The sequence below is a fragment of the Papio anubis genome, chromosome 13 (assembly GCF_008728515.1).
Source record: "Papio anubis isolate 15944 chromosome 13, Panubis1.0, whole genome shotgun sequence".
In the NCBI taxonomy this organism is placed as follows: Eukaryota; Metazoa; Chordata; class Mammalia; order Primates; family Cercopithecidae; genus Papio; species Papio anubis.
This window is the reverse complement of record NC_044988.1, coordinates 84,239,640-84,383,818: the sequence shown is the minus strand read 5'-3', so window position 1 is coordinate 84,383,818 and position 144,179 is coordinate 84,239,640. Positions and strand designations below refer to the sequence as shown.

At 40.6% G+C, this 144,179-nt stretch overlaps 1 protein-coding gene, 3 long non-coding RNA genes and 1 pseudogene across 7 annotated transcripts; 2 read left to right on the top strand and 3 right to left on the bottom strand.

Moving 5' to 3' along the window:
- Positions 1-2,478: 2,478 nt before the first annotated feature.
- LOC116270063 lies at positions 2,479-19,305 on the bottom strand. The gene is made up of 3 exons (XR_004177976.1): positions 17,171-19,305; positions 6,057-6,133; positions 2,479-3,703 (listed from the first exon to the last, which is right to left on the bottom strand). It is a non-coding gene; the product is annotated as an uncharacterized LOC116270063 (long non-coding RNA).
- A 20,434-nt stretch (positions 19,306-39,739) lies between these two features.
- TNFSF8 (TNF superfamily member 8) lies at positions 39,740-79,004 on the top strand. Of its 3 annotated transcripts, XM_009188203.4 has the most exons (5): positions 39,740-40,283; positions 52,847-52,889; positions 66,601-66,672; positions 68,165-68,263; positions 78,429-79,004. In XM_009188203.4, the coding sequence occupies exons 1-5, from the start codon at positions 40,089-40,091 to the stop codon at positions 78,512-78,514; spliced, it is 495 nt and encodes a 164-aa protein (XP_009186467.1). In that variant the 5' UTR covers positions 39,740-40,088; the 3' UTR covers positions 78,515-79,004. The 3 variants fall into 3 exon arrangements, with proteins under 3 accessions (XP_009186467.1, XP_003911368.1, XP_021782910.1); XM_003911319.5 differs by lacking the exon at positions 78,429-79,004 and having other exon boundaries at positions 68,165-70,724; XM_021927218.2 differs by lacking the exons at positions 66,601-66,672; positions 78,429-79,004 and having other exon boundaries at positions 68,165-70,724.
- Positions 49,744-58,095, bottom strand: LOC116270062. Its single transcript, XR_004177975.1, has 3 exons — positions 57,984-58,095; positions 51,364-51,434; positions 49,744-49,837 (listed from the first exon to the last, which is right to left on the bottom strand). It is a non-coding gene; the product is annotated as an uncharacterized LOC116270062 (long non-coding RNA).
- LOC116270061 lies at positions 75,680-78,427 on the top strand. Its single transcript, XR_004177974.1, has 2 exons — positions 75,680-76,489; positions 76,580-78,427. It is a non-coding gene; the product is annotated as an uncharacterized LOC116270061 (long non-coding RNA).
- Positions 79,005-130,245: 51,241 nt separating the features above from the next.
- On the bottom strand, positions 130,246-133,955 carry LOC101014124 (annotated as a pseudogene). The gene has a single exon (XR_162593.5). The product of XR_162593.5 is annotated as a serine/threonine-protein kinase PRP4 homolog pseudogene (transcript).
- Between the last annotated feature and the right edge of the window lie 10,224 nt (positions 133,956-144,179).

Here is a 144,179-nt window from a genome sequence, read left to right as displayed (position 1 = left end):
GGATTTTGTAGGGAACCACCTGATGAATTAATGTAGATATGATGGAGACCACCAAACCTGTGTCCTTTAGGTCTCTAAGGGTGACATTGATCTCTGTCACTCCCCACAACATGTAATATCGTTTCGATTATTCAATTGAAACTAGAACGCATTTTGAATGAAATGATAATGAAACACAACATATCAAAATTTAAGAGAAGCAGCAACCACAGTGCTTAAAGGTAGAAGCTTAGATTAATTTTTAATTTTTTTCTTTTCTAATGTTAACATTTATAGATAAAATTCTAAGTTACAAATCAAAATATTTTCTAGTTTCCTTTATATCATCTTTTGGGACCCATGGATTGTTTAGAAGTGTGCCGTTTAATTTCCAATTATTTGGGTATTATCATTTTGTTATTGATTTCTAATTTAAATCTACCACTGACACGTAATATGCTCTTACACTGCCTGATTTTAGTTCTTTTAAATTTATTGAGAATTATTTCATTGTCCAACGTACAGCCTACCTTAGAAAATGTTTCATGAGCTCTTCAAAGAATGTGAATTCCACAGTTGTTGGGTGGAGAGTTCTATTATTAATGTCAATTAGATTAATTTGGTTGATATTGTTCAATTCTATATTTGGTGATTTTCTGTCTTTTTTTGTCAATTACTTGAAAAGGAATGTTGGAGACTACAAAAATAATTGTGAATTTGTCTAATTCTTCTTCGAGTTGTGTTCATTTTTGTTTCATGTATTTTAAAGCTCTGTTAATTGGGTACAAATTAGGTGGTTACGTTTTCTTGATGTTCACATCATTATAAAATATCCCTCTTTAGTCCGATAATATTCCTTCCTTTGAATTCTACATTATCTGATATTAATATATCCAGTCCACCTTTCTTATGATTGGTATGTGCATATTGTATCTTTTTCAATACTTTTCATTTTAACTTATCTGTATATTTATAAATAGTTTCCTTATAGGCAGCATATAGTTGGTCTTGCGTTTTATCCAGTTTGAAATCTCTGCTAAAAGGCAGAGATGGGAGTGTTTAGACTATTTATATTCAATATAATTATTGACATAATTGGGTTTAAACTTACCTTTTTGTTATATGTTTGGAATTTGTACCATATGCTCTTTCTTCCCCTTTATCTTCTTTCCTACCTTTTTTTGGGTTAATTGTGTATTTTCTATCTTTCTATTTTAAATCCACTATTGACTTATAAACAACACTTTTTTGTTTATTTCTTTGTTTACTGGGGTTCATAACATGCAACTTAATTTCATCCAATCTACTTTTAATTAACATTATATCACTTCACATATAAATTTAAAACTTTGCAACAGTATTCACTCCCTAATAAACCTTGAGCTATTTTATTATACAACTTATTCTTTCATAGGCTAAAATTCTCAATATATTGGCATGCTTTTTTGCTTTAAACAATCAATTATTTTTAAGAAGTGTATAAATTTAACAAATAAAAAATTATTTTATATTTACCATGTCTGAAGCTTTTTATTTTTGTGTGTAGATCCAAGTTTTCATCACTTTTTTTCCTTCCATTTAAGGACTGACATTTTTAAAAAACATTTCTTGTTATGCAGGTCTCCTAGCCACAAATTTTCTGGGTTTTTTTTCCCCCCAGAAAAAAAATTTATTTTGCCTTTAATTTTGAATAATGTTTTGGTCAGATATACAATTTTAGGTTTATAATTTCTTTCTTTTAGCACTTTAAAGATGTTTCTCCATTCTTCTGAAATACATAGTTTCTAAGGGGAAATTAAATGTGTATATTTGTTCCTTTATACATATTTTTTCTATTTTTAAGATTTTTCTCTTCATCACTTGTTTTCAGGAATTTAATTAATATGGGTTTTTTGTGTGGCTTTCTTTGTGTTATTTTGGCTTGAGGTTTATTGAGTATCTTGGATCCGTGAATTTACATTTTTTATGAAATTCATAAAATTCCTAGCCATTGTCCTTCAAATATTAATGTTTATATAAGTAGTTAACATTTGATAAATGTATATTTTAAATCAGCAGCAAAAATATGCATATACATGCTATAAATTAAATGGTTTGGAATAATGAGCTATCCCTTTTTTCAAAAAAAAAAATTAGATTTCATCCTCACTCCATTCACAAAAATAAATTGGTTTTATATTAACAACCTCACGTAAACAAATGGAAATATAAAAGTTTTCAGTGAAAATAAAAGGATTAGTTTAGACACTTAGTATAAAATATTCAAGTTATTGATCAAGCAAACCCTGTATTTATACAAAAATTAACTAATGGCCAACTAGGTAAGCACTCCCTGATCATCACCCAAAATCAAATCTACCGTATGTGGTTGTGAAGTTTATGGTAGGCATGCTCAAAATATTTTTATTAGCTGTTCTTGAAAGAAAAATTATGAAAGTTGTGTACTCTTTTTTTTTTTTTTTTTTTGTTTTTTTTGTTTTTGAGACTGTATCACTCTGTCACCCTGGCTGGCGTGCAGCAGTGCAATAATAGCTCACTGCAGCCTCAACCTCTTGGGCTCAAGTGATCCTCCTGCTTCAGCCTCCCAAGTAGCGGGGTCTACAGGCATCCACAACCACGCTAGCTAATTTTTAAATCTTTTGTAGAGACAGGATTTCTCTATGTTGCCCAAGTTGGCCTCAAACTCCTGGCCTTAAACAATCATCCCACCTCTGTCTCCCAATGCTGGCATTACAGAAGTGAGCCACTGTGCCCAGCCCTCTTTTGAAAATGTTCCCATATATTAAGTTCAGCTACAACAATTTGTAAACCAAAAATAGAGGTGTTTTAAACAAAATAGAAACATATCTGTCTCTCGTGCTTATGTTTACATACACAGTTAAAAGCTTGCATAGAGGCTTGACTACTGTCAGATAGCCTAGACACCATGCTTCTCATTGCACTGCTGTTCTCAACATGTAATTCCATTTTATGATCCAAGTTCCAAATATCTTACCCATTTATCCATTTTATCTTAGCCAGAAGGGGAAATCGGAAGGAGAAAATTATGTCCTCTCACTCTAAGATTATTTCCTGGGGAAAAAAAAAAGTCAACATTAATTCTATTTACATCCCATTGGTCAGAATTTAATAGCATGAGCACATCTAGCTGCAAGGAAGTCTGGGAAATGAAGTCTGTTCTGCACGACTGTATCCAGGTGATTCTAGGTGGTACATTATTGAGGAAGAAGCGAAGAACAAATACTAGGGGACAAGCAGCCTTTCTGCATTATTTGTTCTTTCTTTCAACAAAACTCTTTGGGTCCCTACCTACAAGACACTAGTGATGGCCCCTAAGATGTAGGATGAACAAGCATACAGCCCACCCCTACCTGAATCTTACAGTCTAGTGCATAAAATGCATAAAAGTTGAGTAATTAAGAACACATATCTTCTGTGCCATTTCTGCAGCCTATTTTCAACCAGTTCTTTGTGGACATTCTGTTTAATCCCTGTAAATGAGTAACGCTATCATTAAGCCTCTACCTAGAACTTCACGTTACATTAGGCACTCAGTATTATCCTTGAGTCTTAAAACAAAAGAAAACTTCAGAGAACATTTAATTGTTTGTGGTTAAGAAAATTGAGGTCCAGGGACAAAGGGACTTACCCAAGGTCCCTCCTTTAATCTCTTTGTTGTCAACGACGCAGATCTCTGTCTGCAATCACCACAGAGTGTCAGGACCTTAAATTTCAAGAAATAAAAGCTGAGCTTTCCTCAGGATTTCCCAACCGTGTATGAGTAATAGGGAAAAACCCCTGGGAACAGCCGTCAACCCATCTGCTGTTTCAACAATGCAGCTTGCTAAACATTCTATTATAACTTCTCATTATGCAATAGGAACAGAGCCCACCCAGACTGCTGAAATACCTCTTGAGCCAACCTCTGTGTCTAGAAAGAAATCAGTTAGTTGAGCATGCTAGATTTAATTTCCTACTCTAACACTTATTAGCTGTGTGTCCTTGAACACATTGCTTAACTCAGTCGAGTTTCAAATTTCTTATCTCTAGCTTGGGGATTGTGGATGAAAACAGTCAAACTCTGTAAAACTTGAAGAGATTTATTCAGAGCCAAATATGAGTGACCATGGCCTCTGACACAGCCCTCAGGAGGTCCTGAGAATATGTGCCCAAGGTGGGTGGGGTGCAGCTTGGTTTTATACCAAGCATGGTATAAAACCTCAGGGAAGCATGAGACATCAATCAAATACATTTAAGAAATACATTGGTTTGGTTCAGAAAGGCAGAACAAATCAAAGGGCAGGGGATGGGGGGCTTCCAGGCTACAGGTAAATTTAAACATTTTCTGATTGACAATTGGATGAACTTGTCTAAAGACCTGGGATCAATAGAAAGGAAATGTTCAGGTTAAGATAAAAGATTGTGGAGACCAAGGTTCTTTTGAAGTCATATAGTAGCTGCCCTTAGAGACAATAGATGACAAATGCTTTTTATTCAGACCTTTAAAAGGTGCTGGACTCTTACTTAATTGCTTCAGGATTGGGAGAGCCTGGAAGAAAAATATCTAGGTGTGTTAACAGAGATTCTTTACAGATGCACATTTTCCCCTACAAAGGACAGCTTTGCAGGACCATTTCAAAAAATGGCAAACAAAGTAAAATATGTTTACTTCCTTCTTTGTCACATAATGTTATGCCAGAGTCATATTGGAAAGTAAGTCACGATATATAGGATTAAATGAAAAACATCTGATGAGAATTTATGGTTTGTAGGGCATGACTCCACAGACTCCCTAGATAGGAATTTGGGCAAGATAAAAAAAAAACCAGAGCCTAGTCCTTAGGATGATTACCCCTATGCTATAGTACGAAAAGGATCAAGTAAAATATCATAAATAATAAGTTTAGTACAATAGCTTACCTGTAAATGTTATTTTCATTCACTTATATTCATGCATCATTGCTTCCAAGTAAACTACCTTCTCAAAAACTGTTTTGATTTGTTCAACTACTTGTAATCCTTCAATGGCTCCCAATCACTTACAGGAGAAACTCCAAACCCACTGGCATAATTTTCAATTTCTTCTCTATATTTTTACAAAAAAAAAAAAAAAAAAGTGGGCCGGGCGCAGTGGCTCACGCCTGTAATCCCAGCACTTTGGGAGGCTGAGGCAGGTGGATCATGAGGTCAAGAGATCGAAACTATCCTGGCCAACATGGTGAAACCTCATCTCTGCTAAAACCACAAAAATTAACTGGGCATGGTGGTGCACACCTGTAATCCCAGCTACTTGGGAGACTGAGGCAGGAGAATCGCTCGAACCTGGGAGACAGAGGTTGCAGTGAGCCGAGATCGTGCCACTGCACTCCAGCCTGGTGACAGAGGGAGACTCCATCTCAAAAAAAAAAAAGAAAAAAAGAGATTTGGCAAGTCAAAGATGGAGCTAAAACATAAGTCAATTGACACCTGTTCTACTAATCCCTTAAAAATAACTATAGTAAAATGTAGAAAATTCTACAAGAGAGATTAATACAGAACACTGGGGTAAAAAGGGGAGTGTTGTTTGTCATAAGGTTGTTTATATTTTCTTAGCCATTCAGTTTCAGAGACTGAAATACATCCTGAAAGATTTACTGTAGTTATTTCTAGGTGCAGAGTTGTAAGTGATTTTTAATAATTTTGTTGTCATTTTGAGTATTTTCCAATTTTTCTCTTCCTTTCTTTCTTTCTTTTTTTTAATTTTTCTAGAGACAGGGTCTTGCTATGTTGCCCAGACTGGTCTCAAACTCCTGGCCTCAAGCAGTCCTCCCACCTTGGCCTCCCAAAGTGCTGCGGTTACAGGCATGAGCCATCATATTTAGCCCCAATTTTTCAACAGTAAAACACTTATTTTTCGTCTAATAAAATAAAATATAATAATAGTAATAACATGTGCTTATAACTGAAGATTATCCCCAGCAGAAGAAATAATTAAGGGTGGGGTTTGTGAATGAAGTCAGATACTAGGAGATTTAATGACAAGATGACCCCAGTTGTCCATGGGGCCATAAGTGAGCATATATGACACACAGACTCACCACCAGGTTATGCCGTCTCCAGTCTCAAGGTCATTTTTCTTTTTCTGAAATTCGGTGGCTACCTCTTGAGGCAGGACCTGCAATTGAAAGGCAGTCTTCAGCTCTGATATAAGCAGTCATGCTCCAGCCAAATATGTCTCATTTAAACTGCAGTAGACCAATAATTGTTTGTTTTGTTTTATTTTTGTTTACTTGTTTTCTTAAGAGCTTTATGGAAACATAACCCACACACCATACAATTCACCCATTTATTCTTACATTTCATATAAATGGATTCATACAATATGTGGTCCTTTGTGACTGGCTTCTTTCACTTAGCATAGTATAATGTTTTTAACATTTGTTAAACATTAACATTAACATAATGTTTGGCCATTATAGAAAATGCTGCTAGGGACATTTATGTACAATTGTTTTTGTTGGATATATGTTTTCATTTCATTAAGAATGCACCTAGTTATGTATCTCCCCTCTTTTTCCTTTCCAATGGGAAGAGTTACTTTGGTTTTGTGGTCTCTGTATATTAGGTGTGTGAGGAGGGGAGCACAGAAAACCCTTCCTTTTAGTTTACAAATTACCAGAGTGAGAGAAGGCACATCCAGATCTAGTAAAGAGGCCACCTAGCATCCCCTAGTTTACTCTGGACTTTTAGCTGATTCCACAGACTGTATGAACTATTGTGTTTTCTCTCTGTCTTGGGGTGGCATGATTGTCTTTTGCATGTAAGAAGGTCAGTGAACTAAATATTTGCTGACCAGAATAGCAGATTTTGGTCACCATTAATGTTTTCCACTAACGATTTCCAATTCTCCTAGCAGAAATATTGCACTTCCTCATCTTCTTGAAACTGAGTGTGACTATGTGACTTACTTTGACTAGAAATGTGAGTGAAAGTGACCCTTTTCACTTCTGAGACAGTATACTATTTGTACTTCTTTTTTCTTCTGCTGCTACATACATAAGACTTCCATGAGGAAAACTTTAAAATAATAATAGATACAGAAGAACTGAAAAATGGAAATATTCTAAAGCCTTATATAGAGGAACAAAGGTCCATGAATATTTAAGTCAACTTAAAAAAAGAGGAGTAAAGAAAGGGGATTCCCCTACTAGATATGCCATGCTATCAAGCCATAGTAATTAAAAGAAAATAGAATTGGCGTCAGAACAGATAGACAAATCGAACAGAATAGAGTTTAGAAATAGACTCCAATTTAGAGTCTATAGATTAAGTCTTCAAATGTACATGAAGTCTATTTAGAGTCTATATCTAAATACAGACTAGACTCTAAATAGACTTCGTGTACATTTGAAGACTTAATCTATAACAAAGGTGACACCATAAATCAAAGGGAATGACTAGTTTCTAGCAGATGATGTTGGGAAATAGCTCACTGTGCTGACCCTGGGCCTGTTTGACCCCAAATACGGTTCTTGCCCTCCTCTGCTTTATATCACAGGCTGCGGGCTACATTCCCAGTCTCTCCTGTCACCTGCCCTTCATCCAGTGAGGCCAATGGAGAGGCAATGGAACAGATTGCAAAGAAAGAGGAAGAAATAATCCAGGCTATTCTCTCCTACTCTTCATGCATTTGAGGACATTTACGGCAGCAGCGGCATCTCTTTTTTCATTCCCATTCCCTCCAAAAACTCCTGCATGGATTCCAATTCCACCAAGTAGTCCCGAGTTCCAATAACATTGCCACCTCCTGTTCTTTATTATTAAGCCTAAGAGTGATAGCGGCTTCTTGCTGCTGCTAAGGTCTGGGTTGCCTCAGCATCTCCTGGTTAACTCACCAGATCTACCATCATTCATGTAATGAAGTACCTGCATTAAATTTCTTTTGTTTTAAACACTAAAAATGGCACGCATTTTTCTGGATAGATCTGACTGATATACTTACTATGTGGAGACAAATACATGTGAATCCCCACCTAACATCACATGCAAAAGGTGGACTCTAAAAGAATTCAAAATCTAAATATGAAGGCTAAAACTATAGTTGGTAGGAGAAAATATGGAAAAATGTCTTTGTAACCTAGGGATGGAAAAGCTAAAATTCCAAAAGCACAAACCATAAAAAAATTGACAAACTTGATTATATTGTAACAAGGATTTTTGCTTAATGAAGAAGATAATTAAAGTTGAAGAAGACAAAGTTAACAAATAGATGAGTGATTGAAAAAATACATCTTTAAGGTCTAAAGTCAACAAGAGCTTAATATCTAAAATATATGAGAAACTCTTGCAAATCAGGAAGAAACAGATAGCTGCCCCAATATTAATAGAAATATGGTATAACAGGATATAAACAGTGAATTTACAGATGAGAAAGCCTCAAAAGCTAACAAGTTTATGAAGAGGTGTTCAAAATCATTAGCAATTAGAGAAGTGCAAATGATATTTTGGACCCAGAGAAAATGACATTTGCACTAGCCAAAAATCTAAAACTGTGTGAAAAAACTAGATTAGCAGCAATGTGGAATATCGTGGCCACCATTTCCATGATGGACTACCCGGAAGGCAGCCATCCTAGAGGACAAACCGTCAATATTTAGTCTCATTCCATATGCACATAGCAGCAGTCTTTCTCCAGGGTACATAACACAAGCAATTCTCACGTAGGTTTATCAGAGGACATTCCTGGGGATGTCAATTGCTGTATTTCTTTTTTTGGAGTGAGTGGTGGAGGAGTCAGGGGAGGGATGGAAAATAACTTTGATAACCATGCCTAGAAGAATGAGTAGGTAAAAATCAGTAAAGCTGCATCATAAAATACCATAAAATACCAGGCATGAGTTCAAAGAAATGGCTTAGATTACTTTCATAGCAACATACATGGACCTTTAAAAAAAATTTCCCTTGGCCGGGCATGGTGGCTCATGCCTGTAATCCCAGCACTTTGGGAGGTCAAGGCAAGCGGATCACCTGAGGTCAGGAGTGACCAGCCTGGCCAACATGATGAAACCCTATCTCTTTGTATTTAACCAAAAATCCAAAAAAAAATTAGCTGAAAAATTAGCTGGGCCTGGTGACAGGCACCTGTAATCCCAGCTACTGGGGAGGCCGAGGTGGGAGAATCACTTGAATCCGGGAGGCGGATGTTGCAGTGAACACATCATTGCACTCCAGCCTGGGCAAAAAAAAAAAAAAAAAAAAAAAGCCGTTGATGAAAAAAAATTAAAAATGAGACATAACACATGCAAAGAAAGAGAGTGACATAAGCAAAGCAGCATCTTTCAGGCCTCCCTCCCTCCCTCCCATGCTCCCTACACATCTATACTTTCCACGCCAACAATACTGAACTGTTTGTGGTTCCGCAAACTCAGCATGTTTTTTCTCTACCATCTGCGTCTGTATGTGCTGTACCTTCCTCCAGCCTTCCCATCTAGTTCAATGAGGGATGGGCACACTGAATCTTTCTTACTGGGGAATCATCTGAGCTCACAGCTTATTGGGAACAGAGTAGTTGCTCAGTAAATATTGCTGACTTTAAACTCGGTTTGGACATACTCTGCAGGCCTCTCTTGCACCACAAACCCCTTCCATTCTCCCTCAATCTTTTTGTGAAAATAGCTACAGATTGTTAGAAGATTATACCTTCTAAAATCTCAGCATTATGCTACTAATCTGGAAGGCACACACTTGGAGGTCAACATTCTGGGAGCTCAAGAAGGGGAAGAAGACTAAAATGTAAAGTTTCCATATGTTGACTTTCATTTAATCGCCCAACCATTTTCTATAAAGTACCCCTTCTTCCAACTCTGCCTGGTGTCCACCAGTCCAGAGCTCTTTTGATTCACTGCCTTCTAAGGGTAAACCTCCAGCTACCTGCCAGGGCAAAGGAGAAGACATCACCTGATGTAGTGGGTAGGGTGGACCTAGAAGTTCTCTTGCTTTTTATACAGATTCTCAATCACTCCTCTTTTTAGGCCCTATTTTACTTCATTCAGAAGTTCCAGAATCCAGAACCTGTCTGGGGTTCTGGCGTGCAAATCCCCTTGCTCTCCAGCTTCTGCTGCTTACAGCTCAGAATTCTTAGGTCTACGGAAGCCAATTGGAACAGTTGCCTATCTGCTTTCTTATTTTCAATATTCTTATCATCCCTTCTACCCTTCTTTTTGTCCTTGAGGGTTTATGCTTCACATTATGCCAAAACTTTAGTTGCTTGCATTGTGTTGTTATTTAAGAGGGAGCAAGGATAAATTAATTTGTTCAATATATCATCTTTAAAAAAAAAAACAAAAAAAAACAAAAAAAAAACCTGCCTATTTTCAGACATTTTAAAATTGTTAAAAATGTCTTCCTTTGAGGGAGGCAAAATTGGTAGGTTGAAAAGATCTACTTCCTATTCTTGTTTTGACACACAGACTTCTGATATTGTAGAACACCTTGCTGTCCCTCTCACACTTTGATTCCTTTCTTCTCCAGGTTGTAGACAAGCTCCCCTCCAGTACTTATTAAAATTATTGTGTTTGTGACCAGTGGAAAGTATACCTGGAAAACATGTGAAAAGTGGGGTTGGGATGAGGATGGGAGGAGGTGGATGCACTGGAAGAATACAGAGATCTCAGTTACCTTCTCCTAGGTCAGTGTTTCTCAATTCGCACTCCCTAGATAAGCAGCATCAGCATTACCTGGGAACTTATTGAAATGAAACTTCTCAAGCTCCACCCTAGACCTGCTGGGTCAGACACACTGGTAATGGGATCTAGAACTCTGTTTTAACAAGGAGACTCTGATGCACACTCCTGTTTGAGAACAACTGCCTTAGAATCAACTGTGGCCATGGGCACAAGGAGATAATGAGGAAATCTGGCCACTGCGTTACAGGGGCCATTACCTGAGAAGAAACAACTATAAACTGGAAAGCCAATAAGTTGATATGAATTACACTTCTATCCCGTAGTAATTAATGGTATTCCTATGGAAGAAACAGCTAACTTCAGGGTGGTCTTTGTTAAAAAATGATTACTCTCCATTTATATTTTAGTCTTAGGGTTTTACTTGCTTTCTCTACATCCTGTATATGAGTGTCTGTGCTAAGAGAGTGAAACCAGATCTAGAATATCCTCACAATGTGGTACCCTTGGTGCTACTCATACTTACAGGCTTGACAACAGCTTTGTGCTACAGGTGTTGCTGATGGCCTTCCAAAGAGGTTTGGAAGTTAATACTTTAGAGTTGACCTCAGGAGTTAATGCTTTCGGGTTTTTTTACCAAGAGGTAATCTACAACAAAGATAGTCAATCTCCCACCCTTGGTTTGATTTCATTCCAACCTTAGGAAATACAGAGGGGAATGCACCCCAAAGAAAAGTTTCGACATTGTTACTTAAGCTACTGTGATTCAGAAAAGTTTTTGAAAAGTTTCAACAGAAGGGTTGAAAAGTCAGGAATAGTACATAACCCATTTTTTTCCACAGAGACACATTCTCTTAACCTCATCCAACTTTCCCAGAGTGCCTCTAAGACTCTAATAAACTAAAGATGCAATATCTTGAAATGAAAATCGTGGTTTCAATTTTAGGGTCTACCATGTGCCCAGCAATGTACAAAGCTTTTATGTGTATTATCACAATTCGCCTAACGTTTATGTTTCTGTGTTTTATCCTCCTTTTAAATATGAAGTGAGGACTCAGGTTAAACAGCTTGACCAAGGCCACACAACTAGCAAATCAGGATTAAACCCATATCTATCTGCCTGTAACTTCCATGATCTTAACCACCCACCACACTGTCTTAGCATAGAATTGTTTCCTCTATGAAGCCCTTCCGCCACCCCAAATCCAAGTCAGTTACTTATTATTCTCTTCTGATATTTGTTTACTTGTCTTTCTCTCTTGCAAGACTTTGAGCTCTGGGAAAGCAAGGTTGGCTTGATTTCTTGCCTTGCTAGCACCTAGGAAAGGGCCAAACACAAAGGATATATTGAGTGGTTGTTTATTAAATCAAACAATAAATGAAAGGGTGGGCAGATAAATGAATGGATGAATAGATGGGTTTCAAGGAGAAGTTACAGCAGCAAATACATAACTCTAGTACCCATAGATCAAGTGTTAATTAGAGGAAAATCAAAAATATTCATCTGCAAACAATGGCACCTACATCCACTGTATCTTACCTTTGCCGTGTCTTTCATATCTCTGCTAATTTTGTGTGTTTGCTACCTCCCCTTTTTTCCTTCCCTTCCTTTTCTCTCTCTCCCTTCCCTTTAAATACCTATAATATAGAACTGAAATCACACGTATAATATTTTCGTTTGTTGTAATTTATGATTCAGATATAAATAATGTTTCCTCATTCTTAATTTCAAAATCCAGTTCATGGAACATTTTTGTAATGTCTAAAAATAAGATCCAAAACACAAACACCCACAAGTGTCCCTCTTGATTTAACAACATACAGTAAATTGATTTTTTTTTCTTTTTTCTTTGGTGAGTCAGTGACCGCCAATAGGAAAAAAAAATTATCCAATCTTGTTCAATGATAGGAAGTAAGAAGATTTCAGCACCTACTAAGTGCCAGTGGTGTGTGTGTGTGTGTGTGTGTATGTGTGTGTGCGCGTCCTCCATCTTCTTATTTGCATTTATAGGGAGACAATTAAGGCTCAGAGGTTATGTAACTGTCCCACTGTTATCCAGGAAGGAAGAAGAGAAGGTGGGATTCAAACTCAGGACCCATGATTAGTTCTCTCGCATGAAATTAAAGACATCATATGGTAGAAGAAGCAAAGAGAAAATGTGTCTAGTTGAAAACAAAACCCTAGGATCAAGGAACGCTTTTTCAAGGAGAGCACCAAGGCTACCAGAACACGGTTTTGTAATCATGGGTGTAGAGCTTGCATGCTAAAATTTCCTATGATTCAGCTCTGCCGTACTACTCGGCTCTTTACGAAATTAAACCACATTTTAGAAAAGGAAACAATATCAGACTGATAATAATTTCTGTTTAAAATCAGATAATTTAAAACAAAGATGAAAACCAGTGGAATGACATAGATTTTTATCTCACCTGCTAGTCACAGAAATGTTGAGTGTGAAAAACTTTGAATTCCAAATTCCAAAAATAAAACTTTCTTTGCTGGCTCTGGAGGTTTCTCATATTGTTTCACAACCTACATGCCCACGCCCCTACTCTCATGGTGTCTGCTTCCTCTTCCTCCCCCAGCCCATGCCATGAACCCGAAGGCATGTGACAGGGAGGGGGTCTAGGGGAGAGAAGAGCCCAGGAGCCCTTCCCTGCAAGGGCACTTCTGAAAATCCCCAAACACCACTTCACCAAAATTCTCTCAGGCTGCTCTGGGCTGAGCAACAGTGGAGGAAACCAGGCAGGATGTCAGCCTTGCTTATGTTCTCAGAATTGCTACTTGGCCACAGTTTTCTCTGGCTTGAACCATAGCAGTAGGCAGAATGGAAAGTGTATGAAAAGAAAGTGCAACTGATGGTCTTGGAGAAGTCCTCAGAATGAAAGCAGGAGGCGCCTGTGGGAGACTTCAGCCCTCGCTAAAGCCAAATGGGCCTAGCCAAGCTGCCTGGCCCAAGGTACCAGGTCCTACCCTCCTGTCCAGATTTTGGAGGATTCTTGGAGCATCAGTATTCTCCCCTCATACCTCATTAGCTTTCGATTGCATTTTGCACCTTCATTCTTAAGAAGTCACTTGCCTTGTTAAATGTGAGTATTCCCCAAGGCCAATACTAAGTCTCTGTTCTTCTGGCTGCATCTCAACAAAGCTGTAGAATCAGAACACTATTGTGGTTGAACATGAGGCATGAGTTTAGCCAGATCTGACTTCCAGTGTGGGGCCTGCCAATTATCAGCTTTATGACCTTGAGCAAGTAATCATCTTTCTTCACGTCATTCTCTTCTTGAACTTCTCTGTGAGAACAACTCTCTAACCTGTTTTCATTTCCTACCTCTAATATAGCCAACTGCTTGCTAAACATTTCCACTTGGATGTTGCTTTATTGCCTCAAATATGACAAACGAAAACCATTATCTACTCTTCCCCATCCCACCAAAATCTTTCGTATTCTTTCTGCTAAGACAACCATCAGGTTTTGTTCTATTTTGTTTTTGAGACTGGGTTCACTCTGCTGTCCAGGCTGGAGTGCAGTGGTGTGATCACTGCTCACTGTAGCCTCCACCTCCCCAGGCTCAAGTGACTCTGCCACCTCAGCCTCCCAAGTAGTTGGGACTAGAGGCATATGTCACCATGTCCTTAACTGGTATTTTTGTAGAGATAGGATTTCACCATGTTGCCCAGGGTGGTCTCTAACTCCTGGGCTCAAACAATCTGCCCACTTTGGCCTCCCTAAGAGCTGGGAATACAGGTGTCAGCCACCATGCCCGGATGGAAGTGTTTTGGGGAACCACCTTCAACCTCCTATATTAAATCAGAACCAAAGTCCTATTGATTTTTCCTCTCTAAACTCTCTGCAATCCCACTCTTCCTTTCTCAAAAACTCTTGTCATTTCATAGCATCTTATTCCCTACATGTATACCCTTTTCAAACTAGCCTTCATACCACAACCAGAGAAATTCTTTCTGAAATCCCTTTGCTCAAAATACCCTACCATCATCACCTCTCCCACCATTGAAAAATTACTAACAAGCTCCCAACCAGGAAAAAATTCACTCTCCTTGCCCTGAGTACTCAAGGCTCTTCATAAACCAGGATCAGTATCTCCCACCATCATCTCCTTGGACTCCCACCTGAGGCCTCTTCCTCAAACCATTTCACTCAATGTGTAGTCACTCATTTATCAAATATATGTGGAATACTCACTTTGAGCCAGGTGTGACGGATACAGTGGGTGAATAAACAGACACAACCTTTTCCTAGCAGGAAAGCAGAGAAGTTTTAGACCACTAAACACATACATAGGCTGGGTGTGGTGACTCATGCCTGTAATCCCAGCATTCTGGGAGGCTCAGGCAGGCCAGATTACTTGAGGTCAGGAGTTTGAGACCAGCCTGGCCAACATGGCAAAGTCCCATTTCTACTAAAAATACAAAAATTATTCAGGTGTGGTAGTGGGCGCCTGTAATCTCAGCTACTTGGGAGGCTGAGGCATGAGAACTCCTTGAACCTGGGAAGTGGAGGTTGCAGTGAGCCACGATTGCACTACTGCACTCCAGCCAGGGTGACAGAGTGAGACTTTATTTCAAAAAAAAAGAAAAAACACATACATATAAACAAATTGTGAGGTTAAACACAACAGATAGGTCATAAGCATTTATATATTTTTTCTTCTCCCTATAAAATGAACCAAAAAAATATTTTAAGGTATAAATGAACAACAAATTTTAATCAAATTCTGAAAGATGGGGAAGAGATACATGAGTAATAATCAACTTTATTGAAAAGTTGAGAAAACTTCAACTTAACGAACCTGGAGAGGAGAAAGTTGAACATAATCATTCTCATGCACCCTACACACACCTGCAAGGTGTGGCTCTTGGAGACCTGATGCCCACAGAAGCAAGGAGCAAGATATATGGCTGCACATCTGAATGCAGGAAGAGTTAAACCCGTAGATTCCTTCCCTTGGCCCCACAGAGCCTGATGGCCACCCGACAGAAGATAGGAGAGCTAGCATCTGAAGAAATTGTTTGAAGAAATTCCAGACTCATGTACATCAGACCCAGACTGAGACACAAGTGAGACATGAGACTGAAAATGATCACACCAGGGTACATCATCATGCATTTCAGAACTCCAGGGATAAAGACATGTTCCTAAAACCTCTCAGACAAAAGGTTGGGGGCAAGCAGAGAAGAAGATCAAGATCATATACAAACAGGAATCAGAATGGTAATCAGTCATCTACCAGAAATGCTAGAAGTCAGAAAATAACTGAAGAAAGCCTTCAAAATTCTGACAAAATATTTTATCTGGAATACATTACTTAGCTGAGCTATCAAAAGACATAAGAGGAACATATAGACATTTCCAGACATAGAAAGACTCGGAAAATTTACCTCCCATTTACACCCTCTTTTTTAGGAAGTTACTTGAGAATATCCTCCAGCTAAACCAAGGAATGAAACAAGAAAGAGGAAGTGCGGAGGCCCAAGAAACAAGGGGTCTAAAACAGGAAAACAGTGGGAGGAAGTTCCAGGATGCCAGCGGGGCAGGACACAAAGAGAACCACCAGTACAGACAGAGCAACGCAGGCAAGGTCTCCAGGACAGGGCTTCGGAAAAGTAAAGTATTACAAAAAATAATATCTGGTCTATTTTATCACTTTGATTAGGGGTTGGCAAACTGCAGTCCATGGACCAAATCCTGCCTATCATCTGTTTTTGTAAATAAAGGCTTTTTGGAACATGGCCAGCCGCCCCCATTCATTTACATACTGTCTGCAGCTTTGTTACATATTGCCCATGACTTTAACAGCTGAGTTAAGTAGTTACAACAGAGGCTGTCTGGACCAAAAAGTCTAAAAATATTTACTATATGATCTTTTATAGAAAGAGTTTGCCAGTGCCTGATTTAAAAGAACAAACTAGTGATCTGATGGAATGGGTGAAAAAAAGATAAGAAAAAATATAGAACAAACAACGCCAACTGGCGGTAAACAGACAATCATTAACTCAGGAAGTATAAAGTTAGACAAGAAAAAATATGTTCCTAGTATACTACTTGGACTCTGCAAAGAATTTTTGTATGATCATAAAAACATAAACACTGATTTGGATTAATCTAAAAATTGTGAAATGAATATTAAAGCAAGAGGAGAAATGAAGAGATGTATAGAAGATCTAAATTTTCCTTTTAGAGCAGAAAACCAATAGAAGTTTAATATTAATAAATCAATATATAACAATACAAGCATATTTGCTAGAAATACTGAGGCATGTATTAGAAGAGATAGCTAAGACAGTTCCAAGTGATTTCTCTGGAGAGCAGGACCAAGTAGGGTAGAGATTCGCAGGCAGAGCACTGCTGTTTTCATTATAAACCTTCAGCATGTTTTTTCAACTTGATAAAGTGGCAATTCATTTCCAAAAATGATCTCAAAAATTATAAAATATGACAGGTATTAAGAAGTCCCAAAACAAGGTACCATGAGAGAGAATAATGGAGGTAGATAAACTACAAGCTTACTTTAGTCTGCAGGGAAGATGGTTCTAAGAAGATGACATTTAAACTGAGAACTTGAAAGCTAGCCAGTCAGTCAGTTTAGAGGAATGGGCCTCCAGGTAGAAGGAACAGCATGTGCAAAGGCTTGAGTGTGAGAGCAAGCTCCACAGGGACTTAAATGATCTGAAGTGGTTTCAGTCAGCTGAAGGGGAGAGTGTGCCTGCAGAAGCCCTCAGGAGCAAACTTGCAAAGACAGCAGGAAAGAGACCAGGAAGCATTTGTACCCTATCCAAAAAGCAATGCTGAGTCACTGGATGATGCCATAAACACAAGAATGTGTCGCAAGACTGAGACCAACATTTGGAGTATGTTTCTTCCTTTTAAGATTTTTGCGTATAAACAGATTCCAATCCATAACCTAACAAAAGAAGTTACCGTACTGTCAGAAAGTGGAGCCAGACTGTATGTGTTTCCTTTAGGATGACAAGTCAAGCTTAGACATAAGTCAGCAAGGGGACCTCCCCAATGTCCTTGCTGGATTTAGAAGTGGCCATGTGCTATTCAGGGATTGCCTGCTTTCATCAACTATGTGACAGCTTCTTCTTCTCAAGTAAACTCCTACTTTGCTCCTTATACATACCCATTACTTTCCCTTAATCCCTCCTGGAATTTTGGATGCAACATTTTCTACAATCTCTCTTTGGGCTCCTATGGGCCTCTCTTTGAGTAAATCCAAAGTCTTGATCTTGGCCGTCACTGCATTGGCTTCCTAAATGCCCTCTTTATCTGCTCCTAATTCTGTTTCAGATGTCTCAATACAGATGAGTCTCTCAAGGAAGGACCCAAGAGATACTCTCTCCCTACCTCCATGAAAAAAATGGACCCCAGGGAGAGCACCAGGCTGATAGCAAAATCAGGATCACAATGCAGGTTGCATTGCTTTGCTTGTGAGGAGACCCACTTCAAGACTGCAGGAAAGAAGCTATCACATACCCTTGGCCAGAAGCCTGGCATAGTGAAATTCCAAGAAATGGAGTTCCTTTTTTATTTTGTTCTATTAATATATGATTTTCCTCTATTAAAGAAATAGCAATTAATATTTGAGAAATGTGTTCCAATTACATTTTGCAATCCATGCCCTTGGGTTAAAGTGTACCCGGATGTAATTATTCTTGTGAAATAGCTCTTAACTCTCTGCATATTAACTCTTGCTTCCTTTAAAAGCAGCAGGATGCCTTCACATCATTGCTGTTGGCATTTTCTTATCAGAATTACTAAGGATTAATTACAAATTATTTTTATTGCACTGGGAGTAGGCAACACGGAATCAATGTGTCCTAAATGTTAATGTAGTCAGTAGTTTTCAGTCATTTTGGTTTAAAACTCCTTAGCCTTTCAAAAATTGAGGACTCCAAAAAAACTTGTGTGCATGTGGCTTTACCTATGAATATTATTAGAAATAAAAACTGAGAAACTTTAAAAATCTGTACCTATTAATTTATTTTAAAACAACAGCAATAATCCTATTACAGTGGGATTAATGGATTATTGTTATTTTAAAATAAATTAATAGGTAAAGACTTACAGAAATAGTTTAACATATTTTTATGAAAAAATAACATTTAAAAAATGCTCTTAGCATTTTTTAGAGTTTTGTAAATCTCTTCTATCTCTGGCTTAATATGAGACAGCAGGATTCTCACACCTGCTTCTTCCTTGAGTCTGTTGCAGATATCATACATCATGCAACCTCAGAAAAGCTCCACTTACACACATGAGAGAATGAGTCTGAAAACAAACCGTAACATGCTGGTATTACTGTGAAAATAGTTCTGACCTTGTGAGCTCAATAAAAGTATTTCAAGGATACTTAGGGAATCTCTGGACCACATTTTGAGAACCACTGGCTAAGTGAAAATAATAAAGCAAAACTCATTTATGTATCCAAACATTATATTTCCATATGAGTGTTTTCATTTAATCCTCCCAATGAACCAAGGAGGAGATGTTATATCCCATTACATATGAGAAAGTGTGCACTAATAAGTTAGCGAAGCAGCTCTTAAACATTTGAATGCATAAGCCAGGATTTGGGTGTGGAACTTTTCATGTGACAGCCAGTGGCCAAGGTGATGTCACTCAAAGATGAGAGACTTACCTTAGTATTTCACTCTGTCCTTAAGTATTCATTTGTAGGTAATTCCTTTGGATCTATCATCCAACAACTTATCTCAATTCTATTTCATCTTCCTATAGTGTAAATGCCTATTCCATGATGCAGGATGTCTTATTTTGGTGTTTCCTATTCCTTATTTGTACCACTTTTAGGGGAGGTGATGTCCTAAACGTGCCATCTGCTAAGCAAAATAATAATCATAGCAATAATCCACTGAGCAAATACCAATTTGCACTTTGCTGAGTGTTGGAGTTGAGGAGGAAGAGGGGGACTGTGGAAGAAGCAACGAGTGTGGTATAGACTGGGGTTGTATAATAAAATGGAATTAGCTTCCAGTTCATTTCTTCTACTTACTAACTATATGACTTGGGCAAGTCAAGGGACTCCATGAACCTCAGTATCCTTAGCAGTAAAACAAAGATAACAATGCCATTCTCCCAGGGCTGTTGGGAAGTTCCTATAAAATAATGCATGGAAGGTGCCTACCACTGTGCCTGATACATAGTGAGAGCTCTATGGACAGGTGCTGTGATAATGCAGATTGTAGTGATGATGATGAAACAACACCCCTGACATTAGCACAGTCAGGTTGATTCAAGGACTCACAGAGAGCCCAGAATCATAGCCAGAAACTACAGCCTCTCCTTTCCTTCTCTGTATTCCAACCACAAGAGCCACCTTTCAGACCCTCAATCATGCCAGACTCCTTCCAGCCTCAGCGTTTTTCTAAATGCTATTCCATCTGACTGAAAGCACCTGAAACCCTCCATACTCATAGTCACCCAGCTGTTTGCCCTTCAGAGCTCGTAAAAAATCACCTCCTCTGAGATGCCTTCCTGGACTACCCAGATCAGTCACATCCCTGTCTCCCTCAATCGTCTTACAGAAAACCCAGTGTTTCTTCACAATATTGTCAGTTAATGAAGCAATTGTATAATTACTTGTTAAATGCCTTCTCCTTTCTCTCTAACATCCGTCTAGTTGCAAAGGAAAAGAACATGATAACAGCCTCTGAAGCTGTCATCTCTACTTGATGCCACATATATTAACATTTCTCCTTTTGGATTTGCTGAAAGCACAGATCCCAGGCACAAAATTCCCAAATAACTAACAGCCTAAAACCTTTTAAGGATAATAATAGCTGCTACTTTTTGAGATGTTCCTCTGTGCTAATCATTGTATACACATGACCTGTTTAATTTTCTCAGGACCAAAATTTGCAGATGAAATAACAGATTCAGAGAGGTGAAGAAATTTGCCTAAGGTCAAAGTCAGCAAAGAGCAAAATTCAAATCTAGGTCAGTTGACTGACCATTCTGGCTTGCCAAAGAGTCTGAAAGTTCACAATTGCTGAAACTCCTCAGTTCTGGGCAAATCAGAATGGTTAGTCATCTTACTAACCCACTTAGCTGCCTGCCTCTAGGAAGCCACATAATCTTCCTAAGTTCAGGCTTTTTCATCTGTAAAATGGCAATAACAGCCCTACCTGTAGAATGGCTTCAAGTCATGAATGGAATAATATATTTAATAATAAAGGGCCAGGCATGGTGGCTCATGCCTGTAATCCCAGCACTTCAGGGGGCTGAGGCAGGCAGAGATCACCTGAGGTCAGGAGTTCAAGACCGGTCTGGTCAACATGGGCAAAACCCTGTCTCTACTAAAAATACAAAAATTAGCCAGGCGTGGTGGCGGACACTTGTAATTCCAGCTACTCAGAAGGCTGTTGCAGGAGACTTGCTTGAACCCAGGGGTGCAGAGTCAGCAGTGAGCTAAGACTGTGCCACTGCACTCCAGCCTGGGTGAGAAAGCGAGACTCTGTCTCAAAAATAATAATAATAATAATGATAATAAAGGCACTTAGTAAACATTCATTAAATAATAGAGTAGGCTTTCAAGAAATGTTTGCTGAATGAATTGACAAAAGTAATAAATATATAGATGTGCTGATAAATTTATTAAGAAGCATTTAGAGAAGGGAGACTGTTGTGAAGTGAGGGAATAAGAAATGGCTTCAAGAAGTGACTGCAGAGTGATTTTGGAGTCTCGCCTTATAGAAAATATAGTAAGGCCAGGCGTGGTGGCTCACACCTGTAATCCCAGCATTTTGGGAGGCCAAGGCGGGCAGATCACCTGAAATCAGGAGTTCAAGACCAGTCTGGCCAACATGGTGAAACCCCATCTCTACTAAAAATACAAAAATTAGCCGAGCATGGTGGTGGGCACCTGCAATCCCAGCAACTCAGGAGGCTGAGGCAGGAGAATCACTTGAACCCGGGAGGTGGAGGTTGCAGTAAGCTGAGATCACGCCACTGCACTCCAGCCTGGGCAACAGAGCAAAACTCTGCCTCAAAAAAAAAAAAAAGAAAGAAAGAAGAAAGGAAGCAAAGAAAAAGAAAGAAAGAAAGAAAGAAAGAAAGAAAGAAAGAAAGAAAGAAAGAAAGAAAGAAAGATTATAGTAATTATGTATGCAGGCTTAAGATAGGAGAGTATTCTATGAAAAAGGTCCAAAATGTACACATCACAGAACAAGTACAGATCCCATCGACAGGTTATTAATGGCAGATGTGAGTGAAGCATGGATGTATGTTCTAGAGGAATCACACACAAAGCAGGGAGGGAAAGAGCCTGGCGCATGAGGTCTGAAGACAACTCTATTCCCTTAACTAAAGCCAGTCACCAAACAGAATCCTCTACAGCGGAGGTGTCCAATCTTTTGGCTTCCCTGGAGGAAGAAAAATTGTCTTGGGCCACACATAAAATACACTAACTTATGATAGCTGATGAGCTTAAAAAGGAAATCACAATAAAATCTCATAGTATTTTAAGAAAGTTTACAAATTTGTGTTGGGCCACATTCAAAGCCGTCCTGGGCCATATGCAGCCTGGGAGCTGTGGGTTGGACATGCTTGCTCTACAGGCTTCTTTGACATGTGACTAGGCACTTGTCACCATTCCGACTTGTGTGTGCCCATAAGTGCATGTGTTTTAAAGAGCATTATTGAGCACCTACACCATGCTCAGGACTACCCATCACTTCAATAACATCAGTTTGATAACTGAGAAGTTCTGATGAAGAAAGTGGTGAAGGTGCTACGGCGATGATCCAAGAAAACAGAGAAGTCCGTCACATGTGTGCCTCAGCCAGACTCTCCAGGCTTTGCAGAGAATCCATAAACAATGGGAATGGTTGCCCTTGACATCTCTAGCCTGTCTTCTCAAAGAAATACTGTCCACCCTGAAATATTTACTTGATACCAGCCAATCAGTTTACCCAGAAAATGTGCACACGAGATTCACTCCCTAGACCGCCGGCAGTTGTTTTTCCTCCTCCACCTCACCCCTTTCTCTTCTATAAATCTTATTTGCAGCCTTTATAGTAAAAGTAATTGCTGTGGTGTTTTTTTATTTGTTTGTTTGTTTGTTTTTGAGATGGAGTCTTGCTCTGTCACCCAGGAGGCTGGAGTGCAGTGGTGCGATCTCGCCTCACTACAGCCTCCGCCTCCCAGGTTCAAGCAATTCTCTTGCCTCAGCCTCCCGAGTAGCTGGGACTACAGGCATGTGGCACCATGCCCGGCTGATTTTTTTGGATTTTTAGAGAGACAGGGTTTCACCATGTTGGCCAGGATGATCTTGATCTCCTGATCTCGTGATCCGCCTGCCTCAGCCTCCCAAAGTGCTGGGATTACAGGCATGAGCCACCGCACCCAGCCTGCTGTCTTTTATCTACAAATAACCTGCTGATAATTCACCAGATTTCTCTGCGTGATCCTTTGACATTATTCTGAAAGTGCTAGGTCTTTGTAAAATTTCATATTTTGCCCAAGTCAATGTTTACAGAATAGACACTCTCCTCACTTCCAAAAAAAATAAATAAATACACTGAAAATTAGCAGACCACAATTCACTTTTGTTCTCAAGACTTCTGTTTTATTGTTTTATTTTATTGAAGACTCCTGGCTTTGTTCATCAAAAATCAACATCATCATCAAAAGTTCGCATGGGAAGGTGACAGTAAATAATAGCACATTTTAGGCCACAGCTGTCATTTCAAAGATAAAACAGACCTTGTTAAATTAATGAAACCACAAAAGAGAGAACTGAACTTCCACAGTGTTTCTGATCACTGCCCCACACTTTCCTCCCTTGAATCTACCCAGCCTTGACATCATGCTAGATTATCTTTCTAACTATAGCTCTAATCTTGCCATTCTTTTAAAAAGAAATTCAATGTACCACCATTGCCCACAGCATAAAGTCCCAACTCCTTATCCTGGTATTTGTACTGTTCTGTGAGCTGGTTTGACTGCGTCTGCTTTACCAAATTTCTCTTTCTCTTCTCCTCTACCTCATACCTACGAATGCCAGGTGGCCCACTGCAAGGCTGCCTTGGTGAAGAAAGCAATGTATTGATTTACATTCAAGCACAAGTTTTTTATCTCACTGAGACACAGACCAGCTATTTTGAATACCACTGCCTAATACAGTTCTCTATATCTGTTCATTAAAGTCCAACTCAAAGTCCACCAACTCCAGAAAGTCTTCCCTATTATTTTCAGCTCAGCTAAACACAGTGTCGTTGATTATCCTGCTTACACTCCCTAACAGCATCTCCAAAGCTGGATGTGGCTGTTCTTATTCACTTCTCCAGCCTCATCCAGCACCACCTGTCCTTTGTCCCTAAATATAGGTTCCTCCTCTGCATGTCCCTTGAACATACAAAGTTCTTTCCTTCCTGGGGGCCTTCATGCATATTCTTTCTTTCTTCTAAAACCCACTTCCTCCCATTAATCGTCTGGTCCACAACTTCTGACATTTCAGACTTCGACTTAAAAGCCACATCCTTAAAAAGACCCTCTTGGATATACGTCAGTCAGGACCTCAGCAGGAAACAGGTGTCGTATTCCAAATGGGGTAAAATGTTCACAAAGAAGCCATATATAAAGTTATGGACAGGGTTTAGGGACACCAACAAGAGACAGTGTAGTACCCCATGGCTACCATCAGCTGGGGAGACTGGACTCAGGAGGGAAGGGAATGTACCAGAACCTAGAGAGGGTGAGTGTAAGGGCCACCTTAAAGAATTGAGAATTGATGGCCTTCAGTGGAGAGTTTCAATCAAATAGAGATATGGCTTGGAGAGAGCCAGGAAAGTAAATAACCCAGCCTCATTCTTCACCAACCATCTCAATGGCCAATCCCCACTGGAAGCAGAGGAGCCCTTTAAAGCAGTCCATGCAGAAAGGCTCCCAGGAAGGGCAAGGAAGGGTGGGAGGAGGGGCTGCAGGGATAAACAGAAGCTATCAAACACACCACTCATTCTTAGGTAGACAATCTGATTATTCTTCCTCATACATACCAACCTATTTTTTTTTCTTCTTAGTAGTCAATAACATTTTTACTTCTACATTTATCTTTTTGTTTATGTCTATATAAGCACCTTCAGATTGTCAATTCCATGGCTATGAAGACAGAAACGTTATTTGGTGAGTTCACTGAAGCATTCACAGAATGTAGCATATAACAGATGTTGAATAAATACTTGCTAGTAAATGAGTGAACACACAGATCCATCAGATATGTAGACATGTGTCAATATGTGTGTGACACATATAATAATGCACACATACATCTCAGTTTCAAAGGAACAAACCTCCTCTGCAGAATTAAGAAATGCCAGAACATTTCACAACTAAATCAGTTAAATGAAAACAAAATGCTGCCTAGCATAGAGACTCAAATTCTAACTTCAAAGAGAGCTGATCACTTTCTGAGATGAGAAAACCTTTCCCATTAACCTCCTGTGAAACACGCTGAGCCAGACTAGATAAGCTATCACTGTATTATACAAAATTGCTATCTTCCCCAATACACATTGCAAATTTAAATGAGGTTGAGTGGGAGTATTCTCCTTAAACTCTGTTCTTTAAAAATCCTCAGTAGCTCCCATACCCAACTTTTTAGCTTCAAAAGATGGAAAGTACTAGCAAAACCTGAGTCCCATTCTCTTGAAACTGGGGTTTTACACATCTTCCAAAAGCCTACATTTCTCTGAGATCTTGCAGTAACATTACAAGGAATCCAGACACAACCTCTTTAAATCAAATTTTCCATAAGTTCATATTACATGGTAAGTATATTTTATAGACTGTTACATTTAACATTCAAACACAAACTTCCACATTTCCTTCTCTCCTCCCTCCCCAACACATTCTCACTTTGGTGGGAAAGGAGGAAGTCTTTTTCCTTTAGCACTGTACACAGCATAATTCCAAATACTTTCCTTCAGTTCCTCAAATGTGTTATATGCCATGTCTTCTCCAACCACAGGGTCTTTGTACTTGTTCCTTTTTGGTAGGAGATGCAACTCTCTTTTCTCCAGCTAGTTTTGTCTTTAAACAAACAAACAAAAAAAAAAACAGAAAGGGGGTAATATTAATAACTAGATTGTAGAATGACTGTAATGCAAACTTGTGCAACCCATAGCCTGCAGACCACATGCAGCCCAGCATGGCTTTGAATGCAGCCCAACACAAATTTGTAAACTTTCTTAAAACTACGAGGTATTTTGCAATTTTTCAGCTCATCAGCAATCGCTAGTGTTAGCATATTTTATGCGTGTCCCAAGACAATTCTTCCAGTGTGGCCCAGGGAAGTCAAAAGATTGGACACCCCTGCTGTATGAAATAATCAAGATAATACATGCAAGGCTCATAAAACAGAGCCTGACACATAGTAAAGTCTCAATAAATGCCATCATCATTATCATCATCAACCACATCATCAATTATTACTTTACTTCCAAATTATCTTTCAGATCTCTAAGTTAATGTTACTCGCTCCAGGAAGTTTTTACATACCCCAAATTGGATTGGATGCCCCGATCATGCCCATTCATATGACTAGTACATTTTCTTCATAGCACTAATTATAACCCATAATTAAGTATTATTCAAATAAACACAAAAATAATGTATATGTTGTCAACTAAGAGAAAAAATTCCTTGAGGATGTGTGCAGCAAGCATGTTTGTTATTGTCCACCCTTGTGTCTCTAGTTCTAGAATAATGTCTTGCATTTAGTGCTCAAAAAATGTGTTAAATGAATGAACAGACAACCACTCTCCCTTTGTGCCACAGTAATCACTTTTCATAAATTTCACAACCATTTTCATAAATTTCCTTCATCCTCCTTATTTCAAGAGCTCTAAAGGTAGGCATTTCAAGAGGCTGGTGCATCAGGAAGACACATGACCAGAAGTCCCAGCTCCCAGATTCACAGGTGGGCCACAACCCAAATGTGCATAGTTTCAGTTGCAGAGTATCCTGGGCATAGGAAAGAAATGATAGAAGCTATCTGTTGTGGACTGTATGCTTATGTCCCCCCAAAATGTATATGTTGAAGCCCTAACCTCCACTGTGATGATATCTGGAGGTAGGACCTTTGGGGGTAATTAGATTTACATGAGGTTGTAAGGGGAAGGTTCTTGTGTTGGCATTAGTTCCCTTACAAGAAGAGACCAGAGAGCTTGCTCCCTCTCATTCCACCATGTAGGATGCAGCAAGAAGGCAGCCATCTGCAAGCCATGAAGAGGGCCCTCATTAGAACTTGACCCTGCTGGCACTCTGATCTGTGACTTCTCAGTCTCCAAAACTGTGAGAAATAAATGTCTGTTGTTTAAGCACCCAGTCTAGGGTATTTCATTATAGCAGCCCAAGAAGACTAATGCAGTCTCCTACAGTGGATGGGAGTGGGGGTGGGGGACACTTTGCTGCACTCATGGATACTTCAATCTTACTTATATAGTTTCTTACACAATTGTTAAAGCATAGTTCTGAAAAAGTGTGCAAAGAAAATGCTTTATGTCCACCACATCATTTCCTCTTCCTGGACACACAAGAAGGACCACATTTCCCTTACCTGTACTTGGATGCAGGTCACATGACTGAATCCTGATTAATAGAATGCAGACAGCAGAGAGAGAAAGATTTTATATATATGTCATTCCCATGCCTGATCCAGAAAATACTGCATGTGCAATATTCCAGTCTTCCCCTCCATTACCACCCTGTAGGTTACCAGGGCTACTTGTCACCTATTATACTTCAAACAAGTGAGAAACACATTTTTATTTTATTAAGTCCCTGATATTTCATGGATTATTTGTCACTGCTGCATATCCTAGTATTTTCCTGACTAATGCAAAGAGGTAGAGTGGAACAATGGAAAAAGAAAGAGATCAAGGGTTTGAGGCCTGGCTCAACCATCGGCTTGTGATGTGACATTGGAACATCATCTCCTCTGTAGCCCTGAATTTTCTTATTCATACTAATCAAATGTGAATAGATCACCATGAACGGTCTCTGATTTTGCCCATATCTACCTAGCAGCCAGATTCGATGCTTCATTATACCCCTTCCTCCCACACATACACACAGTTCTAAACACAGTGATAAATCACATTGCTTTTCACTGAAGAATTTCTTGAATGATAACAACAGGGATTATAGCTAGAATGACCTTATATGTCATGATTTGGCTAGGAAAATCTCCATTTATGCCTGTTGTCTCAGTGTAATTCATTGTGGTTATTAATAAAAGAGACCCCTCTTTACCTCTTATATATCCTGGCTTAAACAATAAATTATAGGGTTAAGCTAGTTATATCATACACAATTCTTACCAGATACCTCTCTGCTCATTCTATTGTTCTCCCTTCACCTTGAGGCTTCATCATCCCCAAAAGTCTTCCCTGGAGTCCTTTACTAAGTAAAGTTTACTGGATCATCTGCCTGCAGCCATCTAGCTAGCTGAGAAATTGCTCAGAGAAATACCTAACTCACAACCACATTCCATGGCCTCAAACTGGCCACATGGCCTCACTCTAACTGCAAGGGAGACAGGTTATTGTAGACTTCCTGGTGGCTTTGTATGCTCACGAACTTAAAACAAATTGGTATATGTAAAGTTTTTGTTTTGTTTTGTTATTATTATTATTATATTTTATTTTCTTGCTATAAAGACATAGGTATAAGTCAAGTTTTAATAAAATGCCTTTGCTTTCTCTGTAGGAAAATGACTATGGGGTAACCTTACAGCACTATTCCCTGGAAGCTAGTCCCTGATAAAGGTGGAATGGCATTGTTAATGAGGAAAATGACATCTGATTGATAAACTGATTCTACACCGGGCAAACTGTGAATGAATATGAATACCTGGAGGGAAGACATAGATTGAGGCTTCCCACAGTGCAAGAACTGGATGCTCTTATAACAGATATTGGTTCCTATGGAGCTTTGAGTTTTTAAGCTAGGATGGTTCCCATATTTAATCCTGTAGTCTTTACAACAACAACAACACCTGTGTTGTTGGTGGGAGAAGGAGCCTGGCCCTTGGACTGCCATGAAGACTCACACCAAAAAGATGATATGCTTGATGCTGCCGTCTTGGCCTGCTGTGTTTCCTCTGGAACACTCTTCTAAGTGAAATTGACCACTGTGGTCATGTGACTTTGATTACCTTTCCTTGCTATTCAAAGTACACATCTTGGAGAAGCAGCATCAGCATTCTCCCAGGACTTGTGAGAAACACAGTCAACCTCCTCCCTACAGACCTTCTAAATTATAATCTACAGTTTAACAAGGTCTCCACGTGACTCTTATGTACAGTTAAAGTTTGAGAGGCAGCAGTATGAATGAACCAGGACTGTGGCTAATCAATTAGCCTCCAGTCCCAACACAGCCTAGACAACAATTTCCCTCAAGGTTTTAAGTGTATTAACATTTAGGCTTTATTACCATCCCTCAAAAATGTTTACCAAGCTCCATCACATGAAAGAAAGAGAAAAAGACAATAAGAGAAAATCCATGTAGACTAGAACACAGGGCTCCCCTGGTCCCATGAAGTCCAGAAGAGCTGGGCCAGTTTTGCTCAGCCTGGATCCTCCAATAAACATCCACAGGGAAATTTAAAGGCAGGACTTCATGGGAGAAGCTCAAGGCCAAGAGAGTCCTTCCTGCTTTTCCAGCCATGCATGGGTTCCAGCACTCTGAGAGCAGAGGAACTCTCTTCTATAGTGCCGCCAAATTGGCACAGTGAGCCCTTCAGACTGATACTTTATTCTCTCCCAGTTCCCATTCTATCCAGCTGTTCATCAGCTACACTAACATCTTTTGAAGTGAAGAACCGAATGGGCTATGCCGGAAAGCAACTTTTTGGAGGACACAGAAAAGGGCACACAGGGCTGGGTCAACTAATCCGTGAGCTGGCTTCAGAGGGAGAAATTTAATTTTATTTTTATATATTCCACATTCCCTGGAAAGAGGTAGTGAGAAGTCATGCATGGTATTTAGATAAGGAAATACTAGATTTTCCTACGAGAAATAGGAAACCACAGGTATTAAAAATGAAAACAACAGTACAACATATATTCCGTATGGTCCCAAGATGTTACTTATGTCTTCTCTATGGGTAAGGATTAGAGTTGTTTCCAGTACCTTCTTTATAAAAAAACACATAATACAATATAATGCATTGTGTTATAAAAATAATACAATCATACATTTTTCATTTGAAATGAAAATATATAAAATGTGAAAACAAAAGAGATAAATACAAGAGGTCTTCAAAAATTTTATGAAAAATGCATATTGTGAACAAACTCCATGGAGTTCAAAAATGTTTTGCACCAAAATAAACTCATACTAACTTGTTATGACATGTCTGAAACAGATTTAGTTTGAGGCACTAAAAAGGAAATACAGTTTGAAAAGCTCCCATATCAGAATGAAGTAAATTCTGCTAGAATTGAAGCAAGAACAAACATCAAATTTTTGGTGAAGCTTGAGTGGAAGAATGGTGAAATCAATGACGCTTTACAAAAAGTTCATGCGGACAATGTCCCCAAAGAAATCAACAGCTTACAAATGGATAACTCAGAGTGTGGAAGATGGGAGAAAAGTGAAAAGATTATCTTGGGTGATTTGAGAAGAAAGAAGGAAGAGTTGTTCTTGTCTGGAGATGTAGCCCAGTGATTTATTTGGCTAGCTTGGAGTCTCACTCTTCAAGTCAACATAAGAAAGGCTCACACCTGGCCAGGTGTGGTGGCTTACATCTGTAATACTAGCACTTTGGGAGGCCAAGGCAGGAGGATTGCTTAAGCCCAGGAGTTCAAGACCAGACTGGGCAACATAGCAAGACCTCCTCTCTACAAAAAATGTATTTTTAATTAGCCAGACATAGTGGCACATGCCTGCAATCCTAGCTACTTAGGGGACTGAGATGGGAGGATGGCTTGAGCCCGGGAGGTCAAGGCTGCAGTGATCATGCCACTGTACTCCAGTTTGGGCAACAGAACGAGGCCCTGCCTCAGAAAAAAAAGAAAAGGAAAAACAAACAGAAAAGGCTCAGATCCTTTCAACAAATGTAAATTAAGTGCCCGCTATGTATTATACAAGGAGATGTTTTCAGGTGTTTTAAACACACAATATCCATCCTTTAACCACTCTAAACGTGAAAATGATTATTATCATACTACCAGTGAAAACAACTGAGACTTGGGGTGACTAAGTGGCCCCCCTAAAGGCTGCAAGCACCTACCTTATTGCAGGGCTTCATAAATATTTGGTTTGGAGTAGAAGGCGGAAGGGGAGTTGAAGTCAGATCTGCATTTCCTAGACACTTCTTTGAACTATTCTTCAAATATTCAGTCTTCTATAGCTTCACTGAATACAAATTTCCCAGAGAAATTTGCTCCACTCAGAGTCATTTTCAACACCTTTTGCATCCCCCACATTGACTATCCCCTCTCTGGCCCCTCTGCCCATGGGGATCAAGCAAACACCCACACATGGGCAATTACGGTCTTCCAATCCTCCCTTTCTTTGCACAGCTGAAAGTTCAATGTTAAGAAGGCAAAGTAATTAAAAGTATAAAAAGAAAAAAAATCACTGAAAAATGAATTGGTGCTCTATGCTGTGGTTCACCTGTTTCTCCTTTGCTTGTCTTTTCACAACTGAATATATGCACCACTGCACAGCTAATGTACCTGTTCAATCTGATATAGCTTACTCAATTGCCCTATCCATGCAAAGATACATTGATTTTTACTTCAAAACCAACACCACCAAGCTTTCTATTTCATAGAAATTGAAAAAAAAAGAAAATGTTAGCCCACTTTAAAGAGAAAAGGTCACTTCCTGATTTTGCTAACATCAGAAAACAAAGCTTTAGATCTTTCAGTACCTGCCTCCACCCCCAGCAAAGCCCATAAATCTAGCATAACCAGAGGACAGATGCCTGATTGACTGTACATGTGAAAATTTTCAGTAACTCAGAAATGAGCCATTCTTCTTTTCAAAAAACTTCAGATATTGAACTTCTAAAATGTACTCAGATTCAGATCTCTCTCTTTCTCTCTTTCTTTCTTTCTTGAAATAGCATTTGTTCATCCAAAGTTTTTGCACACCGATTATGTTCCAGGAACCATTCCAAGAAGGCACCAGTCCCCAGTCCCCTGAGACATCTATGTGCAACATTTTCTGTCTACTTCTGTTTCAAAAACATGTGTGAGTACATGCACTTAGAGGCAAAAGGCAGGGTGGGGAGAGACAGATATTTGGAGGATGGAAGTCAGCAAGAGGGAACCAGAGAAAAAGCCAGGCCTGAGCTGAGATCTCTTTTCTGGGATGGTCCTACGTTTTTGGATTTCTGTAAAATGAAAAAAAGAAAAAACCTTAAAACAAATCGTGTTTTTCCTGATATTTTGTATTTAAAATTACTAGGTAATCGTATAGTTTAAACATTTATTGGGAGCCTGCTACGCATGAACATGTACAAACCACATGCTGTATTCTCAAGGTGCTACAGTGCATCTGGGGAGAGCCCTACATTGCTGCCTTAGAATACAGGTCATATAATTCCATAGTTGTCACAGCAACTTTCTCTGGAATCAGGCAGACCTGTGCAACAATGCCAACTCCATCGATTAGTAGCAGTAAAAACTTGGAAAACCCATTTTGCAACCCCAAGTCTCAGTTTCTTTATCTGTCAAATAAGAATAATAGCATTAATGGGAATATTGTAAAACTAAGTGAAATGAGCATCATGTGCTTAGCACATGAGATCATAATACGAGCTCCCTAAAGGTAGGCAGTTGTTGTAACCGTAAAATAATAATTAATACTCTCATCATTATTGATTGCAGGTAGAAGCATGATATGAAACCCTACAGAGGAAAGAGGGATTTATTTCTTACTAGAAGTAGAGGGAGGAAGCACAGAAAAGAGGCAGTATATGAGCAGTAATTTGTTTTTCCTTTTTTAATGAAAGATGTAAGAAATGGCATTTGATGTCGCAGTGAGGATGCCGCCTGCACAGAAATGGAGTCCGGCATTGGGGTTGGAATAAAGAAGTGTGCCTGGAGTCGAGGGAATGGAATCAGAGGCTGAAAACAAAGCTTAGGGGAAGGCCAGGGAAGCCTTCCAAGGAAACATGACCAGGATTTTGCGGGCACGGGGAAATGTTAAAAGATTTTAAACTGGAAGAGGAAGGGTGAAATGACCTAGAAAGAGTTTGGGGTGGAGTCTTACTCATCAAGCTAGTGTAGAGGTAGAAGAGTTAACCTCAATGAAGTCCCCTAGAGAAAGACAGATCAGCTTAAGATTTCCCTACTGTGTACACATAACACCATGAATTGGCTATTACTATAAATTACGTTATGTAATAATTACTTATTTAATTTCTTGTCTTACCCACCTTACTGTAAATTACATGAAAGCAGAGATGTTTGACTTGCTCATTGTTATATGGGCAGCGCCTAGCACATATTAAGCTCTCAAATACCCAGTGGATGTCTCTTCCCACATCAATTATTAATCGATATGGAAGGACTTTCCCCAGCTTTGCAAAGAATCCAGACTCATCTCTCTTCTTTGAAAGACAATGGAGTTATTAAGGACCATGTAACTAATAGAGTTTTCTAGCCATTCAGCTATACTGGAAGCCCTCAGAAGCCAGAAAAGTGATGTTCTTTTTTATTTTTTCTTTCCTTGAATCTCCTACTTCCCTAGTATTAGTTTATCATTAGTTCTGCATCACTGAAAATCGTAAAATTACATTTAAAAAATTTCAGCATTTCCACTTGGTAAAATCTGCCATTATCCTAATTCATTGCAATGGCATGCTTTAAATTCATAGATTACATTCATCTGGCATTTTGGAATATGTTGTATATCTCAAAGCACTTATATAATCAGCAATGTATCCATTTCTCCTTTTAACCTCATCTGCTTTTTATGACCAAAGAGAGTTATGCAATCCAATGTATCTGCTTCTTTTCCCTGGTTACCCGGAAACTCATAAGTATACAGGTTATGCTTAACTAACAAAACTATTATCAGACAGGATTTCTTAATACATTCACTTTACTCTCTACTTTTATATCTTGACTCCTACCTTTTACCTTGTGTTAATGGTTTCAGTATATACCTGTGCATTTATTTTACATTGTCTCAAAACTTTTTTAAGGTTGACAGGAAGATAGATAGATAGATAGATAGATAGATAGATAGATAGATAGATAGATCAATAGATAGATAGATATGATATGATTTAAACACACACGTATATATATCACCAATACTGGAAGTATATCTATCTAACTCCCAGATGGCTTCTGTCCCACCTTTCTATCAGCTCTGTCTTCTTCAGTAATCTATTTTTGTCATCCACCAACCAGAACACATATCTTCTCTACAATTAGTGAATTCCAAAAAGAATCTTCTCACATGAAGCATGAGTTAACAATTTAGACATTAGGGAAGATTTTATAGAGGTGTCTTTTTTTTTATTTGAACAAATTTATGGGCCACATGTGAAATTTTATTACATGTATATAACGCATAGTGATAAAATCAGGGTATTTAGGGTGTCCATCTCCTGAGTAAAGTACATTTTTATTTAAATATAGTCATACTACTGTGAATTTATTTATTCTATCCTCTGTATATTCATACCCTTTAACCCACTTCTCTTTGTCTTCCCACTCCCCCAGCACTCATCCTTCGCAGTTTATGTTCTCCACCTTTCTACTCTCTACCTCCATGTGACACAATTTTTTAGCTGCCACTTGTAAATGAGAACACGTGATATTTGTCTTTTTGTGCCTACTTATTTCACTTAAGATAATGATCTCCCGTTTCATCCATGTTGCTGCAAATGACATGATTTTATTCTGTGTTATGGCCAAATAGTATTTCACTGTGCATATATACCACATTTTCTGTATCCATTCATCTGCTTATGAGCAACTTAAGTTGATTCCACATCTTTGCTATTGTGAATAGTGCTGCAGTAAACATATGAGTGCAGGTATCTCTTTGATATACTGATTGTTTTCCTTTGGGTAGAGACCCAGTAGTGGGATTGCTGGATCAAATGGTAGTTCTATTTTCAGCTTTATGAAGACTCTTCGTACTGTTTTTCATGGTGGCTGTACTGGTTTACATTCCCACCAATAGGGAATGAGTTCCCTTTTCTCCGCATGGAAGTGTATTAGGAAATAAATTTCTGTTCTTTTTCCCAAATCTCTTTCGGTTATCCTGCCTTGGGTCTATTTTAATACTCTAAACCAAGGGTCAACAAGCTTTCTCTGTAAAGGTCTAAATAGCAAATATTTCAGACTTCACCAGCTATGAGGTCTCTGTTGAAACCACTCAGATTTGCTGTTGTAGTGGAATTGAAGCCATAGATGTACACACAGATGGACATGATTACATCTCAATAGAACTTCAATTACAAAAATAGGTGCCTGCCAGATTTGGCCTGTGGTTCAGTTTGCTAGCCCTGTTCCAAATCTTCCTCCCACTGTCCCTGTCCTCACCGGGCCCTCTCAGTGAAGTGTCACTGTGGCTCACCTCCAGCGTCCAATCTCTTCAAGTTAGCCCCAGTAAGACAAAGAGCTCTGAAGTTAAAGGGACAGGACACTCCCACCTCAAAAGGCCATTTAGTTACGTGTGTTATTGCTTGAATATACCCTGGGTGAGTCTGTCCTTGTCTCACATATACCCATAGTTAAATATATATATATATTTCTACCATGTACAGTGATCACCAAAAGAGAATCTTAAATGAATAAAATTATTAAGTTACTTTTAATGGCAAAAACTGCAGTCACTTTTGCACCAACCTAATGATTTTAAATGCAATAAAATATCTCCATTCTACTCCAAATATATCTGCATTCCAGAAAGGTTCTGAAAGTATTTCTAGAGCCTGCAGACATAGTCAAGGTTAGAAAGAGAGTTCAATCAAGGGAGCAGAAAAACCAGTCTGTAAACCAACATGACCCAGCTATATGACGCCAGACAATAACTTTATTATGCCTCAGTTTCCCTACCTACACAATGGAGGTGGTAGTTTACCTGCCCAAAGGCTAAATTTTGGACCAGATGATCTCTTGGAGATTGTTTCCCTAAATCAGTGTTTTTCAAATGGTCTCAGGCATCTGCATGCCCTGGGATGCTTTGTTAAAACAGACTACCAGACCCCAGCCTGAGTTTCTGCATTAGAGTAGGTCTAGAGGGTCTTAAAGTGCCACCAAGTTCCCAGGTGCTATTGCTGCCACTGCTGGTGTGGGCTTACACCTGAGGGCCTCTAGTCTCTACGACAGAGATCTCCCAGTCCCTTATACAGGAAAGCAATGTTGGAGGAATGGCTACTGCTGGCTTCTCTTTATTTTTCAAAATGGGGTTCCTTCTTGAAGGGATAAGAGGTTAGTTCTATTTTCCCACTGAGTCTTAGGCACTGCAGCCACACCTCAGAAGCAAATTCCAGGCTGAAATGAGGCTGGGGTGATCACTCTCATGGTGCCATTCTCTGGAGAAGGATAGAGACACGGAGTACAGTTGAGAAGAGAGAGGCAAGAACGCCACCACACAATTTCTTTACATAAGCCATCCTTCCAGAACTTTCTCTTTCCATAAACACGAAGCATAGATTGAAGGTCAACCCTACATATATGCCCAGCAGCAAGAAATGCAAGGTGGCATGCAAAGACTTAGAAGACTAGGAAAGTGCAGACAGCCCTCAGGGACTCTCATCTCATGAGCCAGGCAACATTTACATGTGTTTACACACTTGGGTTCCACATCGAAAGAAGTAGAAAATTAGACAATTAGGTTATGTGGCATGAAAATAGAGGTGTTCCAGAGAGACCGTGTTGGTGGACTTGAGAGATCTGGGCAAGCATTCCTGGAGACAGTGAGGCAGGTTGGCAAAGGCTAGAAGGGAGAGGAAGAACGGGAGCAGTGGAAAGCCAAGCAAAACGCGAGAGGAAGCCTGGATGCACCTGGAATATTAGCAGAGCTGGCATGAGAATGAGCAGAGGGGGCCGGACATGGTGGCTCATGTCTGTAATCCCAGCACTTTGGGAGGCTGAGACAGGGGGATAGCGAGGTCAGGAGTTCAAGACCAGCCTGGCCAACATAGTGAAACCCCATCTCTACTAAAGATACAAAAAAAAAAAAAAAAAAGAATTAGCCAGGTGTGGATGTGTGTGCCTGTAATCCCAGCTACTCAGGAGGCTGAGGCAGGAAAATCACTTGAACCTAGGAGGCAGATGTTACAGTGAGTCAAGATTGCGCCACTGCACTGCAGCCTGGGCGACAGGGCGAGACTCAGTCAAAAGAAAAAAGAAAAGAAAAAGGAGAGAGAGAATGAGCAGAGGGGACTCTTACACCTGTCTCCCTGCTGGTGTGTACTTCCTTTAGTTGTTCCCATTTCTGTGTCCCAGTTTCCTCCTTTTGTGGACTGAGGGATTCAAGCCAAATTTTCTGAAGTTTCTAAATTTTGTTCACCTTGGAGAGACCCCATGCCAGAAAAGGGCGAATGAGCAGGTGAAGCTTAGCCCTTCTCTCTGTCCCACCTGTGCTTCAGCCAAAGCAACCCTGTTTTCTTGTGTTTTTATACTCCTTGTACAGCTTTGCTTCCGAAAGGGTTTAAAACTTACTCAACAAGAAATTCTGCAAAGTCTCCTTCCATCTGCACATCGTATGGCTTGACTAGAAGACAGAAAGAAGCCAGTTAGCACAGGTCATGGATTTCTATGTTGGCCAGGCTAGGATATAGAACAGCTGGAAAGCAGAGAGGGGCTTAGAGCAATGGGGGTGGGAAATAGGGAGCCATTGAAGGTTTGTGAGTAAAGGAGTGCCACAGCAAAACAAATGAATTGAGCCCACAAACTACTGTACTAGGAACTGATCTGAAAATCTCAACTGCTCAGAAAGTTGAGTAAAAACAAAGGGTGATTTTTCCCCCTTGTCAGCCTTCCCTCCTAGGACATTGTACTGTATGCAAAACGGGTAACTGTAAGACAAACATTTTTTTCCACTGCCCTTCTCAGCCCCACAGGCCTTCAGGAAGACCTGAACTTCAAGCAAAGCCTTTTTATTTTTCAACACCCACAGCTTCCATTCAACAATCAGAAGTTTTCCACTTTGATCAAAGAGGCTGAACAAGAGGGCCAAGGGAGCAACTGGTTCTCAGCAGCTCTGGGCAGACCACACAGCCCTTGCTACCCACTCACTGTCCATGCCCACCAGAGGACACAGCCTTCTCCTGAAATCAGCCAGGTACATGCCCCAGAAAACACTGGCTTGCCTCTTTCCCACCTTAATTACAAGACCAAATGAATGTGAACATGCTGTTTTCAAAACTAAACTCAACTTGGGATCACGGGGGTCTCGGTTTCCTTGACTGTAAAATGGGTATATCTCCCCTACTCTATTTAGCCCAAGAAAACAATTTATCTCTTGATGTATCTTTCATCTCCAGGATCTATGCTTTTACAGACTCACTGGGAAGAAATGTCCAGACCAACTCCTAAAGCCTGACCTAATTTGGGAGATGCTCAGAAGTTTTGGTTCTATGCAAGAACAGCAGTGGTAATAATCTAAGCTCGGCTTTAGACACAGGACATTTCCTTAGGGGCATCTGGGATCTCTGCTGGCTCAAAGTGATGCACTGCAGCCAAAAAGTGAGCAGAAAGGAAAGGAGGTGCTACGCAGAATGAGCTTCTTCCAGGGTGATACCAAATGGAGCTATCAAAGACCCCCATCTGGAGGCAGCAGCTATGCGGTGATTAACATTTTAAATGGTGTTTTGAAATGGAGATCATTAGTAACCACAGATGTGACCTAACTCCGTCCCCCAGATAATCTGTCTGTTGTATCTAAATTCCAGACCTGGCCCAGTAGACCACTTGGGATGTTTAACAGGAATTGTCCAACACTATCCCCAAATCTATTTTTATTCATGGAGTACTCTGACATCATCTCGCTTGGTCTTCCTGACGACTGTAATGCAGATAGGGAACAGAGAGAACTATAAAGACTTGGATGACGGCCCAAGGCTAAGAAGGGAAAGGGCTGAGACCACACTTCAGGTTTTTTAGCTTTCAGTTGCAGTGAAGATAGAATGACTTAGCACGAGCTTTCAGCCAGGCAGGCTGCAAAATGCACCCAAGTTCTTTCAGTGGTCTACACTTGAGACTTGGGTTGAGATAGTTTTCATTCTCCCTGAGCCTCAGTTTTCCCATCTGTAAAAAATAAATATTGCCTGCCTCGGAGGGTGGAGGTAGAAGTGGAGTGAAGCCACATGTAACTCCTAACGCAGTGCTTGAGACGGTAGAGGTTCAATTATAGTAGTCATATACACACACAACACATACACACACAACACACAACCCACCACACACAACACATACATACACAACCCACCACACACAACACATACATACACACCACACATGGCATGCATCGCAGATCACAAACGTACACCACACACACACTGCATACATATACAATACAGAACACACAATACATACACATACCCCATACCACAAATACACACACACCACATAGTACACCACGCAGAACACACACAGCCCCCACATTTCCACACCACACCACCTCACTGCCAATTCCTTCCCCTCTTCATGAGTTTTATCGCAGGCCCAGGTTCATCTGCCGGTTTAACAGATCCCAAAACATTCTGCAGGAGTGTTTGTTCAAAAGATCGATGTTTCCAGATTCCTGCTCTCTGACAGTACCTTTGAACCCCAAATTTCATACTGCCATAAGCCAGTCCCCCTTTGGAGAAATGTCTCCATTTGTGCGCCCCTTTTCCCCCAGGGAGCCTGCAGCAGGTCCCTTTTTCAGCAGGAGCCAATATGATCAAACCGAACCCTTTGGAGTTATTCCACTGCAGTCCGAGGGATCCGGCCTCCCTGAGACCCAGCAAGGACTCATTATCTGGGGAGAGCTTCTGAGGCGCAGGCCTCGCTGAAAGAAGGTGCACCTCGCTGAAAGAAGGTGCAGATTCTTGAACAGGAAGGCGTTTTGTGGCCGAGTCTAAACTAAACAGAAGTTGCTTTGTGTGTGTGCGCGCACACACACACACACACACGCAGAGAGTAGGGGAACCGTCATTTTCCTACGCGCCCTCTGACATCAGCCACCTTCTCTGTAGCTGGTTTCTCTGCACACAACCTAATCCCTGGCAATGAAAAATGAACCTCTCCCCCACCCTTGCTGCCGCCTCTCGCCTCACGCCCCCAGAGAAGAGTTTCTCCGCCAGGCAGCAGGTGAAGGTTTTTTTCCAAGTCACATGATTCAGGATTCAGGGGGAGAATCCTTCTTGGAACAGAGATGGGCCCAGGACCGAATCAGATGAAGAGAGATAAGGTGTGATGTGGGGAAGACTATATAAAGAATGGACCCAGGGCTGCAGCAAGCACTCAACGGAATGGCCCCTCCTGGAGACACAGCCACCCATGTGCCGGCGGGCTCCGTGGCCAGCCACCTGGAGACCACCAGCCGCAGCTATTTCTATTTCACCACAGCCACGCTGGCTCTGTGCCTCGTCTTCACGGTGGCCACCATTATGGTGTTGGTAGTTCAGAGGACGGTAAGTGGACTCCTCTTCCTCCCTTTCCTTTTCTTGTTGTTTTCCCTAGAGAAAGAGCCCTGGGAACAAACGATATTCGTTTGTTGGTTAAGAGCAAAAAAAAAAAAAATTAAATAAATAAACCTTCTCTCTCTATATATATATGTATACTATAGTATATACTGTATAGCACAATATATTTATGTTACATTATATATATGTTATACAGTGTGTGTGTGTATGAGAAAGGGAGAAACGAAAGAGGAACTTAACTCTCTAAAATAATTTGGCTTGTTGAGAGAAATATTGTTAGACCATCATCATCTTAAAACTTTGCAGACCTGTCTGAGCAAAACTGTGGAGGGAAGCTATTGGCCTTTCAAAGTTAAGATTTAAATCTTAATGAGCCAGGGACCCATATCAAGGAAGGAAGCAATAAAGAAACCTGATAACACATTTGCACAAGTTGCTATCGTGTCTTCAAGGACTTCAGACTGGATTCTGAAGTTCCGTATCCTAAGTCCGAGTGTCCTGGAGGTTTCTGAGGCCTCACCCATCGCCAAGAGTTTTTGGTTTTGCTTTTGTTTTATATAGGTAGCTAAGTTTCAGAGGCCAGGGTCTAGAAGGAAAGGAGGCAAAAGAGAAGATCACGGCTTCTTAGAGCTTTGGACATTTTGGTGTTACAGCCAGCAAGACAAATCGAAAGCTTCTTCTTAAGCCACAACTTTGAAGAAGTTAGGGCGTCACAAAAAAACAGCACATAAAAGCAGAAAGTTGAAAGGTTTTTAGCACCTGTTCTCTCTGAGGTTCCTCACAATACTAAGCAATTGTTGGGTGCACGCTGTACAGGGTCAGACTGTCTTGGGAGTTTTACTTTGAAGTAAATGGTAAGATTTGTTTCTGAAAACAGAAGAGGAGGAGAAAGAGGAAGCTTCTTCATATTTTAGGAAATTGGTGTTTACAGAGAATCCACCAGTATGTATTATGTAGAAAATGCTGTAGTAATATCATATATTGCTCGTGAATTTTTTTTGATGAAGTAAAGTTGTTAATTTGGGTAATTTAAGAACTGTACCCACCCACATGACCTGCCAAAGTGAGAATATTTCTGTTTCTTACTTCATAGCTCCTACTTTTCATGGTACTATAATCCTGCAGAATTTGTTCTGGTTTTTCTTCAGTTTTTTTAGGCCAAATACTCTACAGCTTATCAATTGCTGGAAAGAACTAGGCTTTAAAAGGCTTTGATATCTATTTCTCAAGGGTCATCAAGCTTTGAAATTAAATGGAAGCTTTGAAGCTCATGTCTGTACAGAAGTGAAAAGAAGGAGTCACAAATATTTGATTTAGATAGTGGAATTCTTAAAACTCATAATTTAATGGGTTTATCTACATCTACTAAGTATAATAATCTTGAAAACACTTTAGGGCATCTTTTCTTCTGTAGGGGCTCTGCAATTTCGGTAATTTGAATTTGGAGTAAACCAAGGGTGTGTCATTTTATAGCAATGGCCAAAGAAAAGAAATTGAAGTGTCCTTTAAGAAGTTCCTTAGTTAAAGGATCCAACTAAAACTGCTGAGAGAGAGATGGTGGAAAAATGGTTGGTGATGGTGATATATAAAGCTAGAGAGAGCTTCAGAGCTCATTCCTATCCAACTTTTAGCTGAATTGATTTCTTCTATAAAAGAACCAGAGCAGATCTTTCTGCCTCGTTTTTGTAAATGTGGAAAATGAGGTGCAGAGAGGGAACAGGGCTTGAACTACGTCACCGTGAGAAAGTGGTAGAGCCAATACTGCTTGATTGTTTGATGCCAGCAGCATCCCCTTTGCCAACACAGACAGCCACAGAAGCACTAAGAAGCATTGCACCCACTCTTCTCTTGGGAGCTTTATCTTCTCGTGCATCCGTTTCCTTGACTTACCCCTCATGTTTGGATATGAAAAGATTCACTGCAAAATCTGATTGTACAGTTTGGTGTGCTGTGATTTCTTAGCCCAGGAAATATCAGTTGCTTCCTTAAAACTGAGGCCTGCCATGTTAATAGCAGCTGTGATATATTTAAGTGTCAAATGCATTGCACATATCATTTTCAATAAATTCCTCAGACGTTAACTGTTGTAAGACCTAACAAGAAAAAAAAAAAGCATCATTCCCATTAACTTGAGTTATCAGGAAGGGTTTCCTATAGGAAGATGGAATGTAGACTGACTTGAAAACAGGAATAACTTAGACAAGTGAAGAGACTGTAAAAGAAACTCTAGGAAATAAATCAATAGAAGAAAGCCAGGGAGCTTAGATTCACATCCCCATTATTAAAAATGTAATGAGTTAATGGTCAGTTAGCACTCTGTATGTGATGGGAACAGGGGTGGAGAACCATAGAATGGTTTTACTGGCATAAGAAGTCACACAATTCTTATCCCAAGACACATGTATGGACAAAATTTAAAACAACTAAGTCATCATATATAATAAGTGATGAAAGGGATACCATGAGAGCACAAGTTAAGGAGAGAGTGTATTTTTCCAGACAGGTTTAAGAAAAACTTTCCTGGGGACTAGAGTTTCAGGTTGGCTTGAGAAATGTGAACTATTTCAAACAGGCAGGGAAGGGAAAGCAGAGGAGAGGCACTCCTAGCCAATGGAACAGCATGAGCAAAGAGACAGAGGAGAGAAGATATAGAGAGTGTAGGGAAATCGACAAAGCTTGCCTTGAGGTTTGACTTGAAGATCAGATAACTCCAAGCTTAAACTCCTTGGGAGAGACAAAGGAGGAACTTAGGTTTCTGTCTCACGTATTTATTAAATATCTACGGTGTGCAGGACATTGTTCCAAAGCCTTGAAAAAAAACCAACGAAATCCCTGTCTTTGAGTTACTATGGAACTTCCTTTCCAGTGATATTTTTAAAGTCTCAGTGGTGGTTGTATTTTGTTTTATTTACATTTAAGCCAGCATATTTGTAAAATAAATATTATTTTATATTATATAATAATATTACTTTATATTATAAAATAAATACTATTTTATATTATAAAATAAACACTTTATATTATAAATATTATATTATAAAATAAACATTTTATATGATAAATATCATATAATATGATATAAAATATAAAATATATAATATGATATAATATATAATATTATATAAAATATAAAATAAACATTTTATATGATAAATATTATCATATATAATATTATATGATTTATATAATCATATAATATATAATATTATATATATCATATAATATATGATAAATATGATATTATAAACATTTTATATGATAAATATGATATTATAAAATAAACATTTTATATTATAAATATATTATAAAATAAACATTTTATATTATAAATATATTATAAAATATTTATTATATGCTATTTAATATTTTATAATATAATATATTGATATATTTTGTAATACATTATAAAATACTATACTCACATGGTTTAAGAAAAGTAACTAGCAAATAAGAGAAAAGGAAGTAAAAATCTTCACACTTTCCCCACCCACCCACTAATCCCTCTTCACCTAGATAACCACCATTGACAGATTCTTGTGTGTCCTTCCAAAACTCTGTGCATCTACAAATACACAGTACACACATCATTATAATAAACCCACAATTTTGCATCTTGCTTTATTCACTTGACAACACACTGTATATCTTAGAGATCCTTCCATCTCAGTACATAGAAGTTCATTTCATTCTTTTGAAGAGTCGCATAGTATGAAGTGTAAATGCTTCATAATTTATCAGTGCCTGGTGAGAGACATCAATGTTTTCTCTAGAATTTCTGCCCTCTGTGCATGTCTGCAAGTATATCTGGGGAATAAATTTTTAGTGATAGAAATGGAATGCGCGTTTTCTTTCTTTTTTTTTTTTTGAGACGGAGTCTCGCTCTGTCACCCAGGCTGGAGTGCAGTGGCATGATCTCTGCTCACTGCAAGCTCCGCCTCCCAGGTTCACGCCATTCTCCTGCCCCAGCCTCCCTAGTAGCTGTGACTACAGGTGCCCACCACCACGCCCAGCTAATTTTTTTGTATTTTTAGTAGAGATGGGGTTTCACCGTGTTAGCCAGGAGCAATGTGCATTTTCATTTCAATAAATGTCAGTCTGTCTCCAAAGAGATTGTACTAGTATACCCCTGAGGAAGTAAAAGTCCTACCAACAGACTCCTCTTTACATCAATATGGAAAGAAAAAAATGATTTACTGTTGAGTAAGCACAAGAGTACATGCAAATAGGCAGCCTGCAACAGACTACAAAGTCAAGATGAAATTTCACACAATTCATCTAGCAAAGCAAAAGAACAAAAAATAAAACTTCTCTTATCTCTCAAAGGACAGGAGAATACATAAGGACATAGACTCCTACGTTAACACCAGAGGTAGGTGTTCACATTTCAAAAAGGCTCTGAGGCCCTTAACCTTAGAGACATCTTTGTTTTGTAAACCAGGAGACTGGGCTTCACTAGCCCCAGGGGAGAATGTAAAGGGTTACATTCCGAAAGGTTAGCGTAAAGGGTTCATGATTGGTAGGCTTTCAAGAAAGCAGCTGCCTCTTTTCCCTTTATAAGCAAAGAAAATTCTTTAAAAAAAAAATAATAATACTAATAATACTCTTTTTAAATTATTTCCACATACCAACAGTGGAGCTGAGCACCTGTTTAAGGGTAGTGATTATTGGTGGTTGTGTGGTATTTTGCTTTTATTTTTAAGCTCAGATACAAAATAGAAGTGTAGGGTAAACACATCTGATATAGCAATAACTGAAGCATACCCTTAGAATAACCATGTATGGCAGACACGTCTGAATGGGTGTTCCAAGCGAGAGAATCCAGGAGTGGTCAACCTGGAGACTCATTCCTTGTATGTGAGGAACATCTGAGTCCCCAGCCCATCCCGTGGAACTTGGGTTGTACAAGAGATTGAGGCCTGAGTACGAGAGATTGGCCGTGGAACTTGGGCCATACAAGAGATTGAGATTGAGGCCATTAAGGGGAGGCTGTTAAGTGAGCATGCTGTAGAAACTGCATGCTATATGAAAAGTGGTTGTAGTTTTCCTGCCCAGCCCACTACCACTGGACTGTATATAAGGTGAATATGTCGTCCACCCCACTGCCATGAGATCATTTCTGTCCATAAAGCAGTCTTCCTGTTCAGCTCGCTGCCACTGGACTCCTCCCCTCTATGTAAGCCCGCAATAAAACCCCCCTGTCTTGTTTGCTGACTCTACACCTCTTCTTTAGCCTCTCGAACATGGTGCCTTCCCTGTTGAGGCTAATAGGAGTTCGGAACAAGAAGAAGTTATTTGGAATGCCCCATGACACTTCCCTCTACCCAAGGTACTCCCTCCACCTGATATTCATCCCATTTAGCAATCCAGAAAAATCCACTGTAAATCTTCCCAGGAGCGAGCCCTGTGTGAGGTTATGTGGAGAGTCCCAAGTGGACTGGGCAAGACCCTGTCTTCTGGGAACTCTGTTAAATTGAGCAGATGAAGCCCAAACACCAAGTTCTTGGATTCTGGGCAGAATGGCACAGAATGCCACAGAGCAAAGGAGAAGTCATTTCTGCTTGGGATGAAGGATGGGGTTTGCGGAAGAGCTAGAACAAAAGTCAGGCTTCCAAGAATTACAACAGTCATGGCTTATTCCCAAAGTCTTATTCTGAAAATGTTCAAACCTACAGAAAAGTAGAATGGCAAATGCTCATATAACCTTGCACCTAGATTGGTGTGTCAGTATCTTGCTGTATTTTTGCTCTCTCTAGATAAGGATATGAAAGTAAGCTGTAGGCAGCATGACCTTTCACTCACATGAACTTCAGTACTCATCTCTTAACTAACTGCAATGCCACTATCATAGCCAAGAGAGTTGATACTAAATCATTAATATCATCAAATAATAACAATATATGGTCCATATTTTAATTTCTTTACTTGTTCAAAAATGTCTTATATGTATGGCTGTTGTGTTTCCGTTTGTTTGAACAAATCTAAGGTCACATACTGTGTTATGATAATATCTGTTTTAATCTAGAACTTTGCTCTTTAAAGTGTGGTCCTGGGTCTTGTTAGAAATTCAAAATCTCGGCCGGGCGCGGTGGCTCAAGCCTGTAATCCAGTACTTTGGGAGGCCGAGCCGGGCGGATCACGAGGTCAGGAGATCGAGACCATCCTGGCTGACACGGTGAAACCCCGTCTCTACTAAAAAATACAAAAAAAAAAAAAAAAACAAAACAAAAAAAAAACTAGCAGGGGCGAGGTGGCAGGTGCCTGTAGTCCCAGCTACTTGGGAGGCTGAGGCAGGAGAATGGCGTGAACCCAGGAGGCGGAGCTTGCAGTGAGCGGAGATCCGGCCACTGCACTCCAGCCTGGGCGACAGTGTGAGACTCCGTCTCAAAAAAAAAAAAAGAAAGAAAGAAAGAAAGAAATTCAAAATCTCAGGGCTCACCCCAGATCTTCTGAATCAGAATCTGCATTTTAACAAGCTCCCCAGGGGATCTGTATGCACATTAAAGTTTGAGAAGCACTGAGCTAAAATCTCCTTTGCCCTTTGGTGTTTGTTTTAAATAACATTGATCTTTTTTTAAGGGTCCAGACCAGTTCTGTTGTAGAAATCCATTCATAGCCTGGATTTGTATTGGTATTGACTTATGGTTATACTTAGATGAAACATTTTTGGTAAGAATAGTATATAGGTAATTCTATACACTTCTTATTGTAGCACAGCTAGAGGCATATGTCAGGTTGTCCCATTTTTTATGACTATAGGTTTGGTCACTTGATTAAGGTGGTGACCACCAACTATCGCCTTTGTAAAACATTTTTCTTTCTCATTAATAAGTAACCTGGCCAGGAGCAGTGGCTCATGCCTGTAACCCCAACACTTTGGAAGGCAAAGGTGAGTGGATCACTTGAGGCCAGGAGTTTAAGACCAGCCTGGCCAACATGGCAAAATCCTGTCTCTACAAAAAATACTAAAATTAGCAGGATGTGGTGGCACACACCTGTAGTCCCAGCTACTGGGGAGGCTGAGGCAGGATAATTGCTTGAACCCGGGAGACCAAGGTTTCAGTGAACAGAGATGGCACCACTGCATCCCAGCCTGAGTGACATTTCATCTAAAAAAAAAAAAAAAAAAACAGAAAGAAAGAAAGAAAGGAAGGAAGGAAGGAAGGAAGGAAGGAAGGAAGGAAGGAAGGAAGGAAGGAAGGGAGGGAGGGAGGAAACCTATGTATGGGATAATACTCTGAAGACATAAATACCCTTCATTTGATGGTTTTGCCATTTCTTAATGATCCTTGTCTGAATCAGCTAATGCACTGAGGGTTAAAGAAAGGGAATGCCTAAGTCTGTCACTTCTTCCAAATTTATTAGCTGTTATTGTTATTCTTCTGTAGAGAAGAGCTCACCATTGGAAAGATGGTAGCAGGAGGAGGAGGAGGAGCAGGATATTCTAGGTGAGGCGGAAAAAGAAAGCAGTGGCACAGCCCATGGGAAGGAAAGCCCAGGTGTGAGGAGAGGAGTGGTAGGGCCAGAAGTCAGTCCAGATTGTACAGAGGAGAAGAAATGGAACTAGGTGACAAAAAGATTTGATAGAAAAGACTGAGAGGACAGGATGCCACTGCCATGTTCAAACTAGGAAGATTTCCTAAGCCCATATCTGAGCCCAAATCTACACTCAGCCTCCTACAGCCATCTCTCAAGACCTCACGTGTTCTGATTGCCTACTGAGTAGTGTATTTAAGACCTTGTTACTCAAGGTGTGGTCCATGGCCTGGCAACATTGGCATCACCTGGAAGCTCATCAAAAATGAAAAACCTAAGGGGCCCTCCCTGTTGAGTCAGAATCTGCTTTTACCAAAATCACCAGATGCTGGTCAGTCTTTTAAAGTGGGAGAAGCACTGCTTTAAGCAACTGTGGTCCAATTCTCACTTTGGCAGACCATGTGCTCCCAGTAAAAATAGTCTTCCCCTGAGGATTTTCCATGACTTCTATTCACTTTTCCATGAAACTTCAGGAGATTTTGCTGCTCAGCTTTATCCTGCCCTCATCTAGAGAGGCAATGTAGCAGGACATTGAAGAGCAGGGCCTTCAAAGTCAGACTCACTTAAGTTTGAATCCCTTCTGTGCTATTCACCACCTGTGAGACCTTCTGTAAACATTATCACATTATGAAATCACTTCTCTAAGTCTTGATGAATCCCTAACTCTTGGGGTCAAGTTAAAGGCCAAATGAAATAATGCATATAGAGTAACCCTCATTAAGTGCTCAATGAATTAGCTTGAAAATAAGAGGTATTCTTGGCAAAAGTCTCTGTGGGCCAAGAGCCAGATCCCACCTTACAAGACTATGTGAGGGCAGCAAGGAAAGGAATGTGGACTTCCCCCTGTCATTTTCCAAACAGAGTTGCCTTTAATCATTTTTGGTCCAAGAGGGCATTTTGTGTCCAAAGCAAATTCAGGAGCTGATTGCATCTGCTGATCATTCCTCTGTGAAAAGAAACAAGTCTTTCAAGGTATTGAGGCAAATTAAGCACATCGTTAACATCAAGGCGGTGCTCAAAATAGCTATGCTTTTCAAGTACTTGCTAATACTTTATAATATCTTATGATGTCCACAATAACCCAGTGGAAAGATGGATTATTAGCAATCTAATCACTGATTAAAGGAGAGGAAAACACTCCTAGGCAGGGAAGATGATTGGGATGGGGTTCATTTTACCTGGAGACAAATAGGTTAGACATGACCATTCCCCTCCTCCATACATGAAAAGAACTTTATTATTGTTGGGAATACTCATCAGACATCTACAGGGGCCAAAAAAAGAGGAAATACACTTAAGAAGTGTAACTGGTTGATAATCACGGAGACAGTTTCCTGAGCTACTCAGTGGAGCTGAGAATGAAAACCTGGGAGAGTCCATTTGTTTGTGCCTGCGTTCAGCCTAGGCACTATCTTACTCAAAGCCAAGTCATCGAGCAAGAGAGTTCACATTTCCAGAGCTAGGACCCAGATCCCCAGACAAGATTAGGGAGAGAATTCTAGGACTGGGGGACATCTTGCCAAAGAGGAGTTGGTGAACAACACTTAGTATAATACCTGTTTATGAACAGTCTTCATTGAATTTCAACAGTCATCATCTCCTTAGACCCTGCTTCTCTACCTCCAAATACAAGGACTGCTTATGGGACAGAGGAGGAGGTAGGAATGAGCTCTTCTATCCTTGGTTTCTGGAAACAGCATCTTTCCTGGGTCAGTGGAAAGGACACCAGAGAATTTCAGTCCAAGATCTGCCTCTGACTCATGAGTGCCTTGGTTTCCTCCTCCATAAAATTAGCCTAATGGACTGAAAGATGTCTCAGTCTCCCACTGGCTTTGATTGTCTAATCTTGACTACCATGGTAGCTAGGAAAAGCTGTAAAGACCCTGTCCCAAGAGCTCTTCAAAATAGGAATAGTCACGCTTCTGTCGTGGATTTCCTGGGCCCTCGGTGAAGGTTTAAGCGACAGGCTTCTTTCCTGTTTGAAGTGCTCTGCTTTTGACATCCGCTGTCTGAAATTAGGAAACCAGAAAGCATTCAAGTGTTAGAGAGAAAAGAGGCCTTCCTTGACCCGCATATAAATTAGGTCCTCCTCTCTGATATTACTTCTCTAGCTGTGCTATTCAAAGTGTGTTCTGTGGGCCATGAGTATCACTATTACTCGAAAGCTGCCAGAAATACAGAATGTTGGCCGGGTGCAGTGGCTCACGCTTATAATCCCAGTAGTTTGGGAGGCCCAGAGGGGGAGATCACCTGAGTTCAAGACCAGTCTGGTCAACATAGCGAAACCCTGTGTCTACTAAAAATACAAAAATTAGCCGGGGGTGGTGGTAGGCCCTTTTAGTCCCAGCTACTGGGGAGGCTGAGCCAGGGGAATTGCTTGAACCCAGGAGATGGAGGCTACAGTGAGCCGAGATTGCGCCACTGCACTCCAGCCTGGGTGACATCTCAAAAAGAAAGAAATAAATACAGAATGTCAAACTCTCCCCAAATCTGCAGAATCAGAATTTGCATTTTAAGGAGACTCCCAGGTGATTCGTATGCACGTTGAAGTTCCAACAGCATTACCTTAAAGCACCATGATTCTTTTCCTCCATAGCTCTTGCCACAACCTGCAATTCTAATTACACATTTATTTATATTTTTTAAATGGCTGCCTTAATGACTAAAGCATAAAATCCATAGGATGTCTTTTAATGACTAACGTAGTTCCTACCACAGACCAGGTGCTCATCCAAGGTGTGCTGCATGAATGATTCTCTAGGACTTCCCGAACTGCTAGCAGCCTCTGCAATGATGGCTCTACCAGGTTTGCTATTCTAGCCTTTCTCACTGTCCCTGTATATGTCCCTGGGCAGCTGATGAATTTGATGATTGTGGTAAGACATTTCAATGCATATATTTTTCTTAGTGCATTTGCACATCACACTAATCAATGGTCACGCTTGGCAGTAAGTTGTTTATTAAATTTTAAAATGTTGTGTGTTGTCTCACAAGAGCAACATAAAGGGGAATTTTGTGATATAAGTTTTCCTGCAAACTGCATGCATAACTGAAAGACTACAAAAACTTACAGCTTTGTTAGGTTAAAAGCTTTCAACTAAGGCAACAAAGTCATAGACTATTACAGTAGGAAGGGCCTTCCAGGACAAGTTTGCCTCCCTTCCCTTGAGAAGCTGGGGCCCAAATGTTTAAACTGACTTCCCCCATCTCCAGATTGGGGCTGTGCCAGGGCTTTGCCTTCAGGAGACCTCCTTGACTCACTACCATCCTCTTGCACTAGAGAAGAGATCCATGCATAAGAAAACAAGCTTTCAGCGGAAGGCAAAGGACAGAGCTCCCAGGGAAATGTTACAATAGTAGGGGAACTCCAGATGGTCCTAGTGTTCATACAGAACACTAAGAAAATAAGCTGTGGGCAGCTGCTAATTTCTTGCTTTGGTAGAGGTTAGGAAGTTGGTTTTTTCACATACACATGCTCACACCTCTCTAGGTCTTTATTAATATTTTAATTCAATGCAATACAGGAGATTCCAACCTGGGCAGGTCGAAAGATGAATAAGATACTTTATTCCTTCTCAGCAGAATGTTGTATGGATGTCTTCATGGCTAGGGAGAAAGGGGAGGGAGAATAAGGGTGCGAAAGTCAGTCTCTGAAGAATTTATTAGGGGGAAAGAACTGTGCCTCTCTGCTTCTGTTAACTCCTTGTTGAGAGCCCTTGAACTAGAACCTCCCTTAAATCACCTTCAATCCCCAGCCCAAGATTCTCTCCTTCGAAAGACAATCTGTTTCTCTCAACCTCTTATTTGTGTAAATATTTACGTATATATTTGTTTGTTGCAGAATAAATAATACATAATCTAATGTAAATGTTTAAATGTATAATATGCATTTGTATGTATGTATACTACATGTATATACATATTTGTATATTTAAATATAAACTTGTAATAAATCCATAAGGGTGGGGACCCAATTTAATTATGGTGTCCTTGCAATGCTTAGCATATAAACACACAACTAATTCAGAATTTCCAACCACAGGACAGATAGAGATGTACCTTCCCAAGTATGTTTACAACATACGTTCACAGATGAATCGAACGTGGAAAAAAAAAACCACATATACTTTTATAATATACTTGATTATTCTCATGTTGACCAAAAGGAAAAAGAAAAAAAAAAAAAAAACCCAAACGTGTGGAGAGGGGAAAAGCACCAGATTGGGAGTTGAGTCCCAGCTCTAGCCAAGTGATAGCTCACACCTGAAATCCCAGCACTTTGGGAGGCCGAGGCAGGTGGATCACAAGGTCAGGAGTTTGAGACCAGCCTCACCAATATGGTGAAACCCTATGTCTGCTAAAAATACAAAACTTAGCTGGGCATGGTGGCGGATGCCTATAGTCCCAGCTACTCTGGAGACTGAGGCAGGAAAATCACCTGAAGCTGGGAGATGGCAGTTGCAGTGAGCCAAGATAGTGCCACTGCACTCCAGTCTGGCAACAGAGCAAGACTCCTTTTATAAATTAGCTGAATGTAGTGGTGTGCACCTGTACTCCCAGCTACTCAGGAAGCTGAGGCGAGAGGATCGCTTGAGCTCAGGAGGATGAAGCTTCAGTGACCCATATTCATGCCACTGCACTCCAGCATGGGTGACAGAGTAAAACTTTGTCTCAAAAAAAAAAAAAAAAATAGAGTCCCAGCTCTGGTCCCTGATCTTCTATAAATCAACTTTGTGGCCCTGGGCAAGTCGTTTTATCTCACTCAACCCCATGTCTCTTGCCTGTGAAACAAGGACAGTATTGCATCTTGCATTTCTAGTAGTCAGACTGTCAAACAAGTGAACAGAAAGCCCATTGGAAACCACATCAGTGAATTATTTTTTAAAATTTAAGAGGCAGGCAGAGGGTAAATGGTAAATTGCACAGTACTCTAAGGACAACAAAATGAAAAAGAAAAAAAAAAGTTGTTTCAACTGAATGGTACACCTCATGTTGCTTTTTTCTTTCTTCTCTTCCAGGACTCCATTCCCAACTCACCTGACAACATCCCCCTCAGAGGAGGTAAGATCTTGGAATTCGGTGTAAATGAGTAGTAAGTCATCTAAATGAATGCCATAAAGTGTGAAACCTGATTATCAACCAGAAACAACTCTATGACATGGCCCAACAGTAGTGTGTAGGGATGGAGGCAAGGGCGGCTCAGGACTGAGGTGATGCACCTGAATTCATCTTAGTAGCTCCTGAACTCATCCCCACAAATCTCCTACCAGCCCTTGACACTCCCACTAATGAAAATTCTACCTCTGACATAGGCAGGACTGCAAGGCAGTGTTTTGTTAAAAGCTTGAAACCTGAAATCAGATAACTGGGTTAATGAATCTTGGCTTGACTTCCCACCTGGGAGCCTCAACTCCTCATCTATTTAATGGGAATAATAATACTCACCTCATCAAGGTATTGGAGAAGCCATTCAGATCTCATCTGTAAATTGCTTGCCATGGCAACCAGCACATAGTAATCATTAAATAACTAATAATAACTAAAATGCATAATGAAGTCAAGGACTTGTGAAAACAGACTTCCTCCTCACTCCTATATTTCCAGTCATTGAAGTCACTAATTAACACGTCGTCTCTACTAGCCTCAGAGGGATGATATGCTGAGTTCAGTTAACATCAATGATGAGAAATTTTCAGATGACCTGATTAATGTTTTTATTGCTCAGAGAAGGAAAAGGAAGACCCAGAGAGGGAAAGTGAAGCATCTTGTCCAAGGTCATACAAAACCAAGCCTACAACCCAGATGTCCTCATCTCTAATACAGTGTCTTTTCCACCCAAGAACACCAACCCCCATCTCAGTCCTATAACCTTTAGAACCTAGATGGCAAACACAGCTGGATAACCAGAAAGCTCAGAGCAAAAAGTAAGGAAGTGAGTTGATGTAGACACGAGGGTAAGGGCACAAGAGTGTCCTTGAGTCCAGAGGACACAGATGAGTGGACACAGCTCCTCACACTCACAGCATCACACTTGGAGCGTCCTTCAAGTTTCCCTTGGCCATGCCTTTCCTGTGGTTTATCACCCAGAGACTTCAAAAGTAGGGGCAAAAGTCCCCAAAATACAAGAATTCTGGATCTTTCAAGGCAGACTAATAATCACAGCCTTGTCAACAATCTCTCATTTTGGCTGGAATGACTTAGCATGTGACCTCAATTCCAATCATGTCTATGCAGACAGTCACATTAAGATTAAAAGGAGCATGGTAGAATGCAGGGGTAGGCAGACTTTTTCTACAAAGGGCCAGATAGTAAACGTTTAGGCTTTGGGGGCCACTATGTCTCTGTTGCAATTTGTCAGCTCTGCTGTTGTAGTGCTGAGCCCTCCTGAGTACATGCAAATAAGTAGCCACAGCTGCATTTCCATAAAACCGTATTTATCAAATGAGGTGGTGGGCTGGATTTAGCTTATGAATTGGAGGAGTCACTGCACGCTTTGGAGTCAGATGTTTCAGTTAAACACATAATGCATGTTCACACGGAGCTTTGGAAAAACCAAAAGACTCTGAGTGAACATAACTTGCCCCTCCCCACTCCCACTGTTCCACCACCACCTCCACCCAGACTTTCCAAGAAAGATGGAAACTTTTCGTTTTTTGACAGGGAGAAGGGATTTTTAACACAAACACGGTCTCAGTGACTTGGATAGTTTTGATTAGGTAATAGGACCTTAGCCATTCTGGATCTCAGTTTCCTCGCCTAAAGAGCACTTCAATGAAAAGTTGCCAAGCGCAGGGGCTCTAACTAATATTCTGGTCCCATAATAAAGTTGATAAAGTTTTCATCAGTCCAAAGTGGAGTACAAAAAATAAGGACACAGTAGCCTCCTTTTCACAGGGCCAACTATATCTAATGTAAGAGGCACTCTTCCTCTGAGATGGTCCTTCAGTTTTGTGTGTCAAAATGTCCTTTCTTTTACAACATGAAGTTGATATAGACAGGAGTTAAGTTGGCTTGCTTTTTGCCAGAGTGATTTTGTTTTGTTTGAATGATCACAATAGGCAAAATAAAAAGCTGTCCACTCCATATTGGCCTCTGAATTTTCATTTTGGGGACAAATTTCCTGGGTCTATAAAGTCCAAACTTTTGAGAACCATGGACTAAATTACTTATCAGATTTCTTCTTATCTGGACCGTGAATGGGAATATCAGAACACAAAGTAATCAAAACCAACCTCAGTTTACAATTCAATGTTTCCACAACCAGATTTTTTTAAATGCCAGTAATATTAGACATTGCAGCTTTTGCCATTATGTTCAATGGCAAAAACTATGATAACTGTTGCACCAACTCAATAATCCCCACTGGGACCGTGAAACCTTTGTTAAAGACCTTCCCACACTTCCTTTGGGTTCATTCTCACCTCAACCCTGTGAGCAAGCCACAGCAATGTGGGGAAGAGTCTTCCCATTTTGCAGATGAGGAGCTGAGGCCCAAAGAAGCCAGGTGATTTGCCCTAGGTTATACAAGGAGGGAATGGCCAAGTGAGAATCCAGCGCTCCTCCCTCTTCTCCCTGCATGACGGGCTTCCACCATGAGATGCCAGTGACCTGCTGGAGGTGGTACCTGACTTTCTCTTGCTTTTAATGCAAGTCAACATCCCTTTAACTCAGCAATCTGCAGATACTGCAGTAGGGTGAGGTAGAAAAAAATATTCCTGGGCTCCAGAACTCCATACCAACAAGTCTTTTCTCCTCTCTGAGTCTCATCTGTAATATAACAGCAACGTACTAAATGCCCTGGAGGAGTCTCTCCAGCTTTGACGCTTTATGAGACTATAATTATCTTTTATTTATTTATTTATTTATTATTATTATACTTTAAGTTCTAGGGTACATGTGCATAACGTGCAGGTTTGTTACATATGTATACTTGTGCCATGTTGGTGTGCTGCACCCATCAACTCGTCAGCACCCATCAACTCGTCATTTACATCAGGTATAACTCCCAATGCAATCCCTCCCCCCTCCCCCCTCCCCATGATAGGCCCCGGTGTGTGATGTTCCTTGTCCAATATGCAAAAATAGAAGAAAAAAAGCCTAACAAAAATCTCAAGGAAATCTGAAGCCACAGCTTCCTTCCCCAACGAACCCAGCTTAAACATGCACAGAAGCAGTAAATTGTCCCTTTTGAAAAAAGCCATTGCAAGACATTCCAGGCAGAGGGGAAGCATCTTCCAGGTACTCTTGGGAGGAAGCTTCAGGGACAGCATGTGGTTTGTCACTAGACAGGAAAAGGGCAGAAGCCAGACACCTTCTAGGGAGCCAAAAATCTTCCACCGTCAGCAGAAAATCAGCAGTGGCTCAGAGCCTGGGATGTAGAGCTATGTGCACACGCTAAAGAGAAACACAAAATACACTTCTCTACAGAGGAACCACTGAAAACCAAGTCCTTTTTGGTAATGAAAGGATTTCTAAGTCCTGTCACAAGCTTCCCATTCCTGGCCAGGATAGCCCCCAGCCAACTACCACCTCACAGGCAGTAAACCAGGAAAAGCGCCTGGGAGGAGAACCTTTCCCCACACCCTCTCCTTTCTGGGTTTTAGTTTTCTCACCCAGAAGACAGAGTTAATAATGACTCTTGCATGAAGCCACCATGAGGATGAAATGGAACAGCAAATGTGACCCTCATCTGATACCTAGTTGAACCTATGTCCTTTGGGCATAGGATCTACTCTATTCTTTCATATGCAGATAAAATGTTCCCATCTCATTTCACAAATGGCATGGAACCAAGGAGAATGGTGTAAAGAGAGTGAAGCTCATCTTTCTCCTCATCACTCCTTGTCTCACTTTTCTGCTTCCACCAAATTTTGAATCTCATGTCTGCACATGGTTTGTGGCTTATTTGCCCAAATCAGAGAAGACAGCCACTTTTGCCTTGATTTCACAAGTTTGAATAGTAAACCACATTTATGAATAGCGACATCTACAGAAGGATTTGGGGTATGCAGAGAAGCTGGTAGGGCAGTGTAGCACATCCCAGTGCAGCCCAGCAGATGACACAGAATTGAATATTAGGTCCCTCTGTTCTTGCAAGGCCTCAGCTATTACTGTCACTGGGAATTTCTCAAGGCCCAGCTCTCCTCCCTGGGATTCAGCCCTCCGACACCTGAGCTGACTCACTCTCCTTCCTATCTGTTTTAATGTCCTTCTCCCATTTCCCCTCTGCTTTCCACTTCCCTCACAAACTCTGCAGAAATTCAAATTGTACTGACTTTAATTTGCAGAATGATTCTGGTCCTTTGGTCTCACCTCTGGGCCTTCTCAACATACCCTGGCCCTTTTTATAATAAATCATCCCACCAAATGATAGCTCTTACCTGCACTAGAAGAATTATGTGGGCAGTGTTCTTTCTTATACTCCCTCGTTGCATCCATATAAGGCCATGGCAGAGTGAGAATAATGAACATTGACAGGTATCACTATGTGCCAAGAATTGGCTGAGTACTTAGTAATTCACTCATGCAGTTCTCACAATAAGCCCCCAGGAATCATAATTAGCCCCATTTTATAGGTAAAGAAACTGGAGCACAGAGAGGCTTGTTGCCTTGCCTAAAATTTCAGAGCTGGTAAGGAGGGGCAAGATCTCAAATCCAGCGTATCCACCTTGTAGCCCTTACACTTAGCTGGAATTGTATTGTAGACCATCTGAGAAAACTCACTAATGAGCATCCTTGCAGTGCCCCTACCTGCTGGTCCAGTCTAGGGACCCTTCCAGGGCTCTTTCAGCTCTATCACTTCCTCAGCACCTGCTGCCCCCAGCTCTGGCTTTCATGTCTCAGAAGTGTACTCTCTGTTACCAAGCTCAGGGTCACAGAGGGCCACTTGTGGGGGGGCCACACGCGTGGGTTTGAATGAGGTGAAGTGCTGAAAGGAAACATGGTCCATGGCGAGGGTTCTAGAGGCTGAATTTCAGCTCTGGCTTTGCAGCTGAAGGGTCATGTGCCTTGGGACAGTTCCTTCCCCACTGCCTACCAGTTAAAACAGATCTGCCTTTCCTACAAATGTAATGTAGCCTCCAATACCCAGAGGTTCCTGGAGGAAGTTGGAACAGTGGATAGACCTCGTGTGGGTCCTGACAACTCCACCCTCACCTGAATTCAGTCTCCAGCCAAAGTTGGGGTACCAAATGCAGAGGACCGGCCAGGAATTTGGAATGCTGACATTCGAGTCTTGGGACTTGAAGCAATTCACTTTCCCTCTCAGGGCCTTGGGTTTCCTGTTTTGTAAAATATCAGAAGTGAGGGAAACAAGCCAGATGTCCTAACCCTGAAATGGATTTTGCTTTGATTATAGCGTTCCATGGATCAAACAAATATCTTAGGATACTTTGACTACCTTAACATTCTAACATTTGAAATTTTATAAGGTGTAGCAGGCTACCCTCCTTCCCCCTCCCCTTGCTAAAAAGAAAATGGCATTAAAGAAGATGAAGTGAGGTTGGTTCTCTAATTTTACCAAATGAACCCACCCCAAAGAAACAATAAAAGCTGTGCCTTGAAGGCGGTGACACTAAACCAAGACTAGGTCCTCACCAAGACCCAACTATCCCTCATGTCCCATGGTCACAATGCAGACAACAGCAGCCCTAGCAGAACACCACACTGGAAGCAGTCAAGAGGCAACATGCACTTTGGGAGGCCAAGGCAGGTGGATCACGAAGTCAAGAGATCGAGACCATTCTGGCCAACATGGTGAAACCCCATCTTTCACAAAAATACAAAAATTAGCTGGGCATGGTGGCACACGCCTGTAGTCCCAGCTACTCAGGAGGCTGAGGCAGGAGAATCGCTTGAACCCTGGAATCGGAGGTTGACGTGAGCCGAGATCACGCCGCTGCACTCCAGCCTGGCAACAGAGTGAGACTCTGTCTCTTCCTGACAGCTCCTTCCCCTAGAAAGACAAAAACTAGCAAGCAGAAACATTTCTGGATCTAGAATGCCCAGTTCATCTCTCTCTCTCTCTTTCTTCACAGCAAGAGAGAGTGCTTCTGCTCAGAGGGAAAACTACTTTTCAGATAAGTCACAGGTTTCAAAAGCCTATTTGCTTCTCCATTTACTTTACACTCACTCAAAATCTACTCTTAAACTCACTTTTTCTTAAAACAGAGCTAACAGGAATCAGAAATCTCTCACGAAAAGAAAAGAGAAGGAAGGAGTGAAGGAAGGGAGGGAGGAAAGAAGGAAGGAAGGAAGGAAGGAAGGAAGGAAGGAAGGAAGGAAGGAACTAGACAATGAGCCACTCAAAATAAAGTGGAATGGGATCCTGGAGAAGCCTTCAGAGTTCTAAAGCCATCTGCCCCTAATCCCCACACCCCTGCGACCAAGAGAAGAGAAGAGAGAGAAGAAGAGAGGAGGTGCAGGGGAGGGGAGAGAGCAAGAATAAAGAAAAGGAAAAAAAGAAATCACTGAGTTACATGTGAAAATTTATACTTGAATTTAGCACATATAAATCACAAGTCTTTTAATCCAGAGGAAATTTCAGAGTTCCTCACAATTCAGATAGCACTTTGGAGAAGGAGGGAGAAAAGGAAGAAAAGAAGGAGGGAGGGAGTGAAGGAAGTGAGGGAGGGAGGAAAGAAAGGAGAGGAATGGAAGGAGGGAGAGAGGGAGGGAGGAAGGGAGGGAGAAAGGGAGGGAGAAAGGGAAAGGGAGAGAAAGCAGGCCCATTCCTTGAAATGTTTTTGTTATGCATTTCATTCAAACTATCTAGACACAACATGTGTTGGCTTAAGTTTCTACATTTCAAGCAGCACAAACCATGGACTAGGGCATAGGACTCAACCATTGTTTGGTATACTTTGGGTAGTAGACACCAGGCTCATTTTTATGCATTATCTCATTTAATCCTCCCAACAACTCTCCATGATAGTTATTTTATTATTCTCACTTTTAGGAAGAAAAAAGGACAATTCAAAGAGGCTGCATGGATTTTGCAAAGCCACACAGCTAGTAATGGCAGAGGTGGAGTTTGAATCCAAGTCTGTCTAACTTTTTTTTTTTTTTTTTTTGAGATGGAGTCTTGCTCTGTCGCCCAGGCTGGAGTGCAGTGGTGCGATCTCGGCTCACTGCAAGCTCTGGCTTCCGGGTTCATGCCATTCTCCTACCTCAGCCTACCAAGTAGCTGGGACTACAGGCATCCACCACTACGCCTGGCTAATTTTTTTTTTTTTTTTTTTTTTTTTTTTTTTTTGTATTTTTAGTAGAGACAGGGTTTCACTGTGTTAGCCAGGATGGTCTCAATCTCCTGACCTCGTGATCCACCTGCCTTGGCCTCCCAAAGTGCTGGGATTACAGGTGTGAGCCACTGCGCCCGGCCAAGTCTGTCTAACTTTGTAAACTTGATTTGAACCCAAAACTAACTTTCTAAAATTGCTGCCATACTTTTGCATTTTGAACAACTAGGGAGTGTTTTTTTTTTTTAAGGTTATTAAAATGTTAGTGGATTTTATCCTATGTCTCCAGATTCAGCTTTCCCTTTAAATTATAGACTTTAAAGGTGCTTCTTACTTACCCACTGTAATGTCAATTCAACCTGTGTTTAGTATAAATGAATTCCAAGGAAATGCCCATAGAGTCAGATAGGTTTACTGACTGTTGCAGATACACTGAAACAAGTCAGGACTGAAAAGGCCTTAACATCCCAAGGAAACTAGGTGGGGTGGAGGTGGAGGAGGGAAGGCAGGATTTAAATTATTTAAATTAATTCCAACTTGATCTTAATTTTATTTACTGATCACTTCCTATGTGCTCAGTCAGCACTAAGCATGCTCATATAGGCATTCTCCAAATCCTTTTGGAAATCAGGATCACCTAGTCATCCTTTGTTTAACAAAAGGTCCGTCCTGCAGTTTATCTCTCCATTACCAGTTGGCTTAGTGATATCAAGGAAATGGTCAAAAGCCTCAATTACTTTTGTATCAACCTAATAGTTGAAATTACCCTTGCTCAGGTTAAGGACTCACTTTGAATCCAAATTTTATCCAGAGAGGAGAGACTGTCCTCTAGATGTCACTGTTGGGACTCTCCTAGATATTCTCCCTGAAGCCACAAACAAAGAAGCCAGGGCATGGCAGATGCAGAATCATTAGGATAATCCCTTTCCTTCTTGGAAGGATTAAAACATTTTTCAACAAATGTAAAGAGGATTCGGCACACATTCCTGGAAGCATCAGATAGCCTTAAACACTTAGGTACTTGATTGAGAAGCTCGCATCCGTCAGATAATGTCATGAGCTTCATTTTAATGAACATTTCATCTGCCAATTCACTCTGCTAAGTGGCATTGCTAAACTGTGCCACTATAACAACAAAGAAAAGAGGAGTAAGGCAGAAAGAATCTACTTTACTGAGTGTCTCTTCTAGCCACAGGCCACACTGATCACTTGATATCCACAGTCTCATTGCATCTTCATGACATCCATACATTTAGGTTGATTGTTTTAATTCTCACTTAATGGATATGGCAACTGAGGCTCAGTAAGGGGAAATGACAGACCCAGAGCTAAAAGCTCTGACCAGAACTCAGGTACTCTTTTTGCGATGCATCGTGTCTTCCTTGTTCTTATATCTAAGGTGCTGTACATCTGGAAGGTACCTGGCACTCAAACCACATACCATCTGGCCAGGATGGTTGGCTTGGTTTGTTTTGCTATGGTAGAGCCGTCTTGAGCATACTTGCTTCTTTACGTGCCCATGTTGTAACTTGGCAGTGTTCAGTACATGGACCTGAAGTTATCTGCTGGCATTCTCCCACAAGATGGAACCCAGGAGCTCATTAGTACTTGTTTTCTCAGCACCTCCAGCTGTCTTGTCAGTTTTCAGTTCCAGTGTCTGTAGTGGCTGCAAACCCACTTCTTCCTGCATTTAGCCCTTCCTATTCCACAGGAAGACTGAAAGTCAGAGAAGAGTTCTGGATTAGGAGTCAGAAGCCCTGTGTTCTGAAGCCAGCTCCACCATTTACCTACTGTGGGGTCTTGGGCCAGACTCTAGTCTCTCTGGGTTCAGTCTCACCACTCCTAAAACTAAGATCTCTGTTAGCATGGCATTTAATGACCCTTTCTATCCAATGTTGTGAAATCTCAAGGTGAAAGCTAGTCTTAAGGTTGCCATAATCTTGACCTTCTAGAATATGGTCCTTTCAACCGCCTCGAGCAACCTCTCTTTCTCTCTCTCTCCTCTGTGTGAAACTGGCCAGGAGGGTTTTGTTGGCACATCTTTCTCTTCACCCTCTCAAACAAAACCACAGAAAGTCCCATGATCTTCCTAGAAGAGGCTAAAGTTTGGAAAGATGATTTACAAAGCCGATGCATCTGAAGGCTTTGGTCCTCAGGGAAGTTCACGCAGTGCTAGGGTTTTCTGAAAGATAGACTGCCCTACAGAAGGAGTAAGGAGTCCTGGTCTCTGGTCATCTCTCTCACTAACTCTCTGGATGACCTAGGGCCAGCCTGCCATAGGGGCAACACTGAGGAGCACATGAGTTATGTGTTTACCAAGCCTGAATCAGGCGATCTCAGGGAACTTTCATTTCTCCAAACTATGCAAGTCCTGACAGAACCAGACTATTCATAACTTAGATTGTCCTCAGAGCTAAAATGTTCTGTTCTAGTACTGCAGGTGTCTGAAAACCTGAATGTGTGAAGACATAGTTTCCTACCTTGAGTAATGCAACATGCCCACAAAGATAGACAGGTGCAGCTGGGACTGACTCCCCATCCCAAACCTTCCCACCCCCACCACCAGCAGATCTGGCAGAGGATGGCTGAGTCTGTACAGCCTGCTGAAATAAGCTAGGTAGGCCCTTTTAGATACAAAAAAAAAAACTAGCCAGGCGAGGTGGCGGGCGCCTGTAGTCCCAGCTGCTCGGGAGGCTGAGGCAGGAGAATGGCATAAACCCGGGAGGCGGAGCTTGCAGTGAGCTGAGATCCAGCCACTGCACTCTAGCCTGGGCGACAGAGCGAGACTCCGTCTCAAAAAAAAAAAAAAAAAAAAGATAGATCGTCAAATCCACACTGCCCTTCATCTATTAGATTGGTGCAGAAGTAATTGCCGTTTTTGTTATTACTTTTAATACCAAAACCACTATTACTTTTGCACAAACCTAATAGGGACACTGGAGCCCAGAGAGGAGACATCCCAGAATTCTAACTCCTAGGTCATCAGCTGAGCTGTGTCTTGCACAGTTCTCATTTCCCCCACTCTGATGCTCTGTTCTTCAAACTAAACCTCTCCAGACATCACTTTTTGCTCCCTCTGCTCCCAGTCTTCAGAATTCCAGGGACATTGCAGGATTTCAGCTGCATGTAATGCCACCATTTATAAGTCACATTTTTCAGTCTTCATAACCAAAAAAGAAAGTTACATCATAGACTCACAGGGTGATGAGAAGACTCAGGCCACATGGCTGATGACCCGTGAAATGTTCATCTAGCTCTTGACAAGAGCCTCATGACCTCCAAAGCAGCCTACCTCTTTTTTGAGTAGCACTGACTGGTCAACTCTGTGAGCTGCTGGCACTGTGACTCACAATGTGACGTAGGTGTTTTTGGTGTAGGTCTTTCCATTGCTGCATCTGAGAAATGGGGATTAGCAGTGTTAGCTGTTAGCTGAGGGCTTCATCTCCTTCCTCTTCCACTTGGAGGTTTAGTGCTTGGGCCCCGCGGCGTGCCGACAGCTTCTTCAAGCATTAAAGGACAGAGGCTGTGCCGTCTTCTGGGGTCTTCTCCAAATTTAACAGCCCATTCCCTCAATAGCTCCTCTAGCTTCCTGCTTTTAGCTCCTTTCTGAACCAGCTCTGGCAACATCATTCCTAAAAGGGGCTGCCTGTGTTTTTCCCTTTAGCTAGAAACCATCTAAATGATTTTTAAAGAAAAACTAAAATATACCATGCCATTTGACTTCAGGAAATGCAAATGTTTCAAAATAAGGTGCTTTTTATTCTTTTTTTTTTTTTTCCATCCTCGGGTTTCTCAGAATTACAACTGAGGTCACCCCACTAAACATTTGAAGACCAAAGGGGAAAAAAACAACAAAAGAACCAGAATGTGTGACAGGCAAGCCTGGGCTTGCACTTCTCCAGCCACCTGTTTACAGCTCACCTGCCATAAGGAGTAAGGGGCACAGTGTGAGGGGGCCTTCGGCCAATGAACAGAGCCTGTTCTTGATGTTATGTGCTGGCCTCAGCCCAAGGCATGAGTCTTATCTTCCCATCTAATCTAGCCTGACCTGCAAAGCCAGTGGGAAAATGAGGCCCCGTGTTATTCTAGCCCTCAAGCAAAAGGCAAGTCAAGCATCCTGGTTCACCTGCCTGTTGCCCTAAGTACTTACTCGGTATCCACAGAGGGAAACAAGAAAGATGAACTAGGTGATTCAATTCAACAAACATTTACAGAGCATCTGCTAGGCTGGGCAGTGTGGGTTTATAAACAGAAGTCTCTGCCCTGAGGGTTCACTGTCTAATAGAAGAGGCAAATAGGCAAAGGGAAGTATCCTAGAGGAGTTGACTGCTAGGCTGTGTTTCAAACGAGGAATAACTTGTCTGGTGAAGGAGGCAGTCCAGGTAGAGAGCCCAGCAGGTGCCAAGGTGTAATGATAAATCAACATACCTAAGTGGTATGTTTAGGGGGACTGCAAAGCCCCAAACTCCAGGACAGCGGTCAGGAATCCACTCAGGCAGTGGTCAGGCAGCCTGAGTTTGGATCTCTACTCCACCCCTGACTACCTGTGTGAATGTGAACAAGTCACTTAACCTTTAAAAGAGTCCATTTCCTTATGTACACGATAGAATTAATTATGGTATCTCTCTCATGGTGTGGTTGTGAGAATTAAATGAAATAACGCATGCTTAGCAGAGTACCTGGAAAATGGCTGTCACTCAACATGCATTAGTTATGATCATTCATATTATTATCACTGCTCCTCCTCATTATTATTACTATTGGAACATAAAGGGAAAGGGGAGGAGGGAAGGTGAGGGGTGAGACCAGAGAGTTTAGTAGGTTCAGAGTGAGGGACCATGAAAGCCATGCTGAGGAATTTGGGCCTGATCCTGCAGGCAAAAGGAGTCAGAAAGGGCTTCCATGCAAACAGACTCAGCCAGATCTGTCTCCCTGACTTAATGTTCTACAGCTTAGAGTAGGAGGTTAGGCCAGGAGGACTCTCTAACCATAGTCACAATCCATTAGGAGCATAAGCAGCCATCAGTGTTGGGGTTCTGACTACACACCCCAAGAGCATGGGCTGTGGGCTACAACAGGCAGGACCAGAGCACTGATCAGAGGATGCATGAGGATGAAACCAAGAGAATGACAGCTGACCCACTGGCCCTCACCACCAAGAGAGCTTTGGACCAGAAGCTCTATGTGGATGCAGCAGATAAGGAGGAAAACTGCCCCTGCTTCTGCCGGGGATGCCTCTCGCAGTGAGCTTGTTCAGACAGCAGAGGGAACTCTTCATTTAACTTTGAACCACTCCAAAGCCCCCATCTATGAAAGTGGCCAGGAGGGACTTTCTCAGGGCTGGGCAGAGATTGCAATGGGAGAGGTTGTGAGCCCAGCAGGTACTACTTGACAATGTAGTGAGCAAACATCCCAGGGTGTGGCTGCTCCGTTGAATGGGCCTTTGGTTGCCTAGTCTCTAATGGATGGACTGAATGGTCATCTCTGATGACATCTTTGAAAAGATGTCCATGTCAGGTCAAAGATTGCCCAGTTTTACACTTGGTGAAACCAAGGATCAAAGAAGAGATTCACTCTGAATAAGTTGAATTCAAGAGTCATTGCAGGAAATGTATAATTTGAATCTTTGCATACAAAATATTAAGTAGTTACTATGATTTTAAAAAAGCTAAGCCACCATCACTAGTGAATATATGAAAAATATTTTTATTTCTTAAATACAATAATAAATAATAACATAATATTATATTTGCCTCTGCCAAGGAAGCTCCAAATAGTAGGACTTCTGCTAAGATTTATTTAACCCTGTGTCCTCTTAAAATTGAACACCAAGATGTTTTTATCTTTGTTGTCTAGCAAAATAGCCTAGAACAGGAAACCTGGCCTCTGGAATTAGCCATGGGCAATTCCAGCATTTACACAAACTTGCCTGAACTTAAGTGATGGTATTGACCATCTCTTGGCATCAAAGTTAACCCTGTAGGATTAGTCTGAGAACTAGATTAGCTGATACATTACCCAACTGTAAAAGTACCCAGACTAGTTTCTGGCGTGTGGTGGGTAAGTTGACAGTATTTACTATCAGTATTATCATTCTCACTGCCACTGCCTGGCACAGCGCCATGAAACAATGTATTTCACCTGCCTGGTCCCCAGATTTTTTTCCCATCTGTAAAAGGGACTTAATAATACCCCTGTCATAGAGTTGCTGCAAAGATTAAGGAGATGAAATACGTATAGTGGCAAAAAATGGCACCTGACACATTGTAGGAATGGATGTCATATTTGTTTCCTTCCCCGATGTCCACAGTCTTCCATAAAAGCCCAAGTGGTAGCAATCAATAAAAAAGAATTTAAAAAATTAAAATCCTAAAATACCTGATGGCAAAATGAGAAATAAAGAGCATTTCTCCTTATTCTCAAAATGGAAAACAGAATGGTAATTGTCTCCATCAAAGGGTCATAGAAAAAGATCTGGTATCTCCAGATCCCAGAGCAGCAAAAGACATTTTAATATATCATCTCCTTATTTTTAGGAAATTGCTCAGAAGACCTCTTATGTATCCTGAAAAGGGCTCCATTCAAGAAGTCATGGGCCTACCTCCAAGGTCAGTAGCCAAACCCGGGAAACCTAAACATATGAAAACCACTTCTGTGGCTTTTCAGCAACGGAAGTCACAATTAGAGTCCCATGGTCAAATGTGACCTGCAGATGTGTACTGTTTAGTCTGCAGGATATTTTTTTGTAATTTGAATTTGAATGTCTTAGCGGGGAGAGTGTTATTCTCCAAAGCCACAAGTCTTCTCTTTCCTCGCCCCATTCACTCCTTTATGTTGCCTACCTGGCCTCTGTGGGCATTCATGGTCCCCACCATCACTGCCACCACCAGCCCCACCCCTCACCCCTCACCCCTTCTTATTTAGCTACCTACCAGTTTCAGCAGAGTACACAGTCCTTTTCCTAATGCAAGGGAGACAGGCACTTAATCTCTGCCTCTATGAAGTTATTCACAAGGGAACCATAAAATTGCCTTGTCTGCAGATTGACAGCTTAATGAACATGTCAGCACAGGGCCAATTTGCATATTGCAGTGTGCTTCAGGTAAGAGATCCCTTACAAATGAAGCAATAAGAGGCACTTTAGACTGCAGGATGAGAGAGAGATGGCCAAGATTCTCTGAATAGCCATCCTGCTCATTTTAAAAATTCAATTTTGCAGTTAGATTAGTTCTCACTCTTCAGTTGAATTGCAACAAGGTTTAAAGGGAAAGCATGGAAGCAATTAAAACTAGCATGCCAGCTTCCCGGCCCTGAAAGTCACCCTTACCAGTCAGTGCTAATTTTCATGTGTTAGGACTTAGAGACTCACCCTCCAACACAAACTTGTCAGTTTAGAGGGTCTGCTAATTCTCTGCTTTTCAATAAATCTCAGATGGCAAGAGCCCCTTAATAGGCACATGGGGGACCTACACGATTATTTTTGGCTGCTCTTTGAAGGAAAGAAGGCATTCAAAAATTCAGACAATGAACCATTAGAGGATACATCTTAATGTGAAAATTCATGGCGATTCTCCTGGAAATCTTCATACCTAAATTAGTTATTAACTGAATAATATTATTGAATGTCCTACCTTGCACTTTCTACAATGCCTATCAAACTCAATATTATTGAATTTCGTATCTCTGATACCTTCTTCAATGCCCATTCATGATAAATGAACAGGATAGTTCTGACTTTGTGGAGAAGAGAGTCCAGGAGCTTATAGTCTGAAAAGGGAAAGATCATCATCATCATCATAGAATAGTATAATATGATAATGATTCCGTGGAAAACCATTCTATAGGAGGTAGAAGTAAAGTATCATGTGTGTTCTGACCCTCCAGCTTTGAGTGTTGAAGAAAAGGAAGTGGGGTGGTTTTATACCTGTGCCTTGAGTAATAAGTAGACTCTAGAGGGAGTAACATGGAAGATATTCAGATGATTGGAGCATTACAGAAAACATGGGTCTTGAATGGGAAACTTTGAATAAAGACTTAGAGTTTTGCAATGCATACCTACAATCTTCTCAATAATTCTGTTTTCTGTACTTCTCTTTCTAGTGGCAAAGCATCTAAACAAAACCAAATTGTCTTGGAACAAAGATGGCATTCTCCATGGAGTCAGATATCAGGATGGGAATCTGGTGATCCAGTTCCCTGGTTTGTACTTCATCATTTGCCAACTGCAGTTTCTCGTACAATGCCCAAATAATTCTGTCGATCTGAAGTTGGAGCTTCTCATCAACAAGCATATCAAAAAACAGGCCCTGGTGACAGTGTGTGAGTCTGGAATGCAAACCAAACATGTGTACCAGAATCTCTCTCAATTCTTGCTGGATTACCTGCAGGTCAACACCACCGTATCAGTCAATGTGGATACATTCCAGTACATAGATACAAGCACCTTTCCTCTTGAGAATGTGTTGTCCGTGTTCTTATACAGTAATTCAGACTGAACAGTTTCTCTTGGCCTTCAGGAAGAAAGCGCCTCTCTACCATACAGTATTTCATCCCTCCAAACACTTGGGCAAAAAGAAAACTTTAGACCAAGACAAACTGCACAGGGTATTAAATAGTATACCTTGCCTTCTGTCTCTTGGAAAGATATAGCTCCAGGGTTAAAAAGAGAGTTCTGAGTGAAGTATCTTTCAGATAGCAGGCAGGGAAGCAATGTAGTGTGGTGGGCAGAGCCCCACATGGGAATCAGAAGGGATGAATGGATGTCCCAGCCCAACCACTAATTCACTGTATGGTCTTGATCTATTTCTTCTGTTTTGAGAGCCTCCAGATAAAATGGGGCTCCAGTATCAGAGCAGCTAGCAACTCTGCCCTAATGGGAAATGAAGGGGAGCTGGGTGTGAGTGTTTACACTGTGCCCTTCATGGGATACTTCTTTTATCTGCAGATGGCCTAATGCTTAGTTGTCCAAGTTGCGATCAAGGACTCTTTCACACAGGAAACTTCCCTATACTGGCAGATACCCTTGTGACTGAACCATGCCCAGTTTATGCCTATCTGACTATCACTTTGGCACTGGGAAGCTGACCTTGTGCTCCACATGACCCTGCCCCTAGGAACCCCCAGGGAAAACCAGGCCTGGGACAGCCCCCCATTCCTGAGATGGAAAGCACAAATTTAATACACCACCACAATGGAAAACAAGTTTGAAGACTTTTACTTACAGTTCCTGGACAGAAAGGGCATAATGAGTCTGAAGGGCAGTCCTCCTTCTCTGGGTTACATGAGACAGGAATGAGAAGTCAGAGAGAGAGAGCAAGGGAGTTAACAATGTAGGTAAATAAATAGGGTGTGGTCACTCTCAATTCACTGGCAAATGCCTGAATGGTCTGAAGGAAGTAACAGAAAAGTGGGGAATCCAGTCTGCTAGGGAGGAGAGATGCCTCTAGGTTCTTGTCTTGGCTAGAGGTCTGGTATAGAACTGGAAACCCATATCAAGGGTGACTAAGCCCAGCTTCTGGTATGAGAAAATTAAACTTGTATACAAAATGGTTGCCAAGGCAACAAAAATTATAAGAATTCACTATACCTTCCCCTCCCTGGAACTCAGGATCCAAGTCTAGAAAATGAAAGGACTGGGTTTGAATTGCTTCAAAACCTCTTCCATCTCAGAAGAGCAGCCCCTGGGAACTGAGATTCGGACACAATTTTGGAAGCTCTTCAACCAAAATAAGGCCACCCTACCCCAGTATACAATTGAAGACACTAGTAGCACCTGACTGCATCTCATCTCAGCAAAGCCAGAATATGGGAACAAAGTTCAGGGTGCCCTGCTGAATGGTGTCAACAGCAGGATCTCAAGGATGTAATGGAAAGAACTACCATGCTGACCATCCAGAATCTAAGACACCATCTGGGTGTTTGGGAAACCATCTGACGAGGCCTGACTCTCTTCCAGTTAGGTTGACAATAATTGAGCAGCAGGCATTTTTCATTTCCGGTCAGGATAGCGTTGTGCCTTTAGCAAACAATCAGTGTGCAACAGTGATGTGGTCATCTAGCCGGGGAATGGCTGCTGCATCTCCTGCAAATTATATTCCTGCTTCAAACACCTCTCAGAAAACCAGTTTCGTGAGGGTTTTTAAATCCCCACAAAGTTGTTGACAGACACTGATGACCCTGGAAGTGGGGAGGAGGACTTCTGAGAAACAGCAACCTCTCTCCTGATTGGGGTAGCCATGAGATTTCTCTAGCTATATCCCACTTGGCATCTGTACATCATCTTTGGAGGAGCATCTTATTCATGGAAGGACCTTGACAAGCCGTTTGAGATGGAATGTAGGCCCTGAGGTTATGCTTCAGTAAAAAAAAAAAAGATGGAAGCTTCCCTGCTATACTAAAACATGGAGCAAAATTCGCATTTTTCTCCAGAAGGAGAGAAAAGGAGTAGGACTCCAGCAAAGTTTGTCAGAAGAAAAGCTAGAAAAGATTTACAAGAAAGAAAGAAAGAACAAATCAGCAGCGGTGTTATGGATGACAGGGACTTGAGAGAACAAAAATGGCTAAGGGAAAAATGTAAGTCATCTGCTGAGCAGTGTGCTATGTCAACCTCCTCCTAGGTCTCCTCTTTGAAATATTCAGTAAAGTCTACATTTCTCTTTAAGTCTTTCTGTGAGTAGATTCTTTGGGAGAAGCAGGCATTGGAAGAGGTGCTGAATTCAGCAAGCCAAGTGGTCTGTGGTAAAAAACAGACATTGAGACTCAAAGCTAAGAAAAACAGGGAAACGGCTGGCATTTAAGTTACACACTAACTGCGTAGGACAAGTGAATCTTGCTTAAACAACTCATGCATTCTTGAAAAGGTATATGCAACCCAACTGTGTGTTAACGAAGCAAATTTTCTGCCATCTCACATTCTAACTCGAGAAAGATTGCATTTTCATTTTTCACCAACTGTTCTCTAAGCAGAGGTCCCTGACTTTTGCACTGTGAGTGGTTTCTAATCGCAGTCTCTGTCAAGCAATGCTTAGAAAGCCAACACCTAAAGACACAAGGGGTACATCATTTAAATGAATAATGTAACCAAACAAACAAAAAAAAGAGAATAATCATTCATAAATCAACTGATAGATATGTAGGAAGTGGGCAACCCAGGAAGTTTAAAACTAGATCTGTTAGTCTTGAGGGTTAACCAGCCCCTGGGAATGTTATGAGCAAATGATACTCTGCGAGTAAAATGATATCTATGCAAGTAAAATAAATAATTTATTTAACTGGGAACCCAGGCTACCTAACACATATGCCTCTTTGGTAAAAACTCAACTTGAGCTCCTTCCCTTCCTCCTACCCTCTGAACCCCACCTCCTCACCACACACAGACATTCAGTGTACTTGCAGAACTTGTAGAGGAAGATGGTGAGTGAGCTGATAAAAAAATAACAAGTCAATGTAGATTCATCCAAACTGGAGTGCAGTGGTGCGATCTCGGCTCTCTGCAGCTTCCTCTTCTTGGGTTCAAGTGATCCTCCTACCGCAGCCTCCTGAGTAGCTGGGACTATAGGCACACACCACCACGCCTAGCTGATTTTTGCATTTTTAGTAGAGACAGGTTTTCACCATGTTGGTCAGGCTGATCTCGAACTCCTGACCTCAAGCAATCTGCCCACCCTGGCCTTTCAAAGTGCTGGGATTACAGGCGTGAGCTACCACACCTGGCCTCTAACCCTTTTCTGAATCATATATTGACCATGTATTGAGTCTATAGAGGATAGAGACCACCTGTGTCTCACACTCAAATCACCATCCTGGAGTCACCAGGGTGAGAGCAGGGAAGAGCAGAGGAAACCTCTGAATGTGGGGGACTGTCCAATGTAAGGCTGGAAAGACGTGACCTGAGGTTTTGCAGAAAGGCTACAGGAGGCCCTATCAAGGCTGGTGGGAAATAATGGAGATTGGCATAGGAGACTGGGCTCAAATACCAGCTCTCTCACTAACCACACTCGAGGACTTCACAAGTGTCTGCTCCCTGCTGGGCTTCCATCCAATGGGACTTCCATCAAGTCTGGCAGATCTCTCAGGAGTGTTCTAGAGATGATACAGGCTGACTTCTCCATCCTTTTAATTTAAGGGGTTTGTCCCTTCCATCCCAGAGTAAGTGGTATTCCTGGGATTGTGGGAGGCTCCCTTGTTCAGCAGATTCTGCCAGCTTCCCTCAGCACTTCCTCCTTTAGTACTTGTTCACATCGAAACCTCTTAGGGCACTAGGCTATTCTCTGAGCCATCCTTTATGTGACTGGGGATTCTGAGAAGGAATTAGATAGTAGAGTTATGGTAGAGTAACTGCTATATATTTAATTGTTTGAATATACCATAGTTTGTCCATTCTTCTATGCTAGAACATTTAATTTGCTTTTAGGTTTTTGCTGTTACACACAAAGCTACAATAAGCACATCTTCTTCTTGCACACCTCCCACCCCTGGCTGCCATTTTTCTATACAGCAAAAATATTCTTGGAAAATTATAAATGGTGTCACAAAGACACTGAGTTAACCATGGCTTGTGACGGTTTAGACCCCTCTATGATCAGAGCTCATGACCTGGAGCTTAGTCTCTGGAATATGAATGGCTCCTTCCATCCTTTCTAAGTACTTCTCTGCTCTGTACATTCATTCAACACACATGTCCCAAGTGCCAGTGAGTGTCAGGTCAGTTTACAACCCAACGTGGTGTGTGCTACAGCTCTGCCAAGCCACTGCAAAATCAGCCCTTATTAGCATGGGTTTGAAATATGCCTTTCAGTGCACTCTGGGGCATCCCTGGATCTAGCTCTCTTCCTGGAGAGTAAACAAACACCAGAAAGCATGAAGGACAAGCACAGCTCCAGAAGATTTCTCCCCCAAGATCAAATGTCCATATTCCTCATGGGCTCCTCTCACAGTTCTCTCCTGAAACTCTGCAATGGAAGATTGTCACTCAATGTCTAGTATAATGACTTCCCAGGTTTTTTTTCTACCATGACCCAGAAGAAATGTCATGTTGCCAACAAGGACTAAGGAAAAAAAAAAAAAAGAAAAAACTTACTGTAACCATCTAAATTGATTTTATGATGCTCTCTTAAGTTACAACCCTCAGTTTCCAAAACACTGTTCTAGTGTGCCTTCTCCTGCTCCACATGTTGGAATGCTAAAAATATACTTTCCTTATTCTTTTGCAGCTCGGGCTCTAGTACTATTTAGTCTGAAATGGACAGAATTTTGGAATGTTTGTCCATCCAGCCAGCAAGCACATCTGTGAAAGTGATTGGTTTTTCTGCAGCTTCATTTGCAGAGGTTTTAATGTTCAAATACGAGCTTAGTAGTTGGGGTGAGCCTAGGTGGTGGGGGAGAAGCATCCATTCTGCTAATGTAGTCTGTTGCAGATGTGCACTGGTTCTGGAGCCTGGCAACAGTAGCAGCTTCCTGATTGTAGTGGTTTCCTGTTGGCGGCAGCAGTTTTGTGGTTCTAGAGGGGCAAACTTCCTGATTGCAAGATTATTGAAGAGACAGCAGCTACTATAGCAGCCCAGTTCCTAGGTGTCACATTATAGGTTGCTCCTAAAAGCTCAATCTCGATTCTGTTTCCTCAGACCTCCTGACAAGTCTACAAGCCATTTACTATCCTGTGATAAACCCCTTCCTGCCAAACAAGCTAAAGTGAAGTCTCTTCTCTGCAATTGATTTCTCATGAATACAATAACAACATGTACAAACTGACCTCACCATTATGTACAAACCAACCCCACCATACTCATCCTGAACTTAACACTATTGCTACATTCCAAATATCAAGGACTATCTCAGTCTGTGAAGATCCTTCTTCTCATGTCCTACTCAATTAACATCCAACTAATTCCTCCAGTTTCCTAGTTCCAGCCACTACTCTGGATACCTCCTAAGCCACAGCATTGCCTCCAGTCTTACTCCTTAAAAATCCCATCTCCAGACAGCAATAGTATCTCCCCATTGTTCTTGGAATTGATAGTGATAATGACCATTTATCAAGCTCTTACATGTTATGACTTTTCCTGCACTCACTTATTTAATCTTCAAAGCAACCCAATGAAATAGGCATCATTGAGCCGGGCGCAGTGGCTCACACCTGTAATTCCAGCACTTTGGGAGGCCGTGGCGGGCGGATCATGAGGTCAGGAGTTTAAGACGAGTCTGGCCAAAATAGTGAAACCCCATCTCTACTAAAAATACAAAAAATTAGCTGAGCGTGGTGGTATGTGCCTGTAATCCCAGCTACTCGGGAGGCTGAGGCAGGAGAATCGCATGAACCCAGGAGGCGGAGGTTGCAGTGAGCCGAGATCATGTCACTGCCCTCCAGCCTAGGCAACAGAACAAGACTCCGTCTCAAAAGAAAAAGAAAAAGAAAAAAAGAAATAGGCATCATTATCCCCATTCTTCATATAAGGACATTGAGAGTCTGAGACATTGAGGAGCATGGCCAATGTCCCACAGCCAGTGGATGGTAGAGTTAGGATTTAAGACCGAGTTTGCCTAACTCCACACCCCATGCTCCAGTCACTATGAACATAGCCTTCCTAAACCCTAAGCTCTTTCTGCCAGGCCTCTCCCTATCTATCTCCTGAATGTCACTCTAGTTTTGTGCTCAGCCCCACCTCCTTGTGCTCTATTATCAAGTCACATTGCACTCCTTCCAGTTCCTCCAATCTTCCATGCTCTGCCTGGCCACCAGAAGCTTGCAGATAATTTTTCTTCTTCCTAGGATACTGCCTGATTAACTCCTATCATTGTTCTGATTTCCATTTCAATGTCACCTCGTCAGAGAAGTCTTCCTGACTCTGCCAGCTTCACCTAATGCCTTGCTGTCTCCTTCCATATTTCCCCATCCTTAATTGCATGACACTTTGCCCTTCACCCCTGGTTCTTTCTATCATTCCTCTCCAACATTCAAATTCCCAGAATGCAGGAACCCTATCAATCTTATTCAGCACTGGGTACTCACAGCCCAGCCCAATTCCTAGGACATAGTAGATGGCCATTCAATAAATATTTCTTAAATGAATTATCAAAGAAAACCACTTTCAACGTAAGTCCATTTTAAGGAAAAGATATCAAATAAGCCATACCAAAAAAAAAAGAAAAAACAGATATTTTCAAAAGCCCCTATTTTTCTTAGAAATAATTTTCAGGCTGGGGATGGTGGCTCATGCCTGCAATCCTAGCACTTTGGGAGGCCGAGGCAGGTGGATCACTTGAGGTCAGGAGTTCAAGACCAGCCTGACCAACATGGAGAAACCCCGTCTCTACTAAAAATACAAAATTAGCCAGGCATGGTGGCACATGCCTCTAATCCCAGCTACTTGGGAGACTGAGACAGGAGACTTGCTTGAACCCAGGAGGAGGAGGCCACAGTGAGCCGAGATTGCGTCACTGCAACTCCGATCTGGGCAACAAGAGTGAAAAACTCCATCTCAAAAAAAAAGAAAGAGAGAGAAAGAGAGAGAGAAAAAGAAAGAAAGAGAGAAAGAAAGAAAGAGAAAGAAAGAAAGAAAGAAAGAAAGAAAGAAAGAAAGAAAGAAAGAGAGAGAGAGAGAGAAGAAGGAAGGAAGGAAGGGAGGGAGGGAGGGAGGCAGGGAGGGAAGGAAGGAAAGAAGAAAAAGAAAGAAAGAATTTTCAGCACTCAGGAGATAAGAATGCCTATTAGAGAAAGGTGAAATTTTTAGAAAGCAGAATCTACCTGCGCCATCGGAGAACACGGAAGGAAAAAAAATTTTCTGAGCAAACTGTGGTATATTTGCTGTAGAATCCATTTCCCTTCCTACCTCTGAGATATCTATATGCTATTCTAGTCATTTTGTTGTTAGAAATAGTGAGATTAACCTTAGAAAGTTTTTTAAGTTTTATTTTATTTTTGATTGACACAAAAATAGTGTACATATTTAGGTAGCACAATATGATATTTCAATTCATGTATACATTGTGCAATAGTGAATATATCCCTTACTTTATTGAACATATCCCTTACTTTAAACAGTTATTTCTTTGAGGTGAGAACATTCAAAATCCTCTCTTCTAGATATTTTGAAATACACCAGAAAGTTTAAAACAAACCTTGGTATACCTGAGAATCCTGAAATCCCAGGCTACTTCCTAGAGCAATTAAATTAGAATCTCTGGATTTAGAACTCAGGTATCAGGATTATTTTGAGCTCCCAAACTTAAGCCAAGTATAAGAGTCAGTGGTTTAAATCTTTGCTGTCTAAGTTATGTCCTGGTGCCTGGTATCACCAGAGAGCTTGTTAAAAATGCAGGCATCTCATACATACCTAAAAACTGGAACAGAATCTGCATTTTAATATGATCCAAGAGATTCAGGTGCACCTTACAATCTGAAGAACACTAGTTGGATGACTTTTTCTGGTAAGTGGAGAAGATTGCTGATAATCTGGTATGTTTCTCTGTTTCCCCAAGTGGACTTTCACGAATTCATCTTGTCTTCCTTGTCTGCAGCTTATGCGAACGTGAGGGTCTAAACACCAAAAAACCGTCAAGTCAACATGATGGTATTCATTTGTAATGATCACCAGTGAATTTTTAACAACTGCTTGTGGTTCAGCTCTCTCCCTTGGGAATATTGGGCAAGCACTAGGAATATTCTGGACAATATGTTGAAAGCTTTGGATGCAGTTTAGAAACTTCTATGGGGACTGTACTTTCCCTATAGCCAAGGAAAGAGGAAAAAGCAAGTCTGAGGGTGGCAGATGGGAAAGAACAGTGGCCTTGGCAGTTGGAAACCAATTTGAATCTGAGCTCAAGCAATTACTAACTCTATGACCTTGGCAAGTCACAGGGACTTTCTAAACTTAAATTTTCTCAGCTGCACAATGGGATGCATAATCCTTCCCAAAACTGTTGGGAGAACAAACACATAGAATAAGCTTGGAAAGTGTTTAACTCTTGGGGTATTTTATCATATTCAGTATCTGTGAAGGAGTTAGACCTTGGAGAGAGGAGTAGGAAAAAATGAGTCAATGCAAGTTTGAGAAAAGTGAAACTTCCTCAAATTCATTGAAGCCTATTCCCAACTGCATTCAGAAAAGCCAGTCATTGGATCAACAAAGGTCTCTATGAGGCCAACTCTCAAAGGATGTTTTCATCCTGCAGGGAAAACTGGACTAGATAACCAACTGACTGTTTGGGAGATGCAGTATCGGGGTCCTGTCCCCGTGCCTCTCTAGAAGCAGCACTGATTGCTCTGACAATGAACACTTTTCCCACTTAGAAATGAGCACTTAGAAGACAAGAAGAATCCATCTCCAAATCCCAGCACCCAGATCAGTGTCCTACACACACAGTGAAGAACTGTGTGTGTCGAGAACATGCTGATTTCAAGGCTGATCCTCCTTCACAACCAGGAGACTCCAAGCAAAAACCAGCTGAAGTATTTCATCATTTCATTTCCATTGCTAGCAACGCAGATGACCTAATCTCCTTGACATTCTGACTATGCCTTCCATTCTCACAATGAGTCTCATTTTACCAGCTGGCCGGATGCAGTCAGCATACGCCACAGTACTCAAGGGAAGAAAGGCCACAATCCATCACAGGATCAATACAATGGGATGAGTAAACAGCAAGAAAACACTGAAGGAGGTTTCATTTCTACCACCAACATTACATTCATACACTCACACAGTCCTCAATTGCATCTGGTCTTTTCATTCTCCTCATGATGTGTGTACTGAAACCGCTTTATATTACGTAAATAGATATAATTACTAACACTTACTGAATGCTCGCTCACCAGGTTTCAGGTGCCACATGGAAGTCTTCAAATACTGTAGTCTACTTTACTTCATCCTGACCCTTATGAGATAGAGATGAACATTCCCATGTTGCAGATGAGGAAACAGAGGCTCGAAGAAATGCTTAAGTATCTCTAAGTTTCAGCAGCTCATGAGCTGAAGAGCTAAGATGTAACCACTGCAGTCTGGCTCCAGAGCTATATTTCTAACCACACTACACTGCACTACCCTGAGGCTACTTCACACTACTTCAGTCCCTGCTGATTCCTTTGTCCACAAGGTCCTTGGCCTTCATTCACAGCTCGTTAATTTGACCTCATTCATAAAATCTCAACTCAGACATTATTGCTCAAGAACCACTCCCAGACTGAATTAGACATCCACCCTGGACCTTGATATTCTCCTTCTGTCTAAAAACCTATTACACTGACTATGATGGCACGATTGTATGTTTGCCTCCCTGCTAGACTGTGGGCTTCTGAGTAAGAACAATGTCAAAATGTGTTACACCTCTCCTGCCGGTATCTAAAAAGTAAAGTTATTCTTTCTTCCAGATTATTGTGGCATGATCCTCCACCATTCACACTCTACCCTGGCCTCTGGGAAGGGACACTGCTGCCTTGAGACTCTACAACCCTGAACCTTGATGCTGGTTGCTGCAGACACGAACTGCTTCTACCCTGGGTCACTGTCACTGCTAAGTGGAAAGTCATGAACTTGATGGTACCAGTCACTCTGGGCCTAAACCGACATAGCCAGGAAACAAACAGAATCATCTGGACCTGTCCATGATTTGAAATTGTGGCCCAACACTTCCTGGCCCCAGAGAGAGAAGTCTGACCACCCACTACTCAAAGTGCCAACTCATTTCCTTCCCAGAATTAATCACTTCCCAAAATGTGTGACTGTGTGAACATCTATTCCCTTCAGGGGAAAACCCCACTCCCACCTCTCAGGCTGTCATCTTACCCTATGACCCCAACCTGACAATTATGCAACAGCCCCGTATTGGTACCTTTTCCAAAGTTTAGGTGACTCATTCTCATCTACAATCACTTTGTTGTTCTAGGAAAGTTTTTGACACAGCAGGCATTTGGTATATATTTCTTGATTAAATGAAAGGTTAAATGAATACCATCTTAGATGTCTGCATAGTGCTTTAAAGTTTACACCACTATTCTGTCAAATAGTACAAGAGAGAACTAAGCTGTGCACTCAACTGGGAAGAAGCAGAACTGAGAGCGGGAGCCCCTGCTATTCTGATTTCTTGTCTAGAACTACACTATATTCTCAGATCACTAAACTACAACCTCAGGGGACTCTGCATACTTTTTAAATAAAGTTTTATTGGAACACAGCCACATTAATTCATTTATGTACAGTCTATGGCTGGTTTTATGCTATAATGGCAGAGTTGAGTAACTGCCCCAGAATCCAGGAGCTGTTTACATAAAATGTCTGATGGACCTACTATATATTGCTGGTGACTCCAGGTATGTTTAGACATACACACTTACAACACACACTCACACACACACACATCATAAATTCTCCCACAAAAAGAACCATATGATCACTGTCTCTATCTGAACTTTTCAATATTGTCAGCTGTGAGAGGGGAGTACAAACTTTGTTGGAATCATGTATAGAACATGCCTCTGAGTGCTAAGAGATTCCATGGGCTAATGCATGATTTTTGATCATGGACTTGATAATATCTATCCTAACAATATGAAGAAGTAGTAAACTTAAAAAAGAAAAGGCCTCAGAGGCAAGTCCACCAAAAGCAATGAGAAAGGAATAGCTTCCAAAAAGATCATGTTTTAAAATAAGGAGGTTAGAGATGTGAGGATTTTTTTTTTCTTTACAACCAGTAAACCAGAGACATTTGAGGATTTGAATGTCTTCATAATAATAAAAATAATTTTAATCAAAACGTCTCTTTCTAAAATATAGATTTAGAATGTACTGTTCTAGGAAAATTATTTGTTCTTAGATGCTTTTCTTCAATCAACCACTCAATGGAGTTTAGAAGAGATCAGATAGTGCCTTAGAAGGATATGAGGCCAGGTGCTGTGGCTCACATCTGTAATCCCAGCACTTTAGGAGGCCGAGGCAGGTGGATCACTTGAGGTCAGGAGTTTGAGACCAACCTGACCAACATGGTGAAACCCCATCTCTACTAAAAAAAAAAAAAAAAAAAATACAAAATTAGCAGAGCATGGTGGCACACGCCTGTAATCCCAGCTACTTGGGAGGCTGAGGCAGAAGAATCACTTGAACCCAGGAGGTGGAGGTTGCAGTGAAGTGAGCCAAGATTGTGCCATTGCACTCCAGCCCAGAAAACAAGAGCGAAACTCCATTTAAAATAAAAAATAATAATAAGAAAAAGAAGGATATGAAAAAAGGGAACTTAAGTGGATTCTAATGAATCACAAAACCTCATATATGGCTATTCTCCAGACTGAATTGCCCAAACTTCTGAAAATATACTATCAGACATAATTTTAATATTCACAGGTATCCTATGAGTTTGGTCCCTGCTCAGACACAGGGCCAAACCACAATACTATAACTTACACAACACTGTGAGTGGATAAGTATGGGATATGCCCAATAAGGCAAGGTATCATTATTATTCATCTAACATGGTGGATACTTATGAAATATTTACTTTTTAACAGATTTTGTTTATATATTTGTTTTCTCTTTTTAAAATTTTTAGTTGTTGTGGGTACATAGTAGGTGTATGTATTTATAAAGTACATGAGAAGTTTTGACACAGGCATGCAGGTGAAATAATCTTATGGGAAATGGGGTATCCAGCCCCTCAAGCATATATCCTTTGAGTTACAAACAATTTAATTATACTGTTTATTTTTAAATGTACAGGTAAGTTATTATTGACTAAAGTCACCCTGTTGTACTATCGAATAATAGTTCTTATTCATTCTTTCTATTTTTTCTTTTTTTTACTCATTAACTATTCCCCACCTGACTTTCAACCCCTCACTACCCTTCCCAGCTGCTGGTAACCATCCTTATACTCTCTATGTCCATGAGTTCAATTGTCTTGATTTTCAGACCCCACAAATAAGTGATAACATGTGATGTTTGTCTTTCTGTGCCTGGCTTATTTCATTTAACATAATGATCTTCAGTTCCATCCATGTTGTTACAAATGACAAAATCTCATTCCTTTTTATTGCTGAATATGTATACCACATTTTCTTTATCCATTCATCTGTGGATGGACAGAAATCCCTTTCCAAAGATAGGGGAGCCCCACCCCAGGCCACGAGGAGTACTGCCAGACTACTGCCGAAGTTTTCTTAAGTCAGCTTGTGGTGCATGCTGCCTGGCCTGGGACTCACTCATCAGGGCAGTGGGCTCTCCTCTGACCCAGGGCAGGTCCATAAACACCATCCAAGAATCAACTCCTGGAATCAGGGACCCCAGGAGCCCACTTGGTGCTCTACCCAACTGCTGGTATCTAAGGTGCAAGACAAAGTCCCCTTTACTTTTCCCTTTCTGCTTTTCTCAAGCAGAAGGAGTTTTGTCCCATATCCACCTCAGCTGGTAATGTGCTGAGGCTCACCTGAAGCCAGCAAGTCCCAGAGGCTTACCCAAGGCCCTCAAAGTAGTACCTGGACATCACTGGGCCCAAGAGCTTTTCAGTTAGCAGATGACGAATGCTGTCAGGACTGTGTCCTTTCCTTCAAGGCACTGGGTTCCCTTCTGGCCCAGGGTATGCCTCTAAATGTCATCTGAGAGCTAGGGCGTGGGACAAGGACCTCACAACTCTGTCTGGTGCCCTCTCCTGCTGTGACTGAGCTGCTATCCAATATGCAAGACAAAGTCCTCCTTATTCTTTCCTCTCCTCTCCTCTCCTCAAGCAGAACGAAGGGGTCTCTTCTGGAGCCAGGAGCTGTGCAGCCTGGGTCTAGGGGAAGGGTGATGCCAGTAGTCTCTTGGCTGATGCAACTGGTGTCTCAGTATGTCACATGCCTCCCAGTCCACTGTCCCTGGCCCCAGTTCGGCACTAGGACTCACCTAAGAGTTGCAGCCCTTATGGCCTAGACTGCCTTTCAAGTTTATTTGGAGACACAGAGCACTGTAGCCCTCAAAGGTGAGGTTTGCAGGAACTCAAGTTTGGCATTCTGGGATTCGTGATTCCACTCTGGCTAGGGCTGGTTTAAATGCTTCCTCGGTGGGTGGGCATCAGCTGAGTTTTGTCCAGTTTTCCTTTCTGCTCTAAGAAGACAGCGCTGAGTTCAATTGCCTCACAATTGCTGTGCTCTCCCTACCCCAGCACCCAGAGACACTCTCCACACCATGGCTGCTGGAGGGTGGGGGAGGGGTGGCATCAGCAATTCAGAGCTGTTTTTTCTATCTCCTCAGTGCCTCTTTCAGCAATTTGAAGTTAGAACCAGGTACTGTGAGCGCTCACCTGATTTTTGGCTCTAACGAAGGTATTTTTTGGTGTGTAGATAGTTGTTAAATTGGTGTCCTTGTGGGGAGGACAACCAGTGGAGCCTCCTATTCTGCCATCTTGTTCCACCTCCCTTGATTTGAATAGAAACAGCAATTACCTTTAAAAAAAAATTCTGTCTGAAATTTTGTCCTCTTGGTTCAAGCTCTTTTCCAAGCAAAAATATTGTACCCAAATACTCTTTAAATGCTCTATGTAGTTATACATTTTTAAATAACTCAAGCCCTCTTTTAAATAAAGGATTAACAAGAATAGTGTTCTATCTGAGAAAACATGTAGTATAGGGAAAAATTTGAGACTTTGAAATTTAGTGAGAGTACTGACTAGCTCATAAATTTTGGTTATTTTATGCTTTCATTGGCTCTGGGATTTGTTTTACAGCCCAGAAAGTTGCAGAAAATTGATAGTAATGCAAATAATCCTTGTCCGTAAAAATGCAACTTGTGTCCCATGTGATGCAACTGATTATCACTCTGTACATATTGACCAGTTTTGCAAGTTTCTGTCTATTGATAACCCCTATTCCACCCAGCAGCATCTATTACTATCTATAGAGAACCTTCTTTTGGTCCACACTGTTTTGTGCAGTTACTAACTCAACAATGTCATATACACACACATATACAAGCACATACACACCAGTGATTACAAAGTCAATGTATAGTGTAACAGTGGTCTATTTTTAAATAGTATTTTTATTAAGTAAATACAATTGTTTTGGTATTTGAATCTGAATATTGAAATGCAGGAGAAACCTAAATGCTGCATTAAAAATGAGACATTATTGTTTCCATTTCATTGATGTAGGGAAACAGAATCAGAGATGAAAATCACCTACCTGAAAAATAACTGCAGTAACCAGGACACTAACCCAGATTTTCAGAGACCAAATTAGTTACATTCTATTTTTTCGAGGGAAGCTTTCTTTATCTCTTTCTCCAAATACTCAAGTAAAATCTCTGTAGGATAACGATAGATCTATTATATCTAGAATATCAGCACTTCAAAAAGCATCAGACTAATAGTATTTCAGAAATACAGGTTAAAGAAAACACTGAAATTTCAGTATTATTGTTTTGCTGTGGTATTGCCCATAGCAAATTCAACTAGCACAAAGGAAATGCAAGAAAAGCACAAGACCCAGGTGTGTTTTTAATGAAGCTTAAAAGCTAAGTTAGAAAATAAGTCACGTTTTATCACAAAACATCCTGATTAAAGTATAAAATAACATATTTAAAAGCCCAATAAATGCAATAATATGAGCTAATAAGAATAGCTAACATGTAGTAGGAGTTTACTAAGAGCCAGGCACTGGTCTAAGTGCTTTTACGTTCAAATAACGCTCTCAACATTCACAGGTATTCTATGAGATTGATCCTATTATTATTCCCAATGCAAAGATAAGGTAAAGAGGACCTGAGGGGCTAATTTAATTCAAGGAATGTAATGGGAATGTCTAAGTGGTAGAACTCCTGTGGTAAGTCCAAGGAGCAATCCTGTGGGGTTTGGCTTTGGAGGGCTTCACCTGTGGTCAGCCAGGGAAGAAAGATCTATAGGAGAAGTTAGCCGTGCAGACCTGATGGTGCTGAGAAAAAAGTCTAGGACTTCAAAGAGGGAAGAGTACTGCATAGCTTTCTGTCAGGAATGAAGCTTGGCTAAGGTACAGCAGAAAGAACATGGAGAAGGAAAGGGTAATGGAAAGAGAGCTGGATAAGCAGAAGAGGAAGGAGGCTTAGATGGCCCATGAAGATCATACTTTAAAAATATATTTCCTTGACAGATGTTAAAAATTCTTTGTGACTAGTTTGTTTTATTTAAAATTTGTTTTATTTTAAAATACTGAATATAATGCAACTAAAAAGGGTAAAAGTATCTCTTAATACCACTATTAAAGTTTCAGAAGTGGTGAAAGTTAACTCTTTCTGCATTCAGGCTCTTGAACAAACTGAAGAGTAAAACAAATATTAAGGCAGATAGGAAATTAAAATATCAACTTCATGACTATGAAAGATTAAGTTGGAGGATGCAGATTAGCTTCATAGCCAGCAAGACCAGCTTTGCTAGCTGAATCTCAGATCTAGATAGGCTTGCCTGCAATAGCATCACTGAATCCTGGGCAAGTACAGGGGATTCTTAAAAGGAAGATAAAGAGAGCAGTTAAAAGGAACATGCCTGCTTTTTTCCTCCCAGATTCATGAAACAGATAAGTTATTCCACCATCCCTGTGACAGAGTGAACAAAAGCAAAGAAAGACATAGAGTTAAACGAACTGAGCTTCCTTCATGTGAAAGAAACTGCTAGAAAACAGAAGAAGTGCTGGCCGGGCGCGGTGGCTCAAGCCTGTAATCCCAGCACTTTGGGAGGCCGAGACGGGCGGATCACGAGGTCAGGAGATCCAGACCATCCTGGCTAACACGGTGAAACCCCGTCTCTACTAAAAAATACAAAAAACTAGCCAGGCGAGGTGGCAGGTGCCTGTAGTCCCAGCTACTCGGGAGGCTGAGGCAGGAGAATGGCGTGAACCCGGGAGGCGGAGCTTGCAGTGAGCTGAGATCCGGCCACTGCACTCCAGCCTGGGCGACAGAGCGAGACTCCGTCTCAAAAAAAAAAAAAAAGAAAAGAAAACAGAAGAAGTGTTTCTCATCAACGGCCATCCCTCTTTAAATATTTTATACTAAGAAACAAAAGAACCATATTTATTTAAAACTTACACTAAAATCACACTCGGGGTGAAATATAGAACACTTTCCCTCTGGTTAGGAATAAGACAAAAATGTCCGTTAGCATCAATCCTATTCAACATGGAACTGGAGGTCCTAGCCAGAGAAATAAAGTAAGAAAAAGAAATAAATTATATAAAGACAAAAGAATTAACACTTTTATATTAACAGATGATACAAATATTATAGTTAAAAAATTATAATACAAAAGATTTATAAACAAATGAATTTAGCAAAGTTGCTAGGTACAAAGTAAATATACAAAAATCAATTCTATTTCTTTTTTCACTTTTATTTTCATTTCAGAGGTACATGTGCAGGTTTTTTATGTAGGTAAATTGCATGTCATGAGGGTTTGATGCACAGATGGTTTTATCACCCAGGTAATAGGCAAAGGTAATTTTTAGATCCTTACCCTCCTTCCACCCTCCACCTTCAAGTAGGCTCCAATGCCCATTGTTTCCTTTTTTGTGTCAATGTGGACTCAGTGTTTAGCTCCCACTTATAAGTGAAAACTTGTAGTATTTGGTTTTCTGCTCCTGCATTATTTGCTTAATTCTATTTCTTATACTATCAACAAAGAACTAGAAAATAAAATTTAGAAAAATAAACTATTTACAATAGCATTCAAAAATATCACATACCTAGGAATAAATCTAATGAAAAATGTAAAACGCTCTACACTAAAATTTATACAATATTGCTGAGAGAAAGTAGAGACCTAGTGGAGAGAGATGGCACACACGTGAATTGGGAGATTAAATAAAAAATAATGTAAACCCTCCCCAAATTGATCCATGGAATCAATGTTATCACAGTTAAAATCACTACAGGTTTTTTTGTATGGAAATTGACAAAATGTTTTTAAAGTCTATTTGGAAATAAAAAGAACCTAGGATAGCCAAAATAGGTTTGAAGAAAATGAGCAAATTGCAAGTCTTACTGTTATAGTAGGTAGCTCATCGGGCATGAGCAGGGTAGAAGAGGGCTCTCCCCAACTTCACACTACCCCCCATCCCCTGCCACACACATCAGGAATGTCAGGTGACAATCAGGTAATGGTCAATAATGGTCAGGTTGTTATTAACTGTCTCTCTAAAATAATAATTGGTCACAGCCGGTGCCAGGGAAAGGCCATCTCCTGATACATAGAAAACACCTGAAACTAGTGATCAGCAGCTTCCTGGAGTCGGGAAGGTGTACTCAAGCATGTGCATGCAGAGAGCCCAACCCAACGGAAGAATCAAAGGAGAAGTGACGCAAGACCCTGGAAGTATGCCAACATATAAAACCAAAGTTAAACATAAAACCAAAGTATGCCAAAGCAAAACAACTTCAAAAGGTCAAACCATGCGCTTGTCTTTCAAGTTGCCAGCTTGGTCCTCTTCCAAGTGTACTTTTTTCCTTCCTTTCATTCCCGCTCTAAAGTTTCTTAATAAACTTGTACTCTTGCTTTAAAACTTGCTTTCCTGCTTTATGCTCCTCAGTTGAATTCTTTCTTTTGAAGAGGCAAGAATTGAGGATGCTATAGACCCACATGGGTTCACTGTCAGTAACATTACTATCAGATGTCAACTTAACTATACAGCAAAGATAATCAAAGTACTGTGACTGTTAACATAAGAATAGAAAATATAGTCAATGGAATAAATCAACACAAGTATTATCATCTGAATTGTGACAAAAGTCTCAGTGTAGAAACAATGCCCTTTTAAATAAATGATGCTGGAATAATTGTATCTGTAAAAAAAAAAAATCAACTTTGACTCCCCCACCTTACACCATACATAAAAATTTATTTGAGATAGATTATAGACATAAATGCAAACAGCATGACAATAAAGCTTCTGAGATAAAGTATAGGAAAGTACTTTCATAATATTGAAATAGATACAATATACAGAATATGAAAGACACAAACCATAAAAGTAATGAATTGCTATTCACTACAATTAAGACCTTCTGCTCATCAAAAGACACCATTATGAAAGTGAGTAGAAAAGCCACAGATTGGAAAAATCTTTGTTCTGTGACAAAGGAGTCATATTCACAATACTATGTATAAAAATTCCTATAAATCAATTAAAAAGACAAATCAACCTAATTTTAAAATGAGCAAAACAATTGAAGAGGTCTTCAAAAAAGACACTATCCGTATGTCCAGTAGCTAATGATTCCCTGATGGTATCATTAGTCATCAGGGAAATGCAAATTAAAGCCATATAACCACCAAATTAAAACTACTACACACCCACCAAATTGCTAAAATTGAGATAACCGACAATATCAAGTGTTGGTGAGGAAGTGAAGCAACTGGAAACCTCATATATTGCTGGAGGAAGTGAAAGTGGTACAGTCATTTTGGAAACCTGTTTGGCAATACCTACTAAAGCTAAACATATGCTTGCCTTATGATCCAACCATGCTACTCCTAGGCATATTTGTAGAAGAAGTGAGGTCATATGTCAACAAAAAACATGGGTAGAAGAATATTTGTAGCTTCTTTATTCATAATACTCCCAAAATTAAAACAACCCTAATGACTATCAACAGAAAAATGAATAAAGAAATAGTTGTATATTCATACAATATAATATTAGGTAGCAACGAAGGGAAAAAAGCTACTTTTACACACAATAATATAAATGAATCTCAAAAACATTGTGTTAAGTGAAAGAAGCCAGAAAAAAAATACATTCCATTTGATAAAAGGAATTAATGTATGATTATATAATGTTTAAAACAGGCAAACTAATCTGTGTTGATAAAAGTCAGAATAGAATTTATATTGGGGAGATGAATATTGACTGGAAAGGGATATGAAGGAAACTTTCGGGTGATGGAAATGTCTTAAATTTGTTCGGGGTGGTGGTTATACAAGTACAGTTGGCCCTTCATATCTATGGGTTCCGCAACGAACCACAGATCAAAAATATTCAGAAAAAAATGAATGGTTGTATCTGTACTGAACATATACAGATGTTTTTCTTGTCATTACCTCCTAAACAGTAGAGAACAATAACTATTTGCATAGCATTTACACTGTACTAGGTATTATAAGTAATCTAAAGATAATTTAAACTATACAGTAGGATGTACATGAGTTATATGTAAATACTACACTATTTTACATAGGGTACTTGAGCATCCATGGATTTTGGTATTGGCTGGGGGCAGGAGGTGGAGAGCTGGAACCAATCCCCCACAGATACCAAGGGCATTTACATCCATAAAACTGATTTTCATTGAATTGTGTATGTAACCATAAAAATTAATCTAGCTCTTCACTCAATATTTTGACAAAACACTAAATTAAATTTTAGAATATTTTAAAGAAGGCAAAAAGAGCACTCACTGTAATTTCGATCTTAACCCCAAAGACAACTTCTAGTAACTATTTAATGGGTATCCTTGTTCCTATGCTCATACATTTTAATACTTTTTTCTTTGTCTCTATTCATCTATTTACCTACCATATTTCAACACACCTAAGCCTCTTTCAATCCTAAAATACACCATAAATTTCTGTATCATCAAGAAATAAAGAAAAAAACTATTATCAATTAAACTATTACACATCACACATTGTAAGATACTTTCAGAGTTCAGAGACATGAACATATAACAAAAGTATGTCCTAGAATTGATGAAGTATGGTATCTCTTTATATATAGATACAAATATGGACCTTGATATAGATATATAATATACAGATTTATATATACACATATAATAATATACATATGTATTTTCTTCAATAAAAATTCAATCATGTTATATATATTAGTCTGTGATTTTATTTGCTCAGTTATATAGCAAAGACATCCTTTCATGTCAATATGTACAGATCTGTCTTTGTTTCTCATTCTTTCAAATGGCTGTCTAGCATTTCTTTTCGTTATTTTTTTTAAGAAGGCAAGGTAAGCAAATAGCTTAAGTATTCTATTTGTTTGCAACTAAGCTTGTTAACACTATATAAATGAAAATGTACAAAGAATAATGTTGCAGTTCTTGGTTAGATTTAAGTCAAAGACATTCATTAATAAGGAATCTTCGAATGTGAATATTCCAGAAATTTTTGTAAGTCATCTGAGCAGAACAACTGTCTCTGAATATTATCTTATTTTGGAAGGTGTTGGCATACATGTGAATTAAACTTAGAATTTTTCAAAATCAGCCCTAATTTAAAAGACTATTCCATATATATTCTATATATATTCAAAGTAAAACAATATTAATAGAACTTTCCTTTGCAGAAACAATAAAGGAAACAAGGCATTTTGGAAAATGTGGTCCTGAACAAGTCACAGTAAAAAATAAATGTATACCTAACTTCCACCTCCTCAAAACAGAGGCTACTTTCTGTTCCTCAGCTTTGGAAACAAGGTGAAGAACAGCCTATATGTAACTTCGGACAGGGGGTTACCAAAACAAAGCTGAAGCAGTTGACCATAGACACCTCAAAAGAATTTCAGAGAACCTGACCAAAGGATCCAAATTCTATGTTGTTGTTGTTGTTTCCTGAGATGGAGTCTCATCTTGTTGCCCAGGCTGGAGTGCAGTGGCGCGATCTGGGCTCACTGCAACCTCTGCCTCCCGGATTCAAGCGATTCTCCTGCCTCAACCCCCCAGGTAGCTGGGATTACAGGCACCTGCCACCATGCCTGGCTAATTTTGTTGTATTTTTAGTAGAGATAGGGTTTTACCATATTGGCCAGGGTGGTCTCAAACACCTGACCTCAAGTGATCCACCTGCCTCGGACTCCCAAAAGTGCTGGGATTACGAATGTGAGCCACAGCGCCCGGTCCAAATTCTGTTTTTAATAACGAATACAAAGGTGAAGTGGCTCCTCCCAAGTAGCACTGCTGCTGGGGCCTGGCCCAGGCCTAGCCCCGAGCTCGACCCTCATGCTCCCAAGCAAACCCTGGTACTCCTGCTCCAAGGTAGACCCTTTCCCTTTAGAGGTTCAGTGTCCAGGGAGCTCTGTGATTGTGTGAATGAGGTGAGCACCTACTCCATGTGAGTATTTTAAGGCTTGGAGTCAAAGTATTTTCCTAACACGCCTAGGCAGAGTCCATGGCCCATCTCCAGTTTGTTCTAATTTCTCACCATGCATCTATAGATCTAGGACCACAGACCTTCATCATGATCACATCTAACGTCCATCCTAACTTTTTTCTTTTTTTTTTTTTTTGAGATGGAGTCTTGCTCTGTCGCCCAGGCTAGAGTGCAGTGGTACCATCTAGGCTCACTGAAAGCTCTGTCTCCCAGGTTTGTGCCATTCTCCTACCTCAGCCTCCCGAGTAGCTGGGACTACAGGTGCCCGCCACCACGCCTGGCTAATTTTTTTGTATTTTTAATAGAGATGAGGTTTCACCATGTTAGCCAGGATGGTCTCAATCTCCTGACCTTGTGATACACCCACCTCGGCCTCCCAAAGTGGTGGGATTACAGGAGCGAGCCACCACACCTGGCCCATCCAAACTTATGATTCATATTCTGGACCTGGAAACAGTCCCTGTATTTAACAATAATACCTAAACATAAAAACAATCCACTGTTACAACTTATATGGTCACAAAACATTAATGATCTTCTGTAGACCAAGCAAATGTTCTTTTACCATAATTGTCGTGCATCAAATTCTTGTCTATCTAGCATTTCTCGGTAAAGACATAATTCCAAAACCATTCCTCCATTGATAGACACGCAGGCTATTCTCAATTTTTCGCCATTTCAACAGTACTATAAGCAACATTCCCCAAAATGTAGCTTTATGCACCTAAAATACAATAAGAATTTTTTTGTAGATTAGATTTCTGAAAGTGGAATTCAGTGTCAATGGATATGGGCCTTTAAAATTGTAACAGATGTCACAAATTATCTTCTACGATTTTGAAACAATTCACTACAAATCCAGTAGTATATAGTGGAATCCATTTCCCACACCTTTATCAGCAATGGATGCTACCAATCTTTATTACTTTTCTAATCTAAAGGGAGAAATGGTGTTTCATTGACATTTTATTTGGCCTTTTAAAGATAACGTAATAATATATTTATGCTGGAAATTGCCAACACTAATATGAACTACACTCTACTAATTAATGTCACATTAATTAAATATGTTTAAACACAAGATACTGACCATGCTATAGAGACAACTTCTGCTTTGAAAAGGGGTTGGAACTGGTTACATTTTACGCAGGAATTCATTTGCCCTAGGAGTACCTGCCCTGTCCACAACCCTTGCTGAGGGAAATAGTTCTGGGCAACTTCCTAAGTATAGAAAGCCACACTCTATATTCACATCATCACTGCCTGACTTTTAGAGAATTTGACCAGAGACAGATTACTCCTAACCAATCTTACAGAATGGCCAGTTACCCATGAGTTAGTCTAGTTTGTAAGCTTGGTTCCACAGTGAAAACAATGAGTAAGTGGACTCATATCTTCATGCTGCTTTGTAACATCCTCTGACCTAATTCTAACCTAACCCAATTCCTCCCCCACAAATCCTTCCACTGTAACCCTCTGGATGCCTGCTCTGGGGTCGGCAAACACCCTAAATTTCCAATTATTTTCTTAATAAGTTATTTTTACATATTTTGCCTTAGTTGAAATCTGGCTGTTCTCTGAGACAGCATTTCTCCTACAGCCCTTTCAAAAGGAAGGTGGTTTGTTCTCTCATAACACAACCTCATAGTCTTGAGATGGAGTCGCTGTCTGTGCCCTCCATTTCTTCTTCCGTGCTCTCTCTCCCCCTTGCTCTTATAAAACACACAAGCTCTTACAAACTCACAGCCTCTCCTTGTTTCTATAAACTACTGACCTCCTGACCACAACCCCTAATCCTGACAACCTGAACTCTTGGCTCAGTTTTCTGTCCACCCCAACTCCTGTCATCATCATCACTAGTCTCAACATCCAGCACCCTGGTGTTGCCACTGCCACTCACCTTTTCCTCCACTCTGTCGCATCTGCCCACTCCCACAGTCACACCTTGAATTTTCTCATCAACAGAAACAATATCATCTGTGAAATGTCAGCTTAAACACCCCACTCCCTGACCACCACCTTCCGTCAGTCCAGATCACATGCTCCAGAACAGCCCCACCACTCCCACCACAAGTCTTTGATGTCATCCTCCCATCCCCACAATTTTCTCATGGTTCTCCTGACTTCCCTTTCCTCTTGCCCATCCTAGATTTCATGAATAATCATTTCAGTTACTTCCTGGCAAATCCTGCCAACTCATTCACTTATATCCTCCTCCATCATACTTTCCTGCAAACACCAGACATCTTCCTCCTTGAGGCTGTCCTCAAGCAGCTGTAGGTTGCTAGAGGACACAACTGCACAACTGAGATGATGGGTTTCATGTTAATGTGGTGATCCCAAGAATTAGTAGGGATCTGCCCAAGAGCTGATCATCTTTCTCTGACAGGCTCACCTTCCCACTCCCCAAGGTGAATAACTTCTCTCTCCCACACCTCCTCCTACATATATCATTTCTTTCCTCATACTTGAGAAGAAACAGAAGTCACCAGAAGCAAATTCTGAGCTTCTCACCACCCATGCTCATGCTTACAATATCTGTACTCACCTTCTCTTCTTTTTAACCTGTTGTGATGGAGGAAGTGTCCCCAGGCCTAATGAAGGCCAACTCTCCTCTTGGGCTCTGAATTCCATCCCATGAATTCATCCCTGCCTTCTAAAAGACTGTATCTCCTTAGTTATGTTCTCTCCTGGAATAGAGTCAGTCCTTCCTTTCTCCCTACTAAACCACTCCCATCAGCAAGCAAACATGCTCTACTGCCTACCTCTTTGAAAAGGCAAATCTTCACCCCTCCAGTTTCTGTATCATCTCTCTATCCCTTACTCACAGCCAAACTTACCAAGAGATATCTCTACATAATATAGGTAAATTCTCACTTCACCTTATTCCTCTTTGGCTTACTATGTTATTCTAGAAAATTTAAAAATACAGAAGGAATTGGGTATTTATCTGTGTATTTTTTGATAAATTTTAAAAAGACACACAAAATGCTCAACAGAGGTTGCCACTATGATAGGCACAGCAGAATAAAACTAGAAGCATGACACAGAAGAGAACTTTGGCATCATCCTTTCATTCTCGGTGATGCTCTCTGCTCTGCCTTCCACCTCCACACCCAATGGAAACTGCTCTTGTTACAATTATCCATCAACAAACCTCATGTTTTCAAATCCAGTGGACATCACTTGGTCTTTGTTTTACTCAGCCTCCCAGTGTCTGTCACAGTGCCTAGCACATGCTTTTCTCTGGGCTTCCATATACCACCTCACTGGGACACCTTTCTCAGTCACTTGGCCATTTCCTCTTCATCTGCCTGAACTTAGTGTTCTTTGGAGGATTTTTCCTTCCATTGTCTCTTCTATGATCATGGCTTCCAGTGCCATCTATCTGTTATAACTGCTGCATTAGTCCATTATCACACTGCTAATAAAGACATATCCACGACTGGGTAATTTATAAAGGACAGACATTTGATTGACTCACAGTTCAGCATGGCTGGGGAGGCCTCAGGAAACACAACCATGGTGGAAGGGTAAGCAAACACATCTTTCTTCACATGGTGGCAGGAAGAGAAGAATGAGCAAAAGGGGGAAAAGAGCCTTATAAAACCACCAAGTCTAGTGAAAACTCACACTCTATCATGAGAACAGCAGTGTGGGGGTAAACACCCCCATGATTCAATTAGCTCCCACCAGGTCCCTCCCATGACATGTAGGGACTATGGGAACTACAATTCAAGATGAGATTTGGGAAGGGACACAAAGCCTAGCCATATTAACTGCCAAACTTACATCTCCAGTCCAGATAACTACTCTGAGCTCCAATCTGCCTAATTCAACTATTTAACATTTTCTGGTGGGGCACAGTGGCTTATGCCTGTAATCCCAGCACTTTGGGAGGCTGAGGTGGGAGGATCACTTGAGGTGAGGAGTTTGAGACCAGCCTAGCCAACATAGTGAAACCCTGTCTCTACTAAAAATACAAAAATTTGCCAGGTATGTTGGTGTGCACCTGTGGTCCCAGCTACTCAGGAGGCGAAGTCATGAGGATTGCTTGAACGCAGGAGGCAGATGTTGCAGTCAGCCAAGTTTGCACCGCTGCACTCCAGCCTGGGCGACAGAGCGAGACTCTGTCAAAAACAAAACCAAAAACAAAAAACAAAAAAACTACTTAACATTTTCTTTCTGATATTGCCAATTTTAAATACCCAAAACTCATTATTTTAACATCTTCTCCCACTTACCTCGCTTCCTCTGGGTTTCTGCAGTAACTTTTATCACCATCGATTCAGTTGATCAAACCAGAAATCTTCCTTTTACTAATATCCAGCATCTAAGCAACCAGTAAGTGACTTGTACTACCTCCTAATGTGCTCTCTCATTTTTCCTCTCTTCATCATCTCTACTGCTGGCACTGTAATCCACACCACCATTCTCACCTGCACTGCTGGAATAGTCTCCTACCTGTTCTCATCTCTTTCTTGCTGCCTCCTGCCTGACTCCTGGTGTATTTTTCATACACCAAGAAGAATCTTCTTAAAACAAAAAACTGAATTACGTTGGTTTATTGGTTGGTCTCTCTCTCTCTCTCTCTCTCTCTCTCTCGTTCTCTTCTCTTTTTTCTCTTCTCTGTTATCTCTTACATACTCTAGGACCGACAATTCTTTCACTATATGTGGAATCCTCAGAACCTAGCTCAACATTGACACTTAAGAGGAGGACTTTAAATATTAGTTAAATGAATCAATGAAGTGGACAAATTAGGGTATCCTATGATCATTTAAAATCCGGACACAAAGGGCTAAGAAATCAGTAAGAGCCAGAAACCAATGCACATGAGTAAAGAAAGCTAAAATAACAGCCAAGGAGGAGTAGAAAATATGAAAAACAGAGAAAATTATTAGAGTTGAAAAGTGTTTGACATAGTGTCTGAGCCTTAAGAGAAATTGTTGCTGGTAGCTGACACAGTTGCAGTAGTCATGTAGTGTTCTGGAAAGGCCTTGAAGCTTCCAGTGCCCCCATATGATCCAGTCTTTTGAGGTATAGTTGTTTGAGATTCTATTCCTCCTTATTCCTTTGTTTATCTTTACAGAAGGCTGAAGGATCTTCTGAGTTCCTTGGTATATCAGTTGTCTACCCAAACAATACTCTAATGTTGATTATCTCCTGAGTTGACTGGGAGGGTCTCTGTTCTTACAACTGGAAAAAATGACAGATTAAGAGTCTGTCATCCCTCTCAGGGCTGGTATTCTGTCTTGTTCATCATAACTCTGTATCTGGTGCTGGCACACACTAAGAACCTGAAAAATGTGTGTTGAAATGAATTCAACAGATCAGAACTCTCCAGTGAATTGAAAATTTTCTGGACTTTGTATGGCCTTCTCCTTTCTTTTAGCAGAAAAAGAGGATCAATTCTAGTGAAGTCCATTTCATGGCTAATGAAGCTTTAGCTGCAATGTGTCCAAGTGTGAAGACAGTATTAGAGTCTGATATGGTTTGGCTGTGTCCTCACCCAAATATCATCTTGAATTGTATTTCCCATCATCCCCATGTGTCATGGGAGAGACCAGATGGAGATAATTGAATCATGGGGGCAGTTTTCCTCATCCTGTTCTCATGATAGTTAGTTCTCACAAGATCTGATGGTTTTATAAGGGGCTTCACCCTTCGCTGGGCACTCACTTTTCTCTCCTGCTGCCATGTGAGGAAGGACTTGTTTGCTTCCCCTTCCACCATGATTGTAAGTTTCCTGAGGTCTCCCTATAGCCTCTTAGAACTGTGAGTCAATTAAATCTCTTTCCTTTATAAATTACCCAGTCTCAGGCAGCTCTTTATAGAAGCAGGAGAATGAACTAATACAGTAAATTGGTACTGGGTAATGGGGCATTGCTGTAAGGATACCCAAAAATGTGGAAGTGACCTTGGAACTGGGTAACAGGCAGAGGGTGGAACAGTTTGGAGGGCTCAAAAGAAGACAGGAAAATGTGAGAAAGTTTGGAACTTCCTGGAGACTTGGAGGGCTCAGAAGACAGGAAGATAAAGGAAAGTCTGGGACTTCCTAGAGACTTGTTGAATGGCTTTGACCTAAATGCTGATAATGATATAGACAATGAAGTCCAAGCTGAGGTGGTCTCATAGAGAGATGAGGAACTTGTTAGGAACTGGAGTAAATGTCACTCTTGCTATGCAAAGAGACTGGCAACATTTTGCCACTACCCCAGAAATCTGTAAAACTTTGAACTTGAGATAAATGATTTCAGGTATCTCACAGAAGAAAGTTTTAAGCAGCAAAGCATTCAAGAGGAAGCAGAGCATAAAAGTTTGGAAAATTTGCAGCCTGGCAATGCAATAGAAAAGAAAACCCCATTTTCTGGGGATAAATTCAAGCCTGCTGCAGAAATTTGCATAAGCAACGAGGAGCCAAATGTTAGTCACCAAGACAATGGGGAAAATGTCTCCTGGCCATGTCAGAGACCTTCACAGCAACCCCTCCCATCACAGGTCCAGAGGTCTAGGAGGTAAAAATGGTTCTGTGGGCCAGGCCCAGGGCCCCACTGCTGTGTGCAGCCTAGGGACTTGGTGCCCTGTGTCCTAGCCACTACAGCCATAATCAAACGGGGCCATGGTACAGCTCAGACCATGGCTTCATACGGTGCAAGCCCCGAGCCTCGGCAGCTTCTATGTGGTGTTGAGCCTGTACATGCACAGAAGTCAAGAATTGAGATTTGGGAACCTCCACCCAGATTTCAGAGGATGTATGGAAGTACTTGGATGTCCAGACAGAAGTTTGATGCAGGGGCAGAGCCCTCATGGAGAACCTCTGCTAGGGCAGTGTAAAAGGGAAATATGTGGTCAGAGATCCCTCACAGAGTCCCCACTGGGGCACTGCCTGGTGGAGTTATAAGAAGAGAGCCACCATCCTCCAGACCCCAGAATGGTAGATCCACTGATAGCTTGGAACATGCACCTGGAAAAGTCACAGACACTCAATGCTAGCCCATGAAAGCAGCTGGGAGGGGGGGCTGTACCCTGCAAAGACACAGGGGTGGAGCTGCCCAAGACCAGAGGAGCCTACCTCTTGCATCAGCATAACCTTGATGTGAGACATGAAGTCAAAGGAGATCATTTTGGAACTTTAAGATTTAGTGACTTCCCTATTGGATTTTGGACTTGTATAGGGCCCATGCCTCCTTTTTTTGGCCAATTTCTCCCATTTGGAATGGGTGTATTTACTCAATGCCTGTACACCCATCGTATCTGGGAAGTAACTGTCTCGCTTTTGATTTTACAGGCTCATAGGTGGAAGGGACTTGCATTGTCTCAGATGAGACTTTGGACTTGGACTTTTGAGTTAATGCCAGAATGAGTTAAGACTTTGGGGGACTGTTGGAAGAGCATGATTGTGTTTTTAGTTGTGAGGACATGGAATTTGGGAGAAGTCAGAGGTAGAATGATATAGTTTGTCTGTGTCCCCAACCAAATCTCATCTTGAATTATAGTTCCCATCATCCCCATGTGTCATGGGAGGGACCAGGTAGAAATAATTGAATCATTGAGGTGGTTTCCCCCATTCTGTTCTCATGAGCTCATGATAGTGAGTGAGTTCTCACAAGAGCTAACAGTTTTATAAGGGGCTTCCCTCTTTGCTGGACACTCACTTTTCTATCCTGCTGCCATGTGAAGAAGGACATGTTTGCTTCCCCTTCCACCGTGATTGTAAGTTTTCTGAGACCTCCCCAGTCCTGCAGAACTATGAGTCAATTAAACCTCTTTCCTTTATAAATTACCCAGTCTTGGGTAGTTCTTTCTAGCTGCATGAGAATGGACTAATACAGAGTATTACTTGGATAAACAACCCAAGCTCCAGAGATGTCTTAATGGGGCATGTGTCCAGAGTACCCTATGCACGTTAGTGCAACCGTACCATGATGGAAGGAGGCCTTTTCTACCAGAAACAAGTAACAACTGTCATACACCAGGAAAACTAACCTGTCCAAAGCACCTCTCAATGCTACTTTCCAAAAAAGGTCTTAAACAATCACCTATTGTTGTTCCCTTGTCTTATACAGGAGGGGACTAGCATTCCTAAAACTAAACCAAGTGATGCCAATCAAATCAAGTTAAATGTAATTGTTTAGGCTTTTCCATTCTTTCATTCCTATTCTATAACCCATGGACTCTCAGTCCTATAGCTGAATATTTCAGCACCAGTGTGATGAATCAGAAACCCCATGAGCATGAGAGCTAAAATTCTAATCACACATCTTTTATTTTGTTTTAAGGTCTTGAACAAGTCACTTAACCTTGCTGTGTCCATTTTCTCATCTGTAAAATGGGAGTAAGTAGGCAATAATGTGTGACTTTGAATTTTATTTGGAAGGATTAATCATAATACGGGTAATCCTGCTGCTTGGCTGACAGCAGACGCTTGGTACTGAGACAGTTGGGAATCCATTGTATACTGGAGACTACTTTCCTAAACTTGACTATAAGATCTCTGAGAATAATATACTTTTTGTTTTTCTGATTTCTTGAGTAGACTTTAGTTTATCCAGGTTTCGTACATTTATTTCTGTTTTTAAAAGTTTAGTAATGAAAGTAATTAGAGCTCTTAATTTTCTTTTGGGTAAATGCCATATATTTTGATATACAGTCATGCATCACATAATGACATTTTGCTCAATGATGAACCGCATATACAATGGTGGTCCCATAAGATTATAGTGGAGCTGAAAATTTCATATTGCCTAGTGACATTGTACCTGTTATAAAACTCAACATATTACTCACTTGTTTGTGGTGATGCTGGCATAAGCAAACCTACTGTGCTGCCAGTCGTATAAAAGTATAGCACACACAATGATATAAAGTACATAATACTTGATAATTATAATAAACAACTAAGTTACTGATTGATGTATTTACTATACTATACTATTATCATTATTTCAGAGTGTGCTCCTTCTATTTATTTAAAAAAAAAAAAAGTTAACTGTAAAATAGTGTTAGGAAGATCCTTCAGGAGGTATTCCAGAAGAAGGCATTGTTATCACAAGTGAAGGCAGTTCCATGCGTATCATTGCCCCATGCAGACCTACCAGTGGGACAAGATGTGGAGGTGGAAGACAGGGCTGTTGATTATCCTGACTCTGTGAAGGCTTAGACTGTGTATATTTGTGTTTTGGTTTCTAACAAAAAAGTTTTAAAAGTTAAAAAAAAAAAAAACAGAAAAAAAGCTTATAGAATAAGGATATAAAGAAAGGAAATATTTTTGAACAGCTATACAACGTGTATTTTAAGCTAAGTGTTATTACAAAAGAGTAAAAAAGTTTTAAAAAATTTAAAAGTGTATAAATTTTAAAAGTTGCAATAGGCTAAGGTTAATTTGTTATTGAAGAAAGAAAAAACATTTTTTATAAAATTAATGTAGCCAAAGTGCACAATGTTTATAAAGTGTATAGCAGTGCACAGTAATATCCTAGGCCTCCACATTCACTTACCACTCAGTCACTGAGACACCCAGAGCAATTCCCAGTCTTGCAAATGCCATTCATGGTAAGTGCCCTAGACGGGTACACAATTTTTTAAAAATGTTTTTATTTCCATAGGTTTTTGGGGAACAGGTGGTATTTGGTTACATGAGTAAGTCCTTCAGTGGGATTTGTGAGATTTTCATTCACTCATCAACCAAGCAGTATACACTGAAACCAATGTGTAGTCTTTTATACCTAACCCCCCTCCCAGATTTTCCCCCCAAGTTCCCAAAGTCCATTGTATCATTTTTATGGCTTTGCATCCCATAGCTTAGCTCTCACTTATAAGTGAGCATATAAGAAATCTGGTTTTCCATTCCCGAGTTTCTTCACTTAGAATGATACTCTCCAATTCCATCCAAGTTGCTGCAAATGCCACTAATTAATTCCTTTTATGGCTGAGTAGTATTCTAATATATATACACACACACACACAGTATTCTAATGTATATATATTATAATATATAGTATTATAATTTATATATACACATACATATTTTATATATATGTAGTATTCTAATATATATATACACACACACCCCACATGTTCTTTATCCACTCATTGATTGATGGGCATTTGGGCTGGTCCCATATTTCTGCAATTGTGAATTCTGCTGCTGTAAATATGCGTGTGCAACTATCTTTTTTTGTATAATGACTTCTTTTCCTCTGGGTAGATACCCAGTAGTGGAATTGCTGGATCAAATGGTAGTTCTACTTTTAGTTATTTAAAGAGTCTCCACACTGTTTTCCATAATGGTTGTACTAGTTTACATTCCCACCAGCAGTGTAGAAGTGTTCCTTTTCACCACATCCATGCCAACATCTATTTTTTTTTAATTTTTTTGTTATGGCCATTCTTGCAGGGGTAAGGTGGTATAGCACTGTGGTTTTGATTTGCATTTCCCTGATCATTAGTGATGTTGAGCATTTTTTTTATATGTTTGTTGACCATTTATGTAGCTTCTTTTCAGAATTGTCTATTCATGTCCTTAGCATCATGTTTTTACTGTACTTTTTACACTTAGGTATGTTTAGATACAAATATTTACCATTGTATTACAAGATCTACTGTATTCAGCACAGTAACATGCTGCACAGGTTTGTAGCCTAGAGCAAGAGGCTATACTACATAGCCTAGGTGAATAGTAGGCTACACCATCTGGGTTTGTGTAAGTGCACTCTTTGATGTTTACACAATGACAAAATCACACAAGCACACATTTCTCAGAACATATCCTTGTTGTTAAGCAATGCATAACTATTTATTATTTCCAACCATATTTACTTCCCAGATATTATGACATTGCCAGTTTTGCTTTGCATCCTCTTTGACACAAAAAGATTTTGTTTTGTTTTGTTTTGTTTGAGACGGAGTTTTGTTCTTGATGCCCAGGCTGGAGTGGAATGGCACGATCTCAGCTCTCGGCTCACTGCAACCTCTGCCTCCCAGGTTCAAGTGATTCTCCTGCCTCAGCCTCCCAAGTAGCTGGGATTACAGGCATGTGCCACCATGCCCAGCTAATCTTTGTATTTTTAGTAGCGACAGGGTTTCTCCATGTTGGTCAGGCTGGTCTCAAACTCCTGACCTCAGGTGATCCACTCGCCTTGGCCTCCCAAAGTGCTGGGATTACAGGCGTGAGCCACTGCACCCGGATGACACAAAAAGATTTTTAAATGAGAGTTTATAATTCACAGTTTCGTTTTTTAATTTCTAAGAGACTTGAGATTTTGCTATTATACCTTATGCTTTATTACATTGTAGAAAAGAAATATGACCCTTTAAAATGTTATCCAATAGAAATATAATGTAAGCCACAAATGTGAGCCACACATATAATATTAAATATTCTAGTAGTCACACTTAAAAAGCAAAAGAAACAGACAAAATCAAATGTCATATTTTTATACAATCTAATATGCCAAAATGTCATTTGAACATTAAAATATTAATGAGATATTTTACTTTTTCTGCACCAAGTTTTTTTTTTATTATTATTATACTTTAAGTTCTGGGGTACATGTGCAGAACATGCAGTTTTGTTACATAGGTATACATGTGCCATGGTGGTTTGCTGCAACCATCTACCTGTCACCTATATTAGGTATTTCTCCTAATGCTATCCCTCTCCTTGCCCCCCGCACCCCCACAGGCCCTGGTGTGTGATGTTCCCCTCCCTATGTCCATGTGTTCTCCTTGTTCAACTCCCACTTATGAGTGAGAACATGCAGTGTTTTTCTGTTCTTGTGTTATTTTGCTGAGAATGATGGTTTCCAGTTTCATCCATGTCCCTGCAAATGACATGAACTCATCCTTTTTTATGGCTACATAGTATTCCATGGTGTATATGTGCCACATTTTCTTTATCCAATCTACCATTTATTGATGGACATTTGGGTTGGTTCCAAGTCTTTGCCATCGTGAATAGTGCTGCAATAAACACACACGTGCATGAGTCTTTATAGTAGAATGATTTATAATCCTTCGGGTATATACCCAGTAATAGGATTGCTGGGGTCAAATGATATTTCTAGTTGTCGATCCTTGAGGAATTGCCACACTGTCTTCCATAATGGTTGACACAATTTACAATCCCACTAACAGTGTAAAAGCTTTCCTATTTCTCCACATCCTCTCCAGCATCTGTTGTTCCCTGACGTTTTAATGATAGCCATTCTAACCGATGTGAGATGGTATCTCATTGTGGTTTTGATTTGCATTTCTCTAACGACCAGTGATGATGAGCTTTTTTTCATATCTGTTGGCTGCATAAATGTCTTCTTTTTCTTGGTGGGGGGAGGGGATAGAGTCTCGCTCTGTCGCCCAGGCTGGAGTGCAGTGGCGCGATCTGGACTCACTGCAAGCTCCGCCTCCCGGGTTCACGCCATTCTCCTGCCTCAGCCTCCCGAGTAGCTGGGACTACAGGCGCCCGCCTACACGCCCGGCTAATTTTTTATATTTTTAGTGGAGACGGGGTTTCACCATGTTAGCCAGGATGGTCTCAATCTCCTGACCTCGTCATCCGCCCAGCTTGGCCTCCCAAAGTGCTGAGATTACCGGCGTGAGCCACTGCGCCTGGCCATAAATGTCTTCTTTTGAGAAGGGTCTGTTCATATACTTTGCCCACTTTTTGATGCTTTTCTTTTTTTTCTTGTAAATTTGTTTAAGTTCTTTGTAGATTTTGGTATTAACTGTTTGTCAGTGGATAGATTGCAAAAACTTTCTCCCATTCTGTAGGTTGCCTGTTCACTCTGATGATAGTTTCTTTTGCTGTGCAAAAGCCCTTTTGTTTAATTAGATCCCATTTGTCAATTTTGGCTTTTGTTGCCATAGCTTTTGGTGTTTAGAAATGAAGTTTTTGCCCATGCCTATGTCCTGAGTGGTATTGCCTGTGTTTTCTTCTAGGATTTTTATGGTTTTAGGTCTTATGTTTAAGTCTTTAATCCATCTTGAGTTAATTTTTGTATAAGGTGTAAGGAAGGGGTCCAGTTTCAGTTTTCTGCATATGGTTAGCCACTTTTCCCAACACCATTTATTTTATTATTTATTTATTTATTTATTTATTTATTTATTTATTTATTTTCAGATGGAGTTTCGCTTTTGTTGCCCAGGCTGGAGTGCAACGGCTCAATCTCGGCTCACCGCAACCTCCGCCTTACAGGTTCAAACTATTCTCCTGCCTCAGCTTCCCGAGTAGCTAGGATTACAGGCATGTGCCACCATGCCCAGCTAATTTTGAATTTTTAGTAGAGATGGAGTTTCTCTGTGTTGGTCAGGCTGGTCTCGAACTCCCAACCTCAGGTGATCCGCCCATCTTGGCCTCCCACAGTGCTGGGATTACAGGCATGAGCCACCTCGCCCAGCCCCCAACACCATTTATTAAATAGGGAATCCTTTCCCTATTGCTTGCTTGTGTCAAGTTTGTCAAAGATCAGATGGTTGTAGATGTGTGGTATTATTTCTGAGGCCTCCGGCTCCATTGGTCTATGTATCTGTTTTGGTACCAGTACAATGCTGTTTTGGTTACTATAGCCTTATAGTATAGTTTGAAGTCAGGTAGCATGATGCTTCCAGCTTTGTTCATTTTGCTTAGGACTGTCTTGACTGTGTGGGCTCTTTTTGGTTCCATATGAAATTTAAAGTTGCTTTTTCCAATTCTGTGAAGAAAGTCGAAGGTAGCTTGATGGGGATAGCATTGAATCTGTAAATTACTTTGGGCAGTATGTCCATTTTCACAATATCGATTCTTCCTATCCATGAGCATGGAATGTTTTTCCATTTGTTTGTGTCCTCCCTTATTTCCTTGAGCAGTGATTTGTAGTTCTCCTTGAAAAGGTCCTTCACACTCCTTGTAAGTTGTATTCCTAGGTATTTTATTCTCTTTGTAGCAGTTGTGAATGGGAGTTCACTCATGATTTGGCTCTCTGTTTCTCTGTTATTTGTGTATAGGAATGCTTGTGATTTTTGCACATTGATTTTGTATCCTGAGACTTTGCTGAAGTTGCTTATCAGCTTAAGGAGATTTGGGGCTAAGATGGTGGGGTTTTCTAAATATACCGTCATGTCATCTGCAAACAGAGACCATTTAACATCCTCTTTTCCTATTTAAATACCCTTTATTTCTTTATCTTGCCCGATTGCCCTGGCCAGAACTTCCAATACTATGTTGAATAGGAGTGGTAAAAGAGGGCATCCTTGTGCCGGTTTTCAAAAGGAATGCTTCCAGTTTTTGCCCATTCAGTATGATGTTGGCTGTGGGTTTGTCATAAATAGTTCTATTATTTTGGGATACGTTCCATCAATACCTAGTTTATTGAGAGTTTTTAGCATGAAGGGTGTTGAATTTTGTCGAAGGCATTTTCTGCATCTATTGAGATAATTGTGTGGTTTTTGTCATCGGTTCTGTTTATGTAATGGATTATGTTTATTGATTTGCCTATGTTGAACCAGCCTTGCTTCCCAGGGATGAAGCTGACTTGATTGTGGTATAAGCTGTTTGATGTGCTGCTGGATTCAGTTTGCCAGTATTTTATTGAGGATTTTTGCATCAATGTTCATCAGGGATCTTGGCCTGAAATTTTCTTTGTGTGTGTGTGTGTGTGTGTGTGTGTGTGTGTGTGTGTGTGTGTCTGCCAGGTTTTGGTATCAGGATGATGCTGGCCTCACAAAATGAGTTAGGGAGGATTCCCTCCTTTTCTATTGTTTGGAATAGTCTCAGAAGGAATGGTACCAGCTCCTCTTTGTACCTCTGGTATAATTTGGCTGTGAATCCATCTGGTCCTGGACTTATTTTGGTTGGTAGGCTATTAATTACTGTCTCAATTTCAGAACTTATTAGTCTATTCAGGGATTCGACTTCTTCCTGGTTTAGACTTGGGAAGGTGTATGTGTGCAGGAATTTATCAATTTCTTCTAGATTTTCCAGTTAATTCGTATAGAGGTGCTTATAGTATTCTCTGATGGTAGTTTGTATTTCTGTGGGATCAGCGGTGATATCCCCGTTATCACTTTTTATTGCATCTATTTTATTCTTCTCTCCTTTCTTCTTTATTAGTCTGGTTAGTGATCTATTTTGTTATCTTTTCAAAAAAATAGCTCCTGGATTCATTGATTTTTTGAAGGGTTTTTTGTGTCTCTATCTCCTTCAGTTCTGCTCTGATCTTCATTATGTCTTGTCTTCTGCTAGCTTTTGATTTTGTTTGCTCTTGTTCTCCAGTTCTTTTAATTTTGATGTTCAGGTATCAATTTTAGATCTTTCCTGCTTTCTCTTGTGGGCAGTTAGTGCTACAACTTTCCCTCTACACACTGCTTTAAATGTGTCCCAGAAATTCTGGTACATTGTGTCTTTGTTCTCATTGGTTTCAAAGAACATCTATATTTCTGCCTTCATTTCGTTATTTACTCAGTAGTCATTCAGGAGCAGGTTGTTCAGTTTCCATGCAGTTGTGCAGTTTTGAGTGAGTTTCTTAATCCTCAGCTCTAATTTGATTGCACTGTGGTCTGAGAGACTGTTATGATTTTCATTCTTTTGCATTTGCTGAGGAGTGTTTTACTTCCAACTATGTGGTCAATTTTAGAATAAGTGCAATGAGGTACTGAGAAGAATGTATATTCTGTTGATTTGAGGTGGAGAGTTCTGTAGATGTTTATTATGTCTGCTTGGTCCACAGCTGACTTCAAGACCTGAATATCCTTGTTAATTTTCTGTCTCGTTGATCTAATATTGACAGTGGGGTGTTAAAGTCTCCCACTATTAATGTGTGGGAGTCTAAGTCTCTTTGCAGGTCTCTAAGAACTTGCTTTATGAATCTGGGTGCTCCTGTATTGGGTACATATATATTTAGGATAGTTAGCTCTTCTTGTTGCATTGATCCCTTTACCATTATGTAATGCCCTTCTTTGTCTCTTTTGATCTTTGTTGGTTTAAAGTCTGTTTCATCAGAAATTAGGATTGCAACTCCTGCTTTTTTTGCTTTCTATTTTCTTGGTAAATATTCCTCCATCCCTTTATTTTAAGCCTATGTGTGTCTTTGCATGTGAGGATCTCCTGAATACAGCACACCGATGCGTCTTGACTCTTTATCCAATTTGCCAGTCTGTGTCTTTTAATTGGGGCATTTAGCCCATTTACATTTAAGGTTAATATTGTTATGTGTAAATTTGATCCTGTCATTATGATGCTAGCTGGTTATTTTGCCCATTAGTTGATGCAGTTTCTTCATAGTGTTGATGGTCTTTACAATTTGGTATCTTTTTGCAGTGGCTGGTACCAGTTGTTCCTTTTCATGTTTAGTGCTTCCTTCAGGGGCTCTTGTAAGGCAGGCCTGGTGGTGACAAAATCTCTCAGCATTTGCTTGCCCGTAAAGGATTTTATTTCTCCTTCACTTATGAAGCTTAATTTGGCTGGATATGAAATTCCGGGTTGAAAATTCTTTTCTTTAAGAATGTTGAAACAACAGGTGCTGGAGAGGATGTGGAGAAATAGGAACACTTTTACACTGTTGGTGGGATTGTAAACTAGTTCAACCATTATGGAAAACAGTATGGCGATTCCTCAAGGATCTAGAACTAGATGTACCATATGACCCAGCCATCCCATTACTGGGGATATACCCAAAGGATTATAAATTATGCTGCTATAAAGACACATGCACACGTATGTTTATTGCAGCACTATTCACAATAGCAAAGACTTGGAATCAACCCAAATGTCCATCAGTGACAGATTGGATTAAGAAAATGTGGCACATATACACCATGGAATACTATGCAGCCACAAAAAAGGATGAGTTTGCGTCCTTTGTAGGGACATGGATGCAGCTGGAAACCATCATTCTTAGCAAACTATCACAAGAACAGAAAACCAAACACCGCATGTTCTCACTCATAGGTGGGAACTGAACAACGAGATCACTTGGACTCAGGAAGGGGAACATCACACACCGGGGCCTATCATGGGGAGGGGGGAGGGGGGAGGGATTGCATTGGGAGTTATACCTGATGTAAATGACGAGTTGATGGGTGCAGCAGACTAACATGGCACAAGTATACATATGTAACAAACCTGCATGTTATGCACATGTACCCTACAACTTAAAGTATAATAATAATAAATAAATAAAAAAAAAAAAAAAAAAGAATGTTGAATATTGGCCCCCACTCTCTTCTGGCTTGTAGAGTTTCTACCAAGAGATCTGCTGTTAGTCTGATGGGCTTCCCTTTGTGGGTAACCTGACCTTTCTCTCTGGCTGCCCTTAACATTTTTTTCCTTCATTTCAACCTTGGTGAATCTGATGATTATGTGTCTTGGGGTTGCTCTTCTCAAGGAGTATCTTTGTGGTGTTCTCTGTATTTTCTGAGTTTGAATGTTGCCTATCTCACTAGGTTGGGGAAGTTCTCCTGAATAATATCCTGAAGAATGTTTTACAACTTGGTTCCCTTCTCCCCATCACTTTCAGGTACACCAATGAAATGTCGATTTGGTCTTTTCACATAATCCCATATGTCTTTGAGGCTTTGTTCATTCCTTTCATTCTTTTTTCTCTAATCTTGTCTTCTCGCTTTATTTCATTAAGTTGATCTTCAATCTCTGATATCCTTTCTTCGTCTTGATCGATTTGGCTATTGATACTTGTGTATGGTTCACAAAGTTCTCGCACCGTGTTTTTCAGCTCCATCAGGTCATTTATGTTCTTCTCTAAACTGGTTATTCTAGTTAGCAATTCGTCTAACCATTTTTCCAGGTTCTTAGCTTCTTTGCATTGTGTTAGAACATGCTCCTTTAGCTCGGAGGAGTTTGTTATTACCCACCTTCTGAATTCTACTTCGGTCAATTTGTCAAATTCATTCTTTGTCCAGTTTTGTTCCCTTGCTGGCAAGGAGTTGTGATCCTTTGGAGAAGAAGAGGCATTCTGGTTTTTGGAATTTTCAGCCTTTTTGTGGTGGTTTCTCCCCAGTGTCATAAGTTTATCTACCTTTGGTCTTTGATGTCGGTGACCTTCGGATGGGGTCTCTGAGTGGATGTGCTGTTCCTTTCTGTTTGCTAGTTTTTCTTCTGTCAGGCTCCTCTGTTGCAGGTCTGCTAGAGTTTGCTGGAGGCTCACTCCAGACCCTGTTTGCCTGGGTATCACTAGCGGAGGCTGCAGAACAGCAAAGATTGCTGCCTGTTCTTTCCTCTAGAAGCTTTGTCCCAGAGGGGCACTTGCCAGATGCCAGCCAGAGCTCTCCTGTATGAGGTGCCTGTTGGTCCCTACTGGGAGGTGTCTCCCAGTCAGGATACATGGGGGTCAAAGACTCACTTGTGGAGGCAGCCTGATCCTTAGCAGAGCTCAAACACTGTGCTGGGAGGTCTGCTGCTCTCTTCAGAGCCATCAGGAAGAGACGTTTAAGTCTGCTGAAGCTGCACCCACAACTGCCCCTTCCCCCAGGGGCTCTGTCCCAGGGAGATGGGGGTTTTATCTATAAGTCCCACTGGGGCTGTTGCCTTTTTTTTAGAGATGCCCTGCCCAGAGAGGAGAAATCTAGAGAGGCAGTCTGGCCACAGTGGCCTTGGTGAGCTGCAGTGGGCTCCACCCAGTTCAAACTTCCTGGAGGCTTTGTTTACACTGTGAGGGTAAAACCACCTACTCAAACCTCAGCAATGGTGGATGCTGCTCCCCCAGCCAAGCTTGAGAGTCCCAGGTCAATCTCAGACTGCTGCTGTGCTGGCACCAAGAATTTCAAGCCAGTGGATCTTAGTTTGCTGGGCTCCATGAGGGTGGGACCCACCGAGGCAGACCACTTGGCTCTCTGGCTTCAGCCCCCTTTGCAGGGGAGTGAATGGTTGTCTTGCTACCGTTCCAGGCGCCACTGAGGTATGGGGGAAAAAAAAAAAACTTCTGCAGCTAGTTCAGTGTCTGCCCAAACGGTTGCCCAGTTTTGTGCTTGAAACCCAGGGCCCAGGTGGTGTAGGCACTGGAAGGAATCCCCCGGTCTGTGGGTTGCGAAGACCATGGGGAAATTACAGTACCTGGGCCAGAGTGCACGGTTCCCCAGGCTCAGTCCCTCATGGCTTCCCTTGGGTAAGGGAGAGAATTCCCCAGCCTCTTGCACTTCCCCGGTGAGGCGACACCCCACCCTGCTTCAGCTTGCCCTCCATGGGCTGCACCCACTGTCCAACCAGTCCCAGTGAGATGAACTGGGTACCTCATTTGGAAATGCAGAAATCACCAAAATTATCAAAAGTTTATTCTCTGTTTTTAAGGTTCAATTTATTTCTATAAAAATATCTTCTAAATTATATATTCACTTTCTCTTTATCTTGGTATCCACTGGATTTGCCAAAGTTCCAAAAAGCTGTAATAAATGTTTCCACTACAATATTGATTCTGTCAAATTTTTCTTATATTTTCTGAAGATTTTACTTCTAATATTTTTGTGCTATATTCATTGGTGCATAACTATTCGTGACAGTTATATTCCATTATGAGTCACAAGCTCTATCACTATACAGCATTTCCTTTTGACCTATTCAACACCTTTTGCCTTGAATTTTACTTTCCTGATATTAATACTGTGATCTTTCTATATTCTCTTGGGTTGTCTTAGCCCGTATGCCTCTGCCCCATCTTATAACTTCAACTTCCCATGTTTCTTTATTTTAAAGAATTTCATGTCTCTGAATCACTTTACTGAACTCAGTTTTGAATCTGTGAGTATAAAGAATCTGACTAAAGAATATTCTCTCAGAAGGGCACTGTGGCTCACACCTGTAGGAGGCCAAGGCAAGCAGATCACCTGAGGTCAGCAGTTCAAGAACAGCCTGGCCAACATGGTGAAACCCTGTCTGTACTAAAAATATTAAAATTATCCAGGTGTGGTGGCATGCGCCTGTAATCCCAGCTACTTGGGAGGCTGAGGCAGGAGAATTGCTGGAATCTGGGAGTCAGTTGCAGTGAGCCAAGATCATGCCATGGCACTTCAGCCTGGGCTGACAACAGCAAGACTCCATCTTAAAAAAAAAAAAAAGAATTTTCTCTCTTCAACAGTCACAATATAATTGAGTCTTAGAGAACTACATGTTTACTTAGTGTATATTCCTTTTTAATAACATCAATTCCCTATATATTTATAGCATTCTGTAGCCTGAAAATCACTTTCTTATCTATTATCTCCTTGATTTTTGCAGCCACCTTTGAAGTAGAAAGGGCAAAGATTGTCATTCATCCTGATTCTGAGCATAAGGTAGTGTAATCTGCTCAAGTATTACAGTCATAGGTATAAATTAGCTCAGGTAGTTAAGGGACAAACCAACAATTCAATGTAAGGAAGGTGGTTCAGGACAAATATGCAGTTTGGGAGAGTGGAGCAACCCCTGGAGTGCTGTACTTTCTTCTGTTTTTCTAAGTAACAAAATTTGGCCTTTTATTTTAAAATAAAAAAGCATTCATTGATTATACTATATGCTTTTTTAAAATTTTTTCTTTTTTATTATACTTTAAGTTCTAGGGTACATGGGCTCAATGTGCAGGTTTGTTACATATGTATACATGTGCCATGTTGGTGTGCTGCACCTATTAACTCATTTACATTAGGTATATCTCCTAATGCTCTCCCTCCCCACTCCCTGCACCCCACAACAGGCCCCAGTGTGTGATGTTCCCCTTCCTGTGTCCAAGTGTTCTCATTGTTCAATTCCCATCTATGAGCGAGAACATGTGGTGTTTGGTTTTCTGTTCTTGCAATAGTTTGCTGAGAATGATGGTTCCAGACGCATCCATGTCCCTACAAAGGACATGAACTTATCCTTTTTTATGGCTGCATAATATTCCATGGTGTATATGTGCCACATTTTCCTAATCCAGTCTGTCATTGATGGACATTTGGGTTGGTTCCGAGTCTTTGCTATTGTGAATAGTGCCGCAGTAAACATACATGTGCATGTGTCTTTATAGCAGCATGATTTATAATCCTTTGGGTATATACCCAGTGGGCAAAAGATATGAACAGACACTTCTCAAAAGAAGACATTTATGCAGCCAACAGATACATGAAAAAATGCTCATCATCACTAGCCATCAGAGAAATGCAAATCAAAACCACAATAGATACCATCTCACACCAGTTAGAATGGTGATTATTAAAAAGTCAGGAAACAACAGGTGCTGGAGAGGATGTAGAGAAATAGGAACACTTTTACACTGTTGGTGGGACTGTAAACTAGTTCAACGATTGTGGAAGACAGTGTGGCGATTCCTCAAGGATCTAGAACTAGAAATACAATTTGACCCAGCCATCCCATTACTGGATTATACTAGATACTAAACTATGTTAACCAGTGAGAATACAAAGTTGAATAAGGCATAATACCTGTTTCATAGCACATAATAGTTCAATGGTTCTCAAATCTGGCTGATCATCAAAATTGACTAGAATTTTTTTAAAATTATGGTTCCTTTTGGTCCCCTTCCAAGTACATTCAACAATCTTGGGATTAAAATGCAAAAATTGTATGTTTTAAAACTCTACAGGCCCAGATGAATTGAGAACACTGACATTCTATTAAGTTGGTGAAAAATTAATTGTGGTTTTTGCCACTGAAAGTAATGGTAAAACCACAATTACTTTTGTATCAGCCTAACAGTAAAACAAAATTTTTGGCATATGTATCAATTTTTATAATATTTTGCTTATGTCATCTCATTTAATTCTCATAGCAACACAGTGAAGCAAGATTAGATTATATTCACTTTATAAATGTGAGAATTCAAAAGCAAAGTGGTTTCCCAAATCACAACCAGTGATTGATAAAGTATAGTCAGGAATTGCAATTCATTTCTCCCAGTCCTATGCGCCTTCCTCTTCACCTCCACTTCATAAAATCAAAGGAAGGAAAGCAGTTCATAGGTAAAGAGCAGAAGAGGAAAAAGAGAGAGTCCTATTCTTATTACTGAGAGCTTGGCCAAGAGCCTAGCACAGTGGCTGGCTTCCAGTAGGAGCTCCATGAATTTTTCCATTTAACTAAGCTCCTATGTGTACTACCAATGGCAAAAGGCCAAGATAGGCTGATGTTGTAACTCCGAAGCCCAGAATCCCAGCTCTGGGATGATGTAAACCGTCAACCAGTGCTCACCAAATGTCAGACACTGTTAGTGTGACATCAAATGTATATAATCACGTGCGCGCGCACACACACACACACACAATTTAGTCCTCACAACAACTTTATGAAGTGGGAACCATTATCAACCCCAATTTATTGTCTAGGTGAGGAAGCTGAGAGACAGAAAAGTTAGTTAACTTGCCCAAAGTCACAAATACAACAAATGTTGGTTTTTGGTTTGTACCAGAGATCATGTTTTTAACAATTTCACCATAGAGCCACTTTGTACCATACTGGATTTCCAGCCTTTGTCTCTGTCTAGAACTGAATTATGACTCTTTGTATCCATATTTTTTTGCAGTTACACCATATTCTCTACAGCCCTAGAATCATTACTCAGCTGGGAAAATTATACCTTGCCACAGCCCCTGGGCATTGCCCTGATTTCAGCACACACTAGGCTATTTCACACCTGTGGACAGGTTCTTACTTATGTGTGTCATGGTGCCTCTGCTTTTCTGCCTCAAGGATTTCTCCAAAACCATGGAAGTCTGCTCAGCCCTAATGCAAGTGTAGCCTGGAAGTTTGAAAATAGTGACATTTCCAGAGTCAAACCTGACCCAGAGATGGATGGCAGTTGATGGATAAATCCTCCAGGCTCATCGTTCTTCAGAGAGACAATTCTGAGGCATGGGCTACAGTTTTCTCAACCTTGGCAACATTGATATTTGGAGCTGGATTTTTTTGTTGTTGTAGGGGTGGGGGCTGTCCTGTGCATCATAGGATGTTTAGCAGTATCCCTGGATGCTGTAGCATCTCCCAGTTATGACAACCCAAAATGCCCCCCACGCATTGCCAATGCCATCAGGAAAGAAAAACCACTCCCACTTAAGAGCGACTGAACAATACAGATTGACAGAGGGTCCCCAAAGGGATTGAGCTCCAGCTTCTCATAATAGTGATCAATTCAGTGACACACTCTTAATATTGGAGGTAGGGCCTGGTGAGTGGTGTTTGTTTGAGTCATGGGGGCAGATTCTTCATGAACAGCATGGTGCCTGGTGCCATTTCCACAGAAATGAGGGAGTTCTCACGATGCATTCCTATGAGGTTGATCATTAAAAAGTCCTTTCCCTTCCCTTCCCTTCCCTTCCCTTCCCTTCCCTTCCCTTCCCTTCCCTTGCCTTCCCTTCCCTTCCCTCCCCTCACCCTCTCCTCCCCTCCCCTCCCTTCCCTTCCCTTCCCTCCCCTCCCCTCCCTTCCCTTCCCTTCCCTCCCCTTCCCTCACCCTCTCCTCCCCTCCCCTCCCTTCCCTCTCTTCCCTTCCCTTCCTCTCTGGCTATATAATGCTGGCTGTGCTTTCCCTTCTGCCACAAATGGCAGCTTCCTGAGGTCCTCACCAGAAGGGGATGCTGGAGCCATGCTTCTTGTACAGCCTGCAGAACCATGAGCCAAATAAACTTCTTTTCTTTGTAAGTTTCCCAGCCTACGGTATTCCTTTATAGCAATGCAAAACGGAGTAAGACATCCTTTATTGGCTTTTTCCCTTCCCCCTCTTCTACTCCCTGGGTTACCTCTTAAGGAAACATCTCATCTAAGTCTTGCCTTAGGCTTTGTTTCCAGGGGACCCTAAATTCAGATAGTAGATATTAGCAAGCAGCTCTTAATCACATGCAAATATACCAATTGATGGAAATGGATGTCATTAACCTCCTAACAGTGCAGAAAGAGCTCACTTTTGGTTCCATCTGAAGCCTTCAGGCAGATCTTCATGGCCCACTGGAGACCTATAGGCAGAACCGTGGGCCTGGACAATAATTCTGTGCAAGAAGAAACTTGCTTAAATCCTCTCACGCTCCAATAGGTGGGTGAATGGTGCCACACAGCACACATGGAAGACATCTAGAATTATCTGTGCAGTTGCCTCAGGTCAAGAACAATGATTCACAACTCGTTTTGGATTTATCTGACCTAGAATCTCTGACAGTGAGGTCTGGACTTGTATATTTTTAATAAAATACCCTTAAGAAGTCCTAATGTATGGAACTACACATCCATTCTAACCTGTTGACTCAAAGGTCTGGGTTTGATGAGGCAAGTGACCTGCTCAAGGACCCAGGGAGAATAAGAGGCTGAAGAACAAGCACCAGACCCTAAGCCCTGACTCCCAGGCCTGACATGGTAGCTATGTGGCAGCTCTGGACTCCTCACTGTCACTGCTCAATTCCAAGGGACTGGGACTGGGAAGATGGAGGAAGAGGGAAGAAAAGGCCCAGCTGTTGTCTTCTCTGGGAAACTTGCCTCAGAGAGAGCCCAAATGTTCTTGAACCTGAATGATTCAGGCCAAGGGTTTGCACAAAATGTTCTTGTTCAGGAAATGTAGATCATAAAGCATAGCACTGGGGGGGTAGGGGAGTGTAATCCCTCATCCAGAGGCCTAGATAAAGAAAATGATCTTAGGGAATATTTCATGAACCCAAGACCATACCACCCAGCAAGGAGCTGAATCAGGCATTCCCACATTCACTGCAGCATTACTCACAATAGTCAAGATACAAAAACAACTAGCTGGGCACGGTGGCTCACGCCTGTAATCCCAGCACTTTGGGAGGCCGAGGCGGGTGGATCACCTGAGATCAGGAGTCTGAGACCAGCCTGACCAACACAGAGAAACCTCATCACTACTAAAAATACCAAAATTAGGTAGGCATGGTGGCACACGCCTGTAATCCCAGCTACTCGGGAGGCTGAGGTGGGAGAATCACTGGAACCCAAGAGGTGGAGGCTGCAGTGAGCTGAGATCACGCCATTGCACTCCAACCTGGGCAACAAGAGCGAAACTCGTCTCAAAAAAAAACAAAAACAAAAAGTAAGTGTCCATCAATGAAGGAATATATATTCACATAACGGAATATTTTTAACCTAAAAAAGAAAGAAATCCTGCCATTTGCCACAACATGGATATACCTTGAGGATATCATAAGTGAAGTAAGCCAGACACAGAAAGACAAATGCTTCATGACCTTACTTATATGTGAAATCTAAAAAAAAAAACCAGCAAACTCATAGTAACAAACAGTAAAAGGGTGATTGCCAGGACTTGGGAGATGGGAGAAAAAGGGAAATACTGGTCAAAGTATACAAACTTTCAGTTTTAAGATGAATAAGTTCTGGATACCTAATGTACAGCATAGCAACTATAGTTAATAATACTGTATTGTATACTTGAAATTTGCTAAGAGATCAGATCTAAAGTGTTCTCACCATACCAAAAATAAAATGGTAACCATGTGAGGTGATGTATGTTAATTGGCTTGATTATGGTAATCATTTCACAATGTATTCATATATCAAAACATCAGCCAGGTGTGGTGGCTTATGCCTGTAATCCCAGCACTTTGGGAGGCTGAGCCAGGTGGATCACCTGAGACCAGGAGTTCAAGACCAACCTGGCCAACATGGCGAAAACCCATCTCTACTAAAAACACAAAAAAAGTAGCCAGGCACTGTGGCAGATGCCTGTAATCTCAGCTACTTGGGAGGCTGAGGCAGGAAAATTGCTTGAACCCAGGAGGCAAAGGTTGCAGTGAGCCGAGATCAAGCCAATGCCCTACAGCCTGGGTGACAGAGGGAGACTCCACCTCGAAAGAAAAGAAAAGAAAAGAAAAGAAAAGAAAAAGAGAAAAGAAAAGAAAAGAAAGATCATATAAAAAAAACATTTGTCAATCGTACCTCAATAAAGTTGGGAACAAATATTTTAAATTTTAAAAAGTAAACACTTAAACAGGCAAATAAATAAACAAAGGTCAAGCTTCAGACCCTTCCTCTTTTTCAGTATATCAGTTATGGTTTCCTGAATGCTAAGGGCTGTTTTCTAAGTCCCTAAGCAGATCCTGTTCAGTTTGGCCACATAGTAAGTATAGTTTGTTCTTTTTTTTTGTTTTTTAAGCTGGAGTTCAACCATTCACCCTTATACGCTAGGTGTCCTCTGTTTAGGAAGATGCCAAAACAATGTTATGACAGAGTCTTGTATTTTTGCAATGATCTAGGTGGAAAGGGCTCAACAGACTAAAGCATGCCTTTCTTTAAGCAGATAGGGAAGCTGAGTCCCAGAGAGAGCAAGTGACTTGTACATGGATCACAGAGCCAGCCAGTGACAGAGGCAGCCCAAATTTCATGTCTCCTAGTGTCTTGTCCAGATTGCATCAGGAAGAATAAAGAGAAAGAGACAGAGAAAGCAGGCAGTAGAGCCAACTGACCTCTCAATTGTCTTCTGGCTCTGTCACCTCCCCCAAAGTTGGAGTCCAAGATTTCATAAATTGAAAAATACAAACACTTTCTTCAGTGAAAATTTAGTTGATGGCCGGGCGCAGTGGCTCACGCCTGTAATCCCAACACTTCAGGAGGCCAAGGCAGGAGGATCACCTGAGGTCGGGAGTTTGAGACCAGCCTGACCAACAGGGAGAAACCTCATCTCTACTAAAAGTACAAAATTAGCCAGGCGTGGTGGCGCATGCCTGTAATCCCAGCTACTAGAGAGGCTGAGGCAAGAGAATCACTTGAACCAGGGAGGTGGAGGTTGTGGTGAGCCGAGATTGTGCCATTGCACCCCAGCCTGGGCAACGAGAGTGAAACTCCATCTCAAAAAAGAAAAGAATTTAGTTGGTTTTCCTGTGGGATCAAACAGTACATACTTTGCATTTACGCAGAAAGTTATCTGGAACAATGAAAGCCCTGGTGTGATTTTGTTTCTCTGCTTCCTCTCCAAGTTTCCAGTTCAGTGGATCCATGAGGGCTATTTCCCACGTGTCCTTTGTGGGCTATTCTTAGCCTTTGCTGTGACCTGGACACACGTTTACAGCCCAAAGCAACTATGAATGTTTCCTGTTTTATTTCCAAAGCAAGTAGTCACTCTGCTGCTTCCCCCACCGCTAGTAATCACAGCCCTAGTTCACAATGTTGTATTCTTGGCATCTAAAAACTAGAAAAACACCATTAATAAGGCCAGATGTGATTTTCCTAGCTAAGTAATGATTCTGGGGGTATGGAGAACATAGAGCCACTAAAGGAACAATTATAGATCAAAAACTTTTATAATTTAATTTTGATTATTGAGAGTTTATCTTCATTTTTATCATTCTGTTGTTGTTAAATTAGGTCACTGTGGGTAGAGCCTAAGCAATGGTATTTTTTAAAGTTTCCCAGAGTGCAGCCTCAGGGCTGGTAATGGGTTGCAATAGTATTTCCCAACTTGCCTGTAATTTTTAAAAAAGAAAATTACCTAGAGTGCTTGATAAATATACAGAAACCCAAGCCTCTCCCCTGATCACTGTTTCTGGAATCTGGGGCCCTGGAATCTGTGTCTCTAAGAAATACTTCCAGATAATTCTTGTTATTTGGGAAAGTTGAGGATCTGGCAAGTTCGGAAAACACTGGGTGATAGCATAGACTTCCAAGCACACCCAAGAGAGCTGCTTTCCGGTAGCTTAGAAGACGTAATGAATGTTTCATCAGTTACAGAAGAAAATTCAGCCTTAGACTACAAGTTCCTCACCAGAATCCTCCTTCTCCATACAGGCAGGCCCCTAGACCCCAACACAGTGAGCAAAGATCTCATTTCTACCAGCTTTCTCATCTCTTCCCACACCTAGCCTGGCCTCTTCTACTCAACTCAACTCTCTTAAACTTGTCTGTCCTTCTGAGTTTAATTCCAGTCCCAGAAACCCTTCTCATACTGGCCTATGCTGATTTCTCCATCCTCTGAACTCCTTCATCCTGAGACCTGTGCATAGTAATATCTGAGCTGTATTCATTCTTCTGATTTGTTTAAAGATTCCACACCAGTGTCTTGCCTCCCTAGATTCAGAACTCCTTGGGGCAATACAACCACTGAAGGGAGAGCTGCAGGAGTGAATGTCACAGCCAAGCTCCATGAGAGCGGACTTTCTTCCCATGGTAATTCCAATGCTTAGTCCAGCATCTGGTGCACAAGTGCTCAACAAATATCCATCAAGTACATGAATAAAATGTCAAGCTATATGAACTAACTAGGTAAACTACATTTCAAGCTATAAATATTTCAGCACATATACAGAATTGAAATTATGATTTCAGAAACTAATCTAGATACACCTCATGACTTGGATTTGTCCTAGTTTCTCTGCACGTGCAGTTCTCAAACTTTTTGGCTCCTTCACATTCTTGCAAATTATTGAGTATCTTAAAGAACTTTGTTTATGGGAGTTATGTCTATCAATATTGACTATATTAAGAATTGAAAATTCCAATTTTAAATAACTATAGTAAACTCATCATATGTTAATGGGTAATGCAAACAATGTACTTTTACGAAGAATAACTCTCTTTCCAAAACAAAATAATTTAATAAGAAAACTGGCACTGTTTTACATTTTTGCAAACCTCTTTAATGTTTGGCTTCATAGAAGTCAGCTGGATTCTCAGATCTGCTCCAGCATTTAACATGTTAACCGTATTATACCTTAGGTGGCCTCTGGGAAACTCCACTGTATACTTGTGAAAGAATGAGAGTGAAAAAGCCAGACAAAATCTTTGGGTTATTATGAAAGTAGTCTTGGCCACATGGACTCCCTAAATGGGTTTAGGGATCCCCAGGGATGCACAGACGCACTTTGAGAACTGTTGTTCTACACATTTCAGAATACAAGTTCTAGATGGGGGAGGTAAAATTAATCAAAGTCTTTGGTTTTCTGCTTTGAAAGAGATATATAAGGGTTTATCAGACTAGGATAAATCCTTGGATGTTAGAATGTTACAGCAGATAAATTAGAATGTACATCCTCATGAAATGACATCATGGATGCTAAAATTCATAAATCATTTATCTTCATGGAACAGAATATTTATAGTAGCAGCACAAAACCTTAGACTCTGTAATGGTCCTTCTAATTTGTATCTTATCATTTTTCTGGATCTTTGGCTGTGCCTTTCAGATCAGCAGGTATTCTAGCAAAGAGACTACGAGTGACACACGATGGTACAAAATGATCATTGTTCCTATCTCTTAGTGGTGTTATGAGGATTAAATAAATGCATATAAAGTGTTTAGAATAGTACCTGACACAGAGCAAATTGTCTTGGTTATTATATTATAAGTCTTTTAAAGTTTCTTAAAAGCAACTAAAAAAGTAAATTTCTATGTTTGACTTCATTCCCCATAATTTAGCATGATTTATACAGACTTGTTTGTAGTAGTAATTTTAAGGCTGAATTCATTTAAAATAGTCCTCCCACAAAAGGACCGATTAATTGAGGTATTACAGAGTTGTCTTCTGACAAATCAAAACTAAGGCTTGAAAATCCATACTGCAAACAGACGATGGAAAACACTTCTTTCCCCCAAAGCTTTTGTGCATATAGTGGCAATCAGGCTTACTCTAGAAACTGCTAAATGGCAATTAAATTTAAGTTGCCCCCTGGGTTAATTGTACACCAGGAGGAATTGTTAATGTCAAACATTTACTGAGCACTAATAGATTCAACAAGCACACACTGAACATTCACTACATATGAACCCCAGGAGGGAGGAGGACGCAAGCACAGACAAAAGTCCTGCCCTCAGGGCATGACAGAGAGCTCCACATACATGGAATAGTGATACAGGCAAGATGTCTCAAATACACAAACACAAACAGGAAAAAAGGTTGACAGAAGGAAAAAAGAAGGTCATTCTGACTTGAGGCATCTAGGAAGACTGCCAACATGGTAGTTTTTGAACTGACCATTGAAAAATGGGTGGGATTTCACCAAGGGGACTTGTGAGGAAGGAAAATGGAACTAGCAGAAAGCAGGATTGGGCATGGTCATTTGATATAATGAGAACAAAAGGCAACAGTGAAAAGAGTTGTTTGGAAATGAATGAAATGGGCTTACATAATAGAATAAGAAGTTCAGACTTGATTTAGCAAGCAAGAGGGCAGCCTGAGCAACAATGGGTACAAAACTGTGTCATCCACAGCTTGGTGTTTTGGTAACATTAACATCACCTAGGGTCTGCAGGAAGAATGAAAAGGAAGGCATTAAGGTGAGAAAACCAATGAGGAGGAGGCCATGGCAACAGTCCAAAGGGCGAAGTGATGGGGGCATTTGCAATGGAGATAGGAAAAAAGAGTGAGACATTTATTTTAAAAGAATAATCCAGAAGATTGGAAGATGACTAGTTAGTCAGTGAGTAACTATTCTGTGTTGGACCAAGGCTGTGTGTGTTTTTAAAGAAAGTTTTTGAGACATGTCCAAGAAGGTAAATTCAGAAGGTAGGTATGAGAAAAATAAAGAATCCAGGATTACTTTATTCAGAGTAAAGAAATGAAGAAAGAAAAAATAATCCCACTAGAAAAATAATAAGGGCTCTTGCAAACCAACAAGAAAAATAAGCATACCAATTGACAAATTAGCCATGGACATGAGCTGCCAACTCACAAAAGAAGAACTAGAAATGGCCACGCAACGTGGGAGAAAACTCCCAGCTGAATTATAAAGTAAAAAATTAAAAATATAAGGTCTCACTTTTGCCTGTAAGATTGGCAAAAAATATATAAAGATTGGTGAGGCAGACAATGTCAGTTGTCTACCCATCAGTGTCCTTCCTTGCCAACAAAGCCCTAAATTTGGTTATCCAGGCTTTTTCAGTTTGCTTTGTTTTTCTAGGCACCAGCCTAGCCCCAGCCCGGTAGGGAAGAATCTTGATTAGTCTGAACCAAAATTGGTGATTCCATTCTTCTTATCAGTGATTGACTTGGGAAAGGGGATATGTTCCAATTCTGGCTAAGATATGTAAGAGAAAGCCTCCATGGAGAAAGATGAAGAAGGTTTGAGGGACAGTTCTTAGGTTTTATAAGAAGAACTCTAGGTATTGCAATACTCACTTTATTTGACCCTAGATATTGATGCATGAGGGTGCAAGGCCTGGAGCTGCTGCAGCTCTATTGAGAACATCAGGATACCCAACTGCTGAAAATGACAGAAAAGAAAAGTAGAAAGAATCTGGTATTTTATATGATTCACTAGTTGAATTAACCTATTCTGGAATCTCCCTGTCTTGGGATACCTTGTTATATAAGGATTTTTTAAAGTCTTATTATTTAAGCTACTTTTAAATTTGGATTCTTAGTTTCTTTTCTTATTATTTTAGGATCAGGGAATACACATATAGGTTTGTTACATGGGTAAATTGCATGTTTCTGGGGTTTGGTGTACAAATGGTTTCATCACCCAGGTGGTGAGCATAGTACCTGACCGGTAGTATCTCCCCTCAAGTAGGCCCCAGTGTCTATTGTTACCTTCTTTGTGTCCACGTATATTCAATGCTTAGCTCCGACTTATGAATGACAACATGCAGTATTTCCTTTTCTGGTTCTGTGTTAATGGATAATAGCCTCCAGCTGCATCCATGTTGTTGCAAAAATCATGATTTTGTTTTTTTATGGCTGTATGGTATTTCATGGTATATATGTACTACATTTTCTTTGTCCAGTCTGCCACTGATAGGCATCTAGAGTGAGTCCATGTCTTTGTTGTTGTGAAAAGTGCTGCAATGAACATATGGGTGCACATGTCTTTTTAGTAGAACTATTTATATTCCTTTCGGTATATACTCAGTAATGGGTTTGCTGTGTCAAATGGTAGTTTTGTTCTAAGTTCTTTGAGAGATCTCCAAACTGCTTCCCTGAACTCATTTACCTTCCTACCAGCAATGTATAAGGGTTCCCTTTTCTCCGCAACCTTGCCAGCATCTGCTATTTTTTGACTTTTTAATAATAGCCATTCTGACTGGTTTCAAGTGGTATCTCATTGTGGTTTTGGTTTGCATTTCTCTAGTGATTAGTGATGCGGAGCATGTGGACTAGTTGTGAGAAAAATGTCTACCTACGCAGGACTACTCAATAAGTATTTGTTGAATTAATGAATCAATTAAAGAATGAATGGCTGAGGCCTAAGAGGATGACAATGCCTAGAAGGATTATAGACTTTGGGTTGGAAAGAATCTGGGGGATAGTATAGAGTTGGAGTATATTCAAGTTTACCAAAGGAAACAATGAGAAAATGGAAACTTGAGCAGATTTTGGACTTCCCCAGACCGGTCTCCACAAACTCCCCACCCTACTTTCCTCCAAGTTAGTTGCTCCAGAGGTCCTAGTTTCCATTTGGCACCAGCTGAGCTACAAAAATTTGCAGTCATGATATTTCTCCATGGGTCCCAAGATTGGCGACTTGCCTCAAAGACACTGAAGAGAAAACGGACCTCCACCCAAGAAAATTGAGCAGGTTCTCAAGAGAATCTCCTGCTTTGTTCTTCCCTGATTGTTGCAGCAGAAGGAGGTGACAGAAATCCAGCTGGGAGTGTCCAGTAGAAGTGGCCCTGAGGGTTTCTTCTTTCATTGTATAAGTTATTTGTTCACACCAATTTGTTAAAAGCTGTGGATTCCACTGGTGAGATCATGAGCACATTCATTTTCTCCTCCCAGAAGAAACTTTTTCTTGTGTCATCCTCAGCATTCTTGCCAGATGAAGCATCTTTTCTGTTGTCATTACTGCATAATTACAACTTGGATTCTGCAACTTGACATGAAATATTCTCTTTCTTACTGCCAAATTTAAAATTCATGTGTTAGCTAACTACTGAGAAAAAAAAAAAGGATCTTACCTTGTGTCATAAGTCAATATAAATCCTATGAGATTAAAAATTTAGAGTTAAAAAATAAGCCACAAAAGCAGTAAGAAAAGTATAAATGAGTATTCATAACACCTTATAGTAGTGTTTTAACTTCTAAATATGGCAGTAAAGGTAGAAGCCATACAGGAAAAAAAAAATGAATGGATTCAGCTATAAAAAAAAATTAAACCTCTGGAGTGAAAAACTGAAGACTGGGGGTCAGAAGTGAGGAGGTGATCAACTTGTCATTATGCACCTTTTTGTACTGCTTTTGTGACTATGGATTTCAAATCCATAATTTTTTAAATTTGAAATTATTTTCAAATGAAATAATCATGTGAAAAATGTAAACTTCCATAGTCAAAACAATAAAAGACAAATAATAGAGTAAAAAAGGAAAATGCAACATCTACCATAGACATAGGTTACTACATTTAATATGTGAGGAGCTAATAAATATTAACAATGCCATGTAACCTTGTGTTCAGAAATGGTCTTGGCAGACAGACAAATCAAGTCAGCCCCAGTGCTCCTTCTTGCCAACTGTATGACTTGGGCCATGTTCTTTCCTTGCCTCCTTCCTTCTCTGCAAAATGAGGGAAATGTCCTCCATGGTATAATAAGAAAAATAACTGGTCTTTGTCCCAGTTGCTGGCACAGAGATCCTTAGAATCCTGGGAATTTCTTTAGTGATGAAGGTGATTGGAGCAGTTTCTGTTCTATAAGGTGACCTTTGGTGGGCTCCTAGATAGCTTTGGGATGGGGGATGTTCACCAGGGAGACTCACCCTTGATTAAAAGATTGGAATTTTCAACCCAGCCTCTAGGGAGGGGAGAGGAGCTGGGGATTGAATCAACGGCCAATACATAATGATTTAATCAATCATGAGTACATAATAAAAACCTCCGTCCAAAGGATTATAAATCATGCTGCTATAAAGACACATGCACATGTATGTTCATTGCGGCACTATTCACAACAGCAAAGACTTGGAATCAACCCAAATGTCCATCAGTGACAGACTGGATTAAGAAAATGTGGCACATATACACCATGGAATACTATGCAGCCATAAAAAAGGATGAGTTTGTGTCCTTTGTAGGGACATGAATGCAGCTGGAAACCATCATTCTTAGCAAACTATTACTAAAACAGAAAACCAAACACCGCATGTTCTCACTCATAAGTGGGAACTGAACAATGAGATCACTTGGACTCGGGAAGGGGGACATCACACACCAGGGCCTATTATGGGGAGGGGGGAGGGGGGAGGGATTGCATTGGGAGTTATACCTGATGTAAATGACGAGTTGATGGGTGCAGCACAGCAACATGGCACAAGTATACATATGTAACAAACCTGCACGTTATGCACATGTACCCTAGAACTTAAAGTATAATAATAATTTAAAAAAAAAAAAAAAACCTCCGTAAAAACTCATAAACAGTGGGGTTCTGAGAGCTTCCAAGTTGGTGAACACATCCACATTTCAGGGAAGTGGCACCCCGCAACTCACGTGGACAGAGGCTCCTGCCATCTGGACCCTTCCAAACCTCATTCTATGAAGGTTTGGCTGCTGAATTGTGTCCTTAAAATAAACGAGTAACAGGCCAGGCACGGTGGCTCATGCCTGTAATCCTAGCACTTTGGGAGGCCAAGACATGTGGATCGCTTGAGCTCAGGAGTTGGAGACCAGCCTGGGCAACATGGCAAAGCCCTCCACAAAAAATTAACTGTGCATGGTGGTGTGCACCTATAGTCCCAGCTACCTGGGGAACTGAAATGGGAGGATCGCTTGATCCTCCTTGAGCCCAGGAAGCTGAGGCTACAGTGAGCCATGATCCTGTCACTGCACTCCAGCCTGGGTGACAAAGTGAGACTCTGTCTCAAAAAAAAATTAAAATTAAATAAACCAGTAACAGTAAATAATGTGTTTTCTTAGGGGGAATATAGAAGAAAAAAAAAAAAACTACAATACACTGTTACAAAAGTATAGGAGAGAAAAAAAAAAAAGTTTTAAAATAATAAAGTGCTTTCCTGAGTTCTGTGAGTCATTCTAGCAGATAACCAAACCTGAGGAGAGGGGTCATGGGAACCCCAGTTTATAGCCATTGGTCAGAAGTACAGATGGCCCAGTACTTGCAACTGCCATCTAAAATGGAGGCAGTCTTATGGGACTGAGCTCTTAAACCTTAGAGTCTGACACTAACTTCCGGGAGTTAGTGTCAGAATTGAATAGGATCATAGGACTCCCAGGTGGTGTCAGAGAGTAGAAGTGGTGTTGGAAAAGACACCACATACATAGTGTCAGGAGGAAGTAAGACCCCTCCTACTTTTTCACACAGTTACTATAAGGATAAGATAACAGAATTTAGCAAACAATGGGCCCCAGTATTAGTATTATCATTGCTACTAGAAAAAAAAAAAAACCACCAATTGGAACACGAACAAAGATAATTAATAGGTAATTCACAATAGAAGAAAAGCAAATGATCAAACAGCAGATAGGATGTTCAATGTCATCAATCATTAAAGAACTGCATCTTAAAGTTAGATACCATTTTCTACTCGTCTAATAATTGCCAAATATTAAAAATAATGGCAATGCCAGGTGCCAACAAGGAGTCACTTCAATGGGAACGTAAATGGTATAGCTTCCTTAATGGCAAAGAGGCCATTTGTATCAAAAGTCATGAAAACTATATGTATGTCCTTTGACCTCACTATTTTATTTCTAGGAATACATCCTAAAAAGCAGAAGAAAAACATAAATTTGCACAAATATTAGCTGCAAAGATGCTCCTTATGGCATTACTCATACCAACAAAAGGAAAAAAATTGGAAGCCATCTAAAAACCCTATATCCAGGGAAATCATTAAATAGAATATGTTTTGTCTTTAGTAGAATATCATGCAGCTATGAAAACAAAAATATTTAATGACAGGAAAGATTTTCGTGATATAATAGGTGATTAAGGGAGGTTATAAAATAGTTTGTACAGTATTTGAAATTGCATATATTCATATTTGTTTGATGAAATGTAAGTAAATATGTCAAAATATTCAGTGTAGGTTGTCTCTAGGTGCAAATTTACAGGAGGTTGTACTTTGCTCCTTATTTATCTGTAAATTCTAAAGTATCTACAATAAACATTCATTACTTTTGACATGATTAAACAATAAACTTTTTAATGCAATTTTATTACCCTATTATGAAGACTGAAAATCTATCAAGAAAATTTTCTCTAAAGTAGTCTAAGAAACTAAAAAAAAATTATTCTAGTGGGCCTTCTCAGCCTACTCTCAGTTATTTTATTCACTAATTCATTTATTTGTTCTTCCAATCTCTACACAACCATAGTGACTGGATTACAGACACAATTCCAGTGGGATTTCTGTCCCAGTGAGCTCCCAGGTTAGTGCAAATCTGAGAACTCAGGACAATAGAGGCAGGCAGAATCAAAGAAAGTCAACTGCTGGGAGGAAAAAGGTGAACATATGGGGAAGACCACAGAGAACAGCCCAGCCTGAGCCTATTACAAGGAACAGCCAGTGTAGGAGCCAGCCTGGTGGAGAAGAGCAGGTAGCAGAGGGCAGTCCAGGCAGAGGGCCCAGCTTGGACAAAAGCAAGAAGGCTTGAAAGTACAGGCACATGTTAATTGACATGGCCAGGACATGGGGTGACTTTAAGGGAATAGCTAAAGAAAGCTGGTTTGGTCAAGATCTGGTTTGGCATTTTTCTTAATTTGCAAAAAAAGAAGTAAGGAAGCCATGCAGAGTTCTTGCCACCCCATTCATATTTGATGATAGGGTGACCCTGATCGTTCTAAATATAGTAGACTGGCCCCTCTGCCCTGAGCTGATGGCCACAATGACTTCCACAAAAGAGCCAGGAAGCCTAAGAGGTCTGAATTTCAGTAGGAACTGGATGGGCCGGTTGTCCCCGGGGGTTCCTTCTTTCTTGTAAAGGTTAAAGGCATAAAACTTTCTCTCTTGTTAAACATTGTACATACCCCAGTGTCAGCCACTCAGCTGAAAAGAAAAAAACCACAAGTAGAATTTTTGGCAGAGCAGTATTGCATTGAATGAAGAACTGTTGCACAACACTCCTTCCTTACCCTCCCTCCTTACACAAATACACATTTTTACTTTGACGGGCGAGAAGGTCGGGGGGAGTGGGGAGATTAAAATTGGAACAAGAAATGAAAGTGGGCTGCGAGAAGAAATGTCTGAAATTTCTCAATCAAGAGGGAGAAGCATCTCCCAATAAGGACCAAACATCTGCAGATTCTTCCCATCTGTTTCTCTTGAGGTTCATCCCTGTGGTCAGAACCCAAAGAATAACCTCCCTTGCCCTTCTGCATCTATCCTTTGACTGTCAATTATGTGCCAGGCACTGTGTCCAGCCAAGGATCTCTCCAGTAAGGACTCTGGGAAAATTCAGAGAAGAATTTCCAAAGCCTCCAGCTGCAAACAGTGGTTAGGTTACTAACCAGCACATTAACGATTCAAAAGCGATGAATGATAATCAAATCTACCCTTTACTCAGCTCTTACTATATACCAAGCATGGTGCTGGGTGGTCTACAAGTTTATCTCATTTAATCCTCACAACAATGCACGCATCAGGGTCTATTATTATTGTCCCTACTTTAAGATTTAAGAAAACCTGAAGCTGGGAAACATTAATCCCAGTTTATTCAAGGCTAGTGAGTGGCAGACCTAGGATAGTTATCACCTCCCCACCTCTGCTACCCCCCCCTCCTCCATTCCAATCTGTTTTCTGGTCTGACTGAGCAATTTGTATTTTCCTGAAGGGACCAGGCATCCACTTCCTCTGAACCTTTGTTCAGGATATGGTTCTCACTCAGAGAGCCCTGCCCCTCTTCCCCCTGATTAGCTGGCAGTCACCCCTATCTCTTACCCATCAGCTCAACTGTAACTTCCTCCAGGAAACCCTCCTAGACCTCAAAGGCTTCAGATTACATTACATTCAGCACAGGGATCCCCTTGTCCTTCTCTGAAAGTAAAACAACCATGCTTATCTCTAGGCTTTTTGGACATGGTTTCCCTTCCACTTAAAATGATCTTCATTCACATGTACACACATGCACACACATATATACACACTTGTTCACATGTATGCACATAAACACCTCTTTCCTCTAATCCCACTCATCCTTCAGGTAGCATAAAAGTCAACAACTCTGAGAATCCTGGTCTGAACCATTCCCACAGCCCACCCCCTCAAGACGGAGGTGCCTCTGCTCCTCAGCCCTGCAGGACACAATGCTTGCTGTGAATCATAGTCTTCACACCGTTTTGTCATTGTTTCCATGGCACAATTAAACTTTAGGGGAGCAAATGCCTCTTGCCTCAGAGCCAAGCACATAATAAGTACTCAATAACTATTTTTTTAATAAATGAATGCTTACCCTACCTACTTCCTTCTTGTCTGTGCCACTCAAATATGGAAATAATTACGTGCCCCAATGTCTTGACTTGGCTTTGGTTGATATTTTCATTGTAACCAGAGATCCCATGCTTCTATGACAAGAAATGAAGAATACTGGAAGAATAAAAACAAATCCTTGCTATACGTGTTTTTGAGAACAAACCACATTGGGGTATGTAATATCATTTTTCCAAAGGTAAGAAGTAACTTGGGGTTGGGGAGGGGAAGCCATTAGTTAAGAGGAGGAAAGACTTTACTGAAAATCAAGGCTCTCATCCTATATCCAAACATTATGAAAATGAGTCAATTATTTGTAAGGAACTCTCACAAGATATACTTTCTTTTGTTTAAAGTGACATTTATTTAATTTAAGAGGTCTATATTCAGATAGCTCATTCCTACCTCTATTCTTATCTACTCCATTCCATTCCCGAAGCCTCATTTTGGTAAAAACTTACATAACTTCCTTTAGTATCTGTCCAGTGTTTCTTTAATGTAAATATAAGCATAAATTTATTTGTTGGTTCCCACCCAAACTCTTTTTTTTTTTTTCTTTTCTCAACTTTTATTTTAGGTTCAGGGGGTACATGTCCAGATGTGCTGTGGGTAAATTGTGTGTCACCGGGGTTTGATATACAAATGATTTCATCACCCACGTAGTGCGCATGGTACCCAATAGGTGGTATCCCTCATCAAGTAGGTCCCTGTGTCTATTGTTCCCTTCTTTTTTTCCTTGTTCACAAAATACTTTATTATCTAGTGGTGCATACTGAGAACATACAGGAATCTGCATGGCCCACTTCACGTGCAGTAGAACAATCTTCACTTTACAAAAAGTGAGTGTCAACTGTTTTATGCAATAGACAACACTTTAAAGTCACATTCTTAAAGAAAAGCTTCATTTACAAAAGAAATAAAAAGTAAAGCAGCAATTACTGCTTTTAAAAAGCAGCTGCTTTGTTCAAGAGTGGAAGGTTTATGCTTGTATTGAAAGACAACATGATCACAGATAATGAAAACAATGAACACATGAAAACGCTTTTACCATAAAGCAGTACACTTTCAAAATGAGATCTACATAGTTAAAAATTTCATTACGCTGTCTATCTAACCTTTAAATATGAGGACTTTCAGAATTAGGCCTCAACATTTGTAATTAGTAAATGAAAACTATGCAGCGTGTCTATGTCACTAGGAACTATATTTTACAAAATGTATATAAAGTCTATAGCAAGTTGATTTTTAAAAAGCAAAGTTAATAAGAAACAGTACACTGAAGGCACTCTATCCATTAAGCGTGTTCTCTTCCAATTTTAAATGTGATGAACAGAACAAAAATTGTAACTATGCCACAGTTGCAATGCAAAAAAAAAAAAAGATCAATTATCACACATGCAAGTAATTCTGCCACAAAGCTAACATTCCCCATTTGTCAGTTGTTCCAATAAAATGACATCTTAAAACACCAGAGCTGTCGATGGTGTAGCTTACCTTCAGTGTACTGAATGCGGTACACAACCTGCTTTTTTTTTTTTTTTTTTTTCTTAGTTTTACTTTACTTGAAGTCTGGGATATACGTGCAGAACGTGCAGGTTTGTTACATAGGTATACATGTGCCATGGTGGTTTGCTGCACCTATCAACCTATCATCTAGGTTTTAAGCCCCGCATGCATTAGGTATTTGTCCTAATGCTCTCCCTCCCTTTGTCCCCCACCTGTGTCCATGTGTTCTCATTGTTTAACTCCCACTTATGAGTGAGAACATGTGGTGTTTGGTTTTCTGTTCCTGTGTTATTTTGCTGAGAATGATGGCTTCCAGCTTCATCCATGTCCCTGCAAAGGACAAGAACTCATTCTTTTTTATGGCTGCATAGTATTCTGTGGTATATATGTGCCACATTTTCTTTAAAGAGACCATCCCTGCAGGCAGGCTCAAGAAGGAACAGACCCCTTTCGGCACTGAATACATCAACGGCATGCTGCACCTAGGAAAACATGAATATAAACAGCATTTATGCTGGCCATTTTATCTGAAGACCAAAATGAAACCAAGTCTGCTAAAAACAAATCAACCACCCAATATTACTACTCGTTTTATAACAGATGCTTTTGTCTTTAATGTGAACTGCAACCATATACATTAACGCTGTAATTTTCTTCAGTCTTGGCAATTTAAAACAGTTCTGTGGTGAAATTTCACATAAGACACAAAACAGATTAACTAACATTTCTAAAAGAAATTCAAATATATCATGCTTCCTCAAATCTGCTGGAGAAATATTTATAAGTTTATATTCATTAATAAAGTGCTGTGAAATTTCTTCAGTCCCTGTATTTACTCAAACCCTTGGAGTTTCTTCATCTTGCTTAAATTTTGTCCTGGATGAAGGCATGCTGTAGGGCCTGGTTGATGCTAATTCATTTAGCTAGGCCCAACATTAGAATCTGGTCCAACAAGTCCTTTAGCTGGTATACTTTTTTACATCAGTCTTCAGGAAGTGTCTGGCACCCAATCAAGTCAGCCAATAGGTCCTTAGTTGGATTAATGGTGCTCATAACAATAACTTTCTCCCTGTCTGTTACTTTATCAACTTCTATGTACATGAAGTTGAGATTTTGATCAAAATGCTGATCTTTGAATGCACCTTTTGAATCATCGTATTTGGCATCTTTCCTTTGAGATTCATCACAAGCTTCAATATACGGTTATTAGTTTTGCCGGGAAATAAAATTTTTCCAGTATAGAGTCCCTATAAGGTACAACCTACTGACCACATATATATACCATAGTCACAGCTTTTACCTATAATGATTTCAACAGCACGATAAAATCTACTGACAAGATAAGGTATAACGTCATTATCCGCAACATGTGAAGCCAACCCCAGATCACAAACTTTAAAATAGTTTCTGATGATTAACCAGGATATTGTCTGGCTTGTTGTCTACATGTAGGTTATCGCATATTTTGAGGAATTTCAATGCCAGGAAAAACTGCTGACTATGGGATCTTACAGCTTTAATATGAAAACCAGTATCTTTATCATATTTTTTAACACCTCTTGTAAGTTCATACTGAGAGGCTCGAATATGAGACAGAGATGTTTGTGATAGAAGCACCTGAAGAGTCGCAGACAATGAAGTTTGTCATCAGGATCGGCATCAAATTCTTTCAAGAACTCTAGTTCTTTTAAACCAGTCTTTTGCATGAGCTCATTGTTTCTGATGACCTTGACAGCCACTTCTTGGCTGGCTCTTGCATTATCTCTGGCTCATAAAACATTACTGAATATACCTTGCCCAGTGTAGCCATACACATTGTAACATTTATCTAGGACTTCACCTATGTTCACATGATAATAGCCTTCTGAATCAGTCCAGTTATCTCTGAGGTTGGGATTCTCTTTGAATCTTATCCATTGCCAGCAGCCCAGAGACAAGCACTATCAAAATCGTCAGCAAACATATCATCAGATTCTGTAAAACATATCAAGTACTAACAGCTTCTTCTGAGATGAACCATTATTCTGTTCAACTGTCATTAGATTATGCTTGGCTTTCACTGAGGCCCAAATGTATCAACATTTTCCCATTCATACTCTTTAACAACAGCAGCTACTCGCTCCAGAAGGATAGGTGATCATGTTTTCGTACTGCTCTGGGGGATGCTTGGTTCAGATGACACGGACATATTGCTATCTTCAGCAAGATATTTATATTTCTGAACAATTGCCTGCCTTTGGACTCTTCTCTGTTCTATTAGGGCTTCTTCATCTTCTTCCTCCACGTCAAAATCTTCAAGGTTATCATCAGACAAATATTTCTGTTCAACTTTCATTTCTTCAGAAACACTTCCTTTAAATTTATCTTCCTTTACTTTGCTTCTGCTCCTTCATCTACGACCACCCCATGACTGAGACCACCTTTTCAAGCATGATCTGCTCCTCCAACCTCTGTCCCTTTCCCAAGGAGACATGCATCTTCTTCTTGGAGACCCAACTTTTTGTGCTACGTCTGAGTGGGGAATGAGACTTCCTTTTAATGGGAGATCTACTTCTTCTTCGAATTGGAGACCACCTATTCATGGGGCTGGCATCTTTTGATCTTTCATGTCTATTGAGGATATCATCTCAAGGTCGTGTTCTTGAAGAAGAAAGTTGTCCTCTCTCTGGTTCTCTTCATTTTCCTTCTAAGGATCGGCTCAGCTGTTCCACCAGGAGACAGTGTTCAAGAGGGAGATTTGCTCTGCTTAGATCTTCTATCATTTAAAAGTGGAGACCTACTTCTTCTTGATTTATCACGTGGTTTTGGAGACAAACTTCTTTTAGGACTACAACTAGGTCTTCTACTGGGTGACCTATTTTCTTTCTCAGATGAAGTATCTTTTTTTAATTGGGTTCTTTTCTTTATCAGCTTCAGACTGTTTTCATTTTCTCTTTCTGGACTGTGACCTTCTGTCTTTGGATTTACCTCTTAAATCAACTGGGGATCTCGATTTTTTACCTTGATCGTGACTTCTACTTTCATTTACAATTGGGGATTTGTCTTGTTTTTTTATTTACTCTTATCTTCAGTTTTAACCTTATCATCAGCAGGAGATCTGGCCTTACCAATTTTCTCTTAAGATCACCTTCTAAGGGTAGGGGATTTTAATTCTCTTGCTTGATTTTGAGACTTACTTCTTTTGATTGGCTTTTAGACTTTTTCCTCTCCTTTGACTTGCTCCTAGTTGTTTTCTGCTTAACTATTTCAATACCCCCCTTACTTTTCTTCTTATCAGACCTACATCTACTCCGTTCTTTGGATCTGCTTTTACTTCGTTTTTTGTAGTACTTTTATTGTCCACAGTTCAAGTTTCCCCTTTGTACTTGAAGATCTAGTACTAGATCTATTTCCATTTCTTGCCTTTCATGAATCTCCCCCTCTTCTTCAGAGCCAGACTCATAATTTTGTAAAATGAACCCCATACCAGATTGGACCTTTCCTTCCATTATCAAGTTCAGCCTTAATCAAGGCTCTCTGTTTTTCCAAGTCTTCTAGCAAAGCTAAATCATCAAGTTTAGTTCTTTTTGCTGGAGACATACCCTCTTTATCAGAAGCATCCGTAACCTCTTTTCTTTTGTGTTTCTTGCATTTATGCTTATGTTTATGTTTTTTATCCTTGTCTTCTGAGAAATGTTTATGTTTCTTATGTTTACTTCTGTGTTTATACTTTTTTTACTTATTTTGTTATTATTTTGAGATTGGTCTTCTGATACTTCTCCATTTTCTTCATGTATACTCTTTTCAGAATTATCAGCATCTTCCATCTCCGGCTGTTCCCGCAGCGTCTGGGTCTCCGCCGGGGCCATCTTGAACTTCCTGACTCTGCCGCCACTGTGATGGTGGCTTCCTGGACCGTGAAAGGCAGTGGAAATGGAAGAAGGAAAAGAGCTGCCGCACACGTGCCTCTTGTTCCCTTTTTAGTGTTCATGTGTACTCAATGTTTAGCTCCCACTTATGAATGAGAACAGGCAGTATTTGGTTTTCTGTTCTGCATTAATTCACTTAGGATCATAGCTTCCAGCTGCATCCATGTTGCTGCAAAGACCATGATTTTGTTTTTTATGGCTTCATAGTATTCCATGGTGTATATGCACTACATTTTCTTTATCCAATCTAGGTTGAGTCCATGTCTTTGCTATTGTGAATAGTATTGCAATAAATATACAGGTGCATGTGTCTTTTTGGTAGAATGATTTATTTTCCTTTGGGTATATACCCAGTAATAGGATTGTTGGGTCAAATGGTAGTTCTTAGTTCTTTGAGAAATCTCCAAACTGCTTTCCACAGTGACTGAATTAATTTGCATTCCCACCAGCAGGGTATAATTGTTCCCTTTTCTCCTCAACCTTGCTAACATTGTTGTTTCTTGACTTTTTAATACTCGTCATTCTGACTGGTGTGAGATGGTATCTCATTGTGGTTTTGATTTGCATTTCTCTAATGATCAATGTTGTTGAGCATTTTTTCATATACTTGTTGCCACATGTATGTCTTCTTTTGAGAAGTGTCTGTTCATGTCCTTTGCCCATTTTTTAAAGAGGTTGCTTGTTCTTCACTTGTTGATTTAAGTTCCTTATAGACTGTGGATATTAGACTTTGTCAGATGCATCCTTTGCGAATGTTTTCTCCCATTTTGTAGGTTGACTGTTTATTCTGTTGATAATTTATTTTGCTGTGCACAAGCTCTTTAGTTTAATTTGACCTCACTTGTCTGTATTTGCTTTTGTTGCAGCTGCCTTTGGAGACTTCATCATGAAATCTTTGTCAAGGTCTATGTCCAGAATAGTAATTTTTAGGTTTTCTTTTACGGTCTTTATAATTTTGGGTCTTATATTTAAGTCTCTAATCTATTTCGAGTTGATATTTATGTATGTGGTAAAAGGAAGGAGCTTGGTTTCAATCTTCTGCATATGGCTAGCCAGTTATCACAGCACCATTTAATCAATAGAGAGTCCTTTCCCATTGCTTGTTGTTGTTGGCTTTCCCAAAGATCAGATGGTTGTAGATGCGTAGCTTTATTTCTGGGTTCTCTAACCTGTTTTATTCGTCTATGTGTCTGTTTTTATAACAGTTCTATGCTGTTTTGCTTACTGTAACCTTGTAGTATAAAGTCGGGTAGTGTGATGCCTCCAGCTTTGTTTTTTTACTTACGATTGCTTTGACTATTCAGGCTTTTTTTATTCCATATAAATCTTAGAATTGTTTCTTCTAATTCTGTGAAAAATGATTTGGTAGTTTGATACAAATAGCATTGAATCTGTACATTGCTTTAGGATGTATGGCTATGGTTTTTTTGTTTTTTGTTTTTTGTTTTTTGTTTTTTGAGACATAGTCTTGCTCTATCACCAGGCTGGAGTGCAGAGGCACAACCTCGGCTCACTGCAACCTCCGCCTCCTGAGTTCAAGAGGTTCTCCTGTCTCAGCCTCTCAAGGAGTTGGGATTACAGGTGTGTGCCACCACCCCCAGCTAATTTTTTGTATTTTTAGTAGAGAGGGGGTTTCACCATGTTAGCCAGGATGGTTTCAATTTCCTGATCTTGTGATCCACCCGCCTCGGCCTCCCAAAGTGCTGGGATTACAGGCATGTGCCACCCTGCCCAGCCGGCCATTTTAACATTGATTCTTCCTATCTATGAGCACGAACCATTTCTTCATTTGTTTGTGTCATCTCTGATTTCTTTCAGTGGTGTTATGTAATTCTTGTAGGATATTTCACCTCCTTCTTTTAGCTGTATTCCCAGGTATTATTCTTTTGTGGCTATTGTGAATGGGATTGCATTTTTTATTTTACTCTCAGGTTGGACATTATTTGTGTATAGAAATGCTACTAATTTTTGTGCATTGATTTCGTATCCTGAAACTTCAGTAAAGTTGTTTATCCATTCCAGGAGCCTTTGGGCAGAGGCTATAGGGTTTTATAGGTATAATAGCATCTGTGAAGAGAAATAGTTTGACTTCCTCTCTTCCTATTTGGATGACTTTTATTTCTTTCTCTTGCCTGATTTCTCTGGCTGGGACTTCTAGTACTATGTAAATAGGAATGGTGAAAGTGGGCATCCTTGTCTTGTTCTAGTTCTCAAGGAGAATGCTTCCAGTTATTGCCCATTCAGTAGGATGTTGGCTGTGGGTTTGTCATAGATGGCTTTTATTCTTTTGAGATATGTTTCTTCCATTTTTAGTTTGTTGAGGAATTTTAGTATGAAGAGATGTTGAATTTTATCAAAAGCCTTGTTGTTTTTAGCCTTGTTTATATAATGAATCACATTTAGTGATTTGCATATGTTAAACCAAACTTGCATCCCAGGAATAAAGCCTACTTGTTTGTGGCCAATTAGCTGTTTGATGTGCTTCTAGATTTGGTTTGCTAGTATTTTGTTGAGGATTGCTGCATCTATGATCATCAGGAATACTGGCCTTACGTTTTCTTTTTTTATCTTGTCTCTGCCAGGTTTTGGTATCAGAATGATGCTGGTCTCAGAGAATGAGTTATGGAGGAGTCCCTCTACTTCAACCTTTTTGGAATAATTTCAGTAGGGTTCATACCAGTTCTTCTTTGTACATCTAGTAGTATTTGGCTGTGAATCCATCTAGTCCAAGGCTTTTTCTGGCTGATAGGATTTTTTTTTAATTACTTATTCCATTTCAGAACTCATTATTGGTCTGTTCAGGATTTCAATTTCCTCCTGGTTCTATCTCGGGAGGTTGTATGTTTCCAGGAATTTACCCATTCATTTTTCTTTATTTTTGTCTGCCTGCATTGATTCAAAGGAACAGTCTTTGAGCTCTGAGATTATTTCCTCAGTTTGCTCTATTCTGTTATTAATGCTTCCAATTGCATTATGAAATTACTGTAATGATTTTTAATTTTCTGAAATTCAGTTTGGTTCTTTCTTCAAGTGGCTACGTCATGTTTCAACTGTTGAACTGTTTTACTTGGATTCAGTTTCAACTTTCTCTTCTATCTCATTGAGCTTCCTTGTTATCCGGATTCGGAATTATATGTCTGTCATTTAGCCATTCCACTCTGGTTAAGAACCATTGCTGGGGAGCCAGTGCAGTCATCTGGAGGTAAGAAGACACTGGCTTTTAGAATTGCCATAATTCTTGCACTAGTTCTTTCTCATCTGTGTGGGCTGATGTTCCTTTAATCTTTGAAGTTGTTGTCCTTTGAATGGGTCTTTTTGCCTGTATATTCTTTGATGTCCTTAAGGGTTTTATTGTGGCATAAGTTGGGTCTAATCAATTGGCTTCATTTCTGGATGCTTTCAGGAGGCCAAGGCTCTGCTCAACACTCCTGAGCTTCATGCTCTCATCCTGAGGAGCTGGCATCAAGCCTACAGCTTTGCTCTCTGGCCCCTCTAGGTCAAGCACCTGTTGCATTGGAGAAGCTGAGGTGTTCCCAGTGTGCTAGCAACAACATTCAGATGGGGGCTGCCAACAAAAGTGCTGTGACAGGATGGTGGTGGGTACACAAGAGAGTACACTGTGACAGGGGAGCCATGGATGACAGGGGAGCCATGGGCAGCAGGGCAGCAAGGCAGCAGGGAGCTGCCAGCAAGTGCACACCAACAGGGCAGCAGGAGGCCATGGGTGAGTGCCCACCAACAGGGCAGCAGGGGGACTACATATGTGTGCATGCTGGCTGGGCAGCAGTAGGGCTGTGGCAACATGGCTGGGAAGAGTCTACAGGTTGGTATGTACTAGTGGGAGTCTCTGCAAAAGTACTCCAGTGGGAAGGAGGGGGCTGCCAGTGAAAGAGATTTGATGGTGGCTACTGGCAAGCATTTCAGTGGGGCAGTTAAGGTTGTGCTGCAAGTGAGTGTAGCCAGGCAGGGACCCTAGGAGAGGCTGGCAGATGGGACATTCATTTGAGACTGGCCCCATCCCACAGGAAAGATAGCCCTGCTGTCTCCAGATCCAGCAACTAACAAAGGCTAAAGTCACCTAGAGGAATATGGGTGCTCATGGGATGGGTGACCATGGCTTGGGATGGGTGCTCATGGCTGTGTGCTCCACTGCAGCCTTTCCCATGCCAACCCTCTGGGCTCCATACAGACAGGAGTTCTGTCTCTGCTAACTCTCTGGACAGTTCTCCCTGCCAACTCAAATGTCTGTAAGGGTTGTGGGTCTCTTGTAGCTAAGATCCCAAGGTCTTTGGCAAGAGTGGGCCTCTTCATGCCTATTTCATTCACCCTTCCCCTAGGAGCCCCTCAGGGCCAAGAACAGTTCCAGTGGTCAGCAACCCTGTGCAGGTTTCCCAGCTTCCTCCCCTTTCAGCCCCAGGGCTTGCATCTTCCCTGTATCCACTCTCAATTCCTTTTCAAAGATCTGTTTGGAGTATGCCAGTCTGCTTGATGTTCTGGTTGCTCTTGGTGGGAGAAGCTCTTCCTGGCTGTGTCTAGTTGGCCATCTTGGCTCTTCTTCCTGAAATACTCTTTCAATGCTAATGGTTCATATTTGATATAATCTTTACCTTGAAACGAAGATGTTTCCTTTTTTGTTTGCATTGGGAAATTGTATTTACTGCCTGTTGTGGTTTCAAAGGGCTCTCCAAAGTTCATGTGTGGGAAACTTTATTCCTAAACCAACCGTGTTAAGAGGCGGGACCTTTAAGAGGTGAGTAGGTCATGAGGGCTCTGCCTCATTAATGGATTAGGGCTGTTATCATGGGAGTGATTTCTTATAAAAAGATGTTTTCAGCCCCCTTCCCTCTCTCTCTTATCGTCCATCACATGATGCTACAAGAAGGCCCTTACCAGATGCCAGCACCTTGATCTTAGACTTTCCACCCTCAAGAAATGTGAGGAAATAAATTTCTTTCCTTGAAAAATTACTCAGTTTTGAGTATTCGACACAGAAGAGCAGCACAAAACAGACTAAGAACTCGCCTTATATTTGTTATGAGAAATTAAACTTATTTATCATGCTTATAATAGTTAACCCATTGACTTAAAATCTCATACATCTTCATGCATTTAATCCAAGTAACAAGTGAAATGGTACAAGGTCCCTTGGGATTAGGAGAATATATTTGTAAGTTTATCCCCCATTATATAGTTTATACAATTAAAAATAGAGTTTTATATAAGATTCATTTTAAAATCCAATGCAAGTGAAAATCAACAATGATAAGTCATGTTAATAGCATGTACCCTTGATATAATATACTAAAAACGAACCTCTGTGGTCTTCACCCCCCAAACGCATAACTCCAGTCTAATAATGAGAAAAACATCAAACTCCAATTTAGGGAATTTTACAAATTACCTGAACAGTATGCCTCAAAATTGCCAAAGTCATTGGGGGAAAAAAAAAAAAAAAAAGTCTGAGAAACTGTCACAACCAAGAGGAGCCTATGGGACATGACAACTAAATGTAATATGATATCCTGGATGGGCTCTTGGAACAGAAAAAGGATATTAGGTTAAAACTATGGAAATCTGAATGTAATTTAGATCTTCCCCACAATCCTAGTTGAACCAGCCTAGTTCAACCAATAGTCAGCCTACTCCTAGACATGTGATAAAGTTCATCCAAGATAAACATAGCTACATAACTGACTCATAGCTGTCCACAAACACTTGAGCGAGCCCAGCCAAGACCAAGTCTAGTCCAGATCATCTGAATCCCACTGAATCCTAAGTTAAATAAATATTTTGTGGTTGTTTCTTACACAGTATTTTTGTGGCAATCTACAGTGGATTGCCCAACTAGAACACGATTATTGGTACATCCTAACAGGAAAAAGGTATTTTGGTGAAGAAGAAAGAGGGGGAAAATTCCAGGAGATATGGAGGTTTATGTACTCCAAAAATCTAGTATACTCACTAAACTCTAGTATAGTGATTAAGCATGTTGAGCTCTTGCATAAGACTACTTGGGTTCAACTCACCATCAACTACTTGGTTCTGTGACCTTGAGCAAGTGACCTGAACAACTCCTTTATATGTAAAATGGTGATAACAATAGTACATATCTCCTATGTACAGAACTGTAAAGTTCAAAAGAGTTGTAAGTATAAATTTATTACAACAGTGTCTGGTACATATAGTACATATTCATTAATGTTATCTAGCAGTAGTGATACTAGCAGTAGTAATAAAATAGTAGTGGTATCCTCAAGCGAATCTGTCTACCCAGAATGTCCTTCCCACACTTCTTTACCTGAATAATTTCTAATCCTCATTAAAACTCTTGTTATCTCCCCCAAGGAGACTTTCCTTTATATCTTTCCTTTGGATTTGCATAGAACCCAGTACTTTTCCCTTTCCCTGTAGCTTGGGACATAATTCTGAAATTTTCTTTCTATGTATTTGCCTTTTCCTCTAGACTTTAAGTTTCTTGAGGATACATTCTACACCTTGTTGTTCTCTTTGTAACCCAAATGTGAGCTTCATGCCACAAGCATATGCCCCTTAAGATCTAGACAAGATAAAAAATGAACAGCTAAATAAAATGTGATCAACGGACCAAGATGGCCAATTAGAAGCAGCTGCAGTACATGGCACTAACGAAGAGGAATAAAAGTAGCAAGTGAATTCAGCACCACCAACTGAGATATCCAGTTTCTTGTACCGGGACTGACTAAGCAAACAATTCAACCCACAGATAATGAAGAAAACCAGGGTGGGGCAATGGCCCAGCCAGAAGCTGCATGGAGCCAAAGGAACCCCCACCCCCAACCAAGAGAAGCAGTGAGTAATTGTGTGACCCCGCCTGAGAAACCACAATTCTCACACAGAACTTTGCAACTCGTGAATCAGCAGATCCCCTCGTGAGCCCATGCCACCAGGGCCTTAGGTCTGACACACAACACTGTGTGGAGTCTTAGCAAAGCAGCTGCTCAGGCATGCACAGAGACCTAGGAGTGTTACACACTCCAGCCCTAGGATCCCGAGCAAGGCAGGATACCTGTTCATACCCCTAGGAAGGGGGCTGAATCCAAGGAGCCAAGCAGCATCATTCTGCAGGTTCCTCTTCCATGGCACCTCATACTGGCTTGGAATTCCAGCCAGCCAACAGCAACAGGTTGGAGTCTGCCTGAGACAGGACCAAGTTCCTGAGGGGAGGGGCAGCCCATCTCTGTGGTTCAGTCACCTCAGCCATTCCTGCCTCCTGGCTGTGGAGAATCCAAATGGTCTAGACAAGGAAGGGTCCCCCTATGACACAGCACAACTGTTTTGCCAGATCGTGGCTAGACTACTTCTTTAAACAGGGCCCCAATCCATTCCTCCTCACTGGGTGGGACCTCCTTGTGGGGGTTTCAGCCACTCCAGCCAGGGTTATGCAGACGCAGCTCTGATCTCTCCCTGGGATGGAGCTCCCAGGGGAGAGGCAGCCACCGTCTCTGTGGTTCAGGCAACTCAGCCATTTCAGTCTGCCAGCTTTTGAGAGTCCAAATCGTCCAGACAAGGAAGGGTCCGCCTCAGTGCAGCACATCTGCCCTACCAAAAAGCAGCCAGACTGCTTCTTTAAATGGATCACTGATCCTGTTCCTCCTGACTGGATGAGACCTCCCAACAGGATTCTCCAGCCACCTCCTACAGGTACATTCAGGCTGGCAACAGGTCAATTCCACCCTGGGACAGAGCTTTCAGAGGAAGGAGCAGGCTGCCATCATTGCTGTTTCACAGCCTTCACTGATGATACCTCCAGGTACAAAAAACACTGAGGCAACTAGGGTCTGGAGCGGATCCCCAGCAAACCACAGCCACTCTATAGAAGAGTGGCCTGACTGAAAAAAAAAAAAAAAACGAAAACAACAACATCAACAAAAATGACCCCACAAAAACCCCATTCAAAGGTCAGCAACCTCAAAAACCTAAGGTAGATAAGCCCATAAACATGTGGAAGATTCAACACAAAAATGCTCAAAACTCAAAAAGCCAGAGTACCTCTTCTCTGCCACATGACCACAACACCTCTCCAGCAAGAGCACAGAACTAGATTGAGGCTGAGATGGCTAAATTGACAGAAGTAGGCTTCAGAAGGTGGGTAATAATGAACTTCAATTAGCTAAAGAAACATGTTGTAACCCTGTGCAAAGAAGCTAGGAATCATGATAAAACAATACAGGAGCTGATAGCCGGAATAGCCAGTTTAGAGAGGAACATAACTGACCTGATGGAGCTGAAAAACACAAAAAGAGAATTTCACAACCTACAACCAATTGGCATACCTGAAAGAGATGGGGAGAATGGAATCAAATTGGAAAACATACTTCAGAATATCATCCTGGAGAACTTCCCCAACCTAGCAAGACAGGCCAACATTCAAATTCAGGAAATGCAGAGAATCCCAGTAAAATACTGCACAAGAAGCTCAACCTCAAGACATGTAATCTTCAGATTCTCCAAGACTAAAATGAAAGAAAAAATGTTAAGGGCAGCCAGAGAGAAAGGCCAGGTCACCTACAAAGGGAAGCCCATCAGATTAACAGCAGACCTCTCAGCAGAAAGCATTTAATCCAGAAGAGATTGGGGGCAAATATTCAACATTATTGAAGAAAGGAATTTTCAACCCAGAATTTTTTATCTGGCCAAACTAAGCTTCATAAATGAAGGAGAAATAAGATCCCTTTCAGACAAGCAAATGCTGAAAGAATTTGTAACCACTCAGCCTGTTTTGCAAGAGCTTTTGAAGGAAACACTAAATATGGAAAAGAAAAACTATTACCAACCATGACAAAAACACACTGAAGTACACAGGCAAGTGACACTATAAAGCAATCACATAAACATATCTGCAAAATAGCCAGCCGGTATCATGATGACAGGATCAAATTCACACATAACAATACTAACCCTAAATGTAAATGGGCTAAATGTCCCAATTAAAAGACACAGAATGGCAAGCTGGATAGAGAACCAAGACCCATTAGTACGTTATCTTCAAGAGACCCAATTCACATGCAAAGACACATGTAGGCTCAAAATAAAGAGAAGGAGGAAAATTTACCAAGGAAATGGAAGACAGAAAAAATCGAGGGTAGCAATCCTAGTCTCTGACAAAACAGACTTTAAACCAACAAAGATTAAAGAAAGACAAAGTAGGGCATTACATAATGGTAAATGGTCCAATTCAACAAGAAGAGCTAAATGTCCTAAGTATATATGCACCGAATACAGGAACACCCAGATTTATAAAGCAACTTCTGAGAGATCGATCTACAAAGAGACTTAGATTTCCACAGAAAAATAGTGAGAGACTTTAACATCCCACTGACATTATTAGACAGATCATCAAGGACAGAAAATTAACAAAGATATTCAGGACCTGAACTCAGCTCTGGATCAAGCAGGCCTGATAGATATCTACAGAACTCCCCACCCCAAAACAACAGAATATACATTCTTCTCATTGCCACATGGCGCTGACTCTAAAATTGATCACATAATTGGAGGTAAAACACTCCTCAGCAAATACAAAAGAACTGAAATCATAACAGTCTCTCAGACCACAGTGCAATCAAATTAGATCTCAAGAAATTCACTCAAAACCACACAATTACATGGAAATTGAACAATCTGCTCTTGACTGACTCTTGGGTAAATAGTGAAATTAAGGCAGAATCAAGAAGTTCTTTGAAACTAATGAGAACAAAAAGGTAATGTGTCAGAATCTCTGGGGTGCAGTTAAAGCAGTGTTAAGAGGGAAATTTATAGCACTAAATGCTCACATCAAAAAGCTATAAGGATCTCAGGTTAACAACCTAACATCACAACTAAAAGAACAAGAGAACCAAGAGCAAATAAATCCCAAAGCTAGCAGAAGACAAGAAATAACCAAGGTCAGAGGGGAACTAAAGGAGACAGAGATACAAAAAATCCTTAAAAAAATTAATGAACCCAGGAGCTGGTATTTTTTTTAATTAACAAAATAGATGGACTGCTAGCTAGACTAATAAAGATGAAAAGAGAGGAGAACCAAATAAACACAATAAAAAATGATAACGGGGATACTACCATTGACCCCCCAGAAATACAAACAACTGTTGGTGAATTCTATCAATACCTCTATGCACATAAACTAGAAAATCTAGAAGAACTGAATAAATTCCTGGACACCTTTGCCCTCCCAAGACTGAACCAGGAAGAAAATTGAATCCTTGAATAGACCAATAACAAGTTCTGAAATTGAGGCAGTAATAAATAGCATACCAACCAAAAAACAAACAAACACAAGTCCAGGATGAGATAGATTCACAGCTGAATTCTACCAGACATAAAGA

Excerpts from the sequence above, each read along its gene's own strand:
- TNFSF8 (XM_003911319.5), top strand. The coding sequence starts at position 40,089 with ATGGACCCAGGGCTGCAGCAAGCACTCAACGGAATGGCCCCTCCTGGA. Across the intron at positions 40,284-52,846 it reads TGTTGGTAGTTCAGAGGACG|GACTCCATTCCCAACTCACC; the intron begins GTAAGTGGACTC and ends CTTCTCTTCCAG. Across the intron at positions 52,890-66,600 it reads CAACATCCCCCTCAGAGGAG|GAAATTGCTCAGAAGACCTC; the intron begins GTAAGATCTTGG and ends CCTTATTTTTAG.